Genomic DNA, 121896 nt, shown 5'->3' on the forward strand with positions numbered 1-121896 from the left:
TCATCCAAAATCACCCAAAAAAGTCATAGTATAGTATGTCGTGCTCACTTTGGAGCATCACAGTGTCGTCGTAGAAACGTGGTTAGGGACAGGTGTGTGTGTGGGTCTGTACGTGCGTGGAAGGAGGGGGGAGGAATTAGGGAGGGGCTTGTCAGTCTCTTGAATTGCTATTCTTCCACCCAAAACTTTGCTGTGTAACTCCTCCCACAGTTTTGAGAAAACCCCACACACGTTTTATCAAAACGTGTGGTTTGAAAAAATCGCAAAAAAGGTGAAGAATTTCCACATATGTGTGGAAACAGAGGGGCTTGTGAATCTCTCTATCTCTCTCTCTTCTTTAAAACTTGGTGGGTTTCAAGGATGATTCCACCAAAATACCACTTTGTCTAAATACTTTTAAAGGTTCAATCCACATTTTCGTTTGTCGATACAATGTCATTTGTATTAAAGCAGCAGAGCGTGAGATGGAGGACCACAGCTGTGGAGAGAAGCACATGCAACTTTATTTCTTGTTAAAGTTTCTAATAAAATAATTGGAAAGTTTATCCGTGGAATGCCACACACCGTCACAGTAGCACAAGCACAGAAGAGTCATAAAGTCAGTAATTTGGTTCAGTGATGTAAACTAAACAGACCCACCTATAAAAACTGTCACAACAACTAAGAGATACATAGAACTACACCAGGGTGGGAAATTGGTGACAGAGATAAAGTAAAAAATGGCCAATTAGGCATGGATATGCATACCTATAATCCTATAAAAGTGTTGAAGGATTACATATTACATAAGTTTTACAAATTATAGAAAATATGTCCAAAAATTATTGTTTAAGATTCTAGGAACTAACATATTTTTATGAATCATTGAATATTGGTCTGTCATGCAACATAAGTTAAACTGTTATGGTACAGTTGGCAATAAACGTCATTCTGTAAGGTCTGGAAAAGGTCTTGAATCTTGTCTTTGATTTGGTGAACACTGGCAGCACTCTGATAGAAAAAAACATGGTATTTCCCGTCATTTAAAAATAAACCCGCCCTGGAAATGATCCAAAATGCCCCCAAAACATACAGTATTTCACAGGGACAAAAAAAGTTACTGTTAAAAAATGATGTGCTACCCTGACTTTAATAATTGTCACATATGCAATGTGACAAGAGGATTATTAAGGTTCAAAAAACCAAACAAACTGTTATCTGTCTATACATTAAAACCTTACAGTGACTCATATTGTAATGACAATTTCTTTGATAAAAAAAACCCTCAAATATTTAGCAGACAAAATGTCTGCTACGACAAAGACCCATTAGTCCCTGTTTCAGTGTTTTCATTCTAAAACAGTTTTCATAAGATTATTTTGCTGTTAGTTTCTTTGTGAAACTGATGGTTTAGCAAAACGAAAGCAAACAAAACTCATGCACTGGACCTTGTCAGTTCCTCCTCCGCCCCGCTTAGAACAAGGTTATCAAGATGTGGACGGAGTCAGAGGAAACTTGGACCCTTAATGACATTTTTTCCCTCTTACTCTCCGTCACCACCGTGGACTTACAGCATCCCAGTTATGACAAATAAGGACCGGCCAAACAAACACAGGAAGTGGGATAGCTGTAGGACCCTTCACCCAAGACGATCACCAAACCCAGACTTCAGACTTGAGGACAGACGGGTGCTGTGTGGCTGTCTGTCACAGTGTTTTTGTGTGACTGAGGACTGACTTCAGTTAGTGTATTTTTTATGTGCGTGTGATGACTGAATAGGGAGGGACGGCTGCATGTGTGGTTATATATGTGCACCATACAGCCCTGAAAACAAACAGTGAATGAAAGGACGTTATTGTTCATCAGGTCCAGTAGACGTGGCAACATGCAATCACAGACCTAAGAGCAAAGAAACAAAGGCAGTCAGACTTCAGCCTCTTCCCCTTTGCCGAACTCTTTTAGATCAAACAAGTAAATAGTAAAAGTTTTACAGCTGATTTGACACATTTATACAACCACAAGTGTTTTTTTCTAATTCTGGGAGGTGCGTTCTGTCTCATACACGGCAGTGTTTTATGATTTCCTGTTCTTCCTGGTCATTGTTAATGTGACTCTGTTGCATTTGAGGAAACAACATTGACATATAAATCATTTCTTTGCACCACTCAAAGTGTGTGAGAAACTCTTGCGGGTGTTTGGAGGTGGATGGTTGACCGTGTGTGCCAGCAGTCCTATCTGCAGATAACATTGTGTAGGGCAGCCGTCGAACCACGGGAACCTACAATCATGAAATCATCCTGTGCTGGGCCACGTTTTCCCCTGATGGAGACACAGATGGTGGTACCCACGTCTGAAACCTCGTCTGAAAACTCGCTCCAGCTTATCAGGCAGCGCTTCCTGCCCCGAGCAATACATAAACAACCTGATGCCATTTTTCTCAGCACCTTAGTCACCCTTCAAGCTCTTTTTTTAAATCTAAAATCAACATCTTCATTCATCCTCCTTTTGTATTACATCCTCAGATGTTGAAGACGTTAACAACACTTGGCTGGTTCTCATGCAGTGCCAGAGTATATTTGTACATAATAAACTGTAAAAAGGCTAAATGTTAAAGCTGCTCGGGTCAGTGTTTTATTAACAATGGAGCGTGTGACAATATGAGGATGTTGTTAACGGTCGTGATGAACACACAGATAACAAGAGAAAGCACTCGGCTGCACAGTTTCCCACATTGTCAATACTGTAAAGTCTTATCACCAGCAAAATCTGTCCCATTTCCTATGCTCCTATAGAAAATGTAACCTAAATCTGTCTTTACCTATTTTGCATTATGCTGCTAAAAAAACAGTCTTTTTCCAGAATCATGCATTAACTGTTAATTGAATGGTCCACCCACTGTGTCGCCTTCACATTTCAGTAGAGAGGATGCTTTTCTTCACACTCACTACAACACAGAACAGGTACTTAGGGACGTGGTAAATCCAAAGGTCTAACATAAATCATCTTATGTTGTTCATCACCACATGAAACTAGAAACTATATCTCCAGTCACATCTGCTCAGGCAGTTGTGCTTGTGTTAAATAGTGGGTTTCATTTGTTGTTATTCTTTATTAATTTTTTTTTACATTTTTAAATATGTTTGCAGGAATCTTTGTTTACAGCTGTACAATGGGGATCAACAGGAAGTATTGGAAGGCGAGCAACTTGCAGCCTGATCATCACATTCCCTCTGTATGTGGATATTATATTTTTATATTTATATAAAATAAATGATATATATTATATTATATATTTTGATGTTTTGCATCATCAAGCTAAGCATCAGAGGTTCTCCTCCGAAATGACCAGCCAGACCCTGAACTGTAGCATTCATTCTGAATTAATGGACCAGAACCTGTAGTAAGTAAGCCTATTGCGTTGTGTTTTCTAATTTCTTTGGATTTTGTGGGAAAACTACAAACTTTTATTTTATTTCACGAGGGAATTTACTGTGTATTGATTTAATAGTAAACTTTCAAACCAAAACAAAGCTCAGCAGTAGACTGAACACACACGCACACATACTGGACACCTCACACTGACAGAGAACATGGACATGGTGGTTCGCTGTTGCTGTCCCTTGCACACTTATGTGCTCTGAGAAATCAAAGAGGAAAAGACGGATATGGGTGAAGTCATGGAGGAGTCGGCACTGGCTAGTCGTTTAGATATTCCCGCGACTTCCTGTCGTCTTGTGATGGTACTGTGTGTCCTGTGTCCCACCTACTTTTTTTCATTGGATGCTGGCACACACTACCTGTTTGTGTCCAGAGCTGAGATTTCTGTGCCAATGAGCCACGTCGACTGTTCCCAACTAGTGCTGACCGGAGCAGACTCAGCCCAACTGTGAACCGTGGGTAAAATCTTGCAGTGTGTCCCCAGGCTATGGGAGGGGGGGTGTGTGAGAATGCCACACGTGCTGTGAGAAAGAGTGTGTCATACTGTGAGAACGTGGGTTCACCAAACAAGACAACAACAACACAACACATACAGCACACAAGTGGCTAAAGGGCGAGAGTGGGAATTTAATCCACGTCATCTCAGTTCTGAAAAATGTAACCTAAACTTCACTCTCTCTCTCTCTCTCTCTCTCACACACATCCAGTCATACGCAGCACTTTCATCCTCTCTCCATTAACACCTCCCGTCTGCCCTCTCCACCCTCCTCTTGTCCATTGTGTGCACATCAGTTCTCCTCTCCCTCCCATGGTGCCCAGTGTTACACACAGAGGAAGCTGCCCTTCCACTTCCTTTCTTACTACTGAGAACAATTTGTGCATCGTCTCTCACCCCACCTCTCTCTCTTTCTCCCTCTCTCCCAGACCCAGACGACATTCTGCTACCAGGAGGAATCTGATGTGACACATTCTTGCAGACGCCATAAAAAAAGAAAAGTAGTTCTGGGAAACTGTGTGAAAGCTTTATTACAAATAAATGTACAATATAACATAGTGGTTATTGTTATGTGTGAGACAAATGTGATTGTCAGTCAGTCAGTCAGTCATCCACCAGAGGGTCGCGGGGGGTGCTGTGCCAATCTCAGCTACATCGGGCGATAGGCGGGGTACACCCTGGACAGTTCGCCAGTCCATCGCAGGGCCACACACAGATAGAGACAAACAACCATTCACTCTCACACTCACTCCTATGGTCAATTTAGAGTGTCCAATTTACCTAATCCCCACATTGCATGTTTTTGGACTGTGGGAGGAAGCCGGAGAACCCGGAGAGAACCCAAGCACACACGGGGAGAACATGCGAACTCCATGCAGAAAGGCCCTTGTTCCAACCGGGGGCTCGAATCCGGGTCTTCTCGCTGCAAGGTGAGAGTGCTAACCACTACACCACCGTGTGGCCCCAAATGTGATTGTGTGTTTTTATATTTGTCTTTAAAGCAAGAAGAAGCTTCAATACTAAATCAGTTGGAAGATCCGTCCAAGAAGCTGAACAATCGTTTGATAATTCCCTGAGCTCTCCGGTGTATCCTGTGACCACTGGGTTGATGACCACAAGTTTTGGATCATTATGAAAAATGTGTCACAACAACTAAAGATCTTAACTTAATTTGAACCATTTGGTGTGAGAGTAATCAATTCCCGAGTCATTTCAAAAGGCTTCTCTTTGGGGTAATAGTTTCTCTCTGTTTTCCAATCATTTGCCAGATCGACATCAACACATGTGGCTGATCTCTGTTTGTATGCTCTTTTAGCTTTACCCGTAGCACAAAGCCACACATTGTATTATAGTAAATACATTGACTTTTGAACTGAGCGGTGCTTCATATAATTTAGGCTACAACTGTTCACAACGTGATGAGACTACAACAAAACCATCTGTACCACAATATTTAACAGAGGCATGACTATTACTTTACTATTTTGTCTCCATCTCTTTCTCTCCCCCTCAGGACATTTTGAATGAAATAGAATCATAATGAATTCAGTGTAGACTTTTAGTAAAACTGACTTTATTTGATCTTCAAGAGCTGTATGTGTGTTTTTGTCTACTAACAGCTTCTTTAGACGGTATGTTTACCAAATGTCCCTGGTGAATCGTGACAAGAATTTCATCCACCCAAACAAGGCAAAAATGGCCCCTCGAAACAGCTGAGTCCCCTCACAGACTCAGGAAGGTGGTGTGCCCATGGTGTTGCAACAGGACATGGAAGAGGAAAACCTGAAGCACAAGTGCAGGTAGTGAGTCTAAACAGCTAAACCTTCTCACCATTTAAACACACTGCTGCACTGCGATCGTATCAACCACCGATCTGTTTAACACTGTCATACAATAGCCGGTGAAAAATATTTATTGAGGAACAAACTATAAATTTGAAGCGCTGCTTTTTTCCCTCTGAGTGACGCATTTTTCTTTCTTAGCTTTTGAATTTCTATGTATGTGAGTGTATTTGAGGGCCAGTTCCTGCAGTAAAGAGTTTAACAGGCATGGTTATGAGTTAATGACCCTGTCCCGTGAGACCTTCGTCTGTGTGTGCAGTCGAGCACATGAAGGACAGCAGCCGAGTCCAAATTCAACAAATCTGACCTCACAAACACAATGGTCAAACCTTGGGCCAGCCGATCGGCCAAAGCTCGGCCATCAAAAACACAATGATATGGCCTCGGACCAGATTTGACACATGTTTTAAGACGTGTGCTTGTATAATATGTGTTCTGTTTTAAATTAAATTAAAAACAACACGTGTGGGTGTGTGTTTCTGTGTCTACTGTGTTTAAAGGGATAGTTTGGGTTTTCAGAGGTGTTCACACAATATCAACACAGACTTTCCATGAACCAGCCTTTCCACTACATAGTACCGCCTTTCCTCACCTCTACATGGTTTGGTTGGTTTTCCATTACTATAGTATTTACCCAACGTGGGCGGGGTCATCACAGCACGATTGCATGAAACTGCTGTGACTTTGTTTACACGACACACAAACTAGTGACTTGTAGAGCTGTTGTTCTCGATGTATTGAATCATTAGAATCATTTAATGAAAAAGACTGTAGGCTTTCAGCAGTGCTGTCTCTAAATACACCAGACAATATTGAGATTTTAGACATTTCCATGTTAAATGTTTGAGATTAACGCACATTTTCAGGATTGTTAAGACTTTAACTGATCTACAGTTCGGTATTGTTCACTTTGATTCTTGTGTTGGACTTCTTGCTCATGCCTCTTCCTCTGACGGCAATCAGTGGCCGGCAGTCTGATGACATCACACATAGTATCAGTCAACTCGCTTGGAAGCAGGTGCAACAAAGTACCAGGTACTTGGTACTTTTGCTAATGGAAAAGCAAAATAACTGTGCCAAGACTAGTCATGCTAGTGGAAAAGTGCCATCCCTCTCACTGATAACATGGCTGCCAACAGGAACAGAAGACAAAACTGATTTTATGAAGACATAGAGGATCTTTGAAAGACATTGAGGACACACAAGCATCAATGACTTCATTGAATGTGATGATGCGATGACCTTATCAAATCAGCAGCGTATCATAATGTTTTCAGGATCTGAAAATTCATAATGTAGAGCTCTGAAGACAGAGTATCTGACCTAGAATAATACGCAACATATAAAGGATGTCATAACTGATGTCAAGCCAAAGTCCTAAACCCATGCCCTGACGAGGGATCAGAGAGTGGACAGCTCAGAACATGAAGAGTCAACTAAGGACCAGATCATAGCTTTTTTTACATGACAATAACATATACATACAGTTCCTTTCCCCTACATGGTGCCGGCACGGCTCGTCTCGGAATGGCACTTTTTTTGCTTTTCCATTAGCAAAAACCTGGTACCTGGTACTTTTTTTAGTACCTGCTCTGGCGAGGTTCCAAGCCGATTCCACGCCGATACTATGCGTGGCGTCATCAGACTGCGTCATGAGTGCCACATCTGACACAAGAATAAAACCGAACAATTCTGAACTGTAGATCAATTAAAACAAGTTTAAAAATTGTCAACATTCTCCAACATTTAATATGTTAATGTCTTAAATCTTAATATTTAACAGAGGAGGGTGTGTTTAGCGACAGCACTGCTGAAAGCCTGCATTTTTCAGTTGAGTGCTCCGCTCATGCAGGAACTCCTGAACAAATCTTTTCAATTAACTGATTCTAATGATTCAGTACATCGAAAACAACTGCTTTACAAGTCACTAGTCACAATTGGAATTGAACTAAACCGTGTAGCGTCGAGCCATGCTGGGACCATGTAGTGGAAAAGCAGCAATAGATAAGAGCCACATTGAGGCTTGCTATACTCTCCCAACCAGGAGCCTGCAGGATAGTCCACCTGTCATTGCACACTTCACTGACAGAAAATACAAAGTTGACCTGCTTAATTAAGCAAAGTAGGAAGTTGAAGGGCTCTAACATTTTACCCACTTAAAATGCTCATTTGTTCAAATCTACACCTGCTTAAGTATAAGATGCAAACAAAGAATTTAAAACACCAAAGCCAAAGACAACACAAACTTACCAGAGGAGGCAGCAGTGGATCAATAATTTCTGTGAGTCCTGATTTTCTCTATGGACTTTGGTGTGGGGAGTGAGCAGTTTACAAACTTCAATTTCCAGCCAGTAAAGGCTGTCTAACTAGCTAGTGCATTTTAGCTTGGCGACAAATGCACATGTAGTATCGCATTGTATTTCACGTCAGTGATAACACTTACCGCACATAAATGAATAATCTATGAATCGATGATGCAAAGGCAATTTGCTCTGCGTAGTTCATTCATACAGCTGTCTTGAATAAGCGACCTATCAGCCAATCAGGAAATAGCATTTATTTTCCAATCTTTCAAATAGGTTTAGTGGAAGTTGTAACTGAAAGGAAAATTGATGATCATATTCATAAAACAACATAGACTACAGCAGATCTTATATGGTGAGTGTTTTTGTTAATTGCCTGAAATGTATTCTGCTTTGTGTCTCTGCTGGCAGCCATGTTATCAGTGAGAGACATTGTCCACGCGAGTCAATTAAAGTGGCAAAGTCATTGTTAATAATGTGTCAATACCTCACGCAAAATAAACTAAAGGACTGATCTTCACAGAAAATGAGAACTTGCTGGAGGAGAATGTGTATAAGTGAGCTCTGCATGAGCTCTGCATGAGTGTGTCAAAGTGACTGGTATCTTGGCAAATAATACCCCCCTTTAAAACTGAAACAGTGGCTCCAAACAGATGACTAATGGAAAAAAAACTAACAAAAGTAGGTCACTAAAACACAAAGCGAAAAGATAAAACTCACACATAAGGGCACACATTTGTATGGACCAATCTTTTGCACTAAACAAACAAGTGTGTTGAAACAAGTGCATCTCTGTCTTTAAGCCTAAGCCTTGTGCCATTGAGGCCTTGGTGTTGTGCGGTGTCATAGGACTCAGCACAGCCTCCAGGTCATGTTCTATCAGTGAAGGGCATCACTGATATCATCGCTTTAAACCCATTGTGAATGCCTCCTTTCTCTGCTATTTCAAACTATGTGTAACACAGACGATTCTTGTGATGTTCACGTGATTAAAAAAGTAACAGACACAAATTTGTGAGGATGGTTAGATACCTTCTTGGACCATGTTTATGACAGCGCACGGTGCACAAACTAAACTAATCTTTTGAGTTTGGGTGCTAACTGAAGGCTTCATGGGTTCTCCAACACACTTTGAATGAAAGGATGTGGTGAAAGTTTGACCAATAAATGTTGCAAACATTTTACACACTGCACCTTTAATCCTTCTTTTAGCACACCCATGAGCCCTTACATCAGTACAGGTGTATTTTCATGTCATGTCTGAATAGGAAAGTGACAGTTATATCAGCCTGATATATCAGCCAGTGTAACATGATGTAACGTGATTGAACACTATACTGTTCGACTCTCGATTTTCATTAATACCATAAAATGCTGTACTGCAGGAAGATAGAGACACTTGAAACACATTAAACAACTTGAACTTTTAACACACCTGCCTGACTTCTCCTTTGTCAACATTAGTCGTCAGTGCGCCTTTTCTGTCAGAGCAGCACTGGAATGAAACAATAAACAGTTTATTTATGTTTAAAGAGAAGATTGTCATCACTATGTCATCACTAAAAACTGAACTGCACCCAACTGTAGTGAACATCCTTTACTGTCACCTGTTGCTATCTTGCTCACGCCTGCCTACTTTCATTTACCTGAACGCATTTCTTTTATTGGACTTTGTATTATTTTAGTACCTGGTAATGTAACAAGGTGTGTAGAATGATGTTAAAATATTGATTTCTGTCTATTTTATCACTGTTCTGCATACTTGAGCAATGATTTATGGGTTTGTAAATTCAATTTCATATTCAATCTGTCCAGGGACTACCGATATAAAGAAATAGCCTCTTGGTTAACTCTGGCATCTGTACAGAAATGTTTATCAATGTACCTGTTTAATAAACCAACAATCCAACCAATCAATCAAACAACCCTAGGTATAATGTATTATGCTTTTGTGAAGGGAAATTAGAAGTACATACGCTTGTTGTGAAGATGATGAAAAAAGGTTAAGGATTTCTCTTAACATAACAACACATCTCAACAACATACATTACTGTGCAAAAGTTGTTTTTTCTGTCTGTCAAATTCTGTGATCATTGGTATTTGGAATGAAGTGATGCGACTTAAAGCTGGTCTTATTAGCGAGCTGTCAATGAGTTTAACTCATACAACATGTGTATATAATGCTCAAGCATGTCTTGAATAAACCTGGCGTAACAGACATTCTTTACAGCAGATATTCCTTTAAATGAAATAGTAGGACATACACAGGATTTACCAGTAACATTAATTAAGGTTCCACTCCAGTATTAACAGAGCTGTTTTATTGTTCAAGTGTAAGGGTAGATCACGCTAAATACTTGACATATACTTTTTTAAACAACAAAAAACTGCATACATATTTTCTGGATGTGTTCCAGTAAATTGAAATAGAAATAATTATCCTCTATTGTCGTTATAGCATTGCTAAAACAACAAATCTAATGGTGGCCTAAGACTTCTGCGCAGTACTGTAATTCAGTATTTTATGAGTTACTGTAGCAACTGCTAATTGCTCTTCTATCATTATTATTATTTTTTCAATTTGCACTGGAAAGTAGTAATTTGATGTTGCGTAACTACGTTCTCGAAATGTTTGCCTTCAACCCTCGGAATTGGTGAATTTCGACCACACACCACGAAACAGGAAGTGCCCTGAAACTTTGCCATACGTTGACCAATGTGTCATACATGACAAGAGAGACCAACCGTGAACACGTCTACGAACACGAACTTGATGCAAAAGGAAGTCCGCCATTTTGAGTTTAGCTGCCATTTCACAATGAAACAGGAAGTGACCTGTAACTTTGCTGTATATTGACCTATCTGCTTCAAACAAGAGAAAAGAGACCAGGCCAGAAAACATCAGCTGAGTCAAAGGCATACTGCCACCCTTTTTTCAAAGGAACAAACTGTTTTTCCTCAGGGAGTGGTAGACGAGATTAATTGTGTGACAAGTGACCATGAAGCCAAATCAAACCCACCCATTGCCATCATGTCAGAATTACATAACTCATATTGTTGGATTAAATATAGCTCACGTCTTGAATTAAATCAGATTGTTCAGGTTGTGACAAAAGTAAGATTTCAGGGACTTTCAAAGGGCCCTGTGAGCAGGAAGCGCGTGGCACCGCCGCGCCGTAGGCAGATTGGTGTATGATATGTTTGTTAGCGTGTTAGCATTCTGATTAACGGCCAGTTAGTGCCCTGCTTCAAAGGTCTAATCTGGCCTCACGCCCCGCTGCACATGCTCAATAGAGTCCGCACCCTGCATCATGACATCATGTCTTTGTGTGAAATCCTGGTGCCATTCACGAGCCCACCGTGGGGCTTAGCATGCCAGCATCCACTATACCAACACACAGCTCTTTAAAGGGAGTCCACTGGTCGCCCAGGTCAGTGGTTCACCCTGATGCCTCCACAGAACCCTGAACGTGGCTTTCATTCTCCAACACAACGGCCTGAGCACATGCTCCATCCAGGGCCCAGACAAGAGGAAGCATTCTTGCTTTTTGTTGGGGGACATTTTCAAAACGATAGGACCTCACTGCTCCTGGATACATGTGGAGAGTAGCTGTAGCTATTCAGTGGGCTAACATACACACTGATGATGCTGGATACAAGTCATACAGAAAGAGAGTGAAGTGTTTGGGGACAGTAAACAAGGCAAGATAATGCCTTGTTTACTCGTGTTGCTGTTGCTCTAAGATTACAGCATCCATGAGATGAAAGGTGTTCAGCGTGGAGAGAACATCTGTCAGTGAACATCAGATCAGAAACCACACATGAAGAGGTGGACTCTCCAGTTCACCAGCCCAGTGACCCAGGACTGTCAATGCATGTAGTGATGCAACGATATGTGCAGAGTGAATATACACCCAGAAATGGAACGATGACTTCTACTGATACTGATTTATATCTTTGGTGTGGGGTCACCCTCAGTAAGTGATGATAGTTAAAAAACAAACATGTAAAACGTTTAATGCTTCCTAAATTTCACTTTATTTTATTTTTTTAATTAAATTAATTAAATAGATCATCATTAAATACTCATTAGAAATATCTGACAAAAAGCAGATCGCAAATAATACATTAAACAAAGTTTTAATATGATCATTACTTATGAGTTAACAAATAGCTACAACCCACATAAAAAGATGCCAAAGTTCTTGTCGACACACTATTAATGTCTGAACCATTCAAATGTCTAGACCCAAACAGACCACGATACAAATAAAGGCAACTAGCTGTGGCGAATAAATTGAACATAGAGAAAATTATATACAGTAAAAGAAATAGGGGGAAAGTAACTCCCATTTTTAAGGTATGATTACTAATAACAAGATCAGCAGGGCTTGTTTATCTGATGCTTAAATGCTTAGACCACATTTGTCATTCCAGACACCAGGTCTGTTGCAAAGTTATTTAATGACAGACAGACAGACAGACAGACAGACAACTTTATTAATCCCTTTGGGAGGTTCCCTAGGGGAAATTAAAAGCTCCAACATCCACACACAGCACTGTTAAAATTAGAGTCACACTTTACAGGAGACCGGAAAGAGAAACACCCCAGGTACCAAACATCATGAAATATAGAATAAAATATAGAATAAAAAAGTAAAATAAAATATTAAATAAAATATAGAATAAAATAAAATATAAGATAAAAATGAACTATGCTATATATATATGTATATATATATAAATATATATATATATACACACACATACTTACATACATAGGTACACACATATACATATACATGTATATACACCCCTACAGTTACCCCATATTGCCCAAGGTTTTATTGCACATGTGTTTATGAGTTTTTGTTGTGGTCATTGCACATTTCTGTGAGTTGTGTGAGTGTGTGAATGCATTTCTCCTTAGTTCATAATGAGCGGTCAGCACATTTAGAGCGACAGACAGTGAGAGAGAGAGAGACAGACAGGGAGAGGGAGAGAGACAGACAGACAGGGAGAGAAAGTGAGAGAGAGAGAGCAAAAGAGAGAGAGAGAGAGAGCTGAAACATCTGTGGAATTATTTAGTGATCAAAGTTTGTAACTTTTAATGTTCTTTTTCTTTATTGATCCGGGACAAGTTTGACCAACGTCCACAACAGAGACATTTCAGTGTCCTTTCCCTCACTGGTTTACATTCTTCACATTCCAGTGAAGTGACACAGATATGATTATAGCCACACAAACACACACACACATACAGAGAGAGACCACACACACGTGTGTAAATGCTTTGACTTTTCTACACTTGTAGTAATGTTTGTTTGTTTACATCATTGAAGGATCACAATAAATAACATTGAAATATGAACACATTTTTGATGAAATTGCTTAATATGCTGACGATGACAAATCGTGGGAGAGTTTAAGTTGTAAATTGTTCAGTTTTACGATGTTAAAAATTCATGAATTTTGTCTCAAAATCATTGAGGAATCATTATGATTTTTTTTAAAAAAATGCAATCAGTAATTCCTTCAGTACCTTATTCCAAATGCCTGTGGATTATTTTGTTGACATAAGTGTCAACACTTTGAAGTAGTAAATTGTTCAGTTATACTATGTTTAATTTTATTAAGTAGTCTCAAAATCATGGAAAAATATTAATATAAATAGATATCTGATCATCTTATTTATGTTATGAAAATGTAAAATTATTTTAATGTTAGTGAATAGACATAAACTGTCATTCATCCCCGCTGGAGTCAATGTTTTTGTCTCTGACCTGCCTCTGCCGGACGCACATGCTGCTGTTGTTTCATCTACTGTAACTGCACTTTTGCATACCACATATACTGTAGGTGTAAGGATACTGCATGCATGGAGCTGGACTGCTGTGCTGTGGACCCACTGCCCCGACCGCACAGTGTCCATGTTGGTGTGGGAGCCTGAGGCCTGCTCCCATACATCCCTGCTTTGTCTCTGCTGTTCCTATTGTCTACTGCGTCACCACGCGTCGCCCGGCAAATAAAGGCCGTCTGGCTCCAAGCTTAAATATTGCAGCAAACTAAAAACCAACCATCAGAGCCGATTCATTCACATCTGCTCAGTGGGGCGACAAGGACAGGGCTTTAGGTGAGAAAGAGGGCAGAAAAAAGTTCACTTTTCACTGCCGAGTGCCAAGAGAACGGGACAGGACTCAACTTCGCCGGAGCCGCAGCTGTGGCAAGTTGGCCATTTTATTACATTCAACCTAAATCATACTTTAGAAAACAAGGCATTATATATTGCTAATGTATCTCCTTTTACAGATTTATTTATCTAGGAGTTTTTGTTAGGAGGTCTTTTGGAGTAAGATAAAGACACTTTTTGGTTTGAACTTTTGTTAATGTTCGACGAGCTTCATAATGTTGACAGGGAGGAGAAGAAGCAGCCTTCAATAAAGCTTTAAGTATTTTTACATTATTTGATTGGATTTAAATCTTGCAGTATAAAAAAGAAGAGATTGCAAAGCCACGATTCCAGATTTGAGAAAGTTTTGCATTCTTATGGAACTCTTAGAAACACATGCAGTAGCATGCCATTGTCGTTTAGGTTTGATTTTTTGACTTTTTCAGGTTTTCCTCTCCCACATTTCTTACTTTAATCACTCTCTGTTCCCCTCCCCCCTGTCCACCTGCACCCTCATCTCCCTCCATACCCCACCCTTCACTCTGCAGTGCTACGGACCGATCATGGGTGACTGGAGCTTTCTGGGTAATATTTTAGAGGAAGTTAATGAGCACTCTACGGTGATCGGCCGGGTGTGGCTCACGGTGCTCTTCATCTTCCGTATCCTCATCCTGGGCACAGCTGCGGAGTTTGTGTGGGGTGATGAGCAGTCTGACTATGTCTGCAACACACAGCAGCCTGGATGTGAGAACGTGTGCTACGACGAGGCCTTCCCCATCTCCCACATCCGCCTGTGGGTGTTGCAGATCATCTTTGTGTCCACACCTTCTCTGGTGTATGTGGGTCACGCCGTGCATCACGTCCACATGGAGGAGAAGCGCAAGGAGCGTGAGGAGGCAGAACTTAGCCGGCAGCAGGAGCTGAGCGAGGAGCGTCTCCCACTGGCACCCGATCAGGGAAGTGTCCGTACCACTAAAGAGACCAGCACAAAAGGAAGCAAGAAGTTCCGGCTGGAGGGCACTCTGCTGAGGACCTACATCTGCCACATCATCTTCAAGACACTGTTTGAGGTGGGCTTTGTGGTGGGCCAGTATTTCCTGTACGGCTTCCGCATCCTGCCACTGTACAAATGTAGCCGCTGGCCCTGCCCCAACACAGTGGACTGCTTTGTGTCACGCCCCACAGAGAAGACTGTCTTCATCATCTTCATGCTCGCTGTGGCCTGCGTCTCACTCTTCCTCAACTTTGTGGAGATCAGTCACCTCGGCCTGAAGAAGATTCGATTCGTCTTTCGTAAGCCAGCACCGGCTCAAGTTGAAGGCTCAGCGCCACTGCCGCCACAAGGGAAAACCCTGCCCCCCCTGGCTGTGTCCTCGCTGCAGAGAGCAAAAGGTTACAGCAGGCTGCTGGAGGAGGAGAAAGCTCCCACAGTAACTCACCTCTACCCTCTCACTGAGGTGGGCATGGAAGCTGGCAGAGTGACACCCCTCTTCCAGGAGCTGGAGGAGAAGGCGCAGGAGGTGCTGCCCATGGAGCACATCTCCAAAGTGTATGATGAGACTCTACCCTCTTACGCCCAAACCACTGAGACAAGTAGGATGGCACTACACGAGGAGGAGGCACAGGAGGTTCAACCAGCTGAGGCAGTGCGAGTGGAGGAAGCTGTGGATGAGGATGTGGAGGTAGAGGAGGCTGTGAACAGGGAGGGTGTAACTCCAGTGGGGGCAGGGATGGAGGCTGCAGATACGATAGAAGACACCAGACCGCTGAGCCGACTGAGCAAAGCCAGCAGCAGGGCCAGGTCAGACGATCTCACTGTATGAGCCTGAGAGAGAGGGAGAGAGAGAGAGAGAGAGAGAGAGAGAGAGAGAGAGAGAGAGAGAGAGAGCGTATACACCTGCACACACAAAATTTTCATCATAAGAGAGAGAAAGAGAACATGAACCAAATTCACACACTCTCGAGCAAGCGGATCAAAAACAAAGAACTAAGGTGGATAGAAAAGGATATCAATAAAGAAAGACTAAAACCTTACAACCAGGCAACGACAATATCTATCAAATGACAAAAAGAATACGAGTGATAAAATGTGGTAAAAATGTGAAAAAGACACTTGCAGGTGGGAAATGTTTTTACTTGATAAAAATCCATGTTCAATTTTTCGATACATCTTTTTCTATTGAAAAAGTTTTAATCATAAACGAGGGAGGCTCAAACATTTTTTTAAACAGGGTTCACATGGATCGGGAAAAGAGGGTTATAATGTATTTGTGTGTACTTTGGCTGTAGTAAGGCACTGACTTTCATTCCCAATCAGACGGTGACATACTGCACATGCAGCATGTGGCTGCAAACGCTGCGGGTGAGAGGACTCTTGTATTGACAACACCACCACGATCAAGTGCTGGTACATTTTACAGGTATAGTGCTCTTTGAGGAGAGTCCATTTTCAGGTTGGGAAAGTGTGCACCTTTTTAATTTGTACATTCAGAGGTTTAGACTCTGTGCAAGGCCTCATAACACCTCATCTATGCATCCGTGTACACAGGATTCTTTCAAGTGAAGAGAGAAGTAGCACAGCCAGAGCTGAGTTAGTGAGGGGGGGGAGAAAAAAAGACCACATGTTGAATGTCTTTTTCAATGTGAATCTGTCTCTTCATTATAGCCCCGCTTATGTTCCGTGTAGCCTTTTAAGTAGACCTGTCGACCGTGATATCAGCCGTTCATGGAAGAGAGCAGGGCTCATTTCGCTCTATCAGAGAATGAACTACAGCAGCAACCTCAGGCCAAATCCTCTCTTTTCGTGCTATACAAACAGGCGTCCGGAAGATAAAGATCGTGCACCATCAGCACAAAGTATTGATGGAGGCGAGACAATAAAAGAAACCCGCACTCTGAAATGAAAACAAGCATCCTTGACCTGGCTGTGAAAAAAAATCCTTTTACTTTATTTAATGTGACTGTAGTTTGTGCTTTGCCGCACAGGAGCACAGCATATGTGTAACGTGCTCTCAAATTTAAAGAGAAACAAACAACTAGGGGCAACTCCACCTGTACATACTGCCCCATTATTTGTCTAATAATGTACATAAAGTGCAGAAAAGCTGTTCTTAAGTCATTTCACTGTGTAGAGGACACACATAGGATTTAATCTCACCCACTCAATACAGACGTAAAAATAGCCATGCTGTGGTATCATACATCGATTACAGTAATAATTTATTTCTTTCGAAATAATTAGGGAGTATTAAATAAAAAAAGTAAAAATTGTAGTAGGCATTGAAGGATGCCTTACATTTATATTTATCAAAAGTCTTCCTCTCACATCCTCCAGATTTGTTTATTCAAACAGCTGCCATTCTATGATTTCCTGTGCTTTATTTGTAAATGTAAGCTCTCACAAGTTGTGGTTATGTGATTATTTTTGCTATAGGGCCTATGTGAACTTGATGGTTTGCTTGCTTTCCTTCTTTTTTTTCTTCTAAATGTAAGTTTTATTTCCATATGCGGCCCCTTAGAAAACACATACAAACATAAAAAACATACAGTAGATGGCGCTGTTTTTGATGCCCATTTGTCTACACACACACACATACACGATTATGGGGGTATGATGAAATGGCTCAAAGACAAACTCTGAGAGAGAAGGCCGCTTTAACCCCTTTTTGACCCCCAGCCTCCCCTTTATCTCTCACTGAAAGAGTGCCTTCAGTCAATCACCAGATATTTAGAACACATTAAAGGATTTAACAGTGTTTCAATCAAAGCCTGATGTTGGTCCTTGTGTACACCAATATGACTGGTGAAGTATGATTTATTATCATCATTATTATTATTATTATTATTTTTTGTATAAGATTTTTGCATTGCCTGTATGTTTGTAAGAAGACAAGATTCATCTTTGGAAAGAAAAACAAATCCTTTATACTAACTCGTAGTCGTCTTTTCTGATAGATGTGTGACAGTATCTTCTTTTAAAATGTGAACCGACACAATAAAAAGTCACACGTGGACCAGAAGTGTTGTGTCAGTGTTTCTCTGCAAAACACATCCACACCCACACCCACACGGTTCCAATTTAAACTGCTGTAAACAAAGCTGTCTGTGTGTGTTTATCACTGAAAAACAGGCTTGCTTTGTAAAAATAAACTGATAAAATGTTGTTGTTGTCTTTTTAAAGGAGCCTAGAACAGTAGCTAAGCTTGTTTGTGGGAAGTCTGCAAAAGTATTTTGCTTGTTGTTTAATTTTGATGTTGCTTTCTAATTTCTAAAAGGTATAAGACAGTAGAGACATTGCCTTAGTATATTAACATTATTGGGTTATACCATAATCATCAATGTATCCTATATGTACATAAATTAAGGTTATAGTTGGCAGCTTGTGAGTCTTATTTTATTCTGTTATAATTCATTCATGTTTTTTGTATCTCCAAAGTAACAATGGACTTACTTTATGAGAAGGGTCAAAAGTAGAAAAAGGACATTTTACTCTAAATGGTGAATATATATATATATATATGTAAAAAAGACATACATCAAGTCCTTAAATAAAGTAAATATATGATTCCACCCTGACATGAACTCTCAACAACAACAGTAATACTATGCATTATTATGCACATGGTCATTATGACCACTAAGGGGCAGCATTCATTCTGCAAATCTTTTTACCTAAATTCATGAAACCTTCCCCTAGATTTCAACATCCCATGACCATGATGAGGCTTATTTCATTTTGGGATAAAAAAAACAAAACAACTGTTCTGGGTGACAAGTGCTTGAGTAACATTTTTGACATATTATGATTAACATCATGGTCTATACTTAGAAATATAACCTCCAGTGATTTCACTTGACATCTCCTCAACCACTAAATCAATTCTTTCTTCACACATGTTCAACATTTAAAATCTGGATGACCCGAGTTTTCAGTACAGGGGAAGAACTACCCAACCGAACGTAATAACAGACAACATTCCTGGACTTCAAAGAAGATGCATCACATATTGGTAACTGTGGTAATACCATACCCCTCAATACACTTGGTACCACATCATAACGTCCTGGTTAGACAGGCTTTAGTGACACATGACTCTCTGACAGAGGTGACCTGACTCTGAGAACGACAGACTACAAAACATTCTGAAATCTAACCCCATGAGAAAAGCTGTTTCTGGCTCCGCTCCATTACATTACCGCTGCCATTTCCATTACAATATACAGTAGTATATTACTCAACATGGACAGGGTCACAGCACAAAAAAATTGAAACTGCTGTGACTTCGTTTATGTGACACACACAAACTAGTGTCTGGACTAGCGACTTGTAAAGCAGTTGTTTTTGATGTACTGAATCTTTAAAACGTTTTGTTCAGTACTTCCTGCATGACCAGAGCACAGACTCTGCCAGACACAGTCACTGAACTGAAATACAGAAACGATTTTAGACATTATTGTTAGTGATGGGAAGTTTGACTCTTTTTACTGACTCGGATCTTTTACTCTCGGACAGTAAATTAAACTAATTATCTGTTTTTACTTTGTACACAAATTCTCACAACTCATGTTATTAACAGTGCTATACAAGGAATTTCCATTGCGGGTAGGGATGTCATCATCAGCCAGCTTGCTGATGACACCACAGTCTTTTTAAAAAATGCTAGCCAGATACCTGTCGCCATTCATATAATTAACCACTTTTCAAAGGCATCTGGTCTGTATCTAAATATAAATAAATGTGAATAGTTACCTTTAAAAGATTGTAATATACAAACTATTTGCAACATTCCGATCAAGGAAGAAGTTACATACCTGAGGACGGACGCTCAGTTGAGTGAATCCTGAACTAATCATTTTTGTTTCCCTGTCCTGCTGAGCTTATGCAGCTGCCTGCCATCGTGTGGCGAAGGACGGTACTGCATGAAAATAGAGTTGTTCCGATTCCGATACCAGTATCGTAAATGCCTCCGATACTGCCGAAAATGTGGGCATCGGTATCGGCGAGTACTGGAGTCCCTTCACTGATCCGATACCACGTCATTTATTAGAGCTCCATTAGCTCTGACACAGTTCTTCTTCACCGCTTTTGAAACAGTTGCGCTGTGCTGTTTTAGAGGTGTGAAGAAGAACTGATCACCCGACACCTGTAGACGATAACGTTAGCTCATCATGTTGGCGGTTTGGCAGTATTTACCAGTTAGCGCCGTTAGTGTTGTTAGCTGTGCTAGCTCCGTTAGCGCGCCTACAGTCAAACTGGAGCGGCCCGTTTATAAAACGTAAAGAGCAGCGCTACAGCTAACCAGCGTACCTGTGTCCTGCGTATGTATGCCTCTGTTTTTAAAGTTTAGCGTTACTTCAGAGACTCATTTTAACAATCTGGAGTCATGTAAAAATTATGTCACGTGCGTCCTTTCCCGGTCAGTCGTTATGGAAACGTGAAGCTCTGCCAGTGCTGCGTTGTTTGGACCAGAGTCAAAACAAACATACAAGCTGAAAAACAAAATAACATATCGCAGGTAAAAATAAATGGTGTCCATTTGCTGTATTCGTTCATGTTTTACAGCGTAGTATGATATTTTTTTTATAACACACTGCTATCGGTATCGGTACTCTGTATCGGCCGATACCCACAGCACAAGTATCGGAATCGGTATCGGGAGGGAAAAAATCGGAACATCTCTACATGAAAATGAAGGAACGAACCACTCAGTTGAGTGAGTCATGTTTATTGGCAAACTAATCATGTCTAATTTCTGAACTAATCATTAGCATGTTCATGTTGCAATGTGACACTTGAAAACAATGCTTCTACTGTCATCTGGGATTTGTTTGACCCGTTGTTCACAATTATTCCTTGACAGAAAATGAAGCAGTGGCTATATTGTACAGTCTAGAAGAGAAAACATCTGGGACTTTGATCTGTCTTGAGGCAAATGGAAATTTTCTTTGGCTGTCCGTCTGTCTGTCTGTCTGTCTGTGAGCAGCATAACTGAACAAGAACCAGTGTGTATGAAATATTGTGGGGAGGAAGGGTGTGGCCAGACAGCATGATTTCATTGGATCACAATGAAACTGTGTCTCAACAAATTTAACACCATACTGCCACAGTCGTGGTCACCAACAGGAAAACAATAACACACAACAAAAGGGCAGCAGTAGTAAATATGAAGTGGTGCTGCTGTGAGCGACAAGCTCTAGATATAAAGTCAAGTCAAAACACATGAACTGTTTGGATCTTTAATATGAGCTCATGTGGAGACTGCTAACATGCAGGTGTGTTCAATGCTGGAGGCTCTACCCAGGAAATTCCTGAACCAAAATACCACACCATCTGCAAGGACGTTTTGCTGCTAAAAAAAAGATTGTTCCTGGAAAAATGTCTAGTTTCTCTAGTTCCTGTGGTGGAAACATGTCTTTAAATCAACTGGTGCCAAGCCCAGCAAGGGACAAGGGCAAGGTTCACGCTGGACCGGTCACCAGTCCATAACAGGGCCACATAGAGACAAACAGTCATTCACTCTCACATTCTTACCTATGGTCAATTTTCTAGTGTCAAATGAAGCTCTTTTTTGGACTGTGGGGGAAGGCTGGAGAAAACACATGTACACACGTGGAGAACTTTTTTCTACAGTGCTAACCACTACACCAACTGTGTGGCCCCTCAGGATGTCAGCTCTGTGTGAATGCTTCCTCTTAGGTTTCATTTAATATGGACTGATGTCATGATATAACCCAACCACCAGTTTACATTTTCGTTTTTAAACGTGCACACAGTGTTGAAGCAAGACGAAACAGGACAGACAGTTCTTAAACATGAAAAGGAAAAAGGGTGTAATGTAATCCAAGGTCTCTCACACAAATTCAGGTCAACTTTGTGCAACATCCAAGACATTAACAAGCAGCAAACCCACCTATGTCACGTGACTATTCACTTCCTGCTTTACAACAATTCTGCTGTACATGGGTAGGAGAGGGGGTCTGGCCAGGTTGAGCATGCATCAGTCACACTGACAGCTGCGTTCATCCGTTGTCAAAGACATTAATTTTAATTATTATTATCATCATAACAAGCATACGATTTTCATCTTTATGCTGCATAAGTTACATTAAGTTGAAGCGGTTTAGAGATTAGAATCTTAGAACAAGACAGCAAAGAGCAGCAAAGAGAGTCACCTCCGGTAAGAGAGCGGATGCTATATTTATCTCAAGATATACGAGTGAGGAGAGGATGTGATCTTCTTTTACGATACTTAGCTTAATCTTAACTTGTCTTTTCTAGAAGTCATACAGTATATGTTTATTTAACTCTGTTCTTTTGCCATATTTTGTGATATAGATTTTGTTTTATAGATTTGTTATACGTAGTGCATGACTCGTGCCTCTCATTGAACACAGAGGACAAAGTTTACAGTCAAGTCATCTTTATTTCAAGGTGCTATGGAAGACTTTTATGGACATTTCAGCAACAAAAGGACATTGTCCCTGATATGTTGCATGTTCTGGATTTCTTCACATGCAGATGCAGGTAAGAGTCATTTACATTATCATTACTATTACAGTTTGTGAGCCAAAGGAATAGTTCAACATGTTGGGAAATATGCTTACTATGATCTGTAAATTGGCCTTTTCTTAAACCATGGATTTGGTTTTGTTTTGTATAAAACACATGAGGTACAATGAGTGCTTGTAGTTGGATTATGTTATCTTTTAGAAACCGCAAGACTCAAAATGGAAAGGATTGCCAATCTTCTGCTGAGCTGGCTAGCTGCATATTTACACTGAGCACTACTGACCTTTTCTCCACTCCAACAAAACAAACAGATACTTTAACCAAAATGTCAGACATTCCCTTAAACTGTAGGGTGACATAATGGTGTCAAGATGTCTAGGTGACGTTCAATTAAAGCTGTCATTCGATCTTTGACTTTCTCTCAGATGTCAAAACCATCTCAGCGGAGGTGGGCACCAATGTGACCCTGGACTGTAATGTGCCAAACGGCACACTCAACCAGCTCACATGGAGCAAAGATGGAGATCATCTCATCAGCTACAATCTGGAAAGAAAACTGTACATCAGCGAAGCAGCTAAGAGCCTTGAGATAAACCTATCTCCGTCAGAGAACCATCTTTACACACTTGTCATAGACAGCGCCCACAAGAATCACACAGGAAACTACACTTGTGACATCACCTTGTTCGAAGGAGTGTGGGATCAGAAGTGGGAACTGATAATTAAGAGCCCAAGAGGTAATACGTGCAGAAAAAGCAACACAAATGGGGGGCACTGAACAGAGTGAATATCCATCCTGGGTGATCCCACAACGTTCACTAAGTACAGGTCTGAAACAGTCCCAATACATCCTGAATGAATCCTCTGATGCCATAACAAAAAAACACATCCAGCAGTGAATTTGATGGTTCCCATCATTTTCAGACTCAAACCTTAGAATAAAAGGGAAACTTTTGTAAAGGACATTAAACACAGTTGCTCCTGTGGCTGCTCTCTTTAGATGCTCCCTGGATTGGCTAAGGAGCATGCAAAGCCAAACAGGGAGCACAATGCAGGAAACCCTGTACAGGAGCAAGTCTAAGCATGACAGAGAATAACATTTTAAATTTTGAGCCCGTTATGATGCTTTTCCACTACATAGTACCGCCTCGGCTCGGCTGGACTAAATATCGGCAGGGTCATCGCAGAAGGAAACCATGTAGGGGTAAAGCGCCATTAGTCTGATCTAAAAAGGTAGAGGTCCGGGTGGTAGCAGCAATTTGTTTGCAACCAAACAAGTGTTAATTGGAGTGTTATTTGTGACTAATATATTATTTTCAAATAAAGTTATTTTTGCCACCAGCAGAGTTGACACTTGGTGGCCAACAGCTCAATGCAATTGATATATCTTCGATTACTGAGACTCAAGAGAACCTTATGTTCTAACATGATTCAAAGGAAAAATCTATTTTTGTGTAGTAACATATGATGTTCCCATGAAGTGATAAAGTGTTTGAGGTATACTTTAAGAGACCGCCTGACATGACAGTACCACCTTCACAGCTTCCTTTATGAAACTAAATAAAAATACATACCCAAAACTGAAGCAGCCCTGACATGACTGTGAGCTTAGTTTAGCAACTTATTACACAAAGGAACCTTCTTTTGTTTATTTTTTCCAGAGCACAATGAAAGTGGACACTGGAAACAGATATTAATCCCTGTGGCAACAGCTGTTCCGATCGCATCTCTCCTGATCTTTACATTTTCTTTTATTCTTGTGCAAAGAATCTACAATCAGCATTCAGAGTAAGTGTATCTGCTCAACCCATACTCTCATGGATATGTACTGTTACTGTATGGACAATGGTGTTACACTGCTGGAATAAAACATAAATGCTGCTCTTCTTTACAGACAAAGGCGTCAGCCTCCCATGACAGGAATGGTAAACATACAACTATCATCTCACGTTAATTATCAACAAAGTTGAAAAAGGCTGAATAAATGCATGAAGAACATGAACGAATGTTATTCTACAAGTATGTCTGAGTTGCAGTATGTATGCTGTCACCAGTGTTTACATTTTTCCTCTATTTTTCTTTTTTCCCCCAGTGGCAGGAGGAAACGGGGGAGCACATATACGAGAACAGCCTAGAAATTAATGTGAGTCAGCCAAGCAGTTATCACTACAAGCCCAGAGGTCACTGATTTTAAGTTCACTTGAGAAACTGTAAATGGATGGAGAAACCAAACGAAATGAAGCAGAAGAGTCAAGGGATAACTCAATGTGGATTTGTTGGATCTACTCTTAAAGGAATGAGCGCTTTATATTTATGATCTTCTCTACTGAGGCCATCATGTTAAACTGCCATGCTGTTTTTGCTGGGCAAACTAAATTACTCCTGAGTTTAAATGCTAAATAAAGACTGCCATAGGTTTCCTTTCATGCTTGGAGGGGACAAGAATCTGCAACACGCAAATTCAGGCGTACTATGCGTGGCGTCACCAGACTGCTGGCCACTGATTGGTCAGAGTGCCGTCACATAGTGGTGGTCATTAGAGAAATGTTTGAAGATACTGTGTGAGTCCAGGAAACACAGATAAGCTGTACCTATCTTTATATAATATAACCTACCTATAAAACCCACATATCTTTTACTATGTTTGATCTAGTGACTCAGGTAACAGCAATAAAGAAGGCAAATCAACCCTTTTTCTCTCTCACTCACTTTTTGTCAGTTTTGTCTAACAAATTTAAAATATGAAATGGAATTTCTTTTTTAATTATATTTGGAGACAAGTTAATATTGAGAGGAGGGAAAACTCATCGAGTCATACTTGAACAGTAAGTGGAGTTAACTTAGAGTGGTTTCCGGTGGCAGCACACTCACACATGACGTTTTTCACACTGATAAGTGATTAAAGGGACCACACATGAATTAGGAATCTCTGAATCGATGATGCAGAGGCAGATTGCAGTTCAATACGAAATGGTGTCAAGTCGGGATGTTTTATTCTGAAAAGTAAACCGGATGAGGCTCTACTGTGATAGCCGGCAGAAAGTGCTGCGTATACACTCCAAGCCCCCCACCCCCCCGGCTAGAGGAGGACGGTTGCGGACAAAGAAAAGGGACAGTGATGAAAGCATGGGAAATTTCTAAAGTAATGGGAGGTGTTTAGCCAGAGAAGGCAGTACATACACCCATTTTTAACACAAAATACGTAATTCAAATACTTTACACAAAACTACCAAGAGTTGGACCTGGATAACTAAATAATATTACTAGATAACCACATAGACTAGTTTTAACTGGAAAAAAGTGGTTTAAGGGTTTAGTTACTCTTTAACAGGATACTCGGGGTCAGAAGAACAGTGCCTCCTCTTTACAGATTCCAGTTACACCCACTCAACTTCTCTTCCCTGTCTGAAAACAAAAACACTTTGTTTCCACAAGACCTGCTGCTCGTGTCAGCTGTTATTTTCAACCACATGATTCAAACTGATCCAAAGTCTGTTCCGCTGTTTAGCCTAGTCACACATTAATTTCCTACTAAATGTGCACACAACCTTGACAAACTATTTTAGTAATGTTTAACAGAGGAACTGTAGTTTAGTCACATGTTTAAAGTGTAAACACAGAATAGTTTGAGTGAGCCTGAGGCATTTTAAATGTTTATTGTGAATGAAATGAACAGGCAAAAAAAAAAAAACCAACCCCAAAACATAAAACATTTAACATTAAAACAAAAATGAAATATACAACTACACGCAAAACATCATCATTAATTATTTGAAACGCTTTAAAGACATGGAATGAAAAAACTACAAATCCACAAACAGATCAGTCAAAAATGTAGTATATTAGTCTACTAGAGATGAATGTACAGCATCAGGCTGTGATGAAGAGCAGGCTAGACTGGTACACATACTTCTCTCTACTAACACAACATCCCTGTGTTTTTTTGTTTTGTTCCTACATGTTGACTACATGTATACATGACTAAAAATGTATAAAGTTTGCAGACTTATCTCAGGACTAAAACTAAATCACCGCAACGCTTTACAAATGTGTACAAACATCACTTGTTGTCTCTGGTGAGCCTTTGAACACATTTCTTTTCATCCATAGAAATGGGAAATATCACTTTGGTTCATGGTACAACATCCATTTATGTGTTTGACTCTCCCAAAATGTTGCACCCTTAATTGGTCACTTTGTGTTTCCCTTAATTGGTCACTTTGTGTTTCTCTTAATTGGTCACTTTGTGTTTCCAGTGTTATTCGTTTTGGTTTCCGGTCAATTATCTGAACTATTGCATAGATTGCAATTGGAATATTTGTTCAACTTGAAAATATTGACTCAATTAAATATTGTGTGTGTGTGGTGGGGCTTGGGGTGTTTGCTAAGAACTGACGACAAAGATCTTCATTGGTACCCTAAGTTTTACTTTACATTGTAACTTCAAAATAGTAACACACAAACATAAAAAAGCCTTGTTTAACAATGTTGTAAAATAGCTTCACTACAAGAAGTGGCCAGTAGTGGTAGATACTCACTGTTTACTATGTGCAGCTATAGAAGAGGTACTAGTATATACCAGCAAATGCAACAGGTGAGCAGCTTTTGGCTTTTTGACCAGCAAAATTGAATTGTACCTTTAGAGAACTTTAGAGAACTTCAGAGAACTGCTTTCAGTTCAGTACCACCGAAACAAGTTTATACAGATAGTGGTACCACAGTAAACATGGAGAATATTTATACTGTGAGGCAGACATAACAGTACCACAATTATATATCTGTCATCACATTAATCATTATGATTATTGTTGTTGTTTTACAGCTTATTCTCTTGAATTCACACACGTTTATAACTGCTTGTAATCATCCCTTCATTTATTATATAAGAGTATAAGGGTTTTTATCTGTGGGGATGTGAATATTGACTTACTCAACCCAAAACAAAATATGATTATTGATGACTTCACTAATATGATGTATACGATGGGCTTACAACCCCTCATTACACGACCGAGCAGGTTCACAACACATAGTGCTACCCTAATCGATAATATTTTCACAATTATTATAGGGAAAGACATAACAAGAGGACTACTGATGAATGACATAAGTGACCACCTGCCAATCTTTGCCATCTATGACTGGAGGCACACTGTGACACAGACACCGAACAAAAACACATATAGAAGGGTCAGGACTGAAAAGGGGACGCTTACACTGAGAAATGAACTACTGAGGCAAAACTGGAACGAGGTCTACAAACAAACAGATGTAAATGGCGCTTACGATTCCTTTTGCAAATATTTAAAACGCTGTATAATTGACACTGTCCTGTAAAGAAAAGACACGCACATCAGAATAAGGAGGGGAAACCATGGCTGACAAAAACATTGATAAACGCCTGCGAGAAGAAAAACACCCTGTATAGACAATACATAAGATTAAGGACGGAACAGTCAGAAACGAAATACAAACGATATAGGAACAAACTAAATAGCATCCTAAATGATCGCAAGAAAGAATACTACAGTAATCTGCAAGCAGAAAACATGAACTATACTAAAAAACTATGGGATATTCTAAACGATGTGATCAAAAACAAAAACACAAAACCTAGCTACCCTCCATACTTCAAGGATAATAACACGAAGGAAGATAACATGGAAATCATAGTAGAAAGATTGAATGAATTCTTTGTCAATGTGGGGCCGAATCTGGCGAAGAACATTCCTGACTCACTCCTTCACAATGTTTCTCACCCCAGTGAAGGACACAGAGATTAGACACCTGGTCAAAAAATACGTAGCAAAAACATCCACGGATGTTGACGACCTCGACATGAAGCTAATTAAGAAAACAACAAAAAACCAAAAAAAAAACAAGCAGCAAATGTACCCAAACAATATCTGACATTGATAAGCACAAATGTCAACACGTGAGCTAGGGCTACACTAGAGGTAGACTGCATCTCTGAGTGCTACCTGCTCCTGAAACATGTTTTGTCAAACTGTCATAAGAAAAAAATAAATAAATAAAAATTAAAAAAATGAGTATGATGAAAATATGTATTGTACGATGAAAATATGTATTGTACGATGAAATATGTATTCTGTGGGTAATGGGGGCGGGACTAGATAAGCTTCTGCTTCTCCCACTTTCCTTGAGTGATCTAACTGACATGACCGAAAATAAACATATAAAGAAATATTGAAAATAATTTTAGGTGTGAGAAGAACATGTGTGTCAACAACATGGGGGTTAAAATAAAACATTAAATACAACTTAATAGCAAATTAAGATTTTTCCACAGATTGAGTGTGCAGATGATCTTTGCTATTTTAGTGAGAAACTTCTAAATTAAAATGTAAACACTGAGAAAATAAACAGTTCAAAAGTTAGTAATTCTAGGCAGTAATGCCTGTGAATCACCTTTAGTTCAAACGTTGATGATCTTGTTGTTCCTTGGAAGCCAAAGTTAGTCCTACAACAGACAATTCAAAACACTGATTAATACAATGTTACTGAGGCATACTTAAAACACACACACACACACACGCACGCACGCACACACGCACAGGTCATATAATTAGAATATCATCAAAAAGTTGATTTATGTCAGTACTTCCATTCAAAAAGTGAAACTTGTATATTATATTCATTCATTACACACAGACTGATATATTTCAAGTGTTTATTGCTTTTAATTTTGATGATTATCACTGACAACTAATGAAAATCCCAAATTCAGTATCTCAGAAAATATTGTGAAAAGGTTCAATATTGAAGACACCTAATGAGCTAATTAACTCATAACACCTGCAAAGGCCTTTAAATGCTCTCTCAGTCTAGTTCTGTAGGCTACACAATCATGGGAAAGACTGCTAACTTGACAGTTGTCCAAAAGACAACCATTGACACACAAAAGGTCATCGCTAATGAGGCTGGCTGTTCACAGAGCTCTGTGTCCAAGCATATTAATAGAGAGGCGAAGGGGTTACCACACCCTGGAGAGGATTGTCAAACAAAACCCATTCAAAAATGTGGTGGAGATTCACAAAGCAGCTGGAGTCAGTGCTTCAAGAACCACCACGCACAGACGTATGCAAGACATGTCTTCCAGCTGTCGCATTCCTTGTGTCAAGCCACTCTTGAACAAGAGACAGCGTCAGAAGTGTCTCGCCTGGGTTAAAGACAAAAAGGACTGGACTGCTGCTGAGTGGTCCAAAGTTATGTTCTCTGATGAAAGTAAATTTTGCATTTCCTTTGGAAATCAAGGTCCCAGAGTCTGGAGGAAGAGAGGAGAGGCACAGAGTTCACGTTGCTTGAAGTCCAGTATAAAGTTTCCACAGTCAGTGATGGTTTGGGGTGCCATGTCATCTGCTGGTGTTGGTCCACTGTGTTTTCTGAGGTCCAGGGTCAATGCAGTCGTCTACCAGGAAGTTTAAGAGCACTGACCAACTTTATGGAGATGCAAATTTCATTTTCCAACAGGACTTGGCACCTGCACACAGTGCCAAAGCTACCAGTTCCTGGTTTATGGGCCATAGTATCCCTGTTCTTACTTGGCCAGCAAACTCGCCTGACCTTAAAATTTATGGGGTACTTTGAAGAGGAAGATGCGATACGCCAGACCCAACAATTCAGAAAAGCTGAAGGCCACTATCAGAACAACCTGGCCTCTCATAACACCTGAGCAGTGCCACAGACTGATCGACTCCATGCCATGCCGCATTGCTGCAGTAATTCAGGTAAAAGGAGCCCCAACTATGTATTGAGTGCTGTACATGCTCATACTTTTCATGTTCATACCTTTCAGTTGGCCAACATTTCTAAAAAAAACTTTTTTTGTATTGGTCTTAAGTAATATTCTAATTTTCTGAGATACTGAATTTGGGATTTTCATTAGTTGTCAGTAGTAATCATCAAAATTAAAAGAAATAAACATTTGAAATATATCAGTCTGTGTGTAATGAATGAATATAATATACAAGTTTCACTTTTTAAATGGAAGTACCGACATAAATCAACTTTTTGATGATACTCTAATTATATGACCTGCATCTGTATATATACACACATACAATGAAACTGTTGTAATATTGTAAAAACTGCAGGTAGAAAAAAAAGGAAAGAGGAGGAAATTATAGCTGCAACATAAATTGAGCTGCACCAAATTAAATATCAAACAGATTTTACCGATCTCATTGGCTGTAACTCTGGTTCTTCTCCTAAACTTCCAGTCTCTGCAGGTCCACTGGAACTGGGTGGGACATTCTGCAGCCTCTCACGTATACCTTCAATTATCCTGTACAATACACAATCAATTACTAAACCACAAGAGAACTTCATACAAATACAGTACTGGTGTACTTAGTACCTTTGAAGTATCCCATATTTAAGAAGGCAACACACGACAGCTGCAGTGACATTCAGGAAAAACAAAATACCAAATAAAGTCCAACAGGCACAGCAGGTTCCTGTAGAGAGACAGAACACAAGAAATATGAAATACTGACATACACTGTTCTTATGAAGAGGTTTTTTCTTAAAACCCACTACACAATCCTCATCCACTACCATCTTATGCAGGGTCCCACTGGGCTCACTTTGAGGGCCCCTGCTTTTTTGGGTTCCATTCTTAGAAAACACGTTATCTCCCTCCACTGTTATGCTGATGACACTCAGATTTATGTACACTTAAAGTGTAAGGATGTCTACCCGGCCAAATCACGTCTCGCATGTCTCGAGGAGATTAAAGCTTGGGAAGAAAGACGGAAAGTGATGGTGTTTGGACCAAATGGACAAAAAGGGACATTTCTTTAAGAGTGTTTGTGGTGGTTTTCAAACATACATTTTATGGATCACTGTCAAATTCACATTTCCAATTAATTATTGTCGTCAGTAGATAGCAGATCTGCAGTCTCTGCTGATTGGCTATTAGTGACTGCCAGACCATGGACTGCCTGATTTTATTTTAAACAGGAAGTGCACTGCAGTAAGCATCAGCAGCATCCATAGTGCTGTCAAAATCAATCGATACAGAGTATTCAGTGATTTTCAGTATTTTGAAAGCCCGTTGTGCAGAAATGTAAGCTCTCTCCTGTCTTTCTGCAGCTGCACTGCTTTTAAGTATGACGTTATCATAACAGATTAGTAGTGAAGTAGTGATCTAAATATTATTATTATTATTATAATTATTATAATTAAATTATTATAACTTCACATTCATGACGGAGTCAAAGCAGAACAAGGCCTCACCTGAAGTCACGTGCACAAACACATAAGCACGGTCACGTCCATGTAAGTTAGACACTTCACACTGGTAGAGGCCATTCAGGTCAGAGTTCATGTTTGAAAACTGTAGCGTGGCACCGTGTACGTCGACAGCAGATTGAGGCCACGGTTGACCAGGTCTGAAGCAGACAAACAAAACAAAGTGATGTACAGTTTCACAGCAGTGTCATGTTTCTAACTGTTGAGAAATACGCAGAGAGTTGAATGAATTTAAATGATACATTTTCTAAGTTTGTGCTCTTCAGAACACACATTCAGAAACGCCTGCTGTATAGTTGACCAGCTTTGGAAACTCCCTTCACCCACAATGTCCCTCCCTTCATGTAACTTTCAAAAGCAGTTGCACTCCAACAGGACTTTTCTTCTTTAGATATTTTGACTTTGTGGTGTTGGTTATTTTAACAACTGTACCTGCTCCAGGTAATTTTTGCACTTGGGTTGGCTTCAGTCACACACTGAAATGAGTCTTTGGACATTGTGTTGATGGTCACTTCCCTGGGTGAAACTGCAAACAAGAGAAAGAGAGAACCAGCTGTTTTGTTGCTGTGCCTGAGAAAGTAGTGATATTATCAAAATAATGGAGAATAATCCCATGTTTACTGATACAGTGCTATCTCGCTTTGTTTTGACAACATTTTGTCAGTCTTGGCACAGTTCAAGGTTAAACATAAAGGTGTTTTATTTGTTATTTGTGATCTTGGATCATATAATTCATCCTACTGCTGCTATTAAAGAACATGTTTGTGTACTGCCATATACAAATGTATATCCATTTATTAAAAAAAAAAAGAAAAAACATTTTGACTTACTGTCAATTTGTTTATGACAAATTAGCTGCCTCATGAGAGTGATTTTTTAAGAACTAAATCAAGGTCAAAAGCACAGGTGTGTGTTTCAATAACAAGTTGAAACTGTATCTGCGATTCTTTGAAGATTAGGCCTAGAGACAATGTTGCAGTCCTTTATTGCCACATACTCCTGTTAGCTTTGTAACAAAGCTGTTACTTTATAGCAGTCACTGGATGTGTTCATTGCATTGGAAAACATAGACAATAAAGTTGTCTTTTTAAAGTTGTTTAATCATTTCAAAACCAAACCACACATGTGAGCTTTCTGATGACACGCACACACACGCATGTGACTCTCGGTGGCTCTACCACCCTTTTATTACACACGCTACACATTAGAATGTTCGTGCTCGTGCTAACAAAGAGGGAAATCACACATGGAAACATAAATACGCATTGATGCGTTCAATAAAAGATATCACTCTACCACGAACACCCTACGTCATGACAGACAAACCGGTGAACTGGTGAGAGCAGTCCTTTATTGCCAATCCCAAGTGCGCACCAATTCCATAAGTAATTAATAAAATAAGCAATATCGACATTTATGGCTCCCACAACAAAACTGAGGAAAAGTTCCCTACGTGGGAACAGTACTCCAGTCACTGTTGGAACACATCCAGAAAATATTGGAAACAAAGCTTGTACATGTTTAAGTGTTAACAATTTAGTGTGACCTAGCCTTCAGTTCGCCATCAATAGCACGGCCACGGCTCTCTTCTATCCCACATTTTTCCTTTCACCCCAACCGGTCGAGGCAGATGGCCGCACATCTTTGCGTCTGGTTCTGAAACAGATTTCTTCCGATCAAAGGGGAGTTTTTTTCTCTCCACGTGTGCACATGTGCAGGCACGTGCACACGTAAGGCCCAAGGGATGCTCGAGCCCCTGCCCTTTTTGCCTCGTATTAAAAAGTGCCCTTGTGTGTGTTTTTTAATGAATAAATAAATTCTTGTTGTGCATCAAAAAAGTGTTCTAAAAACGCTGTGGCTATCTAGCGTATACTCATTTCCTTGTAATATCCATTAACATAACTTTCTTGTGGGGGCTAACAAGTCGCCTTCCACTTATTCAACGTGCGTAAATATGAGTCATATTTCAGAAAAACGCTCATGTGTGCTTGTTAAGATAACTTCTTGTTAATGAGAGTTAAGAATAATCTAATATGACAGCTGTCAGTGTCGGCTGTTTATCTTGCCTCAAATCTTCAGCTTCTTCCAGATATTGAGTTTATTTTGACTTTGCTGTTGTAAACATTGCTGTTCCTACTAACAGTCACAGTAGAAGCAGGGACAATGATTTTTTTTTTCCATTATTTAATTTTGTATTTTTTTCAATGTTTCACTGTTCAATGTTAAAGTCTTTATATTCAACAATAAATAGCCTAATAAACCAGTGTCACCTGGTAACCCTAACCGCTGCTGTGTACACTAATTACATTGTGCTTTTGTTGTTGCTTCAATTCCCAGCTCTGCTAGTCTACCTGCCGATGTGTCCTTGGGCAAGACACTTTTTATTAAGAAATGCTATACATTTCAATGCTGTACATTTAAATGATGTACAGTACATCAAAATCAGCACTGGATGGCCCAAATGAAAGAAAGAAAGATACACTTCATGAGTAACTGAGGTAGAGGAGTAAATGCAAATGTATACTCACAGTAGATCTGTAGGGTGAATGGTATTGTCTCCTCTTTCGACAAAGCCGGACTGGTGATGACACAGTGGACCACATGTTGGTAGATTTCTCTGGTAGGTTCACCTATCAGGTAGCTGACTGTGGTTGTTGTACCATTTTCATGTTGGATGTAGTCGGTTGTTGACCTCAGTTTTTGTGTGAGAGTACCGGTGAGCCACCTCACCTCTGCTGGAGGCCTGGAACCAGCAGCCAAGCAGGTAGCAAGGGAAATTTCTTTATCACCCAAAACAGGAAGATCGTCTTTTACCTCTGTGACTGGAGGCACTGGGGGATTAATGAACAACATAGTTAACATCTGAGCAAGACGGTAGCAAATACTGTACCTCTTCCTCTCCCACTATCACACACAAAATATTGAAATGAAATGTCAGATTTAACCTAGCACTTTTAGAGGTATCTCCGTCTTGTGATTTCCACTCGGGAAAAGAGTGAAGATGCATGTGTAGACCCCTTCATCCAGCAATGTGACGTTTGATAACCGGAGAGATCCATTTTTCTCTTTTAAGTTCCCAATGAATTTAAATCGACCATCTTTGTGCCCATTGTCCACCACTCCTCCATTGTCGGACACAACTGTATAGAAGTTGTTATTCAGAGGTTCTCCTCGGGTAGCCCTCATCCATGAAACTTGGCCAAGGGTCTCTGTGGTGTCAATTATGTTGGAATGTAAGACAATTGTCCCTCCTTGGACTGCAGTCCGGTTTCCTCCAATCACCTGGACAGCTGAAAGTAAAAACACACAATGATTACAACTTACAGTGGAACAGTTTCAGCCTAGGGAGTTTTTGTGGCCACTAATTATGGTACTGCAGCTCTACTGTGTAAGATGCATATCTCATGTAATGGCACCTCCTTGTGCAGAAAAGAGAGGCAACTATATATTTAATATATCCTGCCACACTGCGGTCAAGTGAGCCGTCATTCGTTTTTAAGTGCGCCCATGCAGTCGAACTTATGGTGAATGCTGGGAGTCGGCTGAGAAGCAGCGCTAGTTTGATACCGGCGAGATCACTTCCGGTTTTCAAAATAAGACGTTATTAATACAAGGGCAATCAATCATGCTGATTTCAAGACATTGGGTCACATTGTCCAGAAGCTGTTGAACTAAATATTTTCCCTAATTTATTTAGATTTTAACTGTACAATAACAACACATTGGCCCATAAGTTCTGACAATGGTTGACACAATTGATCTCAGGAGCATGCTGATGACTACAAATTAAGCATCAAAAAGTAAAAAAGGACAACTTTTGATGCCTCATTCCTCAAAAATGATACAGTAAAAATGTTTGATAATAAGTGAGGGAGTAGTCAGCATGCTCCTGAGGTCAACTGTGCCAACCACTGTCAGAACTTATGGGCCAAAGTGATTTTATTGTACAGAAAAATTGAGTTTTCTGCCTTATTCTGAGAATAAAAAAAGATGATTTTGAGGATTCATTTCTCAAAAATTATACAGTAAAAATGTTTGATAATAAGTGAGGTAGTAGTCAGCATGCCCCTGAGGTCAACTGTACCAACCACTGTCAGAACTTACGGGCCACAGTGATTTTATAGTACAGTAAAAATTGAGTTTTCTGCCTTATTCTGAGAATAAAAAGAGACAACTTTGAGGATTCATTTCTCAAAAATTATACTGTAAAAAGGTTTGATAATGACTGAGGGAGTAGTCAGCATGCCCCTGAGGTCAACTGTACCAACCATTGTCAGAACTTATGGGCCAAAGTTATTTTATTGTACAGTAAAAATCTAAATAAATTAGGGAAAATATTTCAATATTTTTAAGACAATGTGACCCAATGTCTTAAAATCAGCACGATTGATTGCACTTTGATTAGAAACGTCTTATTTTGAAAACCGATTTGCTCGGTATGAAACAAGCGCCGACATACTCAGTCGACCGTAAATTCGACTACAAGGGCGCACTTAAAAACGAATGACGGCTCACTTGACCACGCGAAGACGAATGACGACTCACTTGACCGCAGTCCTGCCACTGAGGGTGCATATTTATACTCCTGCTGCCAGAATATATTCAGAACTTTATTGATCCAAAACATGGACAATTCATCTGCAGCTTATACCAGTCCATACAGACACACAAAGTTATGTCTCGTCAAATATGTATGTAATGTAATCATGATTAGCGTTTCCTGTTTTCTTGACTGGTTTATGTTGGTCATTTGTGTCTCTTTATGTTTAGATAAAGTCACTCATTCTCCAGTCTTGTCATGCACTTACTGTTTTATTTTGAATTCATCTTTTCCCTCCATCTTCAAATCCTGACTTCCTCCCTTTGTGTTAGTTTTGTCATTGGTTTCACGTGTGTTCCCTGACACACGTGAAATAGTCCTCGTTTCCATTGTCTTGTGTAGTTTGTTTCTGGATGTCTTGCTTTACAGTCCTGTCGTCCAAGAACCACATCACCAAGTAAAAGTTACGTTTTTGAGTATAGATTTTGATCCCCTATGTGAGCGTTTTTGTTGTTCGTCTGCCTTTGTCCTTGAGAGCGTTTTATTATTATTTTTTTTTTACCCTAATTTGGAGTTGGGCATTTTAGTTCTCCTTGTTGTGTTTAAAGCCCTAACACACAAAACACATCAGCAGGTTACGCGGGAGGCAGCAACAAGAAGAAGCAACAATTATTTTGACTTTCTCGTAGTCGCTCACCTCTAATCCTGATACCTCAAGCAACTACTTTATACACCTCGAGCAGCTGTTCGGTCTACAAAGTACTACTGGTCTCGTTCTTACCTACTTTATGTATGTATATATATATATATATATATATATATATATATATATAGATATAGATATAAAAATACCTATCAGTATTACTGCTAGTCCTATAATTATTACTGTACTATATTAATAACGACAGTTGCTGCTGTTATTGTTATTTAAGGTTATTGAAAGGTAGGTAATGAGATGTTTCATCTTACCATGACCATATTTGTCCAGGAACAAGAAGACTAACGTCAGCGTTAGTATCCTGGTGCACCTCATGGGAAACGAGGACGCCGGTGGAAAGCCACAGGTGCTCCCGTGGGACACATACACGGGATATGTCTCCATTCAGTCATTTAATCCTGTAAAATGGACGACACTGACAAAGACGGTCCCGAAAACAGAAGCATGATAAAACTAACGGCCATGCAAGCACTAACTCCGCAGTAAGGAAAGTCGCTATTGGCTACATGACAATGTGCCTGGTATAACCGGACGTACGCGACGTAAAAAAACAGTAGGCTACGTACTTAACCGCAGCGTGAAACTGTGGTAACTGTGGCACGCACGCTAGAGTGACTTGTGAATTTACACCAGACTCCTGTTGGTTGTTGGACATTAACCCACGTTTTTAGGATTGTTGAGTAGTTCGGCACGGTTAGGCTTGATTTCTGTCAGGCGTCTCCGGAGAACAGACGCCTCCTCCACAGACTACAGCGGCAGGGTCGGTAATGCCGCAGGTCGAGGACCATGGATAAACTGCGCACCCTCTGGCTGGCTCGCTTCCATTCCAGGACCGGCTCTAACACTTCTTCTTCTCCTTATTATTATTATTATTATTGTTATTAGTATTATTATTTAAGGAAAGGCAGCTAATGAGATGTTCATTCATCTTATTAGGTGGAGTGGCTCAGTGGTTAAGACCGGTACCCTATGTGCGAAAAACATCATGGTCGCAATGGTTCGCAGGTTCGATTCCCCCCCTCGCTGACTGCACTCAATTTCATTGTACAGTCTGCTAAATGACATGTAATTCAACTTACCGTGACCATGTTTACACAAACACGGGATGTGTCTCCATTTAATCCCGTAAAATGGACGAAAGGGACACTGACAAAGATAGTCTCGTAAATAACTGCAGTCACGCCAGCCGTGGTTCGCGAGTGCCTGGTCACGCCAGCCGTGGTTCGCGAGTGCCTGGTCAAATCAGCCGCACGTTGTTTTCTAGTGCGCGAATTTACAAACGTTTACGGTAATCGTAATGAAACGGCATTGAGAAGCTGGGAGGGACTGTGAGGAGTTCAAGATTCATGCTGCTGGGACTGAGTATCGTCCAGCTGCATCCTCGGAGAGCAAAAACAACACTCCGGCGTTATGGAAGTTATTTATTTAGTTATTTACTTAAACTCTGTTTACACACACCGAAACAGACGATTCCGTCAGAAAACTCACAAAAAAGAAGAAGAAACGAAGTGAAATCTTGAAAGTAGTGAACTAAATACGTCCCAGACTACCTGCAAGCGTAATATGAAGTATTTTTTGAGTAATCCTCTGTCAAAATCCCTAACAGAGGACATGATTAAGTCAATTTCGACCTACTTCAACATGGTATAAAAGCCTTATTTTAAATAAGTAGTCCAAGAGTCATAAACTACTGCACTAAGTACTTCCTAGACTACACGTATGAATATTATGAAGTACTTTTACTGTGTACTTTTGGAGTAATCCTCTGTCAAAATACCAAACAGAGGACATGATTAAGTCAATGTTGTCGTACTTTGACATGGAATAAAAACCTTATTTTAAATAGGTAGTCCAAGAGTCATACACTACTGCACTGAGTACTTCCCAGACTACCTGTGTGAATATTATGAAGTACTTTTACTGTGTACTTTTGGAGTAATCCTCTGTCAAAATACCCAACAGAGGACATGATTAAGTCAATTTCGACCTACTTCAACATGGAATAAAAACCTTATTTTAAATAAGTAGTCCAAGAGTCATACACTACTGCACTGAGTACTTCCTAGTCTACCTGTGTGAATATTATGAAGTACTTTTACTGTGTACTTTTGGAGTAATCCTCTGTCAAAATCCTTAACATTTAAAATAAGGTTTTTATTCCATGTCGAAGTAGGTCGAAATTGACTTAATCATGTCCTCTGTTGGGTATTTTGACAGAGGATTACTCCAAAAGTACACAGTAAAAGTACTTCATAATATAATATTCAGGTAGTCTGGGAAGTACTCAGTGCAGTAGTGTATGACTCTTGGACTACCTATTTAAAATAAGGTTTTTATTCCATGTCAAAGTACGACAACATTGACTTAATCATGTCCTCTGTTGGGTATTTTGACAGAGGATTACTCCAAAAGTACACAGTAAAAGTACTTCATAATATTCATACATGTAGTCTAGGAAGTACTTAGTGCAGTAGTGTATGACTCTTGGACTACTTATTTAAAATAAGGTTTTTATTCCATGTCAAAGTACGACAACATTGACTTAATCATGTCCTCTGTTGGGTATTTTGACAGAGGATTACTCCAAAAGTACACAGTAAAAGTACTTCATAATATTCATACATGTAGACTAGGAAGTACTCAGTACAGTAGTGTATGACTCTTGGACTACTTATTTAAAATAAGGTTTTTATTCCATGTCAAAGTACGACAACATTGACTTAATCATGTCCTCTGTTATGTATTTTGACAGAGGATTACTCCAAAAGTACACAGTAAAAGTACTTCATAATATGCATACAGGTAGACTAGGAAGTACCCAGTGCAGTAGTGTATGACTCTTGGACTACTTATTTAAAATAAGGTTTTTATACCATGTTGAAGTAGGTCGAAATTGACTTAATCATGTCCTCTGTTGGGTATTTTGACAGAGGATTACTCCAAAAGTACACAGTAAAAGTACTTCATAATATTCATACGTGTAGTCTAGGAAGTACTAAGTGCAGTAGTTTATGACTCTTGGACTACTTATTTAAAATAAGGCTTTTATACCATGTTGAAGTAGGTCGAAATTGACTTAATCATGTCCTCTGTTAGGGATTTTGACAGAGGATTACTCCAAAAATACTTCATATTACGCTTGCAGGTAGTCTGGGACGTATTTAGTTCACTACTTTCAAGATTTCACTTCGTTTCTTCTTCTTTTTTGTGAGTTTTCTGACGGAATCGTCTGTTTCGGTGTGTGTAAACAGAGTTTAAGTAAATAACTAAATAAATAACTTCCATAACGCCGGAGTGTTGTTTTTGCTCTCCGAGGATGCAGCTGGACGATACTCAGTCCCAGCAGCATGAATCTTGAACTCCTCACAGTCCCTCCCAGCTTCTCAATGCCGTTTCATTACGATTACCGTAAACGTTTGTAAATTCGCGCACTAGAAAACAACGTGCGGCTGATTTGACCAGGCACTCGCGAACCACGGCTGGCGTGACCAGGCACTCGCGAACCACGGCTGGCGTGACTGCAGTCGAAAACTGAAGGATGACTTGAAAAAACAACGGCCATGCCAGACAGTAGTTTATACTGACTATAGCAGCTCGCGAGAGGTCTCGCGACAGTAGGTTTACTCCGGAACAACAACATACTGTATGTATCACAAATGTATCACAGATAGATAGAAAATAACAGGAATGAACCGTGGTCCCTTAATATGGGAATACACCATTTGAAAATGTAAAAATGTAAGGACATACACCACAGATACATTTAATGAGAAATAAGAAATTTGAACGCAACCAGATTACTAATAGTTATTGCCCTCATGCAAAATACACAAATTAAAGGGTTTTGTAGTCACCCAGGCATTGAGGATTTCCATCAAAAACATTTGTCACAACACAACCTTAAAATCATTTCACAAATCATCATTGTGAAATGATGATTTGTGCTATACTTTCAGCATTTATAACAGTCTTTGCCTCCATCTGCTGGCGTCTTACACAACTACATACATAGGCCTCTTTGCAGACATGTTAACATGAAAGAACAGGTGCAAAATCAAGGAACACCTCGTCACGATATCACCCATAAGAACTTGAACTCTTATTTTGAATCCTTGATTTGAGCCTTTGCTACAGCATATTCAGAGACATCACCTGCAGCCAGGCACCTCATGGACCATACAACTGTCAATCACACTGGTGTCCACTCATGTGTGTCAAACAATAACAAAATGACGTCATGTTCTATTGAAGAAACACCTGAACCTAGTGAGTGAAACCATTAACCCTTTAGGAAAATGTTTACTGATGTTATAAATCAAATTCTTTTCACAACCAGCAGTGTCACTATTTAAAAAGATTATTTTTGCTCTTTATATGGTCTATGTGTAAAACACAGAAATGAGAAAAAACAAAATCAGCATTCTTGATCAAATATCAAACAATCACAACTTCAAGTCAAACATGGGCATGAGAAGCAGAAAACAATTTGACCTTCAATGTCAATATCTTACAGTCATTCATTATAAAGGGCACATAATTATGACTTCTGTACACTTCAAATTTAAAGTAAACTATGGTGAATTATAGAAATCAAGTTTTACTTGAAGCTTTGACTCTTAAACAGTAATTGAAGTAAAAATGTTACTTTAAAGCCTCAATGTGTGTCAAAATATCATTTTAGATGAATTATTGTCTTGATCTGTACATGTCTTATTCCACATACTGAAGAGAATATCTTTGTTTCTCACAAATATCACACAGTAATCATTTTAAATATGTTTTTCAGAATGAAAATGATCATAAAGATGTAAACATGACCATCCCTCTCCGATATCACAAAGCATATCTCAATCACAGTTTCTCACAATAATCACAATCACTGGTTTTGTGTCACAACAAGCTTTTGAACAAAAGCACTTAATGTTCTGTTTTAGAAAAACAAACTTTCATTCTCTTTGCTGGATTCATTTATTTTGAATCACCATCATCATCTCTCTTGTACTTTCTACACATGATCTCTTGTAATATTTATTCAGCCTTAACCTGAACATCGGCGTAGTAGAGGCTCCAATTCTGACTGCATCTTGTGCTTCGATTGTATTCTGCACAACTTTGGTGTTGAGGGGTTGTCACCTCTAGAGACTGGAAAAAAAAACATAGATCAAAATCAGACACAGGCAATAGCAGAGGCTGTGGGGAGAGGAGAGACACGAACATGAAATATTTGAGGTATAATTTAAGGTTATTCTGACCTCTCCTCCTGACTGAACATGAAACTGGGCACAACTGTGGGTCCTGCTGTCAAAGTCGAGTTTCTTTTTTGACGTCGTGGCCAAGCATTTGCTTCTTCTGAGAAAAAAATGTGACAAATTATGATACACATTTTTGTCCCCAACATTATTTTATGTGTTAAAGCAAGTTAAAATAGTTTCATGTAAAAGCATTCGCATGACATGGCACGAGAGCAGCAGTGGAAGAAGTCAGTAAAATGTACTAAAATAAAAATAATTCTTTCCATCTAAATGCTGCTTTAAATGTTTTATCATTATAGGATGTAAACTTTGCTTTTGATTATTACCTTTGTCAAGCAGCTGGCCATGCTTTTGGCTGCATGTTTCTGTAGTATAACTCAAAAAGTTGAAATTTTGATGGATTTGTCAGAGAATTCTTAGATTTTGGTGATGATATGAATAAGGAGTACTTGATATATAAATATTGTACAATGTTAAAACCATTCAGTAACAGAGTGAAGTTCATTATATGCTTTACAATGTAATTAGCCAACGACAATCAGTGATCACAAATAGAAGACGTCAGTGAAAGCAGAGGTGATTTTAAAGCGGATGCACACACACACACACACACAGGCCTTAACTTTTATGATGATGGCAACTTATACACACAACACCAAATACAATCTCACTCACCCGTAGCATGTGACAGTGGCAGTGATGCCACACAGAAGCAATCCAATCACATGTGCAAGTATGAAAATTAAAATCCAAAGCTGAAGAGGTAGGGTGTTTTCTGGGGGAAACAAAACAGTCAGGAATAAATTAAATTCAGGTAGCAGACAGTTTGATCTTATGAACTGTAAGGCTGGTGTAGCAAAAATGAGCGTTGCTTTGTGTTGTACTTACCTTTATGTTTCTCAAGCACAGTTAAATTCCATGTAGTAGTCGTTATACCATGTTTGTAGGTCATTACACATTTGTAAAGTCCTGTGTCTTCATGCTGAGCATTCAAAATAGTCAGGTTTGAAAGACAGCAAGGGTCTATTGCCACGTTTTGGTAGGTGAAATTTGAAAAAGTGGAATTTACTAAGATCCTATGGGCAAAAAGAAATTTGCCTTTGGTCCAGGTAATTTGTGTTAAGTTTCCCGCCGATATGTTGCAGTTGAAGATGACGGGGTCTCCTCTGACCACCTGTACCTGTACATGATTATCTGACACTGAAAAACAACAACGACGAGTCAGTGTCACCAGGAAATACGTGGCAACATCTGCAGAGAAACATGCAACAATATCAAAAACACAAATCTTTACCATACCTGCACGGACATGACACACAGCTAGGAGCTGAATGGAGAGCAGAGCTGCTTGATTTCTATGAAACATGACGACCACAACACAGAGACTGAGCTTCATGTTTTTCTCTGCTTGTTTTATTTGTGCTTGTGGAGGAGGCACAGAGAGGAGGAAGTGGTGACTTGCTGTTCAGCTTAGCTCAGAACTATGTGTCAGAACAAAATGAAGTAATAATAATGATTAAGAAAAGGGGAAAAACAAGAAAAATAAGTCATGTTTGGTTACTGCTGACAATAATGTAGTTAAAACACGTTTCATTTCAGTCAGTCAAGTAATAAATATGAATTTGTCATATGAAATGCATATAGGAAATGTATCACAGGAAAATAACACCTGTGCATTGACAGCCGTGTTCCTTGAATGGTGTGAATTTACACTTTACACAACACAGAGACTGAGCTTCATGTTTTTCTGTGCTTCTATTTGTGCTTGTGGAGGAGACACAGAGGAGGAAGTGATGACTTGCTGTTTGGCTTAGCTCAGAACTATGTCTTTAAAAAATAAAATAATAATAATGATTCTTCTTTTAAACTTTATTGAGAATAATATCACAGTATCACAGAAAATTTAAGATATTATTTCAGTCTACATGTTAACAGGAATGAACCATGAGCTGCTTCCCCATAGGAATAAAGTGTAAAAATGTAAGGAAATACACCACAGATATACAGTGCCTTGTGAAAGTATCTGGCCCCCTTGAACTTTTCAACCTTTTCAACCTTGACATTTGAGGCTTCAAGAATCAACAACAAGTGGGACACAATCGTGAAGTGGAATCAAATTTATTGGATAATTTATACTTTTTTAACAAATAAAAAACTGAAAAGTGGGGCGTGCAGTATTATTCGGCCCCCTTGCATTAATACTTTGTAGCACCACCTTTTGCTGCAATTACAGCTGCAAGTCGCTTGGGATATGTCTCTATCAGTTTTGCACATCGAGAGACTGGAATTCTTGCCCATTCTTCCTTGCAAAACAGCTCAAGCTCAGTGAGGTTGGATGGAGAGCGTTTGTGAACAGCAGTCTTCAGCTCTTTCTACAGATTCTCGATTGGATTCAGGTCTGGACTTTGACTGGGCCATTCTAACACCTGGATACGTTTATTTGTGAACCATTCCATTGTAGATTTGGCTTTATGTTTAGGATCATTGTCCTGTTGGAAGATAAATCTCCGTCCCAGTCTCAGGTCTTTTGCAGACTCCAACAGGTTTTCTTCCAGAATGGTCCTTATTTGGCTCCATCCATCTTCCCATCAATTTTAACCATCTTCCCTGTCCCTGATGAAGAAAAGCAGGCCCAAACCATGATGCTGCTGCCACCATGTTTGACAGTGGGGATGGTGTGTTCAGGGTGATGAGCTGTGTTGCTTTTACACCAAACATATCGTTTTGCATTGTGGCCAAAAAGTTCAATTTTGGTTTCATCTGACCAGAGCACCTTCTTCCACATGTTTGGTGTGTCTCCCAGGTGGCTTGTGGCAAACATTAAACCAGACTTTTTATGGATTTCTTTGAGAAATGGCTTTCTTCTTGCCACTCTTCCATAAAGGCCAGATTTGTGCAGTGTATGACTGATTGTTGTCCTATGGACAGACTCTCCCACCTCAGCTGTAGATCTCTGCAGTTCATCCAGAGTCATCATGTGATCATGCCTCTTGGCTGCATCTCTGATCAGTCTTCTCCTTGTTCGAGATGAAAGTTGGAGGGACGGCCGGGTCTTGGTAGATTTGCAGTGGTCTGATACTCCTTCCATTTCAATATGATTGCTTGCACAGTGCTCCTTGCAATGTTTAAAGCTTGGGAAATCTTTTTGTATCCAAATCCAGCTTTAAACTTCTCCACAACAGTATCTCGGACCTGCCTGGTGTGTTCCTTGGTCTTCATGATGCTCTCCGCGCTTTAAACAGAATCCTGAGACTATCACAGAGCAGGTGCATTTATACAGAGACCTGATTACACACAGGTGGATTTTATTCATCATCATCAGTCATTTAAGACAACATTGGATCATTCAGATATCCTCACTGAACTTCTGGAGTGAGTTTGCTGCACTGAAAGTAAAGGGGCCGAATAATATTGCACGCCCCACTTTTCAGTTTTTTATTTGTTAAAAAAGTATAAATTATCCAATGAATTTCGTTCTACTTCACGATTGTGTCCCACTTGTTGTTGATTCTTGACAAAAAAATTCAATTTTATAGCTTTATGTTTGAAGCCTCAAATGTGGCAAAAGGTTGAAAAGTTCAAGGGGGCCGGATACTTTCACAAGGCACTGTATAAATAACGAGAAATAAGAAATTTGAATGCAACCACCATCCAAATAAACTAATCCACCAATGACAAGCACTGGCCTTTCTTTTCTTCCTTTTTATTTATTTATTTATTTTAAATATCTGTTCCAAATAATTTAACACCTCAAATAGACAACTTCCATGCTGCACCTGCTGACTGTAATTACCAAAGCAATTGCCCTCATACAAAACCCAGCAAAAAACACTAATTAAGAAAATTAAAGGGGTTTTATAGGTGCCCAGGCATGGAGGATTTAGAGTTGTTACCGCTAATAATAAAATCCCCAAGTGTAGCTACATGCATGTTGTTATCCACTACAAAAACTTAGGCTACGAAACAACTTGAGGGACAAAAGAAAACCAATTCATATAAATATGAATAAAGTTGTTAACCATTCTTTGCATTAACAGGTATCACACTATATCACAATATCAAGATTATGCATTTGCATGACATGGCATGAGAGCAGTAGTGGAAGAAGTCATTAAAGATGCACCACAATAAAAAAATTCTGTCGAACTAAATGCTGCTTTAAATGTTTTATAATTAAGGGATGTAAACTTTACTTTTTATTATTACCTTTGCCATGCAGCGGGCCATGTTTTTGGCTGCATTTATCTGTGGTTGTGATGGAGGTTGGAAAGTTGTAGCCGGCTTCTCTAGTTTGCAATCGCGTAGTGTGTGTCTGTTAGAACACAGTCTATAATGTTCCCCCAAGACTTATAAGACTTACAAGGGAATTGAGTACAACCTGCCAGACCATGAAGTCTTTGCACAACTCAACTCAACTCAACTTTATTTATAAAGTGCTTCAAGCAGCCGTAGCTGAGACAAAGTTTTGTACATGAAAAGAAATAAAACAAAAAGTAAAGCAATAAAAATACTAAAACAATAAAAACAGTAAAACAACAAGAATGTTAAAACAATAAAAAAACAATAAAACAAGAGAGATATTAAGAGATTAAAAACAATAAACAGTGAGGGGGCTTGTCTAATGTGGAGCGGGAGGACATTCTAAAGTTTGGGACCGGCAATGGAAAAGGCTCTTTCCCCTCTGAGCTTCCGCTTAGACCTCGGTACCTCCAGAAGCACAGGCAGCCAGTGGAGGGAGGCCAGGATAGGAGTAATGTGCTCATACGCGCCCCAGTTAAGAGGCGAGCAGCTGACTTCAAGGTAGAGTGCATTGCAGTAATCCAGCCGAGAAATGACATGACATGTAATGTAATGTAATGTAATGAAGGCGTGGATTACTGCTTAAGTGCTTATGTGCAAGAGAAGGCTGAAGGTCCAGAAGCTGGACTTCACTGTTGTACCAAGTCTTAACCACTGAGCCACTCCAGCCCCAAAACTCCTTTTGTGTGAATAAAACACACAAAACTCCAGAAGACTATTAAGACAAAGAAATACTATAAAAAAACATTACTATTGCAATGACATTTACGTCAGGCCCTTTTTTTGATCTAGAATGAGAGAACTATATCTCACAGAACCAGGATTATCTGGTGCTAATATGGTGTTAAAATGCACTAAAATACAGGAAATGGCATCTACACGTGGAACTTAGTGCCCTCTTCAGTGATGAGAATGCACTGTACGCACCCTCTATTTTTCGTTTGGCACCTGCCCAAAAAGTCTGTGCACGCCCCTGGTCTATTGTCACTCTGCGAGAGTCGAAGGTGGAAAAAAGTCTGATCTTCGTCTGTTCTGTGAGCAAACACAAATTTGTCTTTGGTCCAGTTGACTTGTAGTTTGCCTTCAACAGTTATGTTGCAAGTGAACACGACAGAGTCTCCTGTGGACACACATTAATGTGGACATCCGGAAGAATATTGAAAGTAACAATAAGTCGATATTGTCGAGGGTGGAATATGTAACAAAATCATTGTTATCATGTCAGGCAGGTGGGGACAGCAGCCTGGCTCAGTGAGGTGTTCAAGATGTCCGTGAAGACAATGAGAAAATAAACTGTTCAAAGGTTAGTAATGCCAGTGAATCACCTTTAGTTCAAACGCTGATGATTTTGTCGTTCCTTAAAAGCCAAAGTTGGTCCTACAACAGATAATTCAAAACACTGATTAATACAATGTTACCGAGGCATATTTTAAAAAAATATATACAATGAAACTGTTGTAATATTGTAAAAAATGCAGAAAGAAAAAAAAATTTCAGTAGAGCAACTATTCTGAAATTATAGCTGCAACATAAATTGAGCTGCACCAAATTAAATATCAAACAGATTTTACCGATCTCATTGGCTGTAACTCTGGTTCTTCTGCTAAACTTCCAGTCTGCAGATCCACTGGAACTGGGTGGGACATTCTGCAGCCTCTCACGTATACCTTCAATTATCCTGTACAATACACAATCAATTACTAAACCACAAGAGAACTTCATACAAATACAGTACTGGTGTACTTAGTACCTTTGAAGTATTCCATATTTAAGAAGGCAACACACGACAGCTGCAGTGACATTCAGGATAAACAAAATACCAAATAAAGTCCAACAGGCACAGCAGGTTCCTGTAGAGAGACAGAACACAAGAAATAGGAAATACTGACATACACTGTTCTTATGAAGAGGTTTTTTCTTAAAACCCACTACACAATCCTCATCCACTACCATCTTATGCAGGGTCCCACTGGGCTCACTTTGAGGGCCCCTGCTTTTTTGGGTTCCATTCTTAGAAAACACGTTATCTCCCTCCACTGTTAGGCTGATGACACTCAGATTTATGTACACTTAAAGTGTAAGGATGTCTACCCGGCCAAATCATGTCTCGCATCAGCAGCATCCATAGTGCTGTCAAAATCAATCGATACAGAGTATTCAGTGATTTTCAGTATTTTGAAAGCCCGTTGTGCAGAAATGTAAGCTCTCTCCTGTCTTTCTGCAGCTGCACTGCTTTTAAGTATGACATTATCATAGCAGATTAGTAGTGAAGTAGTGATCTAAATATTATTATTATTATTATTATTATTATTATTATTATTATTATTATATTTTGGACAGTTTTGTGTCTGTTCTTACTGTTTTTGGGCAGATTCTTTTGCTTAGAGCTAAAAATGAAAAGGTATTGCAATCTCAAACAACTCAAGAAACAAAAAACAAAGGCTGTCAGAGAAGATCCTAAAATGTACTCATACATGCTGGAAGCAACATTATCATCTTTGCATTAGTCTATTTGTTTTATTTATCTCTGATCTACAGCTAAACATGCAGCTAAATCTTGGTAGAATGTTCTACTCTCTTGTCCTGGCAGGAACGATTTGAGCAGTTTTGATTAACTTCACATTCATGACGGAGTCAAAGCAGAACAAGACCTCACCTGAAGTCACGTGCACAAACACATAAGCACGGTCACGTCCATGTAAGTTAGACACTTCACACTGGTAGAGGCCATTCAGGTCAGAGTTCATGTTTGGAAACTGTAGTGTGGCACCGTGTACGTCGACAGCAGATTGAGGCCACGGTTGACCAGGTCTGAAGCAGACAAACAAAACAAAGTGACGTGCAGTTTCACAGCAGTGTCATGTTTCTAACTGTTGAGAAATACGCAGAGAGTTGAATGAATTTAAATGATACATTTTCTAAGTTTGTGCTCTTCAGAACACACATTCAGAAACGCCTGCTGTATAGTTGACCAGCTTTGGAAACTCCCTTCACCCACAATGTCCCTCCCTTAATGTAACTTTCAAAAGCAGTTGCACCCCAATAGGACTTTTCATCTTTAGATATTTTGACTTTGTGGTGTTGGTTTTGTTTGTCATGGCTGATTATTTACAAGTTGAGTTAATAATCCTGGTTATAAATCTGGTCTTTATTGAGTGGCTTCTCCTTTCCTTTTGACAAATCTACAGCAATCCCAGCAGTTTAATGACAGTTGGCCTCCTCAATGTTGGAGTATTGTATAGTATATAGTACATTAAGTATAAAGTTTTCCTGGTTCCTGGTCTCTTCTCCTTCTTTAAGTGAGTGAGTGAGTGAGTGAGTGAGTGAGTTCCTGCTGCCTACACGGCCTGCCATCAAGATTATTTCTGTTGATTTACAATAGTCATGTTATTAACCTGAGCAAAAAAAGGAAAACATTTACTTCACTACACTTGACATGTTAGTTTATTTTAAAAACTCTACCTGCTCCAGGTAAATTTTGCACTTGGGTTGGCTTCAGTCACACACTGAAATGAGTCTTTGGACTTTACGCTGATGGTCACTTCCTTGGGTGAAACTGCAGAAAATAGAGAGAGAGAATCAGCTGTATTCACAGAATCAGCTGAAGACAGAAGACAGTGCCCACCCCGCACATCACCTTTTTGACCCGTTACCCTCTGGCAGACACTACAGGTCCATCAAAACAAGAACAAACAGACTCAGGAACAGCTTCTACCCACAAGCCATCACTACACTGAACACAAACAACACTGACACACACACATGCGCACACACTGACACTGACACACACACCACCCAAGGACAATGTGCATAACAAACACCGTACATATTATCTATTTATCTATTTTATATCCCTTTTGCACTGAACACCTTGTTCCTTTTTTTTTTGTATTACCTGTACTTTTACGTGTACTTTGACACTCTTTGGTTGCTGCTATAATTTCGTTGTACATTGTGTAGTGACAATATTGTTGCTGTGCCTGAGAAAGTAGTGATATTATCAAAATAATGAAGAATAATCCCATGTTTACTGACACTTTCTGTGTCCACCCATGTACAGAGGTTCACTAGGGTCTGCATGACATAAATTTCATCATTCGCCCACAATGAAGACGATGGAAACTTGCATGAGGTTATGTCAGGAAGTCTGTGAGTAGCCACACGTGTACAACTCAGCACTCAAATACAATGAAATACAAATGAGAAATGTCCCACACACATACAGTACCTTGAACAAGGAACTGACGTGGATCATTATTTTAGTATGAATGGAAGCGCATGTGTAATTGTAAAAAATATTTCATTACATTCAGCAGACACTTTTATCCAAAGCGACTTACAATGGAATTTAGTACAATCAGCCAGGGGCGGAGTTGAACTTGCGAACCATTGCGACCATGGGGTCTTTCGCACACAGAGTATCAGTCTTAACCACTGAGCCACTCCACCCCATCAATAGTTCCCTATCGATACGACACTTCAATGAATCGAAACAGTATTTTAGTATATCACTATTTTCTTACACCCCTGCTGTGTACACTAATTACTCCGGGAGTGAAGTATTGTTTTTGGTAGCTGTGTCTTTGTGTGCAAAGTCTGCCATGTCTTTTTTTCAAAGAAAAAATCTCATACATGAAGATGCATAAATAATCAACCTTACCCCACCTTGCTCCTGATGGCTGTGCCGGCAGTGTGTGAATAGGTATGAAAGATGAGCGATAGAAAAATAGCTGCATAGATGTGCTGTATGAAAGTGTGAGTGAATGGCAAAACTGTAGTGTAAAGCTGCTTTGAGTGGTCAGCAAGACGAGAAAAGCACAATACAAATACTCACCATCCAAATGTGAGGTACACAGATATTTCTATGACTAGTGGTGTGCAGGGCTTTTAAAATATTGAATTGTCATGAAACAAGTCTTTCTTTGAGAGCAGTTTTTTTGTTGTTGTTTTTTTTACATTTTAATAAAATATAACTTTATTAATTTATTGACAAATGATTTAACTGATGTACAGTACATGCAAAACCAGCACTGGATGGCCCAAATGAAAGAAAGAGAAAGATACACTTCATGAGTAACTGAGGTAGAGGAGTAAATGCAAATGTATACTCACAGTAGATCTGTAGGGTGAATGGTATTGTCTCCTCTTTCGACAAAGCCGGACTAGTGATGACACAGTGGACCACATGTTGGTAGATTTCTCTGGTAGGTTCACCTATCAGGTAGCCTACTGTGGTTGTTGTACCATTTTCATGTTGGATGTAGTCGGTTGTTGACCTCAGTTTTTGTGTGAGAGTACCGGTGAGCCACCTCACCTCTGCTGGAGGCCTGGAACCAGCAGCCAAGCAGGTAGCAAGGGAAATTTCTTTATCACCCAAAACAGGAAGATCGTCTTTTACCTCTGTGACTGGAGGCACTGGGGGATTAATGAACAACATAGTTAACATCTGAGGAAGACGGTAGCAAATACTGTACCTCTTCCTCTCCCACTATCACACACAAAATATTGAAATTAAATGTTAGATTTAACCTAGCACTTTTAGAGGTATCTCCGTCTTGTGACTTCCACTCGGGAAAAGAGTGAAGATGCATGTGTAGACCCCTTCATCCAGCAATGTGACGTTTGATAACCGGAGAGATCCATTTTTCTCTTTTAAGTTCCCAATGAATTTAAATCGACCATCTTTGTGCCCATTATCCACCACTCCTCCATTTACGGGCACAATCATAAAGAGGCTGTTATTCAGAGGATCTCCTCGGGTAGCCCTCATCCATGAAATTTTGAAGAGGGACTCTGTGGTGTCAATTATGTTGGAATGTAAGACAATCGTCCCTCCTTGGACTGCAGTCCGGTTTCCTCCAATCACCTGGACAGCTAAAAGTAAAAACACACTATAGTGACTTGTTCTTAGGATTAAAAACAACAAACGAACCTAAGCCACTTGAGGGGGCTGCTGTACTGGTACTCGTAGTAGTTGACGCGTCTTCTTCCGGGTCCAATGAATTAATTACACACATAAGCGTCGTATGTTATCACCAACATTTATTGCTCAAAAACGGACGGCAGCGACGGCGGCGACGGTCAAAAAACTGTGTGTTTCCCCAGTCGGCAGCACACCTGCCGAGTAATTTCCTGTTGCTCTATTTAACACCTTTCTATACAGTGCAGAGCGCCACCTACTGTGGCCTTCAGGTAAGTATGGCTCTAACACACACAATGATTAGAACTTACAGTGGAACAGTTTCAGCCTAGGGATTTATTATGGCCACTAATTCTGGTACTGCAGCTCTACTGTGTAAGATGCATATCTCATGTAATGGCACCTCATTGTGCAGAAAAAAGAGGCAACTATATATTTAATATATCCTGCCACTGAGGGTATTTATATTTATATTATATTTATACTCCTGCTGCCAGAATATATTCAGAACTTTATTGATCCCAACATGGACAATTCATCTGCAGCTTATACCAGTCCATACAGACAAACAAAGTTATGTCTCGTCAAATATGTCAATACTGTATGTAATGTAATCATGATTAGCGTTTCCTGTTTTCTTGATTAGTTTATGTTGGTCATTTGTGTCTCTTTATGTTTAGATAAAGTCACTCATTCTCCAGTCTTGTCATGCACTTACTGTTTTATTTTGAATTCATCTTTTCCCTCCATCTTCAAATCCTGACTTCCTCCCTTTGTGTTAGTTTTGTCATTGGTTTCACGTCTGTTCCCCGACACACGTGAAATAGTCCTCGTTTCCCTTGTCTTGTGTAGTTTGTTTCTGGATGTGTTGCTTTACAGTCCTGTCGTCCAAGAACCACATCACCAAGTAAAAGTTACGTTTTTGAGTATAGATTTTGATCCCCTATGTGAGCGTTTTTGTTGTTCGTCTGCCTTTGTCCTTGAGAGCGTTTTATTATTTTTTTACTTTTTTACCCTAATTTGGAGTTGGGCATTTTAGTTCTCCTTGTTGTGTTTAAAGCCCTAACACACAAAACACATCAGCAGGTTACGCGAGAGGCAGCAACAAGAAGAAGCAACAATTATTTTGACTTTGTCGTAGTCGCTGATACCTCAAGCAACTACTTTATACACCTCGAGCAGCTGTTCGGTCTACAAAGTACTACTGCTCTCGTTCTTACCTACTTTATATATATATGTACATATATATATATATGTATATATATATACATATATATATATATATATATATATACATATATATATATATATATATATGTACATACACACACACACACACATATATATATATATATATATAAAGTAAGTAAGAACGAGACCAGTAGTATGTATATATACATAAATACCTATCAGTATTACTGCTAGTCCTATAATTATTACTGTACTATATTAATAACGACAGTTGCTGCTGTTATTGTTATTTAAGGTTATTGAAAGGTAGGTGTAAGAGACATACAGGCTGAAGATGAGCAGCACGGTGTGTTAGAGTGTGTGTGTGTTGCAGAGGGCGTGGTTCACCTGGGAGTGGGCGTGTGCACGGTGCGGAAGTGTGTGTGCGTAAAGGTGGGCACTCACCGGTGACGCAGAGAGAGAGAGAGAGAGAGAGTCAGGGTTGGGAGTAGCCGTAATTTTTGTTGACCGCTACCGCTACTCATTCATTCATTTATCACCCTTTTTTCCTGTTTAATCCGCCAGTCTCATTTTTATGTTTATCCATCCTTGCTGCGCTGTTTTGTTACAATAAATGCACCTAAGCATATTTGGATCTCAGCGTATCTTTATCATAATCTACTATAGCGCGTTACAAATCTACGTACCTGAGGACCCAAACCTCATAGACTCTCAGCGGCTAAAAGGTTTGTGTTTGGAAGCCGCAACAGTAGGTAATGAGATGTTTCATCTTACCATGACCATATTTGTCCAGGAACAAGAAGACTAACGTCAGCGTTAGTATCCTGGTGCACCTCATGGGAAACGAGGACGCCGGTGGAAAGCCACAGTTGCTCCCGTGGGACACAAACACGGGATATGTCTCCATTCAGTCATTTAATCCTGTAAAATGGACCACACTGACAAAGATGGTCCCGAAAACAGAAGCATGATAAAACAAACGGCCATGCAAGCACTAACTCCGCAGTAAGGAAAGTCGCTATTGGCTAAATGACAATGTGCCTGGTATAACCGGACGTACGCGACGTAAAAAAACAGTAGGCTACGTACTTAACCGCAGCGTGAAACTGTGGTAACTGTGGCACGCACGCAAGAGTGACTTGTGAATTTACACCAGACTCCTGTTGGTTGTTGGACATTAACCCACGTTTTTAGGATTGTTGAGTAGTTCGGCACGGTTAGGCTTGATTTCTGTCAGGCGTCTACGGAGAACAGACGCCTACCCCACAGACTACAGCGGCAGGGTCGGTAATGCCGCAGGTCGAGGACCATGGATAAAACTGCGCACCCTCTGGCTGGCTCGCTTCCATTCCAGGACCGGCTCTAACACTTCTTCTTCTCCTTATTATTATTATTATTATTATTATTATTAGTATTAGTATTATTATTTAAGGAAAGGCAGCTAATGAGATGTTCATTCAACTTACCGTGACCATGTTTACACAAACATGGGATATGTCTCCATTCATTCATTTAATCCCGTAAAATGGACGACAGGGAATTCCCGACACTGACAAAGATAGTCTCGAAAATACAAGGATGACTTGAAAAAACAACGGCCATGCCAGACAGTAGCTTATACTGACTATAGTAGCTTATACTGACTATAGCAGCTCGCGAGAGGTTGCGTTCATGCTGCCCTCGCGACAGTAGGTTTACTCCGGAACAACAACATACTGCCTTCTTTTAAACTTGATTGAAAATGTATCACAGATAGATAGAAAATAACAGGAATGAACCGTGATCCCTTAATATGGGAATACAACATTTGAAAATATAAAAATGTAAGGACATACACCACAGATACATTTAATGAGAAATAAGAAATTTGAACGCAACCAGATTACTAATAGTCATTGCCCTCATGCAAAAAAAAAAACCACAACAAAATACACAAATTAAAGGGTTTTGTAGTCACCCAGGCATTGAGGATTTCCATCAAAAACATTTTCCACAACACAACCTTAAAATCATTTCACAAATCATCATTGTGAAATGATGATTTGTGCTATACTTTCAGCATTTATAACAGTCTTTGCCTCCATCTGCTGGCGTCTTACACAACTACATACATAGGCCCCTTTGAAGACATGTTAACATGAGAGAACAGGTGCAATATCAAGGAACACCTCGTCACGATATCACCCATAAGAACTTGAACTCTTGTTTTGAACCCTTGATTTGAGCCTTTGCTACAGCATATTCACAGACATCACCTGCAGCCAGGCACCTCATGGACGAACTGTCAATCACACTGGTGTCCACTCATGTGTGTCCTGCTTTATCATATTTTATCCTCAAACACTTTACAAAATGACGTCATGTTCTTTTGAAGAAAACACCTGAACCTAGTGAATGAAACCATTAACTCTTTAGGAAAATGTTTACTGATGTTATAAATCAAGTTCTTTTCACAACCAGCAGTGTCACTATTCAAAAGATTCTTTATGGTCTTTATACATAAATGAGAAAAAACAAAATCAGCATTCTTAATCAAATATCAGACATATATATATATACATACATATTTATCATACCTGCAAGGACATGGCATGAACATAAGAGCTGGACATAGAACAGAGCTGCCGGGTTTAAGTCAAACATGATGACCACAACACAAAGAATGAACCTCTCTGTCAGTCCTTGTGTATTGGTGACGGAAGGAAAAGGAAGTGGTTACTTGCTTTTCAGTTAAGCTTGCAATTAAGGTTACACCCTATACGTCCAATGATTTAATTCAAATGAGAATATTGAGAATTCAAGCTTGAAAATTCTTTTTTTTTTATTAGGAACAATGACAAAAACCAAATTACAAAATTTACATAGCAGACATTTTTAACTGCAAGAAAACAATGTGCGCATGATGCTGATGACACTTACACTACGGAGTGAGACATTGCTGCTGAACAAGGTTTAAGAGCTGGACGAGCACTTCTTGATCAGAACCACAACATTTTAGTCACTTTCAAATGTTCTTCTCTTGTGTCATTTTGTGTTGCTTTTATCACAAAAGTCTATTGATACAACCAAACCTCTTCATTTAATAATATTAATAAATGAATGGATTCACTGGTAACATAAACATGACTATGCAGACATTAAGACTTGGTATCTTGGTGTCCACATAAATCCTTAATCCTTTGATTGACAGCACATGAAACATTGTTCAGAATTCAACATTTAATTAATAAACTTATCACAAATAAAGGAAAATAACAACAATAATAATATCAACATTTAACACACCATATCATTAATAAATCTATCACAAATAAAGGAAAATAACAACAATAATACTATAAACATTTAACACACCATATCATTAATAAACCTATCACAAATAAAGGAAAATAACAACAATAATACTATAAACATTTAACACACAATACAAAAATATAGTTCCTTAGTATGGATAAAGTATGGATACTGATTTTATTAAAGTTAAATAAGTCTGAAACAGTTGTCCAGCTCACTTGAAGCACCGGGTTTGAAACTCCAGGTGCCCTTTTTCACAAGAATGGCTTGTCATTTCAGTAGAGTCCATAGATTGAGTTCAGCCTCTCCATGTACTGACTCCTGTGCTTTGTATTCATCCGTCCATCTGTTCCAATGCGCAGCACCACCTACAAAGGACAACGAAGTGGAAGCAAAATTGAACAATTTCACAAAAGAAGAAAGGAAAAAAAATGTGACGACATGAAGATGTTAAAAGCTCATCTGACCTCTGCTTCTGACTGAGGAAGCGACTGGACCTGGACTGAGTCGTCCTCTGGAGACCGGCTCCTGACTTTTCTGTAGAGATCAAACCGTGACCCATAATCACACCAATCATTAAATCACACATGGGACAATAGAAGAAGAAGAAGAAAAAAAGCTGATCGTTTGATGATTTAATCAAATAACAATTGAATAATTTCCCAAACAAAAAGACTAATCATTTCTCTATGTCTGAAGACAATACCATGTAGTTTGGTAAATTGTGATGGACATTTCTGACTAAATGGGCTAAACAGGAAAGAGATCAGATTATCAGTATCCCAGTTATAAAAGAAACTATAGAGCCTACTAGAATATTGTTTCACTAAATTGCACAAAACTTTACTAAAGGAAAGCTGTGTCCAGTGTTTATTTGCCTTTTGCTTTTGTTCATTACAATGACTTGTAAAGACCTTTTTTGTGTGTGAGATAACCAACAAAAAGAGATAACACATATGTTTAAATAGGTTTTGTTTACATCTTGTAAAGTTGGTGTTGAATTGCAAGTTATGACTGTTTGTCATGACTGCACAAAAATATCTTGACCAACAGACAAAACACACAATGACCTCATGGCCGCTTGTGCCACTTTCTGCAGTGCCATGCAGGGACAATTCACCCCGTACATATGAATGAAACCTTCCGGTGATCAAAGCACTAACAGGATGTAAAACAGTGTACAAAACAGTGTAAAAAAACCGACAACAACCCTTCTCGCCTTACACTGATGGATAGGCTTTCAAATGCAGCCACAAGAGAATGAGGATGAAGCATATAGTGACACTTAAATCATCTGTGGACTATCAGGGTTTTTGGGGCCAATTCTTTTTTCTTTTTTTTTTCAGACTGATACAACAATCTCAGCACAAGGTTTCGTCCAATTAATAAATGAAACACATAGCTTAGGATGTCTCTCGGGTCTTCTTGCCGGCAAATCAACTTCACCATGCACCAGGTCACAAGATGATCTTACTCTTGAAAACCCACCACATTATCATAGCCACTGGAAAGCTTGTTTATAAATATTATTACGCTCAAATCAAAAATAGAAAAACTGGCAGAAAGATGCACAATTGGATGCACAAGTTGATCCTTGTATTTCAAAGAGACCTTTCGCTCTTTTAAATACAGAATCTCTGTGGGATGCTTTAAAGGCCATTGATATAACAACGTCATCTCATTTAATTGGCATCTGTGAGTCGGTTCATTGACTAGTGCTGTTATATTTTATATTTTCTTTAACAGCATTTTATGATTGTCATATTCTCACTATGAAATCCCTCTACCTACAGAGCTTTCTGGAAAGCTATTTCACGAGCTGTGAAAAATATTCTACATCGACTTACATGACAAGCGCTATTCTACACTTGACTTGGGGGCTGTAGTTGCTTGCCTTTGTCAAAGGTCAATACCACAAGCAGCACAATGAAAGGTCACATTAGCCTTTTGTAGAAGTAAAATTCTTTAAGTAAGATTTCAAAACCTTCAGTGATCAGTGATCAGTGATCATTTGCTTGATTTGATTTAAATGCAACAACTCAACAACTCTTATGAGATAATCTGAAACCTACCTGTGGTAGCAGACAGCGGCAGTGATGCCACACAGAAGCAATCCAATCACAGGTGCAAGTATGTAAATTAAAATCCAAAGCTGAATAGATAGGGGGTTTTCTGGGGGGGAAACAAAACAGTCAGGAATAAAATAAATTCAGGTAGCAGACAGTTTGCTCTTATGAACTGTAAGGCTGGTGTAGCAATAATTAGCTTTGCTTTGTGTTGTACTTACCTTTATGTTTCTCAAGCACAGTTAAATTCCATGTAGTAGTCGTTATACCATGTTTGTAGGTCATTACACATTTGTAAAGTCCTGTGTCTTCATGCTGAGCATTCAAAATAGTCAGGTTTGAAAGACAGCAAGGGTCTATTGCCACGTTTTGGTAGGTGAAATTTGAAAAAGTGGAATTTACTAAGATCCTATGGGCAAAAAGAAATTTGCCTTTGGTCCAGTTAATTTGTGTTACGTTTCCCGCCGATATGTTGCAGTTGAAGATGACGGGGTCTCCTCTGACCACCTGTACCTGTACATGATTATCTGACACTGAAAAACAACAACGACGAGTCAGTGTCACCAGGAAATACGTGGCAACATCTGCAGAGAAACATGCAACAAAATCAAAAACACAAATCTTTACCATACCTGCACGGACATGACACACAGCTAGGAGCTGAATGGAGAGCAGAGCTGCTTGATTTCTATGAAACATGACGACCACAACACAGAGACTGAGCTTCATGTTTTTCTCTGCTTGTTTTATTTGTGCTTGTGGAGGAGGCACAGAGAGGAGGAAGTGGTGACTTGCTGTTCAGCTTAGCTCAGAACTATGTGTCAGAACAAAATGAAGTAATAATAATGATTAAGAAAAGGGGAAAAACAAGAAAAATAAGTCATGTTTGGTTACTGCTGACAATAATGTAGTTAAAACACGTTTCATTTCAGTCAGTCAAGTAATAAATATGAATTTGTCATATGAAATGCATATAGGAAATGTATCACAGGAAAATAACACCTGTGCATTGACAGCCGTGTTCCTTGAATGGTGTGAATTTACACTTAACGGTTTTAACAGCCACGCAAACTGAAACCATCCTCTTAAAAGGATAGCGAAAAATACAGAATTCATAGAAAAGAATACAGTAAATTATTATGATTATTATCATTTTTATCTTATTCTCAAAAAAAACCTAATAATATGACTTGTGGTTGAACTATGATGTGTGAGCGTCACCCACATGTCTCTCTCCCTTTATTAATGCAGGGCTAATGGAGCAGAATGTGATTAAAGGCTTTAAATCTTTTTCAATAACATTCTTGCCAGAGCTCTATAGAGCAGCGGTACTCAATAGGCGGTCCCTGGGCCGACATGTCCACCTATTTGTGGCCCTCGAACTGTTATTTCTTCAGCAGTCCGCAACCTGTACTGCTCTGTTCACTACAAGATTTTCACGGACCGGCCAAAATAAAACAAAAATAAAACAAAATAAAATGATACAACCGGCATAAAAAGTGGTATTTTCTGAATATAATAATAAACGTGAATCCACTGTGTATGCAAATTTATTAATAGCATCCTGCTAACGATACTGCACAGAGCGCAGCCGTGCGTCAGCGGCATGCTCTCTGTGTAGTACAACAATGTGAAGTCCCACCTGTTAATTGCGCAGTAAATAAATGGACCTTTGAGTCTCTTTAAGATTTGTATTTGAGTACCAGTGTGTCATGCTTTGTTTGTCCATGTCATTTTATTGTGAAAATCCCCTCTTATTTTGAAGTCCTTTTCGTCCCTTGTCTGCGTGCACTTTACTTTTCCCCCTCTGTTATTACCCCAACCTGTTTCACCTGTGTCTTGTTCGTCATCTCCCTGATTCCTCAGTGTATTTAACCACTCCCCCTTTTGTCTGGTTGCGAGTTTGACCAAGTGAACACGTTTTTTGAGCTCTCCGCTGCATCTCGTGGTTGGCAGTTTTTTGATCAGTGGATTTATCTGCACGTCTGTGCTTCTGTTTAACTCTGCTTTCCTGTTCCAGTCAGTGTCCAGTCCCACGTTGATCTCACGCCTGCATTTATACGCACATTTGAGGGTCTTTGTTCCTGTCTGCATGCATAGTTTTTTCGCATGTAAATAAAGACTGTTACCACCGTCCTGCATCTGGGTCCAGTCCTGTTTGTTATAGAGTGTACTTTTTTACCTTTTTTGTGCATGTACTGCGTATTCTGTGTGTGTTCAGGGCCGTCAGTGACAATTTGATGTCATTCTGTTTGATGCAATGCACGTGCCGCCTTCTACTGTGTATGACTTGTTGAGTATATTTCCTCTTTGTCACAGTATGTGCAAATGCAATGGTTTTTCCAAAGGCCAGAAGCTTAATATGAGGTAACAGCACTCAGCAGGGACAGCGAGAGAGGGAGAGAGCGAGAAAAGAGAACAATGCTTTTTTTACCCCCACTAACACAATTAAAATACTTTTAACATCGACTCATTTGTTTCCATCGAAGACACAAAACCCTCTCCGAGCCATCTCTCTTAGCACAACCATGATTCACATTGATTAGCTTGTTTTGACTGCACTCATTATCCTTCCCTTCACTGGCTCTAATATGCACAACTGGGAAATTATGAAAGCAGGGTGATGCTGTTTGCAACAGAATGAGGCACAAGCCTCCTACTATAGGAAGTCTCAACACTCAGCTGTGAACCGCGCACTTTCACATACTACAGAGAGAGAGAGAGGCAGAGGGCATCAGAAGACCCACGCGATAGACAAATGGCAGCACAGACTACAAATATGTATGCTCTGTTCGTTTGTGTGCATGTGTGTGTGTTTTCCTGTTTGTTTTTTCTCCCCAGCAAGTGTCTGAGAGAGTGATTGTGCGGGACTGTGGCGACTCTGACCCTCTCAGGCACTGATGGATGTTTGTGAATATTTGAGATGCCTCTCAGAAAGCCTCTGGCAGAACAAGGAGAGACATCAGAGGAGCTAAAACCTCTGTTCTCCATCCTGAATACTGCATGGCTCGTATCTACACGTACAGTGCATGAATTTAAATCAGTGGTCGTAGAGCGCAGTTTTCACGCCGGTGCCTCAGAGAGGGAGTGAGTACTGTTTGTTGGACAGTGCAGCGACAAAAAAAAGATGAACTATTTATTGTTTCTCACCTGATTGCAGAACTTGATATTTCACACATAGGGTGTGCAATTTATAGATTTCCTCATCTCGGCAGATGACATTATCTGCTTTTATGAGTTTTTATTTCTAATATGGTTTTAATTAGTGTTTGCAGGAGGAAATCACACTGGTATGAAAAGCCTAAAGAGAGCCTAAACAAATTGGTCATTTGATTTGATCTTTATTCGAAAACAGATACATAATCTCTGAAGAGTATACATGTCATACCACGTACATGACTAAATTAAGTTTCTTTCTGTATTGTATCTAAGTTTGCTTCGCAGCACAAGAGTTTTTTTGTAACTCCCAAAGGGAAGCTCAAAAAAAAAAGAGAGAAAAGAAACATGTTCCTCTCATTTCACAGAGCTTCCTGTATGCCAGCAAACCAGAGAGGCAGGCAAAGGTCAAGTGAGACAAAGTGAAAGAAATCCATAAACAATAATATTCATGAGGCAATCTGAGCAGCATAAAACTCACGCTTTCAAACAAAATGTCATGTTTTAAAATGTTATTCAGTGTCTATGCTGGTTGAATATGTTACACCACAACCCACATACACAAACATGGCATACACATTCAACAGAGAGCCCCGGGGTGGTGAATAATCACAGCATCTATTTACACAGGTACATGTCCTCAAAGGAGATTGAATTATATATAATTGATGGCTTGCATTGAGGAAGAAGATCCATTCATCCCCGCCCTACTACACAAAAATCCTGTGTGCAGCCACGGTGTTTGATGCCACAGACCTTCCTTCTTAATCGCTCTTTAATTACTCCTTGCTGGAGCATGCACACCAGAGGTAGTTTGTAATCATGAAATACTGAACTCATGACACGATTTGATGCTTTCAGCACATGTGGGGAAAGGTCCTTCTCTATGGGGCTTCTGTGGATGTAAGTCTGACTGAAGGGCACAGCCAGAGAGGGGCATTGTTCAGTGCAGCTTAAATGATCTTGTACATTAATAATGTGACAGTCAGCTGAAATAAGAAATCACTTGTACCGATCGCAACAACAATCAACGCTTGCACCTGAAAACATTGTCTTCAGATAAAAAACAATCTGCATCTCGATGAGCGTTTCAATATATATTGTGTAACCATTCAGGTACGTTGTTTGCATAGTAAGATTTCGCATGAAACATGAAAACATCTCACTATCTCACACCTTCAGCTTCTCCAGAACTCAGCGGCTTGTGTGTTGATGCGGACCAGTAAGCTGACTCACATTACATCGGTTTTAAAATCACTTCATTGGCTCCAAGTTTGTTTTAGGACTGATTTGATGGTTTTAATGGTCTTGTGCATTCTTATCTCGCAGACTTGCTTTGACCCTCTGAACCCTCGTGGACCCTGAATTCCTCTGGCACCGGCCTTTTAACCATTCCCATTGCTAAGACTAGAACCCACGGTGAGGCAGCCTTACAGCATTTATGGAACAGTCTGTCAGAGAACCTGAGGACCACAGAGAATACTGACATTTTCAATAGCAGTCTCCTTTTTGTCCTGTTTTAGATGTTTTATTTTCAAAGTCTAAAATGATGGCTGTATCTACCTTACAGTGGTGGGGTTTGGCTCTTTGCCCCACCTGAGATCGGGCTGTGGCTCTCTGCTTGGCAGCCAATCTTCTGGGGTTGGCAGCCACTTCCTGATGCAGAAGGCTCTCTGTGCCCAGCCTTATTATTCTTATTATTATGACTGTGGGCCACATGGTGGTTAGCACTCTTGCCTTTGCAGCAAGAAGACATGGTGTCACCAAGCGGCAGTTATGTTAGTTTAGTTAGTGTGGGTAGTTAGGTTTTTCGGTTGTTATGTCACTTCCTGTTAAATACGTGATGAGTTTCCACTGTCTGTGTTCACTGTCTCTGTCTTCACCGCGCCCTGTTGTTTGCAACCACTTGCACCTGCTGATAATGACCCCCTGCACCTTTAAAAGCTTCACTCTCCCCCTGTCAGTGCGTCACAGATGAGTATTCAGAGAAGACCAAGTAATCGATTCAAGCGTTTGTATCTCGTAGTTTCCCCGTTCATGGTAGTATCGTAGCAAGGCTGTCATTTTGATTTCAGTTTTTCGCAGCTCGGCTGTAGATTCCTTTTCTGTGTTATTGAGGAGTTTTTTGAGCCTGTTTGCTCCCTCCCTGAGTTTTGTTTTGACCTCTGGTCAACTTTTCATTTTTGCTTATCCAAGCAAATAAACCTTTTTGAAACCTGCTTCTGTTCTCGTGCAATTGAGTCCAATATCTTGACTCATGGATTCACAGCCATAGGATAAAGAGGATCACAGGATAAAGAGATAGAAGATGAATGGAGGGATGTTTTATCACTGACAGGGATTACGAGTGTAGGGAAATGGGAGTGATTCTATTTTTTTTATTATTTTTTATAGGTAAAGCCCCTTGTGCAACATTTGTATGTATTATTTATGTATCATATTATTATAAAAAGTGTTCTATAAATAAAGTTCGATGAAATGATTGATAAAAAAACAAACAAAAAAGTGAGGGAATATAACCTCCAAAATGGTGTACCGTGGATCTTCATTCTCAGCTGATAGTCAAAACGTGGCAAGTAAGAACGAATCAGAAAGTTGCTGACGGCATCATCCGTTTGTACAGGACTGTGTTGTGTCTGCCCATCTGCACTGAAATTCAAAGGTTTTCTAACATGTTTTCAAACTTCTCTATTTTTGGGACTCCGTTCAGATTGTCACAACATTTGTCCTGAGTGATTCCAGTCGAGACCAGAATCGTCAGATCCAACCACAGAATCCACACTCAAAGATGGTGTGAGGACACATTTGTCTACATTCCTGAACTGCATGAAGGTAATCCGTCCTCAGCACAGGATTAGAGATCCCCTTGTAACAGGCCAAATTAACCCCTGCCTAGAATAAACCCGGGTATAGAGTATATTCACTCACTACCCAAATATAAAACATGTTCTTGAAATCAGCTTTTTTCTTCAGCAACCTCACAAAATGTAGGATAAAGAAGTCATATCATCAACTTCTTTAGTCAGTTTCATACATTTATCCGAAACAAGTCTCTAATTATTAACAAACTTTTGACATCTGACGTTTTTCTCAGGTTGATATTGATGTGGTGGATTAAAATGCTGAACAATTAAGGCATTCGTGTGTAAATACAATCAAACCTCAACCTCTTTACACAACAGGGGTATATTCCAGCCTAGATGTATAGTCTGGCCTAGGCTAATTTATACTCTGGGGTTAAAGTGGCCTATACCATAATATACCCGGGGTATAATCTAGCATAGGCCACTTTAATCCCGGGTTTACTCTGTTACACCACCGTCCTCAGCTGTAGTAATGTGATCAGCACTAGTTTCAGCATAATTACACTTACCAGTGCTCCATCATTAATATTTTCCTTTATCTATTCATTTATTTATTTCAAACCAAATCTGAATCTGATGATTGTGTGTAGTTTTTGAAATGCAGACTTTCAAAAAACAAAAAAAATCCATCTGGATCAAATGTGGCTGAACAAAAAGAAAAAAAAGAGAAAAATCTAACAGTCTGAACGAGGCCTGTGAGAGCTGCACTCACTTTCCCCGGCTCCTCCTCCTCTGCTCCTCTGTAAACATCCTCTCAGGAAACCCTGGCGTTCTCATTGGTCGCGGTGGCGGAGAGGAGGGAGGAGGAGAGGAGGGAGGAGGAGATGCAGACGGACTAGCACGAATTCCTCAGCTCTCCTCAAATTTCTTGTTGAAATCACGGACCGTTTTCCCCCCGAACCCGCACCGTCCAACACACAGAGCAGCTCCCCCCCGACCTCCGAGCAGACTTCACCAGTGCAGCAAGCTGCCGTTCACAAAAACGGTGATACAAGTTTGTGTGTGTGTGTGTGTGCGAGTGTTCTTTGTTTCTGAAACTAAACCTCACTTTCTCTCTCTTTGGTCCAGATGTTACGAAGTGTCGCCGTGCTCCTGCTGCTCTCCGTGGCTCTCGCTACCGCCGAGGTAAGTTTGGCTCGGACGCCTTTTCTTTTTGAAATGTCTGCTCCCAGTTTGAATCAGTTGAAAGGTTGTGGGGTTGTTTTTTTTGTTGTGAAAGCAGCAACTGTCAAGAGTCAAGCCGAACACATCTGGAGTCAGTCTGTTAGTGAAAGCGAGTCATTTTCAGCTGTGAGTTTCAGTTACTGTACCGAGCCATAGCGTGTTATTATGGCATCTATCCATCTTCTTAAGGAGAAGCAATTATGCCATTATTTTTGCCACTCCACCCAATTATGAGCTTCATTATGGCGACAATAAAGCTCGCAATTAAGCTTAATTACCATTGGGGGAGTGCTTTATTTCACAACAGGGACATCCATTATATTTGTATTCCTAAAAAGAAATTTCACTTCACAGGCACATGTACATCTCAGTGCTGTAAAAGGACTGAATAAACACAACTATTTTTATAGTTTGATTTGCTGTGATGAATCACGATTAATCGTGCCTTTTCATTTTACTAGAGTTGTTTGTAATGACCGATGTTCAAATGTAAAATCACAGAATTATTGTAGACATTATTGATATTTTTGATTCAGGTACTATGGTTTTAGTCCATTTAAGAGGGTTTTTTTTTGTCAGAAATGAAATATACTATCCCTATGTATGTATGTAGGTTTGTATGAAGTATGAAAGAGCCATCAAGGCCACTGAAAGTGTGTAGAAGAAAAATAATTGCCTGGGTGTACTCAGTATTATAGTGGCATTTCTCTGTCGTACTCACAGTAGTTTCCCATCTTAAACAGTGAAGTGCACTCAAATTATCATTTTAGATCAATTACTGTCTTGATCTACGCTCATCTTACTCTACAGCCTGAAGAGAACAGATCTGCATAGAAATCACACAGTAATCTTTTTTTTTTAATCATTTGAATCGAATGAAAGTGAGAATAATGATGTAAATATGACCATTCCCTCTGATATATGCAAATCCAATTTTCTGTCAAAAATAATCGCAATTACATATTTGTTCAAAATCGTCCAGCCCGACTGTGAAGCCGAGCAATTGCCATCACATACGTTCAATAAAAGCAAGGACCCTTAGCTTCTTCTTCTTACATTGTGTGTATTTGTGACACCACAATTCATCTCGTGTGTAGAGCGTAAGATGTGTCTCTTCCTTCGTAATCTACAAGAATACATTGGCGACAGTAATTAGCCAAAATAACAGTTAGGTTCTTTCTTACATGTTTCATTTTTTGGTCTTTAAAGTGAGACTAGAAAGTCTATCAGTAGTTGAGTTTGCAATACCCTTTAGAAATGTGCAAAACTGAAATATCGCAATAAACTACTGGTTTTATCGCAAATTGTAATGGAAACACTTTTTTCGCATATATACGTCACTGGCGTCACCGGGTATGACATGAGGGGGTCACATGACCAGTTCACTTCAGACAAGATGGCAAGGTATGTGGTTCACCCGCTGCCGTCCTCCTCAGTTACAGGCAATCATAGATCACTGGTCCAAAAACCATGGAAGCGCAATATGCTCACAGTCATCGTCCTCAAGGTGGAGTCTTGTGGGACGAGATATTTTTACGAGAAAAAGTTTTTTTGTGGAGTTGTGAAGTTAACAGCGCACAAAAGCAGTCACAAGAAGACAGGAGTGACACTGGAGTGACAGACAGCTGTGAAAAGAAAACAAGGGACTGGGAGGGGTTGTTTGTGGAGACCTCACCGTCTCTGCTGCTCTTGGGGTTTGCGACCCTGATCATCAAATTTGTGGCGTTCATCAGTGCAAAGCACTCTGACAACTGGCAGCTGCTCCACTTGCATGTTTGGGTGGTCGGTCAGGGAGCTTGGGTGTTTGTCTGTGTACTCAGGGGTGGTGAGTGTGCTCAGGGGTTGAGAGAATACTCACCTTGTGGGTTTCACGCTGCATCACTAAGTAGTCCAGCCTCTGAGTCAACACAGAAATAATCTGCTGGGAAAACAACCCTAAAGACTATCATAGATTACGTTTCTGGACGTAAGCACAGGAATCCATTCGCTTTGTTAATTAGACTTCAGACAGTAACTCTGGAACATGTCCGGACACTTTGGTTCTTTCGGGATTCTACTGTTCATGTGTGAATTATGTAGCAGGAGATTAACTGTGTCAGACGTGTTCATGACAACAGGAATATTACTAACAATACTCTGTTTTCTTTAAAACAAACGCACCCTTGTGTTTCCATGTATAGAAATATTAGGAAACTTTGGCAAAATGATGAAGTCATAGCCCCACCTCTCTCTTGCTCTTGAATTTGCAGTCATGAATACTGTATTTACTGCATTTAGAGCCATTTCTTGAAACAATGCCATGTTTGTGTGTGATGGACTGTCGACCTGTCCAGAGTGTACTCCGCCTTTTGCCCTGTGTCAGCTGGGATTGGCTCCAGTGGCCCCCGCAACCCTCATGTAGAAGATAAAGCTGTAGACAATGAATGAATGAATGCCGTGTTTATGGAAAACCTTTTATAAAATGACAAAGAAAAAGATCATATAGGGAAAGTTCTGTTTCCGTGTGGATAAGGCTTTATATTTTCAGTTTTTATCTCAGTTTTAATCTCACAATAGAAGCCCATGTTCTCATTTTTCACCATTGTTCTTTTTAAAACTAAGCAAACAACTGCAGAGGAGAAGATCTGCCGGCACCGGCGTGTACCTGAAGCGTCTCGCGGTATATCTGGACAGGAAAATCACTCAGACTATCTGAAATTTGGCTACAGGGGGTTGATGGGAACGATATTTCAATTGTACGGACTCTAGTGCATGTGTTAAATTAGCATTGGATCATGACATTAGTCATGACATTGTCATTAGTGTGTGATAATGTTGAAACTACATCCTGCAGCCAGTCAGCTTCTCATAAACACTGGAAACTGGCAGAAATAGCATGGTCATAGTCACCGCCTAGACATGAGAGTGGCGTCAGTCGTCACATTGAGCCTTAGCTCCTCAATGACGATACTAAAACAGAAACCCAGCAGGTGGTGTTTAATGTTCCTAACCTCACCAGACACAGCTGCTCAACACCTGGCTTTGTGTTGACTCCTCTGTTGACCTGCACAACAGTTACAGGCTGAGGAAACTAACAGGGAACTGACTTCCTTTCATTTTTTTTTTTTTCCATTTGCTTTTGCCTAATTAGAGGATGGATTTTTCAAACACTCACCACTATGGCAATCTAGTCTATCTTTACAGCTTCACGCAGCTGGCCATTAGCGTCTCAACAGACACAACATCATTTATAGGCCCTCACAGCTGACCTTACACTGGCTTGCCTACCTTTATTGGCTGGACAATGCGCTCTTGTGTGCGTCCATATTGAATGCATGGCCATGATCTGTGAGGTATGGCAAAGTGAAGACAAAGCGCACAGCAGAGTCTGCTGAGTGTACCCGTGAAGTTAATGGGGAGGTATTAGAAAGGCATTTATTCTCCAAAGGTAATTACCCTGATAATATATGGCCTGTTCACTGGCTGTGGGCAGGGCCTCCACTGGCATACCAGTGAGCTGTCTAAAGGAGGTCAACAAGTTGGAGCAAAGCCCTCGCAGGAGTAGATCTGATGAGGCTGTTTTTATTTTCTATTATGAGTGTAGGCTATTAAAATCTGGAACGCAAACCCCTGATTTATTGTGTAGGAGAATGCCCGTGTGTTTCCTGAGGCGAGAAATTGCAGCGCTTGAAGATAAGCAGCTCAGAGATGTAGAGGAGCAGAGGTTTGCTGGGGTCAAGACCATGAGGAAAAGCCAGTGTCTCAGTGTGAGATGTGCATCTGGTGAATAAAAATGGAGCTGTACTACAATTTACTTGATATGCAAAGGAGGACGTGTGAACATTTGCAGTCTCTGAGAACATGTAAAGACGGAGAGAACTGTGTTTATTTCCTTTTTGTGCTGTGTTTATCGCACTATCCTACATCTTCTGTGGGGACAGGGGTGGAATGACACTGTGGTTAAATAAATAAACTTGGGCTCTGGATCTGGAAACACATGCACAAGGGCGTGTCCACCATATCAAACCAGACAAGCTCTCCTCTTTGCTTACATACTACCAGAGTTAATGGTGAAGATTTAGCCTCTTGAGCATCTTTCAGACTGAAATTAGTGGATGTACCTGAATGAACCTGCTAAAAAAATGACTACATTCTCACTGCAAGTTGTTCGTCTGCCCTGTGGTGTGTGGTTTTGTTCCACCCATGTGTGAATTGTGACTTCACAAAAGCTGTGGAAATGAAAAGAATCAGAATTCTGAAGAAAAAAACAACACACCCTCAGTGATGAAGTCACGGTGGCTACTATTTTTTGTACCTTGTATTTTGGTTCCTCTTTCGATAGCTCATTCAGCCGATCTGATTGTTGAAATGAAAAAATATCGAGCGCTGTCCAAAGGTTGTAAAAGTGAGGTTCATCACAAACATTCATGGCTTATAACTGATTTAATGTCTGCAAAATGGATGCGAGTAACATTGAGCTACAAATGATGCAGGAACCTACGTCACTGCCACTGATGCTGAAGCTGAGAAAAACCCGTCGCAGAAGTCCTTTAACCTGGGAATAAATGACACATAATTCCCACTGGTAAAAAAACAAACAGTGAAACATGGGATTTTTTTTTGACCGGTGGGGGTGGGGTATTGTTGACCTCTGTTGCAGCCACTGATTGAGTCACAGCCATGCAGGCAGTCTGCCATGTTGCCATGATGATTCCTGTTATTTCTCGTTCAAGGTGGGCTAAAAATACCCGCCCAGGTGGCTGGAACATGAGCATGAGGGGGACACTGTGTCCTCTGTCTGGATCAGCCTGCTCTAATTACTGTAACTCAACATCCAGTCATGGATCCTGTGCATGGATTGCAGTGGGTGGTGAGATAGAGTGATGTAAAGCAGAGGCAAAATGGAGCCACAGTCTTGCAATTATAGCAGGAGAGACTGGGGTTGAGGTAAGACTCTGTTGTGCAGTAAGGGGATAGAGAGAAAGAAGGAGGTGAGTGGGTGGGATGTACCATGTCTCATATCCCTGCATATGTATTTTCTTCACTCCTGGCTCGGTTAAAAATGAGTCCTCATTTACTAAAACAGCTGCGCTGGTATCTCATCATTACCAGCACCCTGCACTTTAAAGCGATGCGCACACCAATTAGTCTTAAAGAGAAGCATTTAAGTCTTCTACGAATGTCTGTGAGTAAGAGAGAGTTACTGTGTAATTGAAACAAACATACAGACTAAAAAGTGTGGGGTTTGAAACATCTGGGCTCATATTAGTTCACTCACAAAACAACACAAAAAGCACACAGCGAGATAAGTATTGAATGTTGGTTGTAATGGACGACAATCTCCCATTGTTTGCCTCTTTCCTGCATTCTGCCCTGAAAGAGGCAATAAATCATCATCACTTGGGTCAGATGTTAAAGAAAATAGTTCGAATTCCAAGGGAGGGTCCATTTTCTTTGTCAAATTGGCCCAATTATCTTCCAGGATTTTCTGATAACTGGCACAGAAACTTTATAACTTTATTAAACATTTATGTGCATTTAAGTCTTACCAAACGTGTACCATCTCCATGTTACATCTTCAGCAAAGTGGGTAACAGAACAGATACAGTTACAGAAATAAAACAACTTCACTACACTGCTACACCTGATATTGAATATTCTGTGAGTGTTCAATGATGTTGACTTATTCACTTTCTTCTTCATGGCTTAAATACCGAATACTGCTTTTGTTGGTTCTATGAGCTGCTTAACTGACTTCATTCAAACAGTTACAAGAGAAATAGTCTGTCTGTGGAGTGGTCAACAATTAAAACAATGAATCATCATTAAACAGTCATCCTTTTTCATTTTAAACAACCTGTTGCAGAATCGCTCTATTGGGGAAAATACACCAACAAGCACACGGTCAGCAGCAGTGGCAGCACACAGCTAGGCTGTGGCAACACACTGCTGACACAAGGCAGTTTGGGTCATGGATTCATGCTGTGAAAAAATAAAAAAGTCTGACTCAACCATTGACATGACTCAGAAACCCAGGCTCGTCAGAGCAGGCTAGATATTCCACTCTTCAACAGTGCAGTTTTGTTGAATCTCTGTATTTAATATTTGGAACATTAGCTTTCATGTGTCTCATACCTGGGTCTTGTGTAGTTGTAACAGTGGAAACTTAAGGGTCCACTAATAGCTTCTTGTAAATTTTGAATCATACGTCTTTATCTAGCAGTCGTTCTTGTTAAACATTTAGTTTGCACTGTGGCATGCATGATAAAATATATGAAGCAGAACTTCAATGTGACATTTTTTCAGTGTCCTTTGAAAATCCAATGATAAAACTAATTCCCTGGAGCCCAAGGAAACACACGACCTACTTTATCTCACTACCAGTCCAAAAATATTCAAATTACAGTTAAAGTTCCAACAAAACAAAGCACATTTTTATTCTATAGAAGCTGAAACTAGTGAACATTGATGGTTTTGCTTCTAAAAATGAATGTAAATGATAATTAAATTAGGTCGGGATTCATTTTCTGTTACAGTAACTAATCGTGAAAGCTCTTACCGAACCCTGACATACTGTATGGATGTTTCACCAATTCATGGGAAAAGATTATGATTTTGAATGGCTGGAATCACACCCTGTAAATAAGTCTTCTCCTTGTACAAACATGCTCCAGCTTTTAGCCCCAGCACTGGCCTCAAACAGGGAGAAGAGAAGAGGGCAGGGAATCTACTCATTCTCCTGGCCTGAGCCCAGTATGGACCCTCCCTCCCTCTTTTTCTCCCTACTTTTCCTCTCTGGCAATGAAACAATTCTTAGGACAGAGCAATGGTGGAGATAATGTGGTAGAAAGACAAAGTTAGGAAAGGGAACGTTTAGGGGCATCGTCAAGGTCACTAGGTCAAGAAGGGAGGGAAATCGAAGGTGAACGAGGTGACAAAATAGAGTTTATAGTGGAAGGAATGCTAAGAGAGGAATGCAGGACAGATGATTGGATAGAGAGGGTGGGTTATATCTTTCATGAGATGGATGTGGGTCAGGTGGTGTGGACAGGGGACACTTTTGTCCCAGCATTGTGACAACAGCGTGAACAAGGCCGGGGGAGGCAGGGGTGGTGCTGTGTTCATAGCATTTTATGTTCCCTGGTGACGTTTTAACTGCTAGCAGATGTGGCTCTGCTCAGACCGGGACTTTTTTTTCCTGCCTTTCTTTCTTCTTTGTCTCCTTTCTCTCTTCTACGTCTCCCTATGTTTTCCTTTCTGTCTACCTCCGTCTTCTTTCTCCCTTCATTACGTCTCTTTCTGTCCGTTTCTTCATCTTCTAGTTGTTTTTTTGAGGGTGTAGTTGCTTACATTTCATCTGTGGAACATCGAGGCCGCTGGGTGTAAAGTAAGAGGTTGCAGACTGGGGTGACATCATGCCGCCTGTTGTTGCATTCCTTTCACACTGAATAAGAAACGGGGAGAAGAAAAACAGGGACATTAGAGTAAACTGGCATTACATTCAGTACCTTTACAGTACCTTGAAGACTTACCCTTTTATCTGGTTTTCAACTGAACTTTATTTATTTTACTATCATTATTCTCTCTGTTTCTCTTTTATTTCTCTTTCTCTTTAGTTTGTTTTAGAGCTGCAACTAACGATTATTTTCATAATCGATTAATCTGTTGTTTATTTTCTCGATTAATCGGTTGGTCCATAAAATATCAGAAGACCTTAAAAAATGTTGACCGGTGTTCGTCAAACCTGGAGATGATGATTTCTTTGTTATCCAGAGCAAAGAAATGAAGAAAATATTCACATTTAAGAAGCTTAAACAATCGTAAATCTTGTTTTAATCATGAAAAAAGGTTCAAACCAATTAACCGATTATCAGATTAGTTGTCGATTTATTTAGTAATCGATGAATAATCGATTAATCATTTCATTTCTAGTCTTAGTTTTAGACTTACTCACTATATATATATGTATATATATATATATATATATATATATACATATATATATATGTAGAGACAAACAACCATCCTCTCACACTCATGGTCAATGTTAAGTGTCCAATTTGGCTAATGGACTGTGGGAGGAGAACCCGGTGAAACCAGTACGCACAAGAATAATACAACAGCAACAACAAACGTGGCCAAATCAGGGCCAGTACAATTGAAATTCATTTTATGCTCTCTCAGCTTAGAGAATTAAAGATTTTAAAGTTCATGGATGCCGGGAAGTCTTGGAATTGCACTCAACATGCCAACAACTAGCCAGAAACCATCTAATAATAACAACTAATAACCCATTTAATAATAGTGTATTGCCACCTAGCATAGTAAATGCACACAAACTTCATTTAGTAAATCGATTCCCCACTAGTGCTTGCATCCAGGTACAAGTGCAATAGTCCAGTTGAACAATTTAGTGGAGCTATAATCGTAGCTTGACTTAACTGTGCACCACTGTCCCTTTGTTTCTGTCCCGAAATGTTTGAGACCACCTAGAGAGAGGGCTGTGACAAAGCTTTCATACCTTTATAACGTGCTCAAATAAGTCTTTGGTTGGCCTCATTAATCCAAGGACACATCCTGCCAGTTCCTCTATCAACTCAATGATCCATGAAACAATAACCAAGCGTTTTTGCTCAAAGGAATGATGCGAGTACATTGTTTTGTTTCGGGGATTGAGAACGTGTTCCTCAGCCAAGTACTTTGCTGTTTGTCTGATCTCCAGATGCTGTCAAGTACAGATGAAACGAGACTGATTTGAGTCAAATGTAAAATTACAGTTGAATAGATAGAGGATGAAAAAAAAGGCCTGAGAGTTTGAGGAACTTGAATTATTTAGGGCAAATGCTTAAGTTGTAATGACTGGAACTGGAGCTGCTGACGTTCTGTGATGTTCCTCCCCTGTGCGATGAATTTAGTCACAAGCTCACACTAATTCTTTTAAGGAGGAAACTGGATCATAGTTAACTTGTGTGTGTGTGTGTGTGTGTGTGTGTGTGTGGAGCCAGGGTTGTTCTCATTCTTCTTTGTAAAGCCTGTTTAGAGGGAAAGAGAAGTGAGAGGAGGAGGATGCGATGAGCGCTTAAGTTTCAGCTCAGCTTCTGGCAGAGTCCACATTTAATGATGCTGAGGAGTGTTGACTAATCTAGAATTTAAGAGACAAAACAGGGAAAAGAGGGAATTTGCTGGGGGGTGGGGATGGGGCACTTCTCTGTCCTAGATACCATGGAAGGTTTGGCTCAAGATGAACTTTGTTGAACCCCAGCTGAGGCTCACATAGCTCAGGAATGTTAGCCCCATCCTGTCAGTCTCCTCGCTCTCGTTGTGGCTCCATTATTTCACCTCACTGTCTTTAAAACATGCCTGTAAAACACAGGATTGAACCCAAAGGTAGTGAGGGTGAAGTCACCTCGATTTGTGTCCATTTGTCATGTCTGAGTCTCTCTGTTGTGTAGGGAATGGAGTCACTGTTGGTTAGAGACAAGCTTTATCAGTGTTGTTTTGCTTTAATGCTTTAACATGATGGTTTACAAAAATCATGCCATGTCTGAATATGAGACTACAGGTAGTAGCTTTGTATAGAGTAGAGTGTATAGAGTACTCTATACAAAGTACTCTGTTTCCAGGTATACAGTCTGGAAACAGCCTGGCTCTGTCTGTCTATGAATGGCTTGATACCACTATTTTGTGTCTGTAATTATTATCAATATCACAATCTAAAGATACCAATATTTCTTATTTAAGGTTTTTGGATCATATACTGTAGGTATATTTTAATTTTGACTCGTATCAGACTGATACTGAGTACTATAACACATCTATGGCACTTACAAAAGACAAAAGTGTTTCATTGCTAAGTACAGCTTTCTTAGTTTTTTTTGTACATAATATCTAACAGTTTTGTGAAGTTTTAGGGATGGCACGATACCACTTTCTCATGTCCAATACCGATATCACAAACTGAACTATCTACCGATACCGACATCACTCTGATACAGTACTTTTAGACCTTTTAAACTATGGAGCTGTTAAGAACACATATTTTTCCCATGAAAAGAAATAAACAGCCCACAACATAACACAGCTAAAATACTCTTGCTGTGATTTTTAACCGGGATCGGACCAATATTGAGTATCATATCGGCTCATTCCATTTAAGTTTAAGGTTGATTTTTTTCATTTTATAAATAGAAATTGTCGCAAACTATAAATGACTGATCCCTTCAGTCAAAATCTGATCTACATGCTACATGCCTTCGTGACAGCTTCATCTGTTCATGCCTTTAACGTGATATTATTGAAGATTTCTGAAGAAAGAAAACATTTTCACCGGTGCCAAGTAAAACAAATTCTTGGAACTTTGTCATCATTGCCCATTTTGTTTAGCCATTATTTGGCACTATTTCTTTAGTCATGTACAATTAAAATATAACAAATTCAACTTCACATTGTCATGTTTTAATCAGATTCATAGTCAAAGCAGGAACATGTTTGAAAATGGTTAATATAGTGTGTATATATATATATATATATATATATATATATATATATATATATATATATATATATATATATATATATACAAATTGAAATATCATCCATCTCCTTCCACCCTCCTGGGATGTATTATATTTCAAGTTGTCAAATATCATCATATTTTATTCATGGAAACACATACCTACCAGACTCAGCATACCCTGGGGAAGAAAAGACATTTTGTCAATTCTTGTACACTGAGTTGTAGCTCTTACCAGATTGTTGCGTCTTATAAACCCAACACAGAAACCTGTAAATGTCACTTTTGTCCAACTTGTCTTATTCAGATAGCGTTGGAAGCGTGTTATTGAGATGTTGATGCCGCTCTACCTCAGTCATCTTCCACCTGTTTGTAATGCAGATCAATTCAGCAGCACCGGGAAGCGCAGACTCCACAATGAGCATAATGCTGAATCAACACCTCTGAAACACAGTCTGAAGAAAAGCTCAATATGAAAGAAATTGGCTGCAGAGAACTTGTAACTCGAGCACTAACTTGTAACAGTAAATCAGGCTTATTTTGCCGAATGCACTAATCAAGTTGATGGAACTGTTATTGCTTCAGAAATTCATGTTGTCACTAACGGAGAGCTTATATTCAGTGTTTAATGCCTTTTATTTTGTACAAGCAACCTCCATTATGCTGTTTTTTTGTTGTGGACATGTCCATGGCTGGGGTATACCATCTGTTAATCAATGCTTTCTATGCTAATGATGGGCAGAGTGCATTGTGGGAATGGATCCAGTGTGGCCATTAAGTGACACCAGCCGAGGATCATTGATTTGTCTGTTGAATCGAGCATTGCCAAGATGCACTCTCACACACACACACACACACACACACATGCACAAACATGCACTTATAACTGGATTATCTCCATTACTCTGTGTGTGTGTGTGTGTGTCTTGGGGCCGGTTCATACTTAGCCTGTTCCTCGTCTGCAGAAAGCCTCTTCACATTTCTGCAGGCACGCACAGAGAGAGACTGATGGATTAAGTAAGGCGAAACGTTCTGAACTGTATGTTTTGAAGAAATAAGCAGGGCCTCTGGGTGCAGGCAAAACAAAAGGACACCACAAACAGTGAGACATAGAAATCCTGCTGACACCAAATTGCCAGACATAAAAAGCATAGCACTGTTACACAACTGCACAGGTTACATGTGTAATCTACCAGCGATGTGAAAGCAGAGATCAGTCTTCAGGCCTGCTTCTGGTAAACTTAGGGGTTGTCACGATACTACAACTCTATATTTGATACCACTGTTTGTCTTGTTACTGTTATTTGTGTTACTACTTTCCACCAAACAAATCTTTGTATTGATTAGTATCTGGGTATAGATGTTTTTGACAACCCTAGTTTAACTGTATGTGGAATATTGTGGGCACTCTAGTCTGTCACAGAGCATTTCAACACCTAACGGTGGGTAATTCGGCTTCACCTCTTCTGTTCTTTCTTGACCATCTATCACTTCTTGTTCTCTTTTTAGGCTTCCTCTTTCTCATTCTTTCCTCTCACCGCTCACCTCACTGTCACTGGGAGTAAGATGACAAGGGGCAGAGAATCACACCATGGTGTGAAATGTTCGACTCAAGTTGTGAGGACTTACAGTATAGATGAAAAGGATGCACAAAGAGGTTGTGAGACAAGGATGTTTTATATTGTTCTTTAGACCTTTTATATAGTTTTAACCTACTAAAGACACAAGACTTGAATCAAAGAATAGTGGGACTGGAGGAAATTGTGCTGCACAATGTGAAATGTGTGTGTGTGTATATACAGCCATAATACAGCCAGTATTATGCATGAGGCAGCATTGTGTGAAGGGCTCTGTTATGATCTGTTATGTCATTTATTAGACCTCGGCCTTCTGTTTGTGGTTTTAAATGGAGAGGAAGAAAATGAAGCAACATTTGTTGTCTGCAGTGTAAAATTTATGTTATTTAAGTAGGACATACCCCCCCACACACACATTCAAATTCGCACAGCTATCCTTTTAAGGACTTTGCATCGATTTGCATTCATTTGGACAGCCTAACTAAAGCTTTAACCATAACCACTATACTTAGCCCTAAACTTAACCAGTTCCTCAGAAATGAGGATCTGTTTCATTGGGACCACATTTTGGTCACTTGTCCTAATGAGGTAACACATACAAGTAAACACATACACACTGTGTGTTGTTTTTTGCTGACGTTGTACATTTTTTTAATGGCTTTTCCCATGGTGATTGGGTTAATGATGGTATTGAACCTCAGATATGCTGATAGATGGATTTTGTTAGTTTGGAAATGAGCCAGTATTAGGGTCATCGGCTCCAGTTTTGAGTCATTACAGAAAACTGTTGTTTGTCCCTGTTTCCACTCTTTTATGCTAAGCATCTGCTGGCTTTTGCTCCTTATTTAGCAAACGGATCTTAGAACAGAATTTGTTTTAGCATTAAACTAAAAGCAAGGAGTTTAATGACAGACCTATATTTAAATGCCATTTACTCACATTTTTATGACTCAAATGTGGAAAGAATTAGAGCCGGAGTTAGTTACCGATTCAAATGATCGGAAACCAGAATAATTTTACATACACATGGAACATTTTTTTTGCATGTAATTAAATCCCACTACCTGAATTGTGATCAGAACCATGTTGATATTCTTCATCATGTTGAATCTAATGGTGCATGTGTGCTCGCTCTAGAACAAAGGCTCCAGGCTAAATGCAGTCATGATTTATGATCTCATAAGGTGGACGGGCGACAGCTCTGATTTTCTGTCACACTTCTCTGGCTTCTCCGTTCATTGTTGTCGGCACTCTTGTGCTGTATTGCTGTGTCAATCACAAAATCTGCTGCAATGTCATTATGACACTTGGTTCTGTTTGCCTCATTTGATTGACACATCTGTGATCTTACCACAGCAGCCTGCGCATGTTCTCACCATAGCAACAATCCACTTGAATCAGCTGTAAGAAAGAAAAAATAAATAAATAAAAAGAGCCCATGCCTCTGTATTCATTAACTAAATGTCACGGATCCTCTGGTTGTGTGGAGCCCTTCATTTATACCAGACTCATGTAAGGAGCCCATCCATTATTCATGTTCTCACTGGAGGTTTGTTACAGGTTTCAACATTCCTCTCTGGCCCATCTGTGTCTAACAAACTGGATTGTCCAATATGCTGAAGGCCACAGGGATCGCTTTGAAGATTTTCCATGACCTCAACTTTGGAGTGTCTAATGTATGCATACTACTGCAACCAAAAATCCCCTCCCTCAGTTCTGAATTAAAGCCGCTAAACATGTGATTGCCACCCTCCCCTGTGTCCAGGCTATGCCATTTTAACCTACATACCAAAACCTGGACTCACAAACATGCGACAGAGGCCTGAAGCCAACTCACGTGCTATCATATCGGGGTCAACTTTCCACCTCACTCTTACAGGAAATGGCGGCTTATAGGGCAGAGAAGGGGAGTCTGGAAAAACAGGGAGGAGAAAAGATTTCGCAGGGCCTGGGAATGAGCACAAAGGAAAACACAGCTCAGACTCCAGATGTGGAAGCACCCTGTACACACACACATACATACATATACACACAAATAAAATCACACATATACAAACACTCACAGAAAAGGAGGAGGTAAAAAGGGCTGTAAAAGCTGCTCTTGGAGCTCCGCTTGGCATCTTGTGATTGGTTGGTTCGTAGTTCCCGTGAGCTAATTCCTTGGCAAGTCCACTGCACTGGGGATCATCCGCAAAGATGGATGGCAGTCTTTGGCAAACAGAAGAGAACAATACTGTATACAATTCATTTACAAAGCACTATATGCCAATTTACTAGGATATCTGCCTGGTCTAATTGCGTACAGATCGTCTTGTCAAGATTACCTTGAGAACTGCTGCATTGCCACTGAAATCGGAAAGCTTTCTTTTAAACATGTATGATCAAAAGTGGAATAACTAATAAAAACACGCACAATTGGACAAGGGGATCCTTTTTTCAATTCAAGCACTTTTTAGCAGCCTTGGGGGGGATGAGTGCGAATGTTTGCGCTTGCATTGACAGTGAATTTTTGATGTTTCTTTTTTACCTGATGTGGCTCTATTGCTGTTTTATGAACTCAGTTTCATGTACTGTATAATTTGACAGTTTTTTTTACAATGTAATGTGTCATATGTAATTTTGAATGGCGACCGTGAAAAAGAGAGCCTGCTCTCAGTGGCCCTTGTATGCTTTAAATAAAGGATGATGATAATGATAATGATCCTTGAACACACCAAAACACAGCCTCCAATTTGTGAACAAGGAGAAATGAGAGTGAATAGATGAATGTTATAACCCTAGAGACATTTGAATGAAAGGGGTTTGGTTCTAATGTTAAAAAAAACCAAACTGCTGTTTGCCAGCAGCTCTCTCTCTCTCTCTCTCCTTCTCTCTCTCACACACACACACACACACACACAGAATTTATCGTTGTCATTCAGTTTTCTAATGTGCACCATTATCTTGTTTAGTCTAGACTTAAAAGACAATGGCTCCACTATTCCAATTCTTTTTCTAGGGGGAGTACGGTCTGTCACTTCATTAGCTGAACCTGGCCAGCGTTCACATGGCAACCACTGGCAAACATACTGTAAATGCATCACCAGCGACCTCCACAAAAGTGCAGACATCAAAACGTGAACTAGGTAGAAAAGAGCAGAGACGAATCCATGACTAGGAGGCGTTCAGTGAGCACAATCGTGCAAATGACTTGCTTTAAAAAGACACATTTTCTGAATGAATCATTGACATTGCTTTTGGAGAGCGCTTACATTCTGCATTTGTACAAGGCTGAAATGTTGGGAAATGCAAGTGAGTCACCTCGAAGTTATTGCTAATTAAATTCAACATATTTGGGGTTTTAGTGGAAGTCTTTGTGTTGCGTCACCTAGTGGGGAAGAAGGTGCCTCTTACATTTGACTGCAATTCAATTTAAATTGTCTCACACAAAAATAAATGCTATGCAAACATGAAGTTGTAGGAGGAGGTGTGGTAAATCAGGCAGTTTGCATGCTGTGGGGAAATTTACATTTTTACAGCAGCAAGACAGTAAAGATAAAGATAATAAATAATAAACATGCATTATAGACAATATAGAAAATATTGTAATAGAAAATTACAATATAAAAAGATATCAACACTTAGACTATAAAACATTAGTTAAAATAGAATGTAGAATGTATATAAACATAATGGACTTGATATTAACAGTATAAATATGTATAATACTGTATGCAAGTGCATAATCGGTATGTGTCGTAAAACGTGCCCAGCTGTACAGATCACCCTGCTTATAAAATGGGGGCAACAGTGCCACCCTGTGTGCAAAACCAGTAGAAACCAGTCCTATTTCAAAATCAGCAACACTGACTGGGATTTCTTTTTTTTCACCCCAGGAGCTGCAGAGCAAGAGCAAAGTGTGTGCCAACGTGTTCTGTGGGGCCGGCAGGGAATGTGCTGTCACTGAGAAGGGGGAGCCCAGCTGTCTGTGCATAGAGGTGAGTTGCAGCACAGCAGAAAGAATCACTTCTTCCTAGACTTTCTGTGCGGTTATTTTGATAAAATCTCGTGCTATACAGTAATTAAAACTCAAATCAAATGAGACATGAGACACAATGTTGTAACTCTCTTTTCAGACCTGTAAGCCCCACAAGAGGTCAGTGTGTGGCAGCAATGCTAAGACCTACAGGAATCATTGTGAGCTCCACAGAGATGCTTGTCTGACCGGCTTGAAGATCCAGGTGGCCCATGATGGACACTGCCAGGGTAAATAACAGCACACAAGATGATCCCAGCGCAAGTAATATCACCAGTCGTATCGCACAGTCTTCCTCCGCAAATTAGAATGTCCTTAGTCTAAATGTGTGACACTTATTATCCTCGGATGATTTCCTACCATAATGCTAATTTGAAAAATGCATCATGTCGAGAGGCAAAAAGAAGTTTGCTCCACTTTACATGGGATGGCATTCGGCTCATCTGATGAGTGTTGATAAGGAGTGCTGATAACGTCTTTTTTTTTTTCATGGCACTGATATGTGAGGTGATCGGGTTGACAGTCAGCCATATACAGCCTGACTGAGACAATCAGCAGATACATTTGCTATCCTCGCCTTGACCTATCATATCGATGCATCTAATGTGGGCTTATCTAAACTGCTCTCTCTCTCTTGAAGATGTTGCACGGCTTGTGTCCTCGCTGGCCTGAACATTGATCGCAGCAGTGGCAGAATCAAGAGCAATAGTTATCTCTGTGCTGTCTCATCTTCACAGACCTTTGGACGAGTGCTCAGTCACAACCGGGTTAAGCTTTGTTAATCTGAACTAGTGCAGTAGCTGTTCAATATGTGCCTGTTGGATTTTCTTCTTGCGTTTCTTATCTCAACACTGCCAAAAATTGGCGCCGCACACACTGGTGCCCTTAGTAAGTCACCTGCTATGTAAGTTTGAAGCCAGTCAAGTGGGTCATTTGACAGCTTTGTTGTGAAGATGCAGGCAGATGTTGCATTTATAGATAAATGAAGTCAACGGTGTTGAGTCAATTTGCCTCAAATGTTGTGTTCTCTCTTTTTTCAAATCTCTTTTAGAAAAAAAGACTGAGCAGGCAGCTGCCAGCCCAGGTGAGTTTGTGTGATAAGTGGGAAAAATGTAACCACGTTTTTTGGTTTTATAAATCTTAATCAAGCAATCAATAATGCATTGTCATACTGACACACTCACAAGAGGACAGTGAGTTCAGTGATATCGGAGATATCTCGCAAGATAGATTTTATTATTTGGATTATTCATTGACGTCTGTATATGTCCCCACCCTGCAGTGGTATGCTACGCTGCCGACCGCAATGAGCTGAGGAGTCGTGTGATCCAGTGGCTGCAGACTGAGGTTGTCCCAGACGGCTGGTTTGTCAAAGGATCCAACTTCTCTGACATCCTGCTCAAATACTTCAAGGTGGGAGTCTTTTCTCTGCTGTGGGCAGCAACACAAAATGAAACCTAGCCTTTGTGCACAACATTACACAGCTAGCATCTGTATGAATGTCTGTCTCTCGGCCCCCCTTCACCCCAGTATTTATTCCCAGTGTGCGCCACATTTTGAAGATATACTTGTATACTATAATCTTTCAACGCTTACATCGTCTACAAACATGCTACATGGATCTGGAGTGGGTGGAGTGGCTCAGTGGTTAAGACCGGTACCCTATGTGCGAAAAACATCATGGTCGCAATGGTCGCAAGTTCGATTCCACCCCACGCTGATTGTACTCAATTCCATTGTAAGTCGCTTTGGATAAAAGCGTCTGCTAAATGACATGTAATGTAATGTAATCTGAAGATTCCACCACAACACCACGGCCAGAGAATTTCACAAGGCAGCGATACCGATGCTGATTGTAAAGTACTACGTATGTCATGCTCAGATGCAATATGTCATTTAGATAAAACATATATATAAAGAGTAATATGAGCATAATAATGTAACTTTGTCCCACTGTACACGACACACAAAACTCAAACTGTGAGTCTGTTTTACTGAGACAATGTGCTCATTTTGAGGTGTTTTCCATGGAAACAGAATACAAAACACGGTGTTTGCGTCCTACGGGTGTTTGCGACCCCCTTGCATGGTACCTGGATTAGGATTGGCCTATATATTGCATTAACAAGCAAGAGGCAGCTCTATCAGTACCTTGTCAGTTCAGCACTGAATACACATTTGTGTAAAGCAGGGGTCACGCAACTTTTTTGGGTCGAGAACAATATGGAGGGTTACCATATAAACATTCAAATGATGAATTCAGTTGCATACACATTAATTCCAGTGCTTACTCCTAACGATTATCAATGATATTTTACTGAGTGATCACATGGAGCTATCCTAGGAAAACAAAACATGCACAATTTTAGTTTTATTAAACGGTCTCTCTCTGTCAAATCTTCGTCAGCCATTAAAACTGTGCAGGCAACTTATTGGCCGTGTTGGTGACCGCTGATGTAAACGTGCAAAAAAAGTACTATATTTGATTTTAATTTTGTAGTCCGATGACTATTTCTGCTCCATTTCTATTTTTAATGTCCCATATTGTACAAAGTGAGATTTCCAGGTCACCACTGGAACAATTACACATCTGCTTCTTTTTAATCTAATAATTGCATCAGGAATAATCAGTGAAAGCTTAGTTTCAGCATGTTGTTTGCTCAAAATCGACCGTCCCAGTTCCGTACCCCTTGAGACAATTGACCTCCAGCCATGTACCACCTTCTCCCACACACCGTGTCTGTAAGGGAATCACTGCTCTGCATGAAGGTGACTCTGTCCCTCTTCTGTGTCCGTCCTTGTTTCTACAGTCTTATGACAATGGAGATTCTCAGCTAGACTCGACAGAGCTCCTCAAATTCATCCAGCACAATGATTCCGTTGTGGAGATGCAGTCCTACGCTGACCAGGAGAGCAACAAGCTGCTCAGGTTAGTGTGTTTGTGGGTTTGGACTGTATGTTGTTTGCATTATCACATCACTTGTCAGTAATGTTTGCACAGACCGGCCTAATCTTTGACCTGTGGTGCTATTTTAAGGTATGTACTCTAAGTCATTGAACTCAATTTAGGCCAGTGCAGACTTCCCTGACGCCAGCCTCCTACACAACTAGCAATGTATTAATTAAACGTGATTATTTGATTTTGTAGTGTATTAGTCTCTGTGTGTGCAGCAGGTGATGTTTATTCTGTTTTTTTGTGTGTGTGTGTGTGTGTATTACAGGAGCCTGTGTGTTGATGCCCTCATCGAGCTTTCCGATGACAACGCAGACTGGAAGCTGAGCTTCGATGAGTTCCTTAACTGCCTGAAACCTGGCTTCAATCCACCAGAGAAGAGTGAGCTTCGAGTGACACATCATAATTATGCTAAATGAATGCGGTTGTGGAGCAGCCCCGACATTCAGTGAAATGTGGAAAATGAGCCTCACGCTTGTCTTGAGGAGTTTGTCATCAGATGTTAACGCATCTGAGATAAAGTGAGATAAGGTTCACTGGGCTCTGTGGCACTCCCCTGTCAGAGGGAAATTCAGTACATTTTCAGTTCAGTCCTTTTATTGGTTTAACTTGGTTTACAGACAGGCTCTGGATCTGTGCTGCATTTAAGAACAAGCAGACTCATGTACACAGAGAAATCAAGACTTTTAAGCCTGGAGCTTTAAACAGAATGATGTTAAATATTTGAAAAGCATTTAAAATAGCTTCTTGGACTCACTTGCTTCGTGTGAGTGTTGGCTTTTCTTCATTGAGTCTTATATGTGTCAGCAAATGAGTGATGTGCTTTTTACATGAAGCCACTGGAGGATAAATGTCTGTTTTCTTATCTGTGATCTTGGCTAAATAACGTGTGTCGTGTGTTTTTTTTCTGCAGAATGTGCCTTGGAGGATGAGACATATGAGGACGGAGCAGAGACCCAGGTGGAGTGCAACCGCTGTGTCTGCGCATGTGGCAACTGGGTCTGCACTGCGATGACCTGTGCTGGTCAGTCAGAGTACTGGAGATTATTTTCAGTCCGTTCAATGTATTTTAATGTTCTACTGATCAACTCACACATGGATCCCCTGTTTTATTATGTGTCCAGACAAAATTGCAGCTGTGGATGAATCCACAGATGCTGGAGCAGAGATGACTGAGGAGGAGTGGAACCTTCGCGTGGCTGAGCTCAACAAGCACCAGGTCTGCCTTTGCAATCTGGAAATCATTTACGAAAAATATTATAATTAATCATAGTTCTATCACACAACAGGATATGATGTCGTTATTATTCCTGAAGGTCATTTTGTCAGCAGTATTTAAGCATAAAGAACAAAGGATGAAACCAGAGCTCAGGTTGGGTGATATGACCAACACATATTCATTATAAAAAAACATTATAAAAAAACTCACTAGCCAGCCCGAACTAGACCACACTACAATTTAAACACTAGTAGTATTTAAGTATTTAATGTATACAGTATTTCAAAGCTCCATCACCGCCCCACTTCTCTTACAACGTCTGTGTGTTTGTTTTAAGGATCATTTGAACTGCATTTGAATCAAACTGCTCAGCCGGCACAATACAATTCCCCCTAGGAATAGGAGCTTGTACATTCTTATGTGAGTCGTTCTCTCCGCAGCTTTAGGATTCTTGGCATGAAAAGTAAAGCAACAAATCATAGGGATGTTTTCTCTAAATTAGGGCGATAAAAACTATCAAATTGAGAGTAGATGTCTCCTACAGCCTCCTACTCCACAGACTACAGCGGCAGCGGTCTGTGATGCCGCTCGCGATCGCCGGTGCTGTCCCTAAATACACCAGACTCCTCTGTTAAATAGAGAGATTTCCCTGGTAGTTGTTGGAGATCAACCCACGTTTTTAGCATTGTTAAGTAGTTTTAAGTGATCTACAGTTCAACGCTGTTCGGCTTGATTTGTGTGTGGGACATCTCTTCCTGTGACGGCACTCTGGCCAATCAGCGGCCGGCAATCATTGAGCAGGTACTAAAAATACAGGTACTATGGTAGTGGAAACGCTACTTAAACCGTGGCGTGGCGAGGCAAGGCGAGTAGAGCCGGTGGAAATGCGCCATTAGAATGCAGTCACCATAACCTGGCCAGTACTCACATTTATGAGCATCTCTTACTAGAATCTTCGACTCAACTGCTCGTGGCATTGACTCCAATGTTAGTGAAGAACCTGTATATAATGACACTCTGTTAGGATAAATAATGCACAAAAGATGAGCTCAGTGTTATAGTTAGAACATCAAGGACAAATTCATTCCCGCCAGTGTTGCGGGAATGTACAAAGTCAATGAAAAGTACAAAGGAGTACTTCAGATTAATAATTTAGTAGTAATTTGTAATTCATATAAAGTCCCCAAGACATATATATTACAGAATCAATGTCTGCCTATAATAGTCTACCAGACTGATGAGCAGTCTTAAAATACAATGTATGTATGTGATGATGCTGTCAATGGCCACACAGGACACTGTCACTGCAGTGTCTTTTGTCTCCCTGAGCAAACAATAGTGATTGTCTCTCCGTGCACCCAGGACAATTACTACAGTCTCTTCTAGAAGATAGTCTCGAACATCCATCTATACATACAAACGCTTTACATCCACATGAGGGTCGCGGGGCTGCTGGAGCCAATCCCAGCTGACATAGGCGGAGTTCACCCTGGACTTCTACAACCTGGAAAAAAAAAAGGAAAATCTACTGTCCTAGAACAAAGGTTCCCAACCTCTGGGGGGCACATAGCTTCACACAAGGCCATGAAACCATTTGAATTTTAAGGGTGTGATCATTTGTACATGTAAAATATAAATGACATAGCATTTTATTCATTTGTTTAGGGAAAACAAATTACAAATGATTTTTTCCAGCTGAATGACCAGGTTTTACAGATGTAAAAAAAAAAGCTGAGCCGGAAGAGGAGAATGCTAAATTTCTCAAAATGATGGCGTAATAAATACATTCTCAGAGCACCAGGCAGCATGGACTTTGAAGATGTGTGTATGATAATTACATAATACATAATATTTTTTAATTTTTTTTCAATATCATACACATATTTAAGATGTGGTATACTCCTACTTCTTTTTTGTAAGTGTTTGTGGGTAGTGTGGGGGCCTCATTGTATACAATGGTAACATTATGTCTTGTTCTTTAAGTTAAAGGGTGGGAACCACTGTCTTAGAATATCTACAATGAGTATAAATGTGTATGTGAGAGTATGTGAGTGTGCTTGCTTATAGGCGAGTATGAGAGCATGAGGCTCACAAGTTAGCTTTAGGACTCTGGCTGGAGGCCACAGCTGAGTCAGCAGGGTCACGTAAGCGGCCAACTGATAACAGTTGCATTGCAGCTCTGTGGGTGTACATTTATCATGACCAGGTTTATGCTATAGTCTTTGAGGACTTGGCTTCACATTAGACGGTTGCTTTATGAATGGGTAAAACTATATAATGATGTGTCGTCAAAAAATATGTGTGCACGTCATTATGTATGCAGAATGTTAATGAAACAATACATCTGTTTTTTTTTACTATCGTAAATACAGGAAACAGTGGAGAAGATGAAGGCGAGCACAAAGGAGGCCTAAATAAGGACGCAATGAGGAAGAGGATGCACACCTTCACCCTTCTTCTATACTTGATTTACCTTGTGGCCATTTGTTGTTGTTAAACTGACTTTTTCCATGTTTCTCTGCTACGTTCATTTTACATTTTTAAATTGTTCAAGTGTCTGTGATGTTTGTTTAGATTCAGGGGCTATCGAGGAGTATTATTGGATTCCCGTGTGTTCAAGTACTGTCATGTTTGATTGTATTACTGTGCCCCTACACTAGCAGCAGGGCTATTTTTTACGACAATTCTTATATTTTTGCAGTTACCCTAAAACAAACTGTCATGTTGTCACTGGTTTGGAATGTGGAAGCCACTGTTTGAGAGAGGTGGTGAGGTCAGGAACTCGGAGAATCCAGCTGTTTGCTTGACATCTTGACACCTGGTGTAGCACATTTCCCAGCGTCCTCAGAGGTTTTATGGTCAGGAGGTTGGGTGTAGAAGATGGGATGAGAGGGTAAAGCGACTAGTGATTTCTTTCCGTTTTTTTCATGATTTTGTTGCCATTTAGAACTGACACATGAGGCCACTGCGTGACCGATGCACTTCTGTCTGTCTCTCCTGGGCTTTAGTTTATCACAAGCCTGAACTTTGTTTTGTATCTTAGTGCTAAAGTAATCTTTTTTTCTTTTTTTTTTCTGCAGAAACCTTTGCTTCTATGTACAGTATGTTATTGATTGGAGTTGGAACTCATCTTGTTCCCATGTTATGCTCAAGCAAGTCTCTCCGGTGCTCTTCAGTCATATTCTGTCATATTCTGTCATATGTTTGTGAGACATTACGTTCAATAACGTTCAGGGTGGGGTGGGCGGGACAGAGAATCTGCAGCCAGGTGAGACCTGATCTGAATATAGCATGGTGAAAATTGAAACCAAAGTCGTGATGATATTTTTGAATGATGTACAAAAATCTCCGGGTAACACATTACTCTGGACCCAGCAACAACACTATACCTGTGCTTTCAAAATCACTCTAACAGCAGGACTAGCCTCACTCTAAACTAAAGTAGCTTAGACGCATCATTACTGGGTGCATATAAAGTGCTTGTGTGTATGTGTGTGTGTGTGTGTGTGTGTGTGAGAGAGAGAGATTTTGTGTGATGCTGAGAGTAGTTTAGTTTGCATAATGTTTTTATTTGTTCAAATCCTGTTTTCTGAATTGGGAGTTTTGACATTAATAACCAGTGCCTTAGACCTGCAAACAGTATAGGTCTCTACCTTTGCCTGCACAAAGGCTAATGTGCCACGTGGCAGTGTGAGAATGAGAGCGCTTTGCTGAAGTTTAGCAGTAAACTATTGTTTTGTGACTCTGTCCCTGATAAACGGCTGTGTGAAAGTTGCATTACTAGATTCAATCTAAACCTCTGTATTCCATTAGAAGTGCAGAGACTGTAAGACTGTAATATGTATGTATGCCAATAAAGTCCATACACCACCAGGAGAGTGTTGTTACTTGTGTGTGAGTGTGGTTCATCTGTCAAAATTAAAATACTTCCAATTGGAAAACAATTTGTTGGACAGATTTTTAGTATTTCAGAAAGCTATCAAACATTAGGTCTCTTGGGGTAATTTAATCAGATTAATCAGACTCATTTTCTTCATGTACATAAATTGTAGTGACATGTAGCTCCTACAAGTAGACTACTGGTTTGAAAATACCCACAGATTTACTATATTACACTTTTTTGTACTGTGTGTATTTGTTTATTCATTAAATCTTAAAAATCACGCTGAGCTCAAAACCTATTACCTTGACAAGAATTGTGTGTCCCTCTTTCTCTGTAGAGAAAGTATCACCAGCTTGGTGAAACTGAAATTTAACTCCATCGACGCCATCTTCCTAGAACATTGAGCTGTCTTGGGGTCAATTCCCAGATCCTGGAATTTTCCTGCCTGGTTTGGTCACTTAAGTTGTGTAAGTGCAAATGTAAATGAAACAGGATTGTATCCTTGGCGACCAAAATAGTGGAGATACACCACAAAAGCCTCTGAGCCAACTTTACATAGAAAGGAGGAGGAGGAAGAAAGCCAAAACATTCTTGGCAGACAGCTCACATGAACTTTCTGCTCAGTTTGAGCTTCTGAAGTCCGGGAGGCGCTACTGTGTCCCCTTGGCCAAGGGTTTTTTCAAAAAATCCTCAAAGTCTCGCCATCAGCAGTGACCAACCCACAAGTGCTCTACTTTTTGCTCTTAAAATGTACTGTTGTGTCGTCTGTAATTGGTGAGACAAAGACAATTTTCTTTAAAGATTTATTCTATTCTATTCTATTCTATATGGTTAGGATTAGCATTGGTTTATTCTTGTGTTACAAGTTAAGGTAAGGCATTTTGTTGTGATGTTAAGATTAGGGTAAGAGTACATAATGTCTATGAGCGTCTTTGAGTGTCTTCCTCACTAAGAATGCTGTACAAGTGAGAGTTTATGTATGTATGTGTGCGTTTGCATGTTAAATGAAGTTTCATTGACTAATTGAATGATAAATTAAAAACAATATTTGGTGCTGTGCTAAGTTTATGTTCTTTTATCTTGAAACTGACTTTTTCCATGTTTCTCTGCTATGTAAATACTTCTTTACATAGGTTAAGAGCTTGTGATGGTGTATGTTGCATTCAGGGACTTTCATGGGGGTATAAATGGATTCTCTTGTGTTCACTACTGTCATGTTTGAATGTAGTACTGTGCCCCTACACTAACAAACACTGGTCACTGGTTTGGACCAGCTCTGCACAGTACACACACTGTTAAGTACACTTCTTTTCACTCTGGTGCAGTTTAGGTGTCTGAATCCAGTGGGAGGGTCCAAAAAAGGTCCTGTGCACATCTAAATCTGTGAGGCATTGCATAATGTAACTGCAGCGGGAGTTGCATAATCACATGTGGACGCGGCAGCTGTCGCGATGGATCATTATACACTTTTCTGCTTTTCACTGTGAACTTACCACAAACTCACCGCAAATAACTCTCATTGACACGACGACGACAATATGTGAAACAAAAAAGCACAAAAAAACCTCTACGATAAACGTATTAATAACTGGCAGTTTTGTAATATGACAGACAGGGTGGCTGACCAATCATTACTCGGGTGGGCGGGACTTGTTTCATGAATCAGCCAATATCTGAAGTTGGAGGCAGATACTTGTGGCAGCGTCGCTGCTACTTCCACTGTAGTTACATTCTGCTGCATTTGTTTTATCTTAACGTGAAATCACTGAATTTCTACAAGGAGATGCGGTTAAATGCGACGGGCGGGCGCAAACGAGTGTTTCTGTTGACTACGTTGAAAATTGACGGCAACTCCTGGAGCTAACTCGCGGAGTACGGGCGGGGGCACCGAGCCTACAGTCCAAACATTTGCCAGCACTTTGTTTTAAGAGTTTAGTTTCACGATTAAGTTGTCAAAATGGAGACACACGAAGGAGCAGCGGCAGCAACAGGCGGCAGCGTCCTCGACTTTTCCCGGCTCAGTCTGAACACTTTCAGCGCTGTCAGTGTCAGCGACGAGAGGAAAAGAGACACCAGGCAGCTATACTTGAACTACAACCGGCTAGCTTCGCTGCCCTCGTCGGTCAGCGTGTTCTGCAACCTGGAGCTGCTGGACATCAGCAACAACGGACTGTCGTCCATCTGCGAGGGCATCACGCGGCTGAGCAGGCTGAAGACACTCATAGCCAAGAACAACCGCCTGGACGAGTTCTCCCTGCCCAAGCATTTCGGCTCCCTGCAGCTGGAGGTGCTGAACTTCAGCGGGAACAGATTTGAGGAGATCCCGCTGCAGTGTACCAAGCTGCTGCGGCTGCAGTCGCTGTCACTGGGCGGAAACAGACTGAAAAGTATACCAGCGGAGATAGAAAACCTGACCTGGTAGGTAACCACCTACACTTAAAGGTAACACTTGTTATTACACTACAGTTGCAGCATGGTTTTGATGATTAAATTCCCAGTTTGGTGAAGTTGAAATCCACTCTCGCTTGGTGATTAATGCGGAAATAAAACACTATTACCATACTATTTACATATTTTTACTATACATTACTATAAAAAATATCTACCCTCAAAATACATAAATATCTATATTGAAGCTGTTACGATGTGAAATAGTTCATTCATTTTAGATGATATCTGTTTTTTGCTATAAATATGATGTAATTCTGCTATAACACAAATAATCAGGCTTTACATTGAAGTTTTTTGTGTGGATTCCATGTGTTTTTAATTTATGTTTAATTTAATATCATAAATATAATACTTAACTAAATGCAGACCAGTGTGTGTGTGTATATGTATATATATGTGTGTGTGTGTATGTATGTATATATATATATATATATATATATATATATATATATATATATATATATATATATATATATATATATATATACATATATATGTATATATATGTATGTATATATATATATATATATATATATATATATATATATATATACATATATATGTATATATATGTATATATGTATATATATATATATATATATACATATATGTATATATATGTATATATATATACATATATATGTATATATATGTGTGTGTGTGTATACCTTAATTAACTTCTCCTCAACCACACACATAATTGACAATGAATCCATTCTTTTCCATAATATCTCCTTTTATATTTTCAAGCACTTTCAACCTGAACTCAACTCAAGCTGATAATTATTTAGAATGATTAAGATTATTGAAGTCTTTTCCTGATGTTATGAGGTAATCTGGAATGATTAATCATCATTATCTATTTCATAATCGATTATTTGTTGATACATAATACAACCAATAACTAACAAATATTAGAATATTTGCTAGTTAATAGGTTTTACTTTTCAGGTGATAATAATCAAATAATATTCAGCAGAACAATGCCGAATTATACAATATCTGTAAAGTTGTATGTGGTCAGTAGAAGTTCATCATTAAGTGTTATCTCTCCAAACACGTGGGGATGTAGATGAAAAGTCATCCTGACATCTACAAAGTCTGCTTTGACACACTTTTCCATTGTTGACATTTAAAGTCCACAAGTCATACATGAGGATCTGACACACTTTTGTAACATGGCAAGAGGTTTAATGATATTTGCTCTTAATTTTGACATCTGTCCCTGGTTATCATTGTCATTTTCAGTCATTTTATCCAGTAAACATTGTGATTCATTGTATAAATGGGATCATTGTGTACTTAAACTGTTCCCGTAACTCTCAGAACTTCCCAAGGGCTGGAATGTAATCGTGTCTTTAAAAAAAAACAAAAAAACATTTGAAACAAGTTTATTGTTGTGGAAAAACACAAAACATTGCAGCAAATTAAGGTAAATGTGCTGCTACAATTACATGTGGCAAGAACTGAACACACTAGAGCACAAGGTCTCATTTCAGTTATGTACTGTACATATAGTAACAGCAGAGGGAACGTGGAAAATAGGTAAGCAATAAGAATAACTAGGTTTCTGTCTTATCATTTCCAACGGTAGCATGTCACAGTGATCAATGTGGGGTCAAAGATCAAACGCCCACCTGCTTAATTTGCTCTCACACATAAACACAATAGTGTGACTTACTGCCTCAGACCATGAGCATGATGAAGGGAGACAAGCTTAACTGGACATTAATGGACTTTACCCTGCCATTTCTCTAGTGCATAGGTCAGGTAATGTCCGACTGATGCCAGTAGTGAATAGTGTGACTACAGTAGAGCAGATCACAATGCAGCCAGGTCACGGCATAGGCTGGTTTGTCACTTTTCTCCTGCACCCTGCAATCATGTATCATAAGCTAAGATGCCCCAAAAAATGTAGCACACATTTTAACAGAATTATTAAAGATTCAGAAAAAGAAAATGCATGTTTATCTGTTTTTCCTTCAACTGTTGTGAGCCAAATAATGGGAGTTAGGGTAACAAGGCGAGGGCGTGAACAAAGGGCATCAGTAGCTGTTGATACTGTATACCAGGGGTGTCAAACTCATTTTTGTTCAGGGGCCACATACAGCACAATTTGATCCTAAGTGGGCCGGACCAGTAAAAATAGTAAAATAATAGCATAGTAACCTATGACCAACAAGAACTCCTTTGTTTTTTCTCCTTTGTTTTACATTTAATGAGGGATATTTTTACAAAACATGAAATTTCTTGAGAAATATAAGTGCAATTTCAACAATGTCATGCCTAAATTTACTATTTACGCATCATCTATAAAGGCATAAACATTTAGTCACAGGTATCTGGAATTGAAAAATATTGCATTTGACCTTACGTTGACCTTACGTGTGAAATTTTGACAAATTCATCCTGTGGGCCGGATTGGACCCTCTGGCGGGCCAGTTCTGGCCCCCGGGCCGTGTGTTTGACACTCCTGCTGTATACTGTATAGTGGTGATTCTGCTTCAATTCAATTCTTTATTGTAGAAATATTGGCTTCTTGCACCAGGTGGAAGAACATTGTGTTTCTTTCATCTGTCCACACGTTTCTCCTGTTGCCTGCTGTATTTTTAGAATTCAGAATTAGTTATATTTGCACATACACCAATTAGTGGTAGTGAATGTGACAGTTGCATTTAACTCTTCCCCGTTGCACACCAGTTGTGAACACACACAAGACTTAGACTTAGACTTCCTTTACCCAGACACAAGCTGGGTGCATGAGCAGTGGGAAGCACTTCTCTGTACTTGGGGTGTGGTGGGTGATTGGATGCCTGGCTCGGCGGCACATCAGCCCTTAAACTGTCCTGGGATTTGAATCTGCGATTTTCCAGTCCTTTCCTCATGGACATGGGCTGCCATAGTATTTAATGTTTACACTATTTTTCCAGTACAGTGAAATCATGAGTTCTAAACATCCTCTTTTATTTGGTGAAACTGTTTCCATGCACTCATTTCCAACTTATTTTAACTGATATGCCAACGTTACTACCTGACTCAACTTAAATGCAAAATGTATACATTGTGTATCCACTCAGGTATTTTTATGTGCAAATTGAAAATGTGCATCAAAACAGCCTGATGGAAATTCACCCAATGTACTACTTCAAGTAACACTTTAAATAGACAAACTCATTTTTCACTGAGAGTTAAAGATAGATTCTCACAGCCCCTCTTTGCCCTGTGTGTTTTCTCTCTCGCTCTTTCTCACACAGCCCACTCTGTGAATAGTCCCTCCTTTGTGCCAACTCTGAATAAAAAAAGTCACTTTTGGCATCGGTGTATGGCTCTTAATGTTTTCTCCTCCATCCCAGATTACCGTAATAATGAAGAAGAATTTTCAACGGCTTATCCTGAGGAGACTATATGTAAGGAAACACAGCGATGGCTGAACTGTTCGACCACAGTTGGCATCTAATATTGAGTATTGTTTATAATATTTCCAGACATTAAATGGTTCTGCTGAAGGGCAAAAGGAGATCAAGAAGTAATACAGTAGCTATAACTGATGAAAAGAGGCTAAGTGTCAGTGCATTTTTCATTTATTTATTTGTCACAGAGATATTTGCAGTGGAGCGCCTTATATATCCTTATATAACCACCTTATGTATATTTAGTAACAGCCCCAACCCCTGGTCAGCATTGCCACAAATGGTGTGGAATTCTGGGAAACAGTCCAGTAAACAACTCAAACAATCTCTACCAGTGTAGGCTCAGGTTTGGACTCTTATCTTTGCCTCTTCAGAGCAGTGTTTACAAGCTGACTAAGTATAAATGGGCTTTATTGGAGAAAAAAAAAAACCCTGATGGTCAGCTTAAAAAAACTCTTAAACATACAGTGTCAAGAGGAAAACACTGCTGAGTCTTTTTATTTGCACATCCTCATTACAGACCCTCTGATATGCTGTAACATTTATGGAGCAGGAGGTTCTATTTCCTTTTATAAAATAGTTATTTATCGTTGTTTATCTTTGACCTTGTGTGTGGGACAGTTGTCCTGCAATTTCAGCCAAGTTTTCAAGCGGGGCCTTTTTTCTGCTTTGTTGCAGAGACACCTCAATTATTAGCAAAGTAAATGTTGTTAGTATTTTTAATTCACATTTCATTTACCTTTTGCTACTATGGAAACACCTACAACAATGGTCGTATGCATAGTATTTCCCTTATTAGCCTTAGTGTCCATAGTCTAATGATCATGATGTTCGTTTACAGTATACTATATTTCATAAAATATAACCCTGCTTTGATTACATACAGGTGACCTTCTACCTCTTAAACACTTTCCTCCAAAAAAGACATCCTTTCTCATTTTAAGGTGTCACAGGTGTGACATGATTTAAGTAAATGTAAATGATGGCTGCTTTAGTTTCAGGGTCCTCGGTGTGCACTGAATCACTTTCATAGTGATTAATGGGCCACTTTGAATAGAGTTACATCATTTTCATTTGGACTTTCAAGGACTTTTCTCTTTGTTCGTGTCTGAAGACTTACTTTTAAATGCAAAAACATCAACGGCTGAATACAATGAAAACCTTTGGCGGCGGCTATGTTTTTGCTTACTTGTGGAAACTGTTATATTGTCCTCGATATGCTCCATAAACCACTGTTATCTCTGGTGGCTGATTTGTGTCACTGTGTCGGTGATAACGGTGTGCAGACTCTGAATGTCTTTATTCCTGTCACAGAAGATCTCACTTGGTGCTCAGCCACCAAGGACAGTATAATGGCTTGCAGTCGCTGTGTCATCACTTCTCGCAGACAGATGGCCTGTCCGCTTACTTTCGCTGACCAACCATCCATTGCTTTCTTCCGGGTCTCTCCGGTTCACTTGATACCTGTGTGCTCGATACCTGTATTAACTCACCAGGTTTAAGTAACACAAACATAAATCACTTGTACTTCCAACCAAAAACATGCATCATCTATTATCAATATTCTCAATATTAACTTAATGTACACATTTGTACACATTTGTACACTTTTCTCTGTGGGGGTGATATCTGGGTGATGTCTGGGTTCATTCTCATTTTCTTGTAGTGTCTGTTCACTCCTGTGTACTTAATCCTTTCCATTCACTCCTTGGCATCAAACTATGTATCTGTAGCTCCCCCTTGTGGTGTGTAATAGGTTTAAACTCCAGGTCACACTGTTTGGTTGGCCTTAGATGGCATTCATTGCAGTACTGTGATGCATTGCATTAGATGATTGCTGTGCAGTTGGCTACTGTATTGTGTTTTCTGGTCAAATGTAACATCTTGACTCAGTAAAATGGTAACACGCTCACATTTAAAATAAATTTAACTTGGAATATGAAAAGTGAGTTCAACCCACCAATGCATTTGACCCAAATGGCGATATTCTTTTAGAATGAAAAGAACCCTTCTCTGTCTCTCTTCCTGGACAGTCTCGAGCTGCTGTATCTGGGCGGAAACCTCATCACAGCCATCCCTCCTGAAGTGGCTAACCTGCCCTACCTCAGCTATCTGGTCCTGTGTGACAACCGCATTCAAGGTGTGCCACCAGAGCTCACCAGGTAACTGCCCAAGTGTCTCTGTGTGTGTATATGTACTGTTTAGAATTGTAATTGTATGTGAAATAAAATATCTCTCTCTCTCTCTCTCTCTCTCTCTCTCTCTCTCTCTCTCTCTCTCTCTCTCTCTCTCTCTCTATTTCTATTTCTAGGCTGCACTCGCTGCGATCTTTAAGTCTTCACAACAACCTGCTTACTTACCTGCCAAGGGAAATCCTTAGTCTGGTGCACCTGCAGGAGCTCAGCCTCCGAGGAAATCCACTGGTGGTGCGCTTTGTCAAGGAGATGACTTACGACCCCCCCTCTCTGCTAGAATTGGCAGGGCGTACAGTCAAGAGTCGTAATATTCCCTATTATCCCTGTGACCTGCCTTCAAATTTGCTGCGATACCTGGACTTGGCCAGCAAGTGTCCCAACCCCAAGTGTGCCGGTAGGACGACTATATGAGCTGTATATGATATGATATTATATGATACTGTATAATAAATAAATAACAAAAAAGGCAAAGAGTTAAGTATCTTTTAAATATAAACAGATTGTGACCATTGTCAAATTGGTTCACACAATGCTGATTAAGCCTAGTAATTCCACATGACTATCATGTTTCTCGTCTTGCAATGTTTAGATCTAGATTCCTACACTTAACATAGGATATTGATTTGTTTCATGTCAAGTCGTATACTGTAGAGGCAATATCAACGTTGTGCTAGTAAAGTGAGACGGCTGCAAACGAGTCGGAGTTTTTATAGAAAGCACAAAGACACAGCCATGAAAAATCTCTAAATGACCTGGTGTCTGCTCTCTTGTATCTTGTGACCACTTGTTGACCTCCAGGAACTACTGTACTTCTCTTTTCTGTTACTGTTTTCTGCCTAATTGTATGACCTGAATAGTATATAGTTAATTACCCAGAACAATACAAGGCACTGACCTGTCCCTTTTTTTGCAATATTCTCCAGGCGTCTACTTTGACTCATGTGTCCGCCAAATCAAATTTGTGGACTTCTGTGGAAAGTATCGGCTGCCTCTCATGCACTACCTGTGCTCCCCAGAGTGCACCTCTCCCTGCAGCTCCAACCCCCAGAGTGACGCCGACTCGGAGGATGAGAACAGCGTGCCCGTTGATCGCCTGCAGAGGGTGCTTTTGGGATAGAATGACATAACATTCTTATCCCTGATTGTAGACAGTGAAATCAGAAAGTATTCTCACCCCTTTTAAATGTGCAATATGTAAAGTTGTGCATTCACAATGTATCAGGAAACACAAATTGCATACATAAACAAATAGTAGAGTACTAATACTGAGTGTGACATTACACAGTCGGTCCAGCTATTGCATTAGAGTACTGCAGGAAACTTCAGACCCTGTATATAGATATGCTGCGTTTAAATGCTGTTTGCTGTGTTAATGAGAGGAGCCCATTTAAACACTCCCCCCACCCGCCCGCCATTTTCACGACCCATTAAGTAGGTTTTCTTAAAACGTCAGGGTTCAGGATGTCCTGTTTAATACAATTTCATGTGTCGCACTCAAATGCAGCATTCAGACACAGTCGGTTGAATCATCCAACTGTAGACGACTCTTTGAATTTACTTCCAAAGAAAGCTAAGAAGGCTGCAAACCAAGAGAGAGAGCATTTCAGACATATGTGATACATATTATGTTGTGTGTCTTTTACTGGCTTATAGCTTCACTTTTGCTTTGGTCTGATGTGTGCTCAACTGCGACCTCTAGTGTCTCTCTAGTATTGCATGATAACCTTTTCATTCTTCATTATCTTGCTACCTGGGGCCGTTTTTTTTGTTTTTTTTCCAATCCAAAATCAATGTCCCATGAAAGCAGAAATTGGGTTGTGTTTAGGGTAACATATTTCCTTGTCCCATGTTGTAGTGTAACATCGTGGATGTTGTCTCACCACTAAAGTCTCTGGTACAGAGTTGTAACAGCTTTATGGATGAAAAGGTCCCGGTTGTTCCAATTGTCTTCCTTTTAAGGATTCGAGACACTGCTTTTACTCTTGAGAACTTTCAATGAAGCAGAATTTCCTGTGTTTTTTGACACAATCCTCAAGGCATGTTTTTTTTTTTTGTTTTTTTTGCTCTGATATGCATTATCAGCTGTCCAATTTAAAACAGATGGACTCCAGACAAGGAGTAGAAACCCCAACTATGATAATCAGAAACTTTCATAAGGCTGCAACATAACAAAAACATGTGGCTGAAAGCAAGGGGTCTGAATTCTTTCTGAATGTACTGACATAGTTATACATATAGCCTCTTAAACTCACAGTTGGTGAGCAAGGGATCCCTACTATTAGTGCTCAGACGAAAGACGGTTGTGATTTGTTTACGCACATCACTACACCTAACATAAGTGAAAGACTATCTTCTCTTCTGTCTGTGCAAGTCCATTCCACACTCATGACTCTGTCAAAGTGTTGGTCTCATGCTGGAGCATAGGAGGGCATTTAACTCTTATTTGGACTGTGAACTCCCCACACTTTATCTTAAATGCTACATTTTTGTAACCTTTAAGCACATATTAAGTCTGTTTTATCTTTTAAGTTTGGATATGAACAGTGTTATATTTTTGTCCAACTACTGAAAACGCACAGCAGGCTTTGATTTGTAGTTCTTTGATCAAGTCGACATCAAAGCTGCTGCTAAAAAAAAGACTGGGATTTATGTCAACAGAAACAGTAACTCTTCTTACACTTCAGTACTGTGAGGTAACCTTGTGTGTGTGTGTGTGTGTGTGTGTGGTGCTATTAAGCTGTCCCGCACAATATTGAAACATCAAGGTTCATCAGGACACCAACCTTGATTTTTTTTTTTCTTTTTTCCCGCTTATTCTCCTCTTATTATTTTTTTCTTTTTTTTCTTTTTGTTTGATAAATTAACCCTGATCAGGGGTTATGTGTGCATGTGGAAGAATGCTTGTCCAGGCTTACTCACAGGAAATGGATGTGGGGTGGACCAGGGAAACTATTCACCGTGTTCGCACAGAAACAATAGCTATTCAGCAAAAACACAGTGGCAGCCTTCATGTTTGTGTTCAGGGCTGCAGCTTTTCTCCGGACATAGACACACGCTCTACATGTGAGTGAATGAAGCCTACAGTCAGTCAGAAGAAGTATTTTTTTGAGGCAGAAACTCGTCTTGTTTTCTAAACGGCGATGGCGTTTCTGTGCGTGGTTACATCACTGCTTTGTCCATTGGGTTGTTTTTTTGGAGCAACCTCCATTACTGAGGAGGGGAAGGAACACTCCTCAATGTTACAGTAGTATTGATACATGAGCATCAAAGTGCCTTACTAATGATGATAGCTTACACAGAGAAATGAAGAAATGTGATTATATATATATATGCACCCTGAAATGTGACATCATTAATATTCTGCTTTATAAAGTCCTTTTGTAAGTGATTGTGTACTCACAAGGATAACAGACTAAAGAGAGAGAAAAAAGTAATGTTTTATAACAAAATGAACTTTTATACAAATCCCTTTTCTAATGTATTTAAATGTCCTGCAGAGTAGTTGGCACTTGACAGATGTACCTTTCTGATCATGTATGTAGACTGTACAGTATATGTAACATTAATAAAGTCTAATTGTAACAACTTAAAAGAGGTTTTGTGCTGTGTGAGTAAACGCTGCTGTGTAGAGCAGTTGTTTTTCCATTTTAATGGCAGCTGCTTTGATAAAGCCTCCCATGTTTCATTTGCATATGAAGGTGAATTCTTTCTCATCGTTGAATGCTGAGACCTTTCCTGCAACCCCAGACCCAAGAGATGCCAGGGTGAGTGCATTCTGATTCACACTCTCTGCTAATTTGTTAAACATCACCTGCCAAGAACCACATACTACGTTGTTAATCTTCCTTTATCTCTTTTCACACTTTCTTCTCCTTTCTCGTTCACATCCCCGTTCCTCAAAGCCTGTCTGGCACGAACGATACTTTGAACTTCGCACCGTTTGTGGATCTTGAATGGTCTTTAATGAAGTCACAGCGGGGTTCCTGTGTTGATGTGGCATGTCCCTTCTCCCTTATTTTAACTCTTGCAGACACGTGCAACAGCAGGCACACCGAGGACAGACTGTGTAGATTGTGTTACACCTAAGGCTTCTGTGCACACGAGCAAGCACACACTCCCGTATGCTTCCTATAAGTCCTGGATATTGTCACTACATTGCAACCTGATGAGGTTTAAGTTGAATTTGGGGGGAAAAACAACAGGTTAATGAGTCTGTGTGGTTTCATTTACACGTTATTATGTGTGGTTGCCATCGTTGTTGTACATGTCTGGATTTGAAATCCATGTAAAATATACACTCACTGGCCACTGTATTAGGTCCAGAGGAAAGTTTCATGCTACTGTAGCCCAGTACATTCAAACATGGTCTCCTTCATACTTCAACAAATAGGTTTTTACAGTTACTGTTGCCTTTTTATCATTTGAAACCACTTTGGCCATTCTCCTCTGTCTTCTGGCATCAGCAAAGCATTTTTGCTGCGAGAACTGCTGCTCACTAGATATTTTTCTCTTTTTTTCCGGCCATTCTCTGTAAACCCTGGAAATGGTTGCGTATGAAAATCCTAGTAGATCAGCACTTTCTGAAAGACTTGGACTGAATATCACCGTTCTTCTTCATTCTTGTGCTTTGTTTAAAGGAATACTTCACTGATTTGTATTTAGCTTTGTATTACTAGAATAGGGGTGGCACTTTTGAAAAAAGTGCCCACCAGTGACACTTGGTCCGAGGCTTGAAACTGCAACGCTAATTCTGCACTTTTTAGACCCAGTCGTAGGGGGGACGGGACCTCATTCCCAGAATGTAAACAGTGTCCGCCATCTTTGCTAACAGTTGTGCTAACAGGACCAAGTGTCACTGGTGGGCCACGTAACAAAGAAAAGAATGAAGATATTTCTCAACTCGGGGGAAACTGAGGTTGGGAAGTACAATTTTTCAAAAAATACTACCCTTATTCTAGTAATACAAAGCTAAATTGAAATATTAAAGTATTCCTTTAAGCATAAGTAGCTTGTCTTGACCATGTCTGCTGAGTTAGGGCCTGTTATAGCTGCCTTCACAGAAATACATACAGTTACCACATTAATAATTGGATCAAAGAGCAAAGGGCTTTTTGATATTATAATCCTCTTATCACGCTCAGAGACGTACCAGTCCAAATCAAAGTTAATCGGCATGAATTAACATTTATGCCAGACCTCACACACGAGATTCAAACCTTCTCTCAGACTGAGCCTTTGCACACGACAGCCACACACTGCAAACACCCTCACAGTGCTGCTAATTAATCTCATGAAGAAATCCTGGTTTGAGTTGCTCTGATAGAGGTGAGATGGCGGTCAAATATTCATCCACTGCAGGGAAACTGTGTTGGATTACCATGGTTTCTTACTTATAATTTGTATATTGTAAATGACTTTTCATGCTATTATTACAGTCAACTTTCATGCAACCTTATGCTCTTACTAACTCACGAAATGAAATGAATTAAAGTTGAAAGTTGCATTCAAAGTTTTATAATATTAATGGGGTGGTTTGAACGTGTGGTTGTATGTGGTATTGACACATTATCAACACTGATTTACCAGTTTTCGTAAACTAGCGTGGGACCTGGACTCTAGTTATCACTAAAAACATGGCTCCCAGAATGGACAGAAGATCAGTTTGACCTTGTTGACACTGACAGCAAGTGTCTGGGTCCCAGACTGGTTTTGATAGCGTGTCAATAGCTCATACAACCACACTTCAAACTACCTCAACCATCTCTTTCAATTGCTTATAATCATTATGAACAACTCAATTTATAGACTACCTTTTTCCATCACCAAACACGTTATCTGTCTGTTTTTGCATCCTCAGTTGCCATCTTTCCGTTCACCCCGTGGAAAGTGGATAATCATTTTTGACAGCAGTGTGTGGGGACGCCGATGCTTTGGTCAGCTTTCAGTAGAAACACCATGACTGCTGAGGAGATTTAATCCAGGTCCATGGCAACACTGCAGGACGGGAATTGTCTCGGGGCATGTGAGTGGACAAACCTGGACATGTCAACAGGGGGAGCGTCCAGTTGCTCTGGCAAGGACAGTGTTTGGGTCGGAGATGCTTCACACACACAGAGCAACGCAATGCAATTCCACGCACAATTTTCTTGTTAGGTTTTACATCTGTGTAAGTGACACAGAAGGTGTTCAGATATTGAGTCACAGGTGTAAATGCCTCCCTGTCAAACCTCCAGCTTCCTTTTGTGCCTCATATGCTTGTCCAAACACCTGTATTTGTTAATTATAACATGTTAATGTTAGAACTGATCCCTGGTAACCTCAGTAGAATAACATGTGTCCAGTTTCTGCCAGCTCCTCCTCTTTGACTCCTGCTTTTTGAGTTACAGATAAAATATTTAGGATCCTTGTAATTTAAGCTCAGCTGCAGTCCACCTGCTGCTGGTGCAGACCAGGTCTTGAACCTGATCTTGAGAGAAACCTGAGAGGGATAGCCACGTGTTGGGTGTAACAGAGCTGGCAACAGTGAAACAGTGCTTCAGTCGGGTGCTAACGCCGTGTCATTTGATCTCAACACAAAAGCGAAAATGTTTTTTCACAGACCTTTTGCTGTGGTTATTGCCTCTGGCCTTCTAGTATGGGTGTTACAGTCTGCGTTTCTATTTGTAACCCCTAACCCTAGAAAGTGTTAGTTTTTAAATACACATATTTGTCAAAAGTGTGGTTACGCATGCAGACACGCAGAAAAGTACAAACTATCTTGAATGAGAATTAGTACATTGAGGTTTAACAGAAATTGAATTTGGTAATTTGGTAACTACAGGCACATGCAATGGGATAGAAACCATGTTTGAACATACACCACATCCAAGAGAAAAAGATGTGTGTGTACTGTGTACTGTGTGGTATAAACACTGGCCTTGTCAGGACCGGAAGTCCACATGGAGACCAAAACCTGGTCCTAATGAGGGAGAACCTCATCACTGAGGACAGACATTTTTTTTTACCATTTAGTGTCGTTTAACATTCTTACCTCATTTATTTACTTACTTATTTTAACTACTGATTGACTTAAATATTTCATTAAACTGTCTCTATTACTATTTATGTTTTTAATTTATCTTTTACCTTCTTTTACCTCCTGTTTATATCACCCATTAGTATTTCAGTCTCCGCTGTTTGTGAGCATCTCCTCACTTTCTCACTTCATTTCCTCTCTTCTTTTCCCTCACTCTGTCATGTGTGTTGCTTTCTTTGATTATGCTTTTATCCTGTGAAGCACTTGCCCTGCATGAATAGTGAATCGATTGTTAAAACTCCAAAAAATGCTTAGTCTGTCCGTTAAAGACATGGAGGTCCAACATGGCGGCCTCTGTAGAGAAGACCCAACCCTGATGTAAATAGAAAGTGAGATTATTAGGGGTCGATATGGTCATCGATAAATATCTGCATATTATCATCTCTTTTAGAAATCCCTGTGAGTGTGTGAGCCTGTTTCCCCACACACAGCTGTGGAGACACTCCCTCGGCAGGAATGACGTGTTTGGAGGCTCACACTGTAAATCTCTGTGACGTCTTAATAACACCTTCATGTTTCTTATTCCAGGCAGAACAAACGCAGAGGTTTTTCTCTCTGCTGACTGACTGACTGGCTCTGCTGCTGTCAGAGAAACCAGTCTCTCTTGTCATTCCCAGGCTCACACACACACACACACACACACACACACACACACACACACACACACAGCTATGTCTGCTTTTGAACTCAACAAAGCAAAACACAGTTGATGTGTGTTTCTCTTTCCATTTAAACAAGTGCTGTTATTCTCTGTGTTTGTTTGCACAGAGTGAGACGCCCTGTCCCATACACACGCCACCCAGTCCCCTGTGGCCCTGCAAAAGAGATGCACCCACACACCTGCACAGACAGACAGACAGACAGACAGACATTTAGTCATATATTAAGATGAAAATTGTATTCATTTATTAATTGTGTTTTGTGTCTGGTTTGGTGTTGTCGGCACAGAGGGAGGGAGATGAAAACAGAAGAAACAGATGTACATATTTTTGTTTAGCAATTTTACTTTTTATGTGGCTTGAGATTGTTGTAGTTTTATGTTTATGAAACAAAGAAATAGGTTGTGTTTCTTTGTGAGTCGTTTGTGATTGTCCTTGTTGTGTTTGCTTTATGTTTGTTGTTGGCATTATTTATTGTAAATTGAGCTCTCTCTCTCTCTCTCTCTCTCTCTCTCCCTCTCTCTCTCTCTCTCCCTCTCCCTCCCTCTATCTCCATTTACACACACATGCACCTCTCTCTTCCTCCGCACACACCTCCCTTTCTCTCTCGCTCCATGCTCACGTGAAGTCTCTCTCTCTCTCTGACACTGGCGATCATTCCCCTCGGGTGGTGTACGTGTGTATTGTAGTGTGTGTGTAGTGTGTGTGTGTGGATTGACACTTTGACAGATCAGTGTTAGCTCGTGTAGTTATGGGAGTTGATCTGCAGCGATGTTAGACAACACAGAGTTTTTGCCTTTCATCAAAACGTCTGCGCTTTTTACGCGATGGAGTTTGGAGCGGAGAGAGGCGACGGGAGCCACCGCGCGCTCTGGACACCGAGGTTTGCGCTTTTCATTTCTGTCTCTTATATGAACTCTTTCCTTACTTACCTTTTTTTTTTTTACTCAGCACTTTATTCTCATGCAATTATTCCCATTATTACTCTGATATAGTATTTAACCTCTTTGCAAGTGGATGCAGCTCTGAGTGAGCACATGTTTTTACGCACCTTTCCACCCAAGAATGAACTGTTCCGTTACCGGTGGCAAACATTCAAACTGTCAGATGATATAAGTCCTGGCTTAATTTAAATATTATGTTACAGTAGTAGGCTCCGAGCCACTATAGTTCTCCAGTTAATTCAATCATCTCTAGAATGTTCTTAGTGACTACTAAAGGCTATAACTACAACAACAACAAGAACTACTACTAACAACAACGATAATAATAATAATTAGTATACCGCAAACTTTAAAAACATAAAACAATCTGATCTGTTTCCCAATTCTCAAAATGACAAAGTTCTTAAATGGGGACAATCTTTACTGACTTGCTCCTGTCATAAAGGAGCAAAGAAACCAAAGCATATTAATACTGAAGAAGCTGAAGTCATTTCACTGAACTCAATAACTCAAGCAGTTATTATTAGAATAAAATAAAATAATTGAGGATTGTCTATGAATGTGGACTCTGTTGTTTGGCTCGTGTGGTTCAGCGTTGGTGCTGCTCCCTCAGCTCTGTTCTTGATAAGAGTGTGACACAGTGACCACTGTAAAGAATCAAGCTGTATCTAAAGTGGACGAGCTTTCATGGTCAGTCAATTGCATTCTAACGCAGCTTAAAGAATAAACTTATAAACGGATTACCAACAGAGGAGGAATGCTTCAATATTGGCCCCTGAATCAGGCTTTACATCTGGCAGAGCCCGCCCCTCTAATCTTAAAAGAGAAGCAGAGAGATTGACAGGACAATGCATGGGTTTAACTCTTTTTTTTTTTTTGTTGTTGTTTAAAGTTTTAAGGTACAGACCCAAACCTCAGGTCTGCATGTTGGAGCTCAGAGGCTTGTTATGAAAAAAGTCAAAGCTAAACTCCACACCATGTAGACCCGCCCAATATTTTAGTAAGACATTCAAGGCCACAGATAGCTCAGGTATTACGTGCGGTTGCTTTGGAACGTTAAATACACTCCTCATGTTGATTCTAAAACTGTCAAAACATGTCTATAAAGCCAAAGTCGGCCTCGTAAAGCCAAGTGTGACCCCCCTCCCAGGCTTGATGTTGGCCGACCTTTGTTGACCTCTGTGGGGTTTCTCCTGAGCTGAAATCTATGGATGCAGGTTTTTTGAAAAACTGGCGGAAATGCCTCTCTCTGTCGGCCTTTTCCTGCGGGAAGCAACAGAACTGTGATCTAAAATTGGACAGTGACGAAAGGACAGGGACAGGAACTGCAGACATTTCCCACACATGCTTCGCTGAGGTCTTCATTGTTCTCTTAACACCATTAATTATTGGAAGTAAATCACCTTGGGCTTTACTTAACAGACCTATACAAGGCACTTCAAACATAAAAACCCATAGTATACTTATATCTTTCATTTCTGAGCCACAGCCACACTTTTCAATCATTTTGACTGCTAATTAAAAATGACTATGTTGAAATAAATCCTATGTAAGTCTGCTGTAAAACTGACATTTGCCTGAGTGAAGCAACTTACATTGATATTTATTATAGTTTAAAACCACAATATTTTATATCGTTAAAATAAATATTGTTTCCTTAATGTGTTAATTTTTGAAGTTAACCAAATTTTACAAAATGTTACCATTTACGACATTTTGGGGTAAGGGTTTGTACATAATCTGATGATGTAAATGTAATGAATTAATAAATAAGACATAAAACTTTTTTTATATAATATATATATATAAAATAATATAATATATATATATAATAATATAATATATATATACTTTTTTATATAGTATAATATATAATAATGATAAGATTTTTTATTATTATTATTATTATATTTATCATCATTTTTCATGGCATTCTGGATACATGTTTTTGTTGATTATTAAAGTGATATAATGTTAAAATTAGTATAAGAACAATTCTTGAATTCTGGTTGTTTAAGAACCCATCACCTAATTTGCAACACAGCGCTTAAGATTATCTTAGTCATGGCACAGACAGTGACACGGCATGATTCCTAATCACATGCCTTTCACATAGACACTTACCTGTCTGCAAACACTCTATCAATACAAGTGGACTCACAACATCAGGAGCCTGAGTCACGGCAGCGTTCGCACTGATCTGACTCTCAGTCTAGAGTCGATACAGCCCAGAGCATCAGGTGATCCCGTGCCGCACAATTAAACCTCTAACATGTCAGTGCAGCACAGGTAACCTCATAAATACCTATGGCAAGAAGTGACAAACAGTTGTTTGGTGATCTTTTCCAAACTCTATGGAGATAAATTAATAATAGCTGCAGACTGTGAGTGTGCAGCATGTTGTCCCAGTCGCTCTCTCTGTCTTGTGCACAGATGTGTCACAGCAGAGTGTGAGTGTATGTTGGCTGGTGCACCCTCCACGATGACGTAGTTGCTGTGGAAACTGAGGATAAGCAGAAACACAGAGACTTCCTGTCACACAGCCCATGTGCTGGCAACTTCATTTGTTTTTTGGCGGGGGAAACATTAACACCTAATTATTCTCACCTTAATTTAATTCTATTTGCAGTGTCAATTTGTGCCTGTGGTACATTTCCCTGTTGGTTTAATATAAATGTCATGCAAAATGACTTCTGAAGAGTTTTCTGTGAGAGCACCACACTGTGGTGGCTACAAGTCTTGCAACACTAACGTGCAATATAGAGCTAGAAGTAGAAGCAGGACTTCATTTGTGCATCTCCAGTGCCTCATTTTATGAATCTCATCACAACCACTGTGTGTGTGTGTTTTTTTGTTTGCTCCTCAGGATGTGTGTGTAAACGTGGACAGACTGGGGTCAATCATGGAGCCTGAGCTGAACTGCAGCTCCCACTGTGATTCCCCTCTTTGCTTCATCCACGCAGGAGTCAACAGGCAGGAGGGCCTCGAAGTGCTGCAGACGCTATGCACTGTCAGCATGGTAACCTGTCTGTCTGTCTATTTATCTATATATATATATATATATATATATGTATATATATATATATATAGATAGATATATATATATACATATATATGTAAAATATAATACAAATCTAAAATTTCTGGATCTGCTTCAGTTTAAAACAGCTCAAATAAAATTTAAAGCAAGAAATAATTTACTTGTAAATAAAATAAAGATATTATTTGCAGAGAGACTAGAGGATATAATTAAAAAAAGTGTGCCAGGACAACTTTAAGAAGTGTGTTTTAATCTCAGGGTTTAATTTATGGAATTATGTAACGGATGAATTAAAGCGAAGTAAAAACATCAATCAGTTTAAAAGTATATACAAAATATATATTGCCTGATCTATCTATCTATCTATCTATCTATCTATCTATCTATCTATCTATCTATCTATCTATCTATCTATCTATCTATCTATCTATCAAAACAGGACACCTTATAAAGTTGCAGCTGTAAACCATCTGCTTCAAGGCTCAATGTGTTGTGCATTATGCTCTTCTGCATACCTTCGCCTGAAACGAGTTGAGCTCATGCCTCGCCTGGCTTTCTATTACCTCAAACCAGTCTTGGCATTCTCCTTTGACATCGACTCGGCCTTTTCTCCCAGAGAACTGCTGCTCACTACATATTTTCTAGTTTTCGGGATGGGAGATGAACGCGTGAGAAAATCCTAGTAGATCACCAGGTTCTCAAATACTCAGACCAGCCTGTCCTCTGGTCTTCACTTCTTTCACCATACCGCTTTCGGCAAATCGTCTTGACCATGTCTACATACCTAAAGACACTACATTGCTCCAATCTAATTGATATTTATTTATAGTTGCATAAACAAACCGTTGAATCTGTGTTCCTAATAAAGGAGCCAGTGTGTGTAGATATTTTAGTTGACTATCTCCTGTAATCTGTATTTGTTTTGACCCTGCTGTTACAATATGTGTTACAATAGTATTGAATCCACCTGACGCTTTTAAAGTACTTTTAAAGTGTTTTGTGTTTACTGTTCAATTGATGCTGATGAACTTGTGGCATGCAAACGAAAACCCAGAGGACATGCATGTGGTTGGTTCAGTCGTAGAGATCTGGGAATGTTTTTGGGGAGGACAAGTGAAGCTATGTTTAGCATCATCTCAGTGGTAAGTAGAGATCACCAACATGGCATGTCGTGGCAAAAGAAAAAATAGAAACTGAAGTAGCAGTGACACCGTGTCAAGCCACTCAGACGCTCTTCTCCTCTTCGTGCTACACTCCATGAAAACAAGGTGAGTTATCTCTTTCAATGTTTTATCGTGTTCATTTATGAATGTGTCTGTCCTCAAGTGTAGTGATCATGTTTACCTAAGGGGACACTAACAGAGATGTGCTGTGTTTGATGGCTTATTATGAGACAAGATAACTTTCTAATGCACTATTTTATTTTATTTTATCTTAGTATAATGTCCAAACAGTCCTTCTTTGTAGTTGTATGTTTTGTGTGGCTGACAAAAAATATTTAACTCCATACATGTGTTTCTGAAAAGAAAAGGAACAGAGACAACATATTCCCTAAAATCCCACCTGCTTTTCTTTCTCAGATATGGCTGCTGCTGCTGCTGCTGCTGCTGCTGGCACTGTGCTGTCAAAGGAGCAGTTTCTTTGCCCAATCTGTCTGGATTTGTTCAACCAGCCGGTCTCCACTCCTTGTGGACACAACTTCTGCAGGGAGTGCATACAAGGATACTGGCAGAGTGCTAAGTTGTCGCAGTGCCCCGTGTGCAAGCAGAAATTCTCCAAGAGGCCTGAGCTCAAAGTTAACACCTTAATCTCTGAGGTGGCCTCTCTGTTCAAGGAGTCACTGGAGAAAAGAGATACAGGTGAAGAGGAGCAGCATTTAGGCCAGGAAGGAAACGTTTCATGTGATGTGTGTGCTGCGGAAAGAGTTGAGGCTTTTAAATCCTGTCTCGACTGTTTGGCCTCTTTCTGTGAGACTCATCTGGAGCCCCATCATATGCTAGCCACTTTCAAAAAGCACCGTTTGATTCATCCCACAATGAACATGCAAGACAGAGTGTGTACGAAGGGCGAGAAACTCCTGAACCTGTTTTGCGAAACCGACCGGACATATGTGTGCCAGCTCTGCGTCGAGAGAGACCACGAGGCTCATCGCGCCGTTCCTGTCGAGGAGGAGAGCCGTGGCAAGAGAGCTCAAGTTGGAAAGATATGCAAAGAGGTGGAAAAAACAATCCACCGTCGATGGCAGAAGATCTGCAAGATTGCTGAAAGTGTGAAGCTCAGCAGGGGAAACTCGGAAAGAGAGACCGAGGAGAGTTTGCAAGTTTTCACCAAACTGCTGCACCTTATCCAGAGAGGCCAAGCTGAGGCGGCGGAGCTGATCAGTGCCAAGCAGAGACAAGCTGAGAGCAGGGCCGGTGGAATTGATGAGCTGAGGCACACAAGCACAGAGCTGGAGCAGCTTTCGCGGACTGAAGACGACTTTTACCTTCTCCACCGCTTTCCAGCTTTCTCCACACTGCCAGCTGCCAAAGACCGCTCTTACACTGATGTAGAAAGTGCTGTGTACGTGGGCATGGTGAGGAGAGCAGTCAGGAGAGTAGCGACACAGCTGGAGGAGACTGTAAAAAGTGAGGTGAAGAGGCTGTGTGTGATTGAGTTCCGGAGGGCTCAACAGTGTGCTGTGGATGTAACGCTGGACCCTGACACAGCTCATCCTAAACTGGTGCTCTCTGAAAACAAGAAACAAGTCTTTCATGGCGACGTGGCACTCGGCCTTCCTGACAACCCTGAGAGATTTTACCCGGGTGTAAGTGTTTTGGGAAAGGAGGGTTTCTCCTCTGGCAGATTCTACTATGAGGTTCAAGTAAAAGGGAAGACGGAGTGGGATGTTGGAGTTGGGCTTGAGTCTGTCAGCAGAAAAGGAGGCAGCATGCTGAACCCTGAAAGAGGCTACTGGACTCTGGGGATGAGAAGTGACAAGACCTACTGGGCGCTCAGCAACACTCCTGTCTGTTTGCCACTGGTGGAGAAGCCGCAGAGAGTTGGGGTGTTTGTGGATCTGGAGTGGGGCCAGGTTTCCTTTTACAACGCGGACTCTGGTTCCCATATTTACTCATTCACTGGATACTCGTTCAAGGAAAGACTCTTCCCCTACTTTAACCCGCGGCGTAACCATGGTGGCATGAACTCTGCACCTCTGATCATCTTACCTGTCAAAGTCTCTGCTTGAATGCTTTCATTTCCATGTTGAGGATTTAGTGTCATATAATGGTGAGACGGAAAATTGTAGCAAGTGGAGGGCAACTTCACTCACCTTCTCCTTTTCTCAACTACATCAAGGAACTATGGTGGCCTTCACCTGTCAGAAAGGATGCGAACAATTTCTTTCTCTGGTGTTTCCTCCTTCTTCATCATCAGTTTATACATTGGGGAGACACAAGATTTATCCAATTTCTGTCTGGATGTTAGTGGCTGTGTTTGATTGAATTAAATTGTGTTTACTCAAATGAAATGGTGACTCTGGATGTTTTGTTTGCACTAAAGTGAAAAGTCACACACGCAACATTTAAATGATGTCAGTTTACTGAAATATTTTAGATGTGACTCTAAAAGGATTCCCATGTGCATGTCTTGTGCACAGATGGCAGTGGAGCTCCCAAGGCGTTCACTCTCCCCAGTGCTAAGTGCTGTGGTGTGGACGCTGCTCTGTGGTGGCATCCTGCTGGCCTTCTGCTTCCTCCTCTTCACCCTGCGCTTCAAAAACAACAGGTAATGTGAAAAGTGTATGAACGTTGTATTTTATATGAACCACAAAGACCCGTTAAGTGAAACTGAAATTGTTTCCTCAGGATAGTGAAGATGTCCAGTCCAAATCTGAATGTCCTGACTCTCTTAGGAAGTTTCCTCACTTACAGCAGTGGCTTCTTGTTCGCTGTTGACGAACGACTGCACTCACAAGGTGGAACATCGACGGCCGTGCTACAAGTAAGCGCTCACGTTCTCCTCATCATGTCATGTCATTGAATAAATCGCTGTCAATATAGTAATGCAGTGCTTTCTTCTGCAGGCTCGCATGTGGACACTGTGTGTCGGCAGTACCCTGGTGTTTGGCCCAATTTTGGGGAAGACGTGGAGACTGTACAGAGTGTTCACTCAGCGACTGCCTGACAAGAGAGTGGTAGGCACTCTCTTCTTCAGAAGTGGTTTATTTTGTCATACAGGCACACCAGGATGCATCAGACATACAACATTAAATTGTCACTGTTATTTTACATTCTATAGAAGTTAGAAGAAAGAAAGGTTTGTGGGGGAAAAAAGATAAAAATGATGAATGGAAGACTTTTTCATGCCATGGGATGCACTATATAAGTTATTTTTGTCTGATTATAGTCCTATATTTCTTTTTACCAGTTTTACCACATCCCAATTTAGGCATATAGTCCATTCATCCACTTTATCCTTCACATGAGGGTCATGGAGGGGTGCTGTGCCAATCTCAGCTGACATAGGGCGATAGGTGAGATACACTCTGGACAGTTGGACCACATCCATATAGACAAACAACCACCCACTCTCACGGTCAATTTAGAGTGTTCAATTTACCTAATCTCCTTATTGAATGTTTTTTGGACTGTGAGAGGAAAGCGGAGAACCCGGAGAAAACCCACGCACCAAACTCCATGTAGAAAGGCCCTTGTTCCGACCGGGTCGCGAACCTAGGTCTGCTAACCACTACACCAACCGCGTGACCGGGCATATACTCCATATAAATGGATTTGATCTCATGCCTTGATTCACTGAATGAATTTCATAGGAGGCTAACAGGAGACCTTTGTCCAGATGCTATCCAAACACAGAATCATCTCACAGTGATTGGCTTCATATGGATGGGAATGAGTTTGTTTTGAATGAGATCTGTGACTCACTGCCTCAGATAATCCGAGACATACAGCTGATGGGCATGGTGGCTTTGCTGATCCTGGTCGACCTGCTGGTTCTCACCATCTGGAACCTCACAGACCCAATCAGGTGTTCCAGATCTGTCGGGGCTGTTGTCAAGGTAGTAGTTATTTTATGAAGCAGTACAGATTTTGGGCATAAGCTGTACAGCAAGTGGTAAAGCTATTGTTGATTCGGTTGATGTGCCAAACATAAGAAGGTTTAAACTCACTAATAGTGTCTTTCTTCTATCGTAGGTAGCAGACAGAGGCATCTTCTACTCTTTGTCACAGATGGACTCGTGTTCTTCTGGATACTCTTATCTGTGGGCGATCATTATTGCTGTTCAGAAGGTTAGTCGTCTCTATCTATTTACATAGCCATAGTTTTTCTCAATTCAAGCAACAATGTATGTAGTTAACGCCTTATATAGAGCAGATAGAAGGTGACCTGAGAGAGGTCTGGTTGGTTTGTTTGGGCTACCAAAACAAGTACATAATATAAAAGGTTTATTCTAAAGCTGCATTTTCTTTTTTTTTAATTTAAAGTGATTATACACCTATGCAAACATACTTATTTGTATTATATTACATTTCTGCCTCTTCAGCTCTCATAATGTTTCACACTTGACTCTAATTTCGGATATGGAAATGGAGAGCCTATACATGTTTGACCTACTGCAGATGTTTGAGGTTGTACAACCAAATAAACTGTTTTCTAAGAAGAAAAATCAAGTACTTCATATGTAAAAGAGTAATTATTTGTTGTTGTTTTTTTTTTAAATTGTTCCTGAATCTGTTTTCAGGGAAGTCTTCTCCTCTATGGCACTTATCTGGCAGGGCTGACCAGCAACGTCAGCCACCCTCCAGTCAACCAGTCTCCCACCATCATAACAGCCGTTACTCTGGTCACCCTCTCCTCAGCTGTGGTCGTCCCAGTGTCCATCTTCTTGCAGGCCTGGCCCAACCTGGTCTACAGCACTGTGGCTGGAGCCATCTTCATCTGCACATCAGCGACTAACTGTATGCTGTTTGTGCCTCAGGTTAGAAACACACACACACACACACACACACACACACACAGGGGTAGGGGTGTGATGTGTTTTTGAATCATTGTCTGTATTTATTTTTTCGTGTTTCTGGGGATGATATTTTTGTAGCACATCTCATTTTACTATTTAGGCAAACAGGAAACCAATACAGACATGGATAGGCTTTAGGTAGACAGACATATGACAATATTTGACAATAAAAAAAACGTGTGGAGTGTGACTCACACAGAAAGTGATTATGAGTCAAAGCTACGTAGGCTATTGCAAACAGGTATATGACTCTCTGGGTGTCTGGCCGTGAGTTTGTGTGACAATACAGGAATGCATCTCCAGTGGAGAGGAAGGAAATATCTGAACAATGAGTAATGCACTCAAATACACCTGGGCAGATGATTTGGTAACATGTATTTGTCGCGCGTGCATTCCCACAAGATGGTGAGTTACAATAGAAGCAGTAAGAAGTAAATAGGTTTTTATTGCTGAAGTTCACTAGCAAGGCACGGGCTGCTGCACTGCACTGTGGTTCATGAGGCTTGTACATTGAATGAGTTCACTTAATCCAAGTTAACACATATTATTATTTTCACTGCAAACAATGATCTAATTATCTAAGAGGCCAGTGAATGAGGTGAGTGCTTTATGAGTCCTAATATCAAAAATACAATAATCAACCACTTCCTAAGGTATTGTTTGTACCTAATAAAGTGACATCCATGTGGTTATTTGAGTTATAATTGCTTTTTTGATCATCTCAAACTAGTTTGGCCCGTCTCCTCTGACAACTGGCTTCAACGTTTTTTTTCTTTTGAGAGCTGCTACCCACTGTATATTTTCTCTTTTTCGTACCATTCTCTACAAACCCTACGGATGATTGGGCTTAAGAATTTCCAGAGGTTTCTGAAATATTCAGACCAGCCCATCTGGCACAAACAACCACACCATGTTCAAAGTCTCTTAAATCCCTTTCCGTCTGCATTCTAGTTTTATTTATTTATTCTAATTAGATATTTGCAACAATGAGCAGTTGAAGCTAATAAAGTGGCTGATGAACGCTTGTACCAAACATCCATCCACATGTTTCTTTATCCTCCACATGAAGGTCACAGGGGGGCGCTGGTGCCACTTGTACCAACACATTTTAAATTTCATAACCCTATTTTAAATTACCTGGTACTTCTTTATACTTAAACGCTGCAGGGAAACCTCAAGTAGATGAGAACAATAAATCTTTCCATCACATTCAAACCCAACAACATAAAACACCATACATTAAAAAACAGCTTTAGGCGTACACGTTGTCCCTGCCCACTTATGTTCCCTGCACACCAGACTGGAACGAGGTGTGCACTCACCTCACTCCACCTCGCTGAACAGAAATCACGTCGAAATGTTCCTCAGCCCTATAACTATAGAACTGTCACTAATTGGTGCACCGCCCTCTTTATGTGCTTCATGTCACATAAAGCTGCACGCTAATGTAATTATCTGTACCATTCTTTCTCTCCACCATGCAGCTGACCCAGTGGCGGCAATTTGAAGAAGATCACAACAACCCGGGTCAGATGGCTAAGTATTTCAGCAGCCCCAGCAAGAGCCAGCCATCTGTGTACAGCCAGGATGAGATCTACTACCTGCTGGGGGAGAACAACTCCATGAAAAAGCTTCTTAATGAGGTACTGCATTAGTCTTCCACAGTACTGTGTGCCATTTCATTTTTGTGAGCATGGCTTTTTAAATTCAGTTTTTATTTTGCCATGTTCTCTCTTGAATTACATTTCACGTCTCTTTAACCCTTTAACACCTAAGCCTCAAAATGTCCGCCTGGACCTTTTTTAAGTGCTTTTGCCCATTTTCCAGAATAACTTTCAATACCTGGCAGTTATTTAGAATTTACTGCATGTCACAATTTAAACAATTGAAAGTGGAAAAACACTTTAGTTGTACATGAACACCAGTATAAAACATATTTAAAATAACATTTGTTTGAGTCTTTGAGTCTTTTTCCAATAGCACAAACCGTCACACAATTACGGTAATGCAAAGTGCGCTTGCACAAACGTGTCGTCTGCAATTATTTCGAGTGGCATCAACAGTTCATGTCACTTTAAACCCTCCATAATCAGGACAACACTATATATTGATTTGTGGCTCTGTCAATGCACGTTCCAGAAAAACGCTGTGATCGACAGTCTCCAGGAGCAGGTGAACAACGCCAAGGATAAACTCCTGCGGCTCATGTCAGCCAGCCAGCCCTGCGAGGACCAGGACATGGACTCGTCCACCACCAACCTCAACTCCTCCTCGACTCAAACCACAGAGCTCCAGTCTGATGGCCCTTCCTCTTCTTCTCTACCTCAAAGAGACCAGGAATTACAACTCTCCCGTCCTCACTGCGCCGCTGCTGCCGCTGTGTCACCTCCTGAGCGTCCCACTGCTTCGTCCCCTCTCCCTGCTGATGTGCGTGTGGGTGTAAATCAAAAGGGTGTGTCAATCCCTGGCACCACAGACACGAGCAAAGCTGGATCCAGAATTGTGGACGATCTCAAACGGCCTGTGTCAGTCCCGTCCTCTGGATTACTCAGGACAACAGAGGAGACGGTTAACTTTGTCAATTCCCTACAGTTCCGTAGAGGGTTAAACCCCTTTCAGGTGGAAACCTTTGGCAATCAGAGTGGCCTAACACCTCAGCTGAGACCGACCGGCTTTGTGAGCAGTGAGCAGCTGCAGGAAATCCTCCAGGAGCTTAGTTTGGACACAGTCATAGAAAGTGCGCTTCGCTCTCCTGCTCAAACACAGATAAAATTCACAGAACCCTCCCCTCTCTCCTTGCGGACGCCATGCTCCCCCCGCCCACCCGTTCTCTTTCGTCACCCCAGCATTTCCCCATATGCAATGAGGAAACGCCGGCCACCGTTCAGTGCGTCCAGAAGAGTTTTGACCTCTCCGTGCTTCTACACGGGATGTGAAAAAATCAAAGAAACCTGTGAAAACCAGAATCCAGACAAGAACCTCGATGGGGTCACTGGTGATGGTACCCTTCTCCAGAATCACCGCAGTGACCTAGAGCTAGATGAGGAGGATGAGGAGGATGAGGAGGATGAGGAGGAGGAGGAGGAGGAATCAGAAAGGCATGGAGTAGTAAGAAAACGTCAGAGGTGTGTTTCAAAATCTCACAGATGTTCAGCAGTGCGACGTGCAGAACACGATCACGCTGCTCCGTGTGATGTGGAGGCAGCTGGTGATAAGGAGCAGCACCGCAGACACATGAGAGACTCCTGTGGGTACTGGGACTCTGATTCTAGCAGCTCAACAGACTATTGTTACTACCACCGTCCCTACTGTGAGTCCTGTCTGCAGCGGGGCTCGCTGTTCTCCTCCGACAGCTCCTCGGACTCCTCCGACGGCGAGTACGAGGGCTACACCAGCCTCTACCGCTCCTCACGCCCTGTGGTGTTTAAAGAAGACATCAAACCCACCTTTGTGTGAACATAGGTTTTACTGCACTTTAATTAAATGTCCTAAAAACTCAACGCTATCTTTGTGGAGTGACAAATTTAGATGGGAATATGGCGCGTTTGCATCATTTTCAATAGCAATGTTTGGTGCATTCTGTATGAAGAGAGGGCTCGCATACTTTATTTGTTGTAAAAGCCGCCGTTAACTTTGTAAATATTAGTTATGTCCTTATTTTGTGTATTTCTGCTGTCAGATGAAGGTTTTCAAAGAAACAGATGAAATGTGCAGTATACTAGCTATAATACTGATCATATTTATTTTAATATTTATTAGTAAATTTACAGAATAACTCTCTGTCTCACTTTAAAAAAAATGTTTTACATGGTCAAACATTACTGAGAATGTTGCCATATTGTGGAATTGGCTTCAGTTGTCAAATGCCTACAATGTCACATGCTTCTCATCCACACACTGCTACTTCTCTTAATCATTTTTAAATTATTATTATTACTATCCTTATACATTCAGAAGTCCCAGTTTTGTTAATATGTCATGTGTGAGTGTGTGAGAAACTGCTGCTGACACTTGATACAGGTCTGGATGAACCTGCAGGTCACAAGGGCAGAAACCTTTACTTGGAACTATTACTCTGTACCAAGTTTGCTGTGTTCATCACAAGCATAATATGAACTGAGGCCACATCCACACTGCTCTGTGGGAACTGCCTGCTGTCCACACTACCCCAGCGTTTTAGAGCCCCAAAGACAGAGAAACTTTCACGGCTGGTTTTTTGTTTGAAAATTTTTAAACTGCAGTCTGAACAAGCAGAAACTTAGACCTTGAAATGATGATGATGATGCAGTTACCCACATTCACTTCCGGAACGGTTCTTAATGGGCACAACTGGACAATCAGTGAATGACAAGCTCCGTTAAAAAAGTCCAGAAATCCCTGCTCTGACTTTTCATCAGTGTTGTGTCTTGTTAGCAGTGCTTTATAAAACTGCAGCGGAGAATTGGATTGTCCAGTCACTGATATGTTTTCAGGTGTGTTCGTATGGATGCAGATGACTTCTGACTCTATCTCTGTATTGTTTTTGCACAGTTTTCATGGTCTTGTATCTTTGTCTGGCACAGTTAAATAAAACAAACAAATAAACTAAATATTCATATACATTTTCTATAATATCTGCTGCACAATCTTCTACTGATTTGTCCATCCCTCTCCCTCTCTTTCCACTACCCACTATCTCATATCTGTGTGTTTTTCCTCCTCTAATGGGAAAACGTGAGTTTGCCCGAGGAGATACAGCAGCATCTTCCATTACTTCAGCTTCGCTGCCTGTTTTTGAGACACTGCTGCTCCACATTCTGCATATGAACCATTGAAGGACAGCCTGGGAGGGATATCCTTTGCTATAAAATAAACCACACAAAAGACTGACTATACCAGCATCATTCCAGCAGAAAGACAGAAAGACTTTCCTGCCAAGCCAAGATAAGTGACCTGCATTCTGTTTAGGACTGAGGAAGTGGCACATTGAGGAATGGTCGAATAAAAATAGTTCAGTCACTCAACATATGTTACTGTCTCCACACAATAATCCATGGTTTCTCACATTATTTATGACAAATGTATCATGACTAGACAAAAAAATACTATGCATTTTTATTTAAGTCGGCAAGAAAAGAAAACCCTGTAGTAAATGACATTAATTTGAGGCAGAAGCACAGAAACACAAATAACTACTTTGGAGAAGTAAAGAGTTAACTGTGGTTTAAAATTGCTTTGTGGGTAGAAAATGATCAAATCTGGAATCATTTAGCTATAGATAATTCATGAATTTCACAAATCGGAGGTTAAATGCTCAAAGCAGTTATACCTCGCAATGTGTTTGTGTAAAGCATAAATAAAAATCATTATATATATGTGTGTATATATGTATACATGTATATATAAATATGAAACTATTGTTGTATTGTTATTTAATGCTTTTTTTAGGGATAGTCCACGTTTTTGGAGGATGAGTTTATGAGTTAGTGACACACTGTCAGCACTGACTTTAC

The 121896-nt window shown here is 40.1% G+C and overlaps 8 protein-coding genes across 16 annotated transcripts; 5 read left to right on the forward strand and 3 right to left on the reverse strand.

The window, feature by feature from the left end:
* The first annotated feature begins 14683 nt into the window (after positions 1-14683).
* gja8b (gap junction protein alpha 8 paralog b) lies at positions 14684-25428 on the forward strand. The gene is given in 8 exon segments (XM_044017528.1): positions 14684-16027; positions 16516-16538; positions 16541-16588; positions 22658-22750; positions 23161-23472; positions 24397-24523; positions 24630-24660; positions 24828-25428. Coding segments are annotated over 8 exon segments (1968 nt in total). The 5' UTR covers positions 14684-14789; the 3' UTR covers positions 24924-25428.
* Positions 15517-53935, reverse strand: LOC122762301 (nectin-3-like protein). 7 transcript variants are annotated; one of them, XR_006358700.1, is made up of 10 exons: positions 53889-53935; positions 36817-37260; positions 34954-35298; positions 34537-34839; positions 32441-32534; positions 31994-32148; positions 31113-31212; positions 30932-31040; positions 28943-29216; positions 27142-28582 (listed from the first exon to the last, which is right to left on the reverse strand). XR_006358700.1 is itself a non-coding variant. In XM_044017504.1 (9 exons), the coding sequence occupies exons 1-8, from the start codon at positions 37648-37650 to the stop codon at positions 29211-29213; spliced, it is 1245 nt and encodes a 414-aa protein (XP_043873439.1). In that variant the 5' UTR covers positions 37651-38314; the 3' UTR covers positions 15517-16123; positions 29165-29210. The 7 variants fall into 7 exon arrangements, 2 of the variants coding, with proteins under 2 accessions (XP_043873439.1, XP_043873446.1); XR_006358697.1 differs by lacking the exons at positions 36817-37260; positions 53889-53935 and adding exons at positions 37518-37664; positions 38346-38468; XR_006358701.1 differs by lacking the exon at positions 53889-53935 and adding an exon at positions 37518-37581 and having other exon boundaries at positions 36817-36979.
* LOC122762289 (nectin-3-like protein) lies at positions 40921-55319 on the reverse strand. 3 transcript variants are annotated; one of them, XR_006358691.1, is made up of 10 exons: positions 54703-55319; positions 52347-52691; positions 51930-52232; positions 50280-50373; positions 49474-49628; positions 43818-43999; positions 43407-43718; positions 43194-43293; positions 42519-42615; positions 40921-42408 (listed from the first exon to the last, which is right to left on the reverse strand). XR_006358691.1 is itself a non-coding variant. In XM_044017484.1 (8 exons), exons 1-8 carry the CDS (start codon positions 54833-54835, stop codon positions 48145-48147), a joined length of 1287 nt encoding a protein of 428 aa, XP_043873419.1. In that variant the 5' UTR covers positions 54836-55312; the 3' UTR covers positions 47072-48144. The 3 variants fall into 3 exon arrangements, 1 of the variants encoding a protein (XP_043873419.1); XR_006358690.1 differs by lacking the exons at positions 43194-43293; positions 43407-43718; positions 43818-43999 and adding exons at positions 48143-48194; positions 48389-48495; positions 48568-48667 and having other exon boundaries at positions 40926-42408; positions 54703-55313; XM_044017484.1 differs by lacking the exons at positions 40921-42408; positions 42519-42615; positions 43194-43293; positions 43407-43718; positions 43818-43999 and adding exons at positions 47072-48194; positions 48389-48495; positions 48568-48667 and having other exon boundaries at positions 54703-55312.
* Positions 55320-56724: 1405 nt separating this feature from the next.
* Positions 56725-60315, reverse strand: LOC122786287. Its single transcript, XM_044052480.1, has 5 exons — positions 59921-60315; positions 59510-59821; positions 59295-59394; positions 57690-57759; positions 56725-57590 (listed from the first exon to the last, which is right to left on the reverse strand). Exons 1-5 carry the CDS (start codon positions 60015-60017, stop codon positions 57498-57500), a joined length of 672 nt encoding a protein of 223 aa, XP_043908415.1. The 5' UTR covers positions 60018-60315; the 3' UTR covers positions 56725-57497.
* A 4909-nt stretch (positions 60316-65224) lies between these two features.
* On the forward strand, positions 65225-90601 carry LOC122765145 (follistatin-related protein 1-like). Its single transcript, XM_044019262.1, has 12 exons — positions 65225-65276; positions 66067-66293; positions 66377-66433; positions 82417-82518; positions 82657-82786; positions 83608-83640; positions 83839-83969; positions 85367-85485; positions 85778-85890; positions 86423-86533; positions 86634-86728; positions 89101-90601. Exons 3-12 carry the CDS (start codon positions 66377-66379, stop codon positions 89140-89142), a joined length of 933 nt encoding a protein of 310 aa, XP_043875197.1. The 5' UTR covers positions 65225-65276; positions 66067-66293; the 3' UTR covers positions 89143-90601.
* A 1708-nt stretch (positions 90602-92309) lies between these two features.
* On the forward strand, positions 92310-102259 carry LOC122765400 (leucine-rich repeat-containing protein 58-like). The gene is made up of 4 exons (XM_044019638.1): positions 92310-93029; positions 98506-98634; positions 98784-99061; positions 99591-102259. The coding sequence occupies exons 1-4, from the start codon at positions 92569-92571 to the stop codon at positions 99782-99784; spliced, it is 1062 nt and encodes a 353-aa protein (XP_043875573.1). The 5' UTR covers positions 92310-92568; the 3' UTR covers positions 99785-102259.
* Positions 102260-107068: 4809 nt separating this feature from the next.
* gpr156 (G protein-coupled receptor 156) lies at positions 107069-121005 on the forward strand. The gene is made up of 10 exons (XM_044048352.1): positions 107069-107284; positions 110212-110364; positions 114026-114153; positions 114234-114369; positions 114452-114562; positions 115319-115444; positions 115581-115676; positions 116129-116365; positions 117889-118047; positions 118544-121005. Exons 2-10 carry the CDS (start codon positions 110248-110250, stop codon positions 119858-119860), a joined length of 2427 nt encoding a protein of 808 aa, XP_043904287.1. The 5' UTR covers positions 107069-107284; positions 110212-110247; the 3' UTR covers positions 119861-121005.
* On the forward strand, positions 111648-113896 carry LOC122783612 (E3 ubiquitin-protein ligase TRIM39-like). Its single transcript, XM_044048356.1, has 2 exons — positions 111648-111653; positions 111966-113896. The coding sequence occupies exon 2, from the start codon at positions 111968-111970 to the stop codon at positions 113612-113614; it is 1647 nt and encodes a 548-aa protein (XP_043904291.1). The 5' UTR covers positions 111648-111653; positions 111966-111967; the 3' UTR covers positions 113615-113896.
* Positions 121006-121896: the final 891 nt, after the last annotated feature.

This window comes from Solea senegalensis, linkage group LG2, assembly GCF_019176455.1.
Source record: "Solea senegalensis isolate Sse05_10M linkage group LG2, IFAPA_SoseM_1, whole genome shotgun sequence".
Lineage (NCBI taxonomy): Eukaryota > Metazoa > Chordata > Actinopteri > Pleuronectiformes > Soleidae > Solea > Solea senegalensis.

What these genes read in the sequence shown, in the direction of transcription:
- LOC122786287 (XM_044052480.1), bottom strand. Translation starts at nt 60,017, where the DNA reads ATGAAGCTCAGTCTCTGTGTTGTGGTCGTCATGTTTCATAGAAATCAA. An exon ending in TGTGTGTCATGTCCGTGCAG is followed by an intron (nt 59,822 to 59,920) that starts GTATGGTAAAGA and finishes GTTGTTTTTCAG; the next exon opens with TGTCAGATAATCATGTACAG. An exon ending in TTCCTCAGTCAGAAGCAGAG is followed by an intron (nt 57,591 to 57,689) that starts GTCAGATGAGCT and finishes TGTCCTTTGTAG; the next exon opens with GTGGTGCTGCGCATTGGAAC.
- gpr156 (XM_044048352.1), top strand. Translation starts at nt 110,248, where the DNA reads ATGGAGCCTGAGCTGAACTGCAGCTCCCACTGTGATTCCCCTCTTTGC. An exon ending in GACTGCCTGACAAGAGAGTG is followed by an intron (nt 114,563 to 115,318) that starts GTAGGCACTCTC and finishes TCACTGCCTCAG; the next exon opens with ATAATCCGAGACATACAGCT. An exon ending in CTGTCGGGGCTGTTGTCAAG is followed by an intron (nt 115,445 to 115,580) that starts GTAGTAGTTATT and finishes CTTCTATCGTAG; the next exon opens with GTAGCAGACAGAGGCATCTT.
- LOC122762289 (XM_044017484.1), bottom strand. Translation starts at nt 54,835, where the DNA reads ATGGAGACATATCCCGTGTTTGTGTCCCACGGGAGCAACTGTGGCTTT. An exon ending in GCAAAATTTACCTGGAGCAG is followed by an intron (nt 49,629 to 50,279) that starts GTAGAGTTTTTA and finishes TGTCTGCTTCAG; the next exon opens with ACCTGGTCAACCGTGGCCTC. An exon ending in AAATATGGAATACTTCAAAG is followed by an intron (nt 48,496 to 48,567) that starts GTACTAAGTACA and finishes TGTATTGTACAG; the next exon opens with GATAATTGAAGGTATACGTG.
- LOC122762301 (XM_044017504.1), bottom strand. Translation starts at nt 37,650, where the DNA reads ATGGAGACATATCCCGTGTATGTGTCCCACGGGAGCACCTGTGGCTTT. An exon ending in GATACCTCTAAAAGTGCTAG is followed by an intron (nt 34,840 to 34,953) that starts GTTAAATCTGAC and finishes TTAATCCCCCAG; the next exon opens with TGCCTCCAGTCACAGAGGTA. An exon ending in GCAAAAATTACCTGGAGCAG is followed by an intron (nt 32,149 to 32,440) that starts GTACAGTTGTTA and finishes TGTCTGCTTCAG; the next exon opens with ACCTGGTCAACCGTGGCCTC.
- LOC122765400 (XM_044019638.1), top strand. Translation starts at nt 92,569, where the DNA reads ATGGAGACACACGAAGGAGCAGCGGCAGCAACAGGCGGCAGCGTCCTC. An exon ending in GAGATAGAAAACCTGACCTG is followed by an intron (nt 93,030 to 98,505) that starts GTAGGTAACCAC and finishes CTTCCTGGACAG; the next exon opens with TCTCGAGCTGCTGTATCTGG. An exon ending in TCCCAACCCCAAGTGTGCCG is followed by an intron (nt 99,062 to 99,590) that starts GTAGGACGACTA and finishes AATATTCTCCAG; the next exon opens with GCGTCTACTTTGACTCATGT.
- LOC122783612 (XM_044048356.1), top strand. Translation starts at nt 111,968, where the DNA reads ATGGCTGCTGCTGCTGCTGCTGCTGCTGCTGGCACTGTGCTGTCAAAG.
- LOC122765145 (XM_044019262.1), top strand. Translation starts at nt 66,377, where the DNA reads ATGTTACGAAGTGTCGCCGTGCTCCTGCTGCTCTCCGTGGCTCTCGCT. An exon ending in GCAGGCAGCTGCCAGCCCAG is followed by an intron (nt 83,641 to 83,838) that starts GTGAGTTTGTGT and finishes CCCACCCTGCAG; the next exon opens with TGGTATGCTACGCTGCCGAC. An exon ending in CTTCAATCCACCAGAGAAGA is followed by an intron (nt 85,891 to 86,422) that starts GTGAGCTTCGAG and finishes TTTTTTCTGCAG; the next exon opens with AATGTGCCTTGGAGGATGAG.